The sequence below is a fragment of the Spea bombifrons genome, chromosome 7 (assembly GCF_027358695.1).
Source record: "Spea bombifrons isolate aSpeBom1 chromosome 7, aSpeBom1.2.pri, whole genome shotgun sequence".
Lineage (NCBI taxonomy): Eukaryota > Metazoa > Chordata > Amphibia > Anura > Pelobatidae > Spea > Spea bombifrons.
The window spans coordinates 25,666,438-25,781,885 of record NC_071093.1 but is presented as its reverse complement, the minus strand read 5'-3'; the positions used below and the strand labels follow the sequence as shown (position 1 = coordinate 25,781,885).

The 115,448-nt window shown below is 41.2% G+C and overlaps 1 protein-coding gene across 1 annotated transcript; it reads left to right on the top strand.

Annotated features, from left to right (window-relative positions):
• Nucleotides 1–29,134: 29,134 nt before the first annotated feature.
• Nucleotides 29,135–113,931, top strand: CARD11 (caspase recruitment domain family member 11). The gene is made up of 23 exons (XM_053470704.1): nucleotides 29,135–29,342; nucleotides 29,810–29,947; nucleotides 46,219–46,544; nucleotides 47,679–47,858; nucleotides 50,041–50,193; nucleotides 52,610–52,735; nucleotides 54,062–54,259; nucleotides 54,472–54,636; nucleotides 55,412–55,460; nucleotides 69,350–69,450; nucleotides 70,961–71,064; nucleotides 71,159–71,196; nucleotides 74,180–74,312; nucleotides 74,672–74,873; nucleotides 79,315–79,441; nucleotides 97,827–98,067; nucleotides 105,592–105,688; nucleotides 106,501–106,596; nucleotides 108,936–109,053; nucleotides 110,195–110,374; nucleotides 111,405–111,529; nucleotides 111,952–112,067; nucleotides 113,580–113,931. Exons 1-23 carry the CDS (start codon nucleotides 29,141–29,143, stop codon nucleotides 113,794–113,796), a joined length of 3,432 nt encoding a protein of 1,143 aa, XP_053326679.1. The 5' UTR covers nucleotides 29,135–29,140; the 3' UTR covers nucleotides 113,797–113,931.
• Nucleotides 113,932–115,448: the final 1,517 nt, after the last annotated feature.

Genomic DNA, 115,448 nt, shown 5'->3' with positions numbered 1-115,448 from the left:
TGTTTATCTTATTTAGCATACCCACACAAGACTATATGTTGTTGACTTTTTTTTTTTAAATCACACCGGTATAAATACCATTTAGTATGGAAAAAATATTTTGGAAAAATGTAAAAAAAAAAAAAAAACATTTTATCCTTTTACCCATTTTATTTGTATACAGCCATTGCACAAAAACATTTTATAAACAATGTTAGGACTCAAGCTTTAAGAGTGCTCTCATATTACAAAATCACAATTCGGCAATATAGTTTTTAAAAGCAGACAAGCTTGGCTGTTTCTCAAGGGTTATCCTACCACTTTTCAAACAGCAATTCCTAAGCAAACCTAATTGGAACTACAAAATACATTTTCTGTACAGCCGTTGCCCGTTTGCTTAGGTCTTCCCCAACAGGCTGGGTGACAATAGAGAAAGAAATGTAATTTATGTTCAGTAATATTCCAAAAATATAGCAGCAACCAAAGTGCATACATCATATATTTAAGATGAAATGAAAAAGCTAAAACATTCCATTAGCAACTGCATGTTTTGAGACTTTATCTACTTTGAAATTTCTTTTTCTAAAATTTTTGTATACTTTTACTTTGTTTTATTAAATTGGATCACTCTATCATTGAGCAATGATTACCTTAGGTTCTTTGTAAATAGAAGGTATTGCCTGATGTCATAATCATATACCGTATTGGCTCGAATATAGGCCGCACCCTTAAAGTTTGGTGCTATTTTAAAGAAAAAAATATTTTTGAAGAAAAAATACACCTAAGTGGAATGGAAAAACAGTATTTTATCTAATGAACAGGCAAACATGTATTTTAACATTTTTGGTATCTATTAAACAGTTCAATTCCATTCAGACTTTCTGCCTCATTCGCAACTTTCAAAACCTCTCTGAAAACCCACCTGTTCAGGGAAGCGTACATTCCTTCCCAGTACTCCCAACCATCATCATAATCAAGCCATCTGAACAATCAACAGCTTCAACACATCGTTGGAACCAGATCAACTCATCCCCATCCAAGCAGTCCTCTCCTGTTGTCTCACTTCCACCTCAACCACCAACTAGATTGTAAGCTTGCAAGAGCAGGGCCCTACTCTCCTTTGCACCAGTTTGTTAGTGTATGTGTTTTTGTATGTGAAATTGTTCTACTGACTCTAACTGCGCTGCGGAATCTACCGGCGCTTTATAAATAAATGTAATGTAATGTTATATACAAACAGAAAACCAATAGCCATTTTAGGGCCCCCTTAATTCATAATGCACCTTACTTATAGATATGCCCCTCTGTCCTCTGATATGCCACTGTGCCCCCAGATATGCTTTATGCCCCCTAGAAATGCCCACCTGCCCCCCAGATATGCTTTATGCCCCCTAGATGTACCACTCTGCCCCCTAGAAGTGCCACTCTGCCCCCTAGAAGTGCCACTCTGCCCCCTGATATGCCACTCTGATTCCTAGAATTGGCACTCCTCCCCTCAACTTACCAATGCACCCCCACACTCCCTGGTGTCTAGCGGGGGGCAGACAACCTCCGCTGCCGGCACTTCCGCGGGGCATCTATGACCGAGAAGTGCCGGCAGTGGAGGTTGTCTACGCGCATTGCCGCAGCCAGTGAACGTCTGCGCGATACACGTAGACAACCTATGCTGCCGGCACTTCCGCTGGGGCTTCTATGGTGGAGCACCGGAAGGTTATGTCACAATTGGTTGATGCCAGAGGTGTCCCCTGCAGGCGACCAATAGAGTCGCACGCGTGACCCTTTAACTCCTGATGGCGAACCTCCGGATTTCCACTCCCGTTAACCCCTGCGATGATGCGTAAATAAGGTAGGCTAGATGGGGAAGGGACCAGGGAGATTAGTAAACGAAGACGAACATGAAGATTCTTCGTGTTGTGTGTGTTCGTCTACCTATATGTTTTGCCTCCGCCATGTTTGTTTGGTATTCAGGGTGAACAACGAAAACGCACCATTTTTTTTTATGTTCGCCCGAATACGAATGCACAAGTCTACTTAAATTCAATAAGCCTTCAAGTTTATACAGCTTGGAGTTGGAAAATATGCATAAAAATGATGATATGGTCAAAATATTCACTTGCCAAATAATTGTGCACACAGTTTACAGGCCCAAAGTTTTTGGTTATGATTCTTAGTCATGAATCAGCAACTACCATATTTGCTCGATTATAAGACGACCCTGATTATAAGACAACCCCCCAAATCTGAATATTAATTTAGGAAAAAAAGAAAAAGTCTGAATATAAGACGACCCTATAGGAAAAAAGTTTTACCAGTAAATGTTAATTCATCTAAACTATTTTTTTTTATAAAAGCTATGATTGAGAAAAATATTTTGGTTTTATTTCCTTCTATTTTCCAACCTGCCTCCCAGTTATGCACATCAGCCCCAGAAATTCCTTATACCCCCTATATGCCACTGTGCCCCATGATATGCCTTTTAACCCTATATGCCACTGTGCCCCATGATATGCCTTTTGACTCCCTATGTGTCACTCTGCCTCCAGAAATGCCTTATACCCTTATATGCCACTCTGGCATTTAGAGGGTTAAAAGGCATATTATGGGGCAGAGTGGCATATAGGGAGGTTTAAGGCATTCAGGAGGTAGAGTGGCGTATAGAGGGTTAAAAAGGCATTTCTGGAGGCAGAGTGGCTTTAAGGGGGTTAAAAGGCATTTCACAGAGCACTCTGCCTCCAGAAATGCCTTATGCCCCCCATTTAACACTCCCCCACTTCCCTGTCATGTAGCCGGGGCAGCATGTAGATCCCACGCACTTACGCTGCAGCCGGAAGGAGGCGTGGCTAGCAGCGGGGGTTGTCTGCATCCATCGCGCAGACCTTCCTCGACTGTCAGAGATCAGAGTTCCCCGCACCGGTGTGGCACCGGCAGCGGTGCGGGGAACTCTGATCTCTGACAGCCGGGGAAGCTCTGCACGATGGACGCAGACAACCTCCGCTGCTAGCCACACCTCCTTCCTGCTGCAGCAGAAGTTGTCTACGCGAATCGCGTAGACATCTACACGCTGCCCCAGCTACACACCGGGGACTCAGAAGTATCGGTAAGTGGGGCGGGGGGTGTGGGAGACAGGAGGATCCAGGTCCCCTGCAGCTGCGGGGGATGTGGATCTTAGTCGTCTCATAGTCAGACCTATTTGAGGTCTGATTATAAGACGACCCCGATTATAAGACGAGGGATATTTTTCAGAGCATTTGCTCTGAAAAAAAACCTTGTCTTATAATCGAGCAAATACGGTATTTTACAGGTTGAACAATGGAAACAAACATGCACATTTAAAGACATTGTGACATGGAGAGAGTTTGTGTTTAGTGCATAGATTTAAACTTTTTTGACAGCATGACATAGCAGCTAGAAATAAAAAAAAAATCAATGTTTAAAGATTTTACATCCTTTGCTTCCTTTTTTAAGGAAAAACAAAAAAACAGCGATGTCCTAGCATTTTTTGATGACTTTATTGGGTGCTTGGGGCATAGGAGAGGGCTGCGTAGTTACGGTTATTACTGTGGGTGATATAACCCAAGTTTATACTATACACTTTGTGATGGGAAGCCCTGTACTCCGACTAGGTACTCCCACCAAGTTGAAGAGCTAGATAATCTACTAATTAAGGAAATAACTAAAATGACAGTGAAGGGGAAGGTTATAATCATGGTTGTGCCCAGAGTGCCGATCTTCTTAACTCCCTAGTAGGAGGAGGCCATATTAGATTTAGGGTTCACAAATGGAGATTTGTTAACGGATATTTCTGTAGGTGAAAGTTTGTGATCTAGTAATTATCAGTCTGTGTGGTTTAATATACAAACAGTGACTGAGTCACACTACACAAAAGCAAAAGTTTTAGATTTGAGAAAAGCTGAGTTTTCTAAAATGAGAATATGTGTAATGGAGTCTCTCCCTTGGAATCAAGTAAAAAAAAAAGATGGGTCAAAGCTGTGGATCAATACTGGCATCTGGACCCTGTGCATAGAAAAAAGTAATAGAGAAAATGTCTTCTTTTCTCTTCTAAGGGAGCAGGATTGCGACTACCCCCCTTTCCCCTAAGGTAGCCTTCCCTGACCGGCATTGCATGTATTTGTGTGCTGTATGACATTATATGTATTTGAACATCTTGAGAAAATTGTTGATGCTAGTTCAATTTATGTGTATGTATGAATTTACTATTTTTGTAAAATTGATAAATTAATAAAAAAAGAAGATAACAGAAAATTGTATTAGGCTGGTCAATAATTAAAGAAACCACTGTGGTACTCCACAGAAGTGGCCAAAATAGTAAAAACCATGAAGTTTGTCTTTAGTAAATACAAAAAAAAAGTGATGAAGATCTATAAGATTCTATAAGCAAAGGAAGTTATAAGAACTGCCAAATCACACCAGAAGAGAGACTTGCCCTGTCGTAAAACAGAGATTCCTCTGAATATATACCATTAACTATAACCTTCTGCCTCCTATCAGTCAGCCATTGGCTTATCCATTCAACTATTCTGGCATCCATACCCATAGACTGCAATTTATTTATATGTCTTCTATGAGGGACAGTTTCAAATGCTTCTCTAAAATCTAGATAGGCAATATCAACAGTTCCTCCCTGGTCCATTATCTTAGTTACCCAGTCAAAAAAATTAGATTAAGTTAGATGACAAGATCTTCTTGTAGTAACCTTGTGCTGTTTGGACAATCCTATCCGTTTTCCATTAATTTGCCAACTACTTATGTAAGGCTTATATAACATACAGTAAGCATCTCTCTCCCTTTAAGGGAAGAGGACTCTGGACAGGAAACAGGAAATGGGGGAGTGGCTTGCTGGGAGCTGGGACATGGAAGGAGGAGTATGGTGATGTTAAGAAACAAAATAAAGAAAGTTGCTGTTAAAAGTCATCTCTGAGTGTCTGCAGTTTATGACAATATTACAGCTTACTGGTCTATAGTTGGCCAAGTTTTCCCTACTTCCTTTTGTGTGCAGTGGTACTATGGTTGCCCACTTCCAGTCTTCTGGAACTATTCCCATCACCAGTGTCTGGTTAAATAGATCTGCTAGTGGTTTTGCTAGTGGTTTTGAAGCTCTTTTAATAATTTTGGGTGTATCCCATCAGGTCCTATTGATTTGTCTGTTTTTACTTTGCAGAGTTCAAGTATAACTTCTTCCTCTGTAAACACAGCTGTGTCATGTGTCACCCCATGTCTCTTAGCTAACAAGGGTCCCTCACTGTCATCTTCCTGTGTACAAAACGGAACAGAAATATTTATTTAAGCAGTCGGCTAGCTCTTTATCCTCATTTACATACTTCCCTTTATTTGCCTTTAGTTGAATTATTCTTGGTTTATGTTTTCTTCTCTCACTTATATATCTATAAAAGGGTTTATCACCCTTTTTTGTCATCCCGGCAATTTTCTCCTCAGTGTGTTCTTTGGCACAACTCAGCTTTGCCTCCCTAAGCTTAGCTTTGTATTTACTCCCATCTTCCTCATTGTGTGTCTGTTTATAGTTCTTAAAAGCTCGCTTCTACTCACTCAGTATATTAGGCTTCCTTTTTTCAACTCTTGCTAACAATTTGAACGTAATATTCTGCTGCCTTTAGCATGACATCTCCTAAATAGCTCATCTATTAACCTTTTATTAATGAATTATCACCTATTAATACTAATAATAATAATAATTTAACAACACTATTTTGCCACCCTTACAGTTACTTATATCTAGTGGGGTGTATTCACTAAGGGGATAGTTATGTAAGTAATTACTTACATGTAATAATGAAGTTTGTGGCAAAACTAGCAATTTCAGGAGAGCACACAAAGCTTTGATTAGTAATTTATCCTATGTCTGTCTTTTTTTTTTTTTTTTAAACTGTGTTTGAGAAGATGATACACTTGACTGTAGGACAGCTGAGTTGATGTGAGTTGAAAAACTGGGGGACTCCCTGTGTTACAAATAATAGTCTTCACTTAGTCGCTGGTGAAAGCAATGCATCTTCTTACCACTTGGGGCCACTGGAGCATTGTAATATATAAACACATCTTGCAAATTGAGCAGTTGTTTCAAAATATGCTGTTAGATCAGGAATCATGAATGGATTTCATTTTGTTTGTTTAGTAAGAATTCCTTGCTTGCTTTTCTCAACTCACATCAACTTGACTTTCCTGCATTTGAGTGTATGCATTGAATATAATTTTTTGAGAGTTTAAATAAAAATTGACAGTTGATTAGTGAGTCCTACTTCTGCAGGTTTAGTTGTGCTAGCTCTTTCACCCCCGTTCCAAATGGGCAGGGAATGTGAACATAAAACATATATGACGTCTCCGCCCTCTGAGAGTTTTTCATTCTTTAATCCAGATGGGTAGAGGCACAGGGTTTATTCTAAAATGTAACCCTCCATGTTCCTCCCATAGGGTATCCTATATTTTAACCCACCACACACTTAGTGGAATGGTGGGTAAGTGGGTGTAGGCAGGTTCTATACAGCTCAGAGGGTTGTGGAGGGAGGATGATTGTCACGTCACTTAGAAATCTTGCTTAGTTTACATATTTGCTCCCCTAGTTCCCAGGTAATGTGAATAGTTTTGTTTGTGCAAATATAGTAGTTAATACTTCAATTTAGACGGTGCAAGCGTAATACTCTGGCTAACTAAAACAAAATATATTTAGGGAGATGTGGCCAGAACAGGTGTAAGCACTTTTTTTAAGACATTAAGAGAACATTTTTTAGTGGTTTACCAGGAGAGATGGAAACAGCAGATTAGTGAAGTCTGTAGCTTGATTGATTGAGGTATTGGTTCTGAGGATGTCAGAAGCCTGGTTTTGGACAGGTGTATGAAGCACATGCCATGCTTTTGATGTTGTTGAAGATGACTGGATTGTGCATGTCAGTGGTGTTTTTAAAGAGACAAGGAAAGCAAACTTATGTCCTGTTGCTCTGGGTGGAGACACAGAGCTGCTGGAGGGATACAGATAACTCGCAGCCTTGCTCTTTCAGTTTGTATGGTCTACCACTCCATGGTTAACATGTTGTTACTCCTAGACACTTTCACTTCACAATAATAGCACTTACAGTCGATTTTGGCAGGGCAGAAATTTCACAAATTGACTTGTGGCAAGAGTTCCATGAATCCCAAAGGGCCATGTTTAACCCCTTAAGGACCAGGCTGGGTTTTACCTTTTGTACCATTGTGACCGAGGCTGTTTTAACACTTTTGCGGTGTTCATGTTTAGATGTAATTTTCCCTTCACTCATTTAGTGAACCCACACAAATTATATGTTGTTTTTTTCAGGACAAGAAGGGCTTTCTTCAGATACCATTGTTTTAATCATATTATCTAATTTCCCATAAAAAAAATAATAAAATATGATGAAAAATTAAAAAAAACCCACATTTTCTGACTTTTACCCCAAAAATCTTTTACTCATCCAAAAAAGCTAATGAAAAAACCTACTAAATATATTCTACTATTTGTCTTGAGTTTAGAAATACCCAATGTTTTTATGTTTTTTTTTGCTTTTTTCTACACGTTATGGAGCATTAAGTACAAGTAGCGTTTTGCTATTTCAAAACCATTTTTTCCAAATCTGGTAATTCTTCTCCCCATGTGCCATTTCGGGTATCTATGAAGCCGGCCAATGCAATTTACCCCATCAAATCATATATTTTTGAAAACTAGACACCCCAAGGTATTTCAAATGCACTGATTCTACCACCAGTCTTTGTCAAACTTTGTGGTAGTTATTTATTTTGTGTTTTTTATCGCTAAAATTGCTCTTCAGGTATGGATTTACAGCTCCAGGTATACATCACTTTCAAACAACAACCCAATATGTGTTCAGCAACATCTCCCGAGTACAGTCATACCCCCCATGCATGGGTTTGTCGGGTTGTTTGGGAGGTAAAACGCCACATTTAGGAAGTGCACATTTTTTAACTTGGAACTTTTACATCTGGTCATTCTGCCCCCATGTCCTAATAGGACCATCTTTGAAGCTGGCTAATTCAATTTACCTCATCAAACCATATATTTTTGAAAACTAGACACCACAAGGTATTTTAAATGCTAGTATTTTAACCCTTTCCATGCATGAGATTCTACCACCAGCCTTTGCCACACTTTGTGTTAGTATTTTTTTGGTATTTTTTTTTACACAAATTGTACTTTGGGTATACATTTATAGCTCCAGGTATACGTCACTATCAAACAACACCCTAATATGTGTTCAACAACATCTCTCGAGTACAGTGATACCACCCATGCATGGGTTTGACTGCTGTTTGGGGTTAAAAGGCCACATTTGGGAAGTGCGCTTTTTTTCCCTATTTTGGTCAGTCTGTGCCTATGCCCTATCTTTGAGCCTGGCCACTACAATTTACCTCATAAAACCATATATTTTTGTAAACTAGACACCCCAAGGTACTTAAAATGGTAGTATTTAACCCTTTCCATACATCAGATTCTACCACCAGCCTTTGCCACACTTTGTGTTAGTATTTTTTTTGTATTTTTTTCACACAAATAGTACTTTGGGTATAAATGTATAGCTCCAGGTATACGTCACTAACAAACAACACCCTAATATGTGTTCAGGAACATCTCCCGAGTTCAGTCATACCCCACATGTATGGGTTTGTCTGGTGTTTGGGGTTAAAATTCCACATTTTGGAAGTGCGCTCCCCCCCCCCCCCATTTCGGTCAGTCTGTGCCTATGCCCTATCTTTGAGCCCGTCCACTCCAACTTACCCCATCAAACCATTCATTTTTTTAAATTAGACACCCCTTGGGTATTTGAAATGCTTTTATTTCAATTTTTCCATGTCAGGATTTTTGGGAAGATACAGCGCTAATTTTAGCACTTGCTCATAATAATAAACTTTATTTTTTTCTTTTATTTATTTTACTCTTTTTGGACTTTTTTTTTTACATTTTGCTGGAACTGGATAGTTCCTCTAAAGCATAATAATTTTTAAATGTTTTTTTAAGCTTTTTCTTTTTTTCCTTTTTTTTTATTTTTATTTTTTTTTTAAATATTTTACTAATCACATAGAGATTAGAAAGCTGGGCTCCATTGACTTGTATGGTTGAATGCAGTACCTGTATTCAACCTGCAAGTGGAGCCAGAGTTCTCCAGACCCTCTAGCTAACTTTTTCAACTTTATTATTCTTTTTCCCGGGCCGCCGCCATCTTGCGGATGGCGAAGACAGCGTGCAGCTGCGGCTGTGACCACTCTCCGGAGCGGTCACAGCCCGCCCTGGGGTAAGTATTTAGTGTCGCTGGATGCCTCCTGATCGAGGCATTCCAGCGACATCATTGAAGTTTAGGAGGTGATTGTTGATCGCCTCCTAAACCCTTTTAAAATGGGCGTCCGCCGCCATACAATGTATGGCGGATGTTGACGCCCCGGGGAGGGGCCAGACATGGCCCATCATGCCGATCTCGGTGTTGCTGAATGCCTCGGCATCGAGGCATTACAGCAACACCGTTTAAGCTTAGAAAGTGATCGTTGATCACTTTCTAAGCTTGTTTAAGTCTCATGACGTGTCAGGCACGTCATAGGTCGTTAAGTGACCGTTTTGCATGACGTGCAATGGACGTTAAGGGGTTAAAGCCACTGAGCTCTTCAGTACAACCCATTCTACTGCCAATGTTAGTATATGAAGATGACTATTTGACAGGAAAAGAATTAAGTTATTATTACAAGCTTTTTGTACATGGATTATAACCCATGGGAGTCACCACTATAATTGTTCAGGAAGGAATGCTTAAAATTAGGATTGGGGAGAGAAAAACATATATAATGGAGATTTCTCTAGGATCTTTATCTGAGCTCTCCTTTTGCTCTTTAGCTCTCTTCTTCTTCCCCTTTATCTCTCCATTTTCTCCCCAATTCTCCTATTTCTCTTTATCTCTCTCCTTTTTCCTTATCTCTCCGCCTTCTCTTTTATCACCTGTAGACATATAACATTTCTGGAAATTTTGAAGCCATGAAAATAACTGGGTTTTTTTTGAAAAATGTAAATTTTCTGAAAAATTTAAAGAAAATGTGGAGTGGAGTAGTTTTACAAATGTTAAATTATTTTGTTACACTGAGAAAATGAAATGCAGTATATGTAAAAGTATCATGCTTTTTCAGCTTATTCAGTAAATAATAAACCTAATTTGCTTTTTTAAAACTTGGAAAAATAGCAACAAGGTCTGCATATGTTAACATTTCCAATAGAAAACAAAAGAACCACCTTCAAGTGTAGATGTGGAAATAAAAATATATATTTATATATATATATATATATATATATATATATGTTAACGTTTCCGCTATACACGAGAATAGGTAACCCCCCATTTACCTCAAATGCAACAAAATAAATGAAGAAACCATCAACACAAAAAACAAAAGATCTCCTCTAATCCTCCTCCCATAGATTGGAGAGGGAAAGCGATCACAATCGTCCAATTTCAAATGAAAAAGTGAAATAACTGGCATTATTCGTGCATCTTTCACAAAGGTCTTTATGCAATATACCGTATTTGCTCGATTATAAGACAAGGTTTTTTCAGAGCAAATGCTCTGAAAAATACCCCTCGTCTTATAATCGGGGTCGTCTTATAATCAGACCTCAAATAGGTCTGACTATGAAACTACTAAGTCCCCCCCCCGCCCCACTTACCGGTACTTCTGAGTCCCCAGTGTGTAGCTGGGGCAGCGTGTAGATGTCTACGCGTTTCGCGTAGACAACTTCCGCTGCAGCAGGAAGGAGGTGTGGCTAGCAGCGGGGGTTGCCTGCATCCATCGCGCAGACCTTCCCCAGCTGTCAGAGATCAGTCTGACAGTTGGGGAAGGTCTCCGCGATGGACGCAGATAACCCCCGCTGCTAGCCACGCCTCCTTCCGGCTGCAGCGTAAGTGCGTGGGATCTACACGCTGCCCCGGCTACATGACAGGGAAGTCAGAAGCACCGGTAAGTTTGGGGGGGAGCCGGGGGAGTGTTAAATGGGGGGCATAAGGCATTTCTGGAGGCAGAGTGCCTTTTAATCCCCTTAATGCCACTCTGCCTCCAGAAATGCCTTTTTTAACACTCTATACGCCACTGTGCCCCATAATATGCCTTTTAACCCTCTAAATGCCAGAGTGGCATATAGGGGTATAAGGCATTTCTGGAGGCAGAGTGGCACATAGGCGGTGAAAAGGCATATCATGGGGCACAGTGGCATATAGGGTTAAAAGGCATATCATGGGGCAGAGTGGCATATAGGGGTATAAGGCATTTCTGGAGGCAGAGTGGCACATAGGCGGTGAAAAGGCATATCATGGGGCACAGTGGCATATAGGGTTAAAAGGCATATCATGGGGCACAGTGGCATTTAGAGGGTTAAAAGGCATATCATGGGGCACAGTGGCATATAGGGGGTATAAGGCATTTCTGGGGCAGATGTGCAAAACTGGGGGGCAGATTGGAAAATAGAAGGAAATAAAACCAAAATATTTTTCTCAATCATAGCTTTTATTAAAAAATAATAGTTTAGATGAATTAACATTTACTGGTAAAACTTTTTTCCTATAGGGTCGTCTTATATTCAGGCTTTTTCTTTTTTTCCTAAATTAATATTCAGATTTGGGGGGTCATCTTATAATCAGGGTCGTCTTATAATCTAGCAAATACGGTAGTTTGAATGCCATGTTATAAATATATCATTGATCATTGTAAAAGAAGATATTCCACAATCCATTTTGCTTAAATTTGTCCGAAAAAAACAAAAAGGGCTTTAAACGGGTGCAGAAAGCGATCTACGTTCGCTTTCTGCACCCAAACGGTGTTGCTGTAATGCCTCGACATCGAGGCATTCAGCAACACCACTCACTCACAACCGCCACTGCGAGTGATTCTGCGAGTGATTCTGCCAATCGCACGTTGGAAAAGTTAGCCTCTAGAGAACTCTGGCTCCACTTGCAGGTTGAATACAGGTACTGCATTCAAACGTGCAAGTCAATGGAGCCCAGCTTTCTAATCAAAGTGTGATTAATAAAATAAATAAAAAAATAGTAATAAAATAGTTAAAAAAAACAGTAAAATGTAAAAATAATCTCCCACTGATGTCACCATCCGGGGAACCTTCAAGTTCCAAAAAATGTTAAAAAAAAAATGTAAAAAGGCAAAAAAAATAAAAATTATATATATATATATATATATATATATATATATTTACTCACAAAGTCCATTGCACACCATTCCAAGTTTCCCAAGCCTGGTGCTAGTAACCAGCAGTTTCCATATAAAGCACTTTCAAAAGATGGTCAGCACTCCAGGTCTTTAAATTAACAATTTCTCTTTATTCAAACAAAGTCGACGTTTCAGTCATTACTGACTGTCCTGAGGAAACGTCGACTTTGTTTGAATAAAGAGAAATTGTTAATTTAAAGACCTGGAGTGCTGACCATCTTTTGAAAGTGATATATATATATCAAATATTTTGGTGAGCAAGTCCTAAAATTAGCACATTAGCTTAAAACAATTATCGCATGGAGAGAGTTAAAATACTGGCATGTTAAATGTCATATGATTTGATGGGGTAAATTGAATTGGCCAGGTTCAACAATGTCCCAATTAACACGGGGGGAAGGATGGCCACACACACATCCCAAATGTGGCCTTTTAGTTCCCCAAAAAACAGACAAACCCATGCATGTATCACTGTACTCAGGAGATGTTGCTGAACACATATTGGGATGTCGTGTGACAGCGACATATACCAGGAGCTGTAAATTCATACATAAACTAGGTGTGTGGGGGAAAAATACACACAATAAATACTACTGCAAACTTTGAAAAAATGCAGGTGGTAAAATGTGTGCATGCAAAGAGTTAAAATACCAGCATTTGAAATACCCAGGGGTTTCAAAAATATATGTTTTTTTTGGGCACACTGAAATGGCCGGGCTCAAAGATGTACCAAAAAGGGCATGGGCAGTGGATCCCCAAATGCCAAAGTTCAACATTGAAAAATGTGCATGCCCCAAATGTGGCCCCCCAAACAGCCAGACAAACCCATTCATGTGGGGTATCGCTGTACTCAGGAGATGTTGCTGAACACATATTGGGGTGTTTTATGACAGTGACATATACCAGGACCTGTTAATTCATTTGAAATACCTTGGGGTGTCTAGTTTTCAAAAATATATGATTTGAAGGGGTAAATTGCATTGGCCGGCTTCAAAGATACCAGAAATGGCACATGGGGGAAGATTTACCAGATTTGGAAAAAATGGTTTTGAAATAGCAAAACGTTACCTGTACTTATTGCCCCATAATGTGCAGATAAAAGCAAAAAAAACATAAAAACATTGCGTATTTCTAAACTCAGGACCAATAGTATAATGTTTTTAGTAGTTTTTTTCATTACCTTTTGTAGATGAGTAAAAGATTTTTCAACTAAAATTTTGAAAAAAATTTCACCATATTTTACACTTTTTTAATAGTAAATAATATGATACAATCAAAACAATGTCATCTAAAGAAAGCCCTTCTTGTCCTGAATAAAACAATATATAACTTGTGTTTGTTCAGTAAACGGGAAAGAAGAAAATTACAGCTAAACACGAGCAGCGCAGAAATGTTAAAACGGCCATTGTCACGAAGGGTACAAAAAATGAAATCAGCCTTTGTCACGAAGGGGTTAAGCACAGGCGCGCGCTATCTCCCAACACTTTATTCACTCCTGAATGGAGAGGAGTGCATGTTGCTCGGTGATGTCTATCACTTTAAAAGGCATTACTGGACTTTGTTCAGTGCTCGGTTGTTTTGCTTCCTGTGAACACCTGTGCTGGTAATCTCTTCGTTTATAAGAGTTATCTTGTTGCTGAACCCTGCTTGTTGTGACCATCCCTGACCTTGGCTTACCTATTTGACTACTCTGATTTTCTGGCATACTGACCCTGGCTATTCTTATCGCTGAAAGACCACTAGGGGGCGCTTGTGTATACCGGTTGGGAAATAAAAAATAAAACAAAGAAAAAACTAATAGTGTAGTAGTATGCACAGACAATCAAGCTGTATATCTATTGTATGCACCTCCTTCTGGCTGCAGCGGAAGTTGTCTACGCAAATCGCGTAGACGTCTACACGCTGCCCCAGTAAATTGGGGGGGGCAGGAGGATCCAGGTCCCCTGCATCACTGTGGGGGATCTGGATCTTAGTCTCATAGTCAGACCTATAAGACGAGGGGTATTTTTCAGAAAAAACCTTGTCTTATAATCGAGCAAATACGGTAATAGGGGTGGGCTGCTATGACAAGTTATTGTCCTTTTCAGGAGAATATTAGCACTTTGTAGCTAAGCTCTGGCTCGCCACAGTGCCAGCATGACTCAGATTGCTGTCCTACTTTGTCTCACCAGTGCTAGTCTCATCCAGCACTGAAAGGGTTAACCACTGGTGTCTCGGCAGAAAGAGCACGAAATTGGCGGGTGTACCCAATCAGGATACAGGGCGTCCTGTAACATCCCTTCTCCTTATCGCTCATTATCTATTGCTTGCATTTCTTGTTTTATCTCTCTTTGTTCTCTTTATAATCCCACCTTTCTCTCTATCTCTTATACTCTCTCTCTCTCCCCTTTCTATTTCTCTAGATTTTCTCCCCTTTCTCTTTATCACTCCTCTTCTTTCTCCTTACCTCACCTTTTTTCCTATTTCTCCCCTTTCTGTATATCTCCCCTCCTCTTTCTCTTATTCTTCTCTTTCTCTCTCCCTTTTCTCTCTACCTCTCCCTTTTCTTTTTTATCTTTCTTTCCTTTCATCTCCCTGTCCTATTTCTCATCCCATTTCTCTTTATTGCTAATCTGATTTACCTTTATCTCTCCCTTTTCTCCCTATCTTCCCTACTTCTCACTTTATCTTCCCTTCTCCATTATCCCTTATACTTCTCATTATCTCTCTCCTCCTCTTTCTCTCGCTTTCTTTTTCTTTGTCTCTCCTTTTGTCCCCATATCTCCACCATTTAATTATTTCTTGCCTTTCTCCACTCTTATTAGTTATTATATTTGGCATCTTTCCCTTGCCTGTTCCCCTTACATACGCAGTGGCACACATTTTTACACACATTCTCACTTTTGCACAGACTTACACACGCACGCCAACCCACATGCACACACAGTCAGGACTCCTCGCTAGCATCCTTCTCCTCTCTCTGCCGGCGAAACTGCTCTCAGCAGTGTAAGGCACCCACACGGTTGATTCCGCAGCATCGCTATGGCGACAGAAGACATGATCACGTTACTGATGCTCTGGGACCACCCCCTTGAGCTATTTAAAACTACCACACACTAATGCGGGTCCTCAGTTGTATTGTGGCTCCCTAGTGGATAGTTTTGCTTCCCAGCATTCTCCTGAGTATTCCCAGTGTATGTGATACATTCTTTGACCTCTGGTATCCTGACCCTGGCTTATTGTAAGATCACCCATGACCTACAGCCACTTCCCTATTATACTTCCTGTTCACCGGTTCTTACGGCAACCCACAAGAGCGTCCTGTTATCCACCTCCAGGTCTCTCAGAGTGTGTTCCGTGTCAGCAAGAGTATTTGCTCATGCAATCTGGATCCCTCCTGGTGTAAACGTGATTAAGACCTCACGTTTATACAGATCTCACAGAACAACTGAGCCTGCCATAGAACCCACAGCAATAGCTGATGCCATCTCAGCACTTACTGCACAGATTGCTGCTCAGTCCGCACATGCAGTGTCAAGTACACAAACTTCAGATAAAACCTCCTTCTGGGGGATCACCTGCAGAAACTAATCCACTACTACTGGTAGAAGGGGCTTCTGCTGCTCCTGAACATAAGGTACCCCTACCGGACACTTTTCTGGGATACGCCCCCCTACAGTACCTTTATGACTTCTTGCCAAGTTTTATTTTCACTACAACGCTATGTCATTTCACTACTCATTGGTGAGCTCCTCCCTGTCCACCTAATAAAATTAAAGTCGGTGTGCCAGAGCCTGTTCCAGTGTGTGTGTTTAGATGTCGGTGTGGCAGAGCCTGTCGTGGTGTGTGTGTGTTTGGGTGTCGGTGTGGCAGAGCCTGTCCTGGTGTGTGTGTTCAGGTATTGGTGTGGCAGAGCCTGTTCTTGTTGGTGTGTTTGGGTGTTGGTGTGGCAGAGCCTGTCCTGGTGTGTGTGTGTTTGGGTCTCAGTGTGGCAGAGCCTGTCCTGGCGTGTGCATGTTTGGGTGTCAGTGTGGCAGAGCCTGTCTTGGTGTGTGTGTTTGGGTGTCATGTGGCAGAGCCTGTCCTGGTGCGGGTGTGGGTGTGGCAGAGCTTGTCCTTGTGTGTGTGTTTGAGTGTCAGTGTGGCAGAGCCTGTCCTTGTGTGTGTGTTTGGGTGTCGGTGTGACAGAGCCAGTCCTGGTGTGTGTGTGTGTGTCTGTGTGTCAGCGTAACAGAGCCTGTCCTGGTGTGTGTTTGGGTGTCAGTGTGGCAGAGCCTGTCCTGATGGGTGTGTGTGTTTGGGTGTCGGTGTGGCAGAGCCCGTCCTGGTGTGTATTTGGTTGTCTGTCTCCCGGCACTTTACTTACTGTAGGAATAAATGGAACTATGTAATTTTTACTTATCCAGAGATAAAACACCCTCCTGAATTTGTAGTCAGTTCAGAGGACAAAACATTCTAGTCCCAGAAATCAGTGAGAGGAAAAGTAAAGGTTTTGTGTTATTTATTCTATTTCAATAAGCAGATGTTATCACAAAGGTATAGCCGCATAAACTTGGATAGTGGTTGGGATCTTCAGAGTCTGTGAAACCCAATTTAATTGTAAGGCATGATTTAATTCTGCTCTACAGGGGACAATTCCCTTTGGTTTCACAGTCCTATCCTCTTAAGGGAGAACCTTTTTCATACACAGACTGGCAGAACTGGAACTTTTTCATCTAAAAGTTTTTGCAGTAGCAAATGTTTTGATTCCATTATGTCTAATCTCTGTAATTTATTTGGGCCTTTTAACTCTTTTGGTTTCTGGGATTTTAATACAAATAATGTGATGATTTATAGTTATTTGTATGCATGAGGGGTGCGTGTGGGTACAAGAGCTCGACCACACGATAATATATATGGGGCTGGTGTCGAAATGTTTCGAGGGCTGCTTTTCATTCCCAGTCCGGCCTGGGCCTGCATAACAATTTCAGGGTAATCCCGAGGGAGCGGTGTCAATCCTGGGGTACAATGGAGGTCTTAGGGTCTGAGGATGTTATGGTCCAAAAAGTGATGTGATCTGATGTTGGGACAACATCCCCTGGAATAGTCTGCGCGATAGCCCGGCCAGAGTTCCATAGGCATGGCTGGGTAAACCCCAGTCCTAAAGACTGTGTTAGTAAGGCAGTTTCAAACCTTGAAACGAAATTTAATTGCAGCCTAAAAGAACTATAAGCTATATGCGGATCATCACCACTCTGCTCCACCCAAGTATCGATGTGGTGACAAGGTCTGGCTATCAAAGAGCCAATGCTTTCGAAAAAATGTTGGGCCCAAATATATTAGTCCCAACAGCATTATAAAAGTCATCAACCCAGTAACAGTCCGACTTAACACAGTTTTTCATGTCTCTTCGGTGAAACCGTGGGTTGCAAACCCCTTTCCTAACCGAATTAGGCTACAGCCCAGAAGAACGCTCGTGGGAACCAGTTGATCAAGTATATGCTCCTGCATGCATACAGATCTTTCACAGACCCCATCTTCTTAAACCAGTTCTTCATCACTCCCGGAGGTTGTGGGGAGGGTCCTGTAAGGCAATTACCCATGGGAGCCAGGACTACCCACCAGCATCCTCCTCTTCTCTCCGTGAAACCTTATATTTATAAGGCAGGCCGCATTCTTGGTTCGGCAGTGTCGCTATGTCGACAGAAGACATGATCACGTTACTTGCGCTCGGGGACCTCCCGCTCAACTATTTAAAGCTACCACACACTAATGCAGGTGCTGCTCTCTGACTAAATATTTTCTCAATAAATATATTGCTGTGTTAATACAATATATTATTCCAGGTAGGAAAAGTTCTCTTTAACTCTCGAAGACTTAAAGAATGGTATAGTCTTTAGGCATAAAAATCTAAAATTTATGAGCTTGATATCACCTGCCTTAAAGAAACAGTTTAAACAGGAAAAAAACAGGAAAAAAAAAACCAATGTTCCACGTGAAACAATAAAATCAATACTTCCCCACACTAAAAGCAGCTTCCATAAACACTCTTCCTTAAGACGTATACGAAATTCAACAGCAAACAATGGAGCGCATATACATGGGAGAAAAAAATAAATACCAATAGTGTAATATGTAAACCAAATGATAATTAAATAAAGTGTAAGATCCACTCACAAACGGGCTGGATATATGAAGCTCATCAAAAACGGACTCTGGATATACTTGAATATTAGAAGCTGTAAAACCAAGGAGAACCACAATGGTGAAGTATCTTAAAGCCGCAATGAAATAAATCAAAATTGCACTTACATAAAAGAAGTGGTTTTATTGTCTCCTGAAGAAGCCGACGTACTATCGGCGAAACGCGTCGAGACCAATAAAATTTGATATTTTACAGCTGTCTACCGGAGTATCCTATGTATCTGGCATTTGCACATTACTCTTTGAGTTGTGCCACTTCTTTTATGTAAGTGCAATTTTGATTTATTTCATTGCGGCTTTAAGATACTGCACCATTGTGGTTCTCCTTGGTTTTACAGCTTCTAATATTCAAGTATATCCAGAGTCCGTTTTTGATGAGCTTCATATATCCAGCCCGTTTGTGAGTGGATCTTACACTTTATTTAATTATCATTTGGTTTACATATTACACTATTGGTATTTATTTTTTTCCCCCATGTATATGCGCTCCATTGTTTGCTGTTAAAGAAACAGTTTACCATATTTCTGAATATTTATGTGGATTAATGTAACTATTTTATAGGCTCAAGTTTTTGAAATGTTAGTTTAATTTGTAAATCGTAAATCGCCAACTGTTGTACACCTTGCTAAACACAAATACAGAAGTTTAAAGACACTGGAGCACTTGGATAGGATAAATCAACCACAAAAATGTAAAAGGGACCATGCAGCTATCCTATGTACATGCTAGCTAGAATGTCCTTTTAAAAGGCATAGGACCAAGGTGTGACACCATATTCTAGTGGTCAGCTGTAAGAACAGAGGTTGAGTCCCAGGGCAGCTAGGGCTGCTTTCCTTGGTTATCCTTAGGCCACTGTCAATGTTTAATCTACTGCTGGGTGCAAGTGCAGTATTCCTAGTTGGCCCTCAGGGCCTACCATGCTTTGTCCCCCTCCTCACACATTATGTCTTCTCTGCAGTCCATTGACATGTGGTATCTCTCTTCTTAATGTCAAATCATTGGTAACACGCCCCACTCCATGCCCATTCCTTTTTTAACTGGGGGTGTTGGTGGTATCATAGGGTCCTGTGAATAAAAGTTTTAGGGTCATGTCACTGCCTTGTATTAAGTCACCCTGTATCAGTCAGGTGTTTATAGTATTTGTATCATGCATTGGCAAGAGCTATGGTTTCTTTTTTGTTTATGATTGTTTCAAGAAAACTACATAAAAGATCTAATTATTTTAGAATTTGTGTTTCTTGTGAGCATTAACAAAATACGCCACTATTCTACAGACTCATATATATTTCTAAAAACAGTGCTCCATGCATTACACATATTTCAGTGTCTGCTACCTACAGGACACAAAGCAAGCATATAATATATCACATTTGCAATATTTTTTTGGTTTCCTGTAGGCTTCTTTTCTTTCATTTCCCTTTTGTTGCCCCGCCCAAGTTATGACTCACTAAGCTTTTAGTTTTCAATACTTCTGTCTAGCTCTTTGGCTATTATGCATCTTTCCAGACTTGGATAAACTGATTTTGTGCAGTGGGGTTAACTACATTACATTGATGGAAAAATAATCAATAGATTTTGAACTCATGTGAAGGACTTTTTACAAAGGTAAGATTTATTTTCTTAAAATATATATATATATATATATCTATATCTATCTATCTATCTATCTATCTATCTATCTATCTATCTATCTATCTATCTATCTATCTATCTATCTATCTATCTATATATACACACACACACATATACACACACAATTATAAAGCAACAATATCATAAAGGAAATATCTAATGCCCTGTACAGGTTCTAGAAGATTCCTGAGACTAAAACAAAGATAACATTTATTTGTTTCATTTAGTAATGATGCTTTTGTAGTGGTGCCAAATGTATATGTTTAAAGTGTACAAAAATGTACTCTCTTAGAAACACCTGTGACTGTCTTATATATGTACAAGGTTTGCATTAGACTTATACACCACTTCTCTGCCTCACTTACACAAAAAAAAGGAAGTAGCAGCAGTGTCAGCGTTTTTGTCATGTACAACCATAAATGATGAAAACATTTCCGGCATTGATAATTCAGTTAATTTTGCACTGAAATGTGAAAACTGTGGGTCCAGGAACCAAACAGGCCATCTAGATCACTTCAAATAGTATGTGAGCAGTCATGCTAATGTTAATTTTGGCATGTATGGTTTATATACCCCACCGTGGAGGTGGTAAAAGTATGAATCCACATAGTCAAAAATAGCAGGATGAACAGCTGTTGTTTTCTTTTATCATGTGATATTTTACTATGTACACATAAACTTGTTTAGCATTCTCAGTTTATTCTGCATAGAAGCAAGACAAAACAAACTATTGTTCTCTAGGTAGTTCTGCATTTACCACTAACCCCACTTGTTTTAACCATTATATTCACATTATATTTACATATGCCTATGCCTTACCCCTACCTCTCTGTAAAGATATGTAACATATACCTGTGTATTTACTGTATTTGCTCAAATATGACAAGTTTTTTTCAGAGCAAATGCTCTTAAAAATATCCCTTGTCTTATATTCAAGATCATCTTATAATCCAACCTAAAATAGAGGTCTGACTAATCGATAAAATCGAAAATGAAAACCGTTGTCCATGATTTTCATTATCGATTAGTTGAATCGATAAAATCGAATATAAGATCAGGGTTTTTTTTCAGAGCAAATGCTCTGAAAAATACCCGTTTTATAATCCGACCTCAAATAGGGGTCGGACTATAACACATCCGCCGGGGCTTCCATGATGAAGTGCTGGCATGACATGACCTTGTGGTGCTCCATCATAGAAGCCCCAGCGGACGTGGAGGGCAGAAGCGGAGGTTGTCTGCGTGCATTGTGCAGACGTTCACCGTCTGCCAGAGAGGAGGATCCAGGTGCCCTTCAGCGCTGCAGAGGATATTCCTCTCTGGCAGCCGGTGGGCGGCTGCACAATACACGTGGACAACCTCCGGCTTCTGCCCTCCAGTTCCGCTGGGGCTTCTATGATGGAGCACCGGTGTCACGTGACATGGCGATCGTTGCGATGCAGTTGTTTAATAGCAGCCTGTACATGTATGGGCTTTGTCATTATTACATTTCACTGCAAACCCGTACATGTACAGGTTTTGTCGTTAAGGGGTTAAATAAATATAGTTTTTTTTATCCGATTAATTGATTGATCGAATGAAATACTAATGATCTGTGTTGCACAAAGAAAACTCTGCTTTGTGGTATAGCATCCAATCTATGGATAGATTTGTGGTGTTCTCCCAGTCTCTGTCATGCAAACTGTCATGCATTTTTGAGTTTATATTTGGTGACTCCTGTACATGCATAACATCACACAGAAGCATTTAAAAAAATATATGCAATGTCACTGAAATTGAGAATTGTTGAGACGCATGCCATGTTCATACGCACTGTAACAAACAATTTTGTAATTTCATTTTAAAAAGGTTTTGGGGCTAGTTGCATACCTGGGAAGTTCTGGGCTCCGGCTACCCGGGGTCGTCCCTTGCAGCATGCGGCCAGGACTACCCACGGGCGGTCCCGTGACGACAGTGGGATGTCCTGCTGATGTCTGTGGGATGTCCTGCTGATGTCAGTGGGAGTTCCTGCTGACATCGGGGGTGTTCCCGGTGATGTCAGTGGGAGTTCCCACTGACGTTGGGGGCGTTCACGCTGGTGGCAGCGGGAAACACTCTCATTTAAAGGGAAAATGGGCGAAGAGTGTCAAGATTCCGATCCCGGGACCTGGAGGATTCGGGTCTTGACCCGTTGAAGTGGTGCTAACCCGCCAAACCCGGAAAGTTCCCAGGTATAGCTAGTTGTATACATCATTGTGTGGAATTCTTGCTTAGTTTTCAGTTTAACACACTCATTGGCATTCTCTCTCAGTGAACTAATTCAAATTGAAAGCATGCCGGTAATTAAGCTATAAAAGCATCTCTTACATGCAGGGGTAGGGAACAATGGCGTTTGTAACAGGCACAACATTAAAATGTGCAATTGGCATCAAACACTTCCACAAGCCATGGTTACCCATGTCCTTGTGTGGGCACTTTGCCTATCTCTGTTTTGTTCAATCCTGGGATATAGCTCACTTATTTGTGCAATTATATATTCAAAGCCTCCAAAATTTGTTTCACAGGGTGTGGTCACAGTTGGGACTATGTTATAGGTCAGGGGTAGGCAACCTTGGGCACTCCAGCATTATGACTGTAAGAGCATTATGGGAGATGTAGTCCACAAGACCTGGAGTGCCGAAGGTTGCCTACCCCTGTTATAGGTCTTTACCAAGAATGTTTGTGACCTATTCATAGTTTTATATATTGTATATAAACACTATTGGGACACCTAAAGGAGGAACTGCAATCAACTTTTGACTGCTTCAGAGCTATGGCCAACACCTCTCATGCAGCCATTTCCCAGCAAGAACTCAAAGGGTGACTCTACTCTTATCACGAGGTGTTCCAGATGAATACCCGGATTCTTACATGGATTTTGATTTCCATTCTAATGTCCCTCCTTCTTTGGATGAGGAAGGGGTAATTAAAGAGGATAAATTCTTCGCAGTCGAAGAAAAAGGAAAACTCATCTCAGATCGACATTAAACCTGAAGGATGAGGTACCAGAATCAATACCGGATCCTTTTCAAGGTCATTCCAAAAAACACAGACTTTCCCTGTTCATGATTCCCTTTTGGCTATCATCTCTGAGCAATGGAAGCACCCAGACAGGAAGTTTCTTACTTCAAACCAAAAAAGGAAGCTGTTCCCATTTGATAAGAAAACTACAGATTCCTGGGAAGTCCCCAAGGTGGATGCAGCAGTAGCCAAGGCTACTAAGAAAATGGCAATTCTATTGGAAGATGCATCACATTTTAAGGACCCGATGGACAAAAGGGCTCTTAGAGGTTCTTAGAAGCAGCTGCGCCTAATTTTTGTTCATCAATTGCCATTGCCTCTACCTCCTGTGCTATTAAGCTCTGGATAGATGAGGCTGTAGAAGACCTTGCCTCTATATCTGGGATGGAACAGGTCACCAGAAACTTGTATGATACTTGCTTGGCAGTTGACTTTATTTCAGACGCTGCTATTGAATCCGTACGTCTGCTAAGGCCACGGCATTGTCAGCTGTATCTAGAAGAGCACTTTGGCTGAAATGGTGGATTGCAGATAATGCTTCAAAACACAGGCTCTGCAGCATCCCTTTTCAGGGAAACCTACTCTTCGGGAGTGAGCTTGACTCTATCCTGGAATCCACTACGGGGGACAAGTATTGGTTGCCTCAGAGGAGAGGCCTGCCCTGTTTTCAGGTCCAACTTTTTTTGACCGCCGAGAGAGACGGATAACTACAGATCTTCGTACACAAGACAGGATTCCCAGTCCTTTTGTGACAAACCCTACTCAAGTGGTAGACCCCAGAGGGGTAGGGGAAGAGGTAAAGAGGATAAAGCTAGACGATTCTGATGCCAGTCACCCTCAAGTCGGAGGCTGGGAAGAGATTACATTGGATTACACCAGCAGATCCTCTGAGAAGAGCAGGATTCCTTTCCACGCTGCAAGAATTCATTCACAAGAGGGCTCTAATTCTGGTCCCTCACTGGGAAATAGGGGAAGGTACCTACTCCCTAACTTTTGTGGTACCAAAACCATCCGGGAAATTCAGGTTGAGCTTCAACCTGCGTTCAGTCAACACCTGCATACCATACGTCAGATTTCAAATGGAATCCCTGAGATCCACCACAGAGATCATATCTTTAGGGGACTTCATGGTCTCTATGGATCTTCAGGACGCCTACCTGCACATTCCCATCAGAAGAGACCATCAGAGATACTTCCAACTGGCTGTCCCTTCCCCTCAAGGGAACCGTCATTACCAATTTCAAGCTCTCCCATTTGGGGTAGCCTCTGCACCACGAGTCTTCACAAAGATCATGTTGGTGGTCACAGCCTTCTTCAGACAGAAAAGCATAAAGGTAGTCCCCTACTTAGACGATTGGCTTCTCATAGCAGCCTCAAAACCACTACTGCAGTCCCGCTTGTCAGAAACTCTTCGTGTCCGCCAGAGGCTGGGATGGTTGATTAACTTAAAGAAGTCACAGTTCCTTTCAAGCAGAAGACTTACCTTCTTAGGAATGATTTTAGATTCAGAGACCCAGAAGACGGTTCTCCCAGGAGACAAGATCAGAAGGCTGAAAGATTTCATCCACTCTGTATTGAACAACAAGAAGGTGTCCATCAGATGCATAATGTCTTTACTGGGCCTGATGACTTCATCTCTTTCAGTGGTCCATTGGGAGCTCACTCAAGACCCCCACAGCAGCTCCTGCTGGATTACTGGGACAGATTCACAACGTCATTGCACAAAAAGGTCCTCCTCTCCCCCTTCGTTCTGACCTTGCTTAGATGGTGGCTGTTGGACAGGAATCTCTCCAAAGGCCTTACATGGAAGACTGGATAGTCCTCTTGACCGACGCCAGTTCCAGAGACTGGGGAGCTGTTATGTGGAAAGCGATCGCCCAGGGACTTTGGTCCTCACAAGAAACAGGCTTACACATCAATTATCTAGAGTTGCTGGTGGTCTGGAGAGCTCTAAAGTTCTTGTCCCCAACCATGTGTGACAGGACCGACCTGTACCCCGACTGGGTACTCCCGCCAAACGTTGCTTCCTCCTGCCGGGACACCAACAAGTAACCCCTTCAGCACCAGGCAGAACCAGCGTTGTAGATAGAAGGAGGGACGTCGCTGCACCGAAGCCGCATTGGCACTATGGCTATCCGAAGCTTAGCTACACAGCGTGGCTACAGCCCACCCCAAACATCAGGCAACACTCATGTTGAGGTGAAAGCAGGACTCATTTTTTAAAACCAAAGACAGAGCCATATATACACAAGTAAGAAAAGGGGCAAGACAAATATCACATGATCTAATTACCATGTCAATCTAATTACCATGTTGATCTAATTACCATCCTGCAACACTAAATAATTATATTAATTGGGGACGTAGACGTGGAATGGCGATAGACATATAATTGGCTTAAGACAGACAATGGCCAGGACACAGGGATAACAGGAGCTCACAGGATTAACAGCTACCTGTTGTGTAATTGATAATTAGGTATGCAGCAGTGACACCTAGTCATACCTACAAGGGGTCTTAAGACAAGGGCTAACTCACACAATAACATGGGAAACACTTAACAATGTACAGATAATCAGCCTTCTTCCTACCACAGGATGTCCAGCTGACGTTACAGTTCTGAGACTCTGAGTGCTAAAACATGGGGTACATCAGCAGACTGAACCCCTGTATCCACATACAGAAGTCTCTACAAGGCCTGGGCCCATAGTCGATAGGGAGGAGGCTGGCTCTCAGGCCTCTCCAGGGACCCCAGTGATGGAGGGTTCTGTCACACCATGCGCCACAGACCGGTCATGGATCCTTTCAGACAATATCACAGTCGTGGCATTTCTCTCCAGGGAGGCACAAGAAGCAGTCACCTACAGACCCTTACTGCAAGAATCTGCAGATTGGCAGAGCTCAACCAGTGCACACTCTCTGCTGTTCACATCAAGCGGTCCTCGAATCAGGAGGCAGACTACCTATGCAGACACGCCGTGCACCCTGGGGAGTGGAGCCTGAACAAGGATGTTTTCAATCTCATCACAAGCAAATGGGGCAGACCCCAGATATACTTGATGACCTCAAGGTGAAACATGCAGGTAGAGGAGTTATTTTCTTTGTCTCCAGAGGGGCAGCCTCAGGCCCTAGAAGCTCTCTCGCAGACCTGAGACTATGATCTGGCATACATTTTTCCCCCAATACCTCTTATCTCCAGAGTCATTTGGAAGATAAAGGAGAGCCCTCACAAGTTCATAATTATTGCTCCCTTCTGGCCAAGACAGATCTGGTTTTCAGACCTTACCACCTGGCCATAGACGGGCCAATTCGTCTCCCACAGCTGAAGGACATTCTCCTCCAGGGTCCTAATCTCCATCTGGATCCTTCCCTTCTCAACCATTCGGCCTGGCTTCTGAGATGGAGATTCTGACCTCTACATCAGTGGTTGAGACTATCCTCTCCAGCAGAAAGAATACCACTTCAGCCAAATACCAGAAGATCTGGAGTACCTTTGGAACCTGGTGGAGGGTAAATAAGATATCCTCCCTCTCCATCCAGCAGGTGCTACAATTCCTCCAAGACGGCTTTGAGGGCGGTTTGAAGCCTGTTACGATCAAAGTCCAGATTTTGGCTTTTAGCAGTTTTTTGGATTACAAGCTGGCAGAACATCCCTAGATTGCAAGACTGTCCAAGTGAATGTGCAGACTTCATCCTAGGTCCCATTCATCAGTCCCACCCTGGGACCTTAATCTTATTTTAAGACAACTCGCCTCTCAGCACTTTGAGCCTCTGGAAAAGACCTCTCTGAAGCTACTCACCTACAAGGTTGTCCTCCTGGTGGCTATCACTTCCACTAGGAGGGTTAGCGAACTCCAGGCTTTCTCCAGATTGGAACCTTTCCTCATGATTCTCCTGTATAGAGTGGTCCTTCGAAAGTCGCTGGAATTTCTTCCGAAGGTGGTCTTGAGATTTCACTCGGATCAGGATATTGTCCTGACTTCTGTTCAGACCCAAAGAATCCTAAGGAAGTGGCACTCCACACTCTAGACCTGTGGAGATGTATCCAGATTTACCTGTCTCGTACTCACTCACAGAAAAAGTTTAATGCCCTTTTCCTACCTTTTGCCGGCGCCCGAAAAGGGATGTCGGTGTCCAAGGCTTCCATAGCTTGTTGGATCAAAGACGCCATCTCTGAATGTTATAGATCTGCGGGACAAGATCCTCCCTCTGGCCTGAGGGCGCATTCGACTAGATCAGTCTCAACTTCATGGGCAGAACTCTCCTGCATGAACCCCTCTTATCTGTCAGGCAGCAACCTGGAAATCAATCCATACATTTGTTAGGCACCACAGGCTCCAAGCCTCTGAAGACTCGCAGTTTGGTCGACGCGTCCTTTAGACTGGAATCCTTCCCACCCTATCTCGCTTATTCTTCATCTGTGCCACCTGGAATGGCAAGGAAATTGGGAATTATTTTTCCTTGTCCATTCCCACGGTGTCACATTTAGCTCCCACCCATTAAATTCTACTTTGTTTTCACATTGGCTGTCTGAGTCTGTCTTTTTAGCTCCTTTTTTATAGTTTCCTACCCTACCTGGTAGGCGGAGCCATCTCTCCATCTGTGCCACTGTGGGAATGGACAAGGAAAAAGAATTCCCAGGTAAGAATTCCCAATTTCCCCTGCTTCGTAAAAAGGCTGACATGTGGTCAGTGGTGTATTGATGTATTGTGCTGCCCTAGACATGACTAAACTCACAATTGTGTATACCAAGTACCTACTTGTATATGTTTTGCTTTGTACCCCATTTCAAATGTTTTATCTGTGATTAAAACAACAAAGAGTGTAAATTCAGCCATTTTCACTAAGATCAGTCATCCATGTCAACTATACTAGAAAGATCATAGATGCTCTATTTGGTGGGTGATATGCCTGGGTGCCAGGGGTTGCAACATTAGCACTTAGGGACAGGCTGCACACAGGCTGGTCTAAAGTTGTTCACAAAGGGCTGACCCCCCCTACCAATTATATTACTGCTTCCTAAAAAGGGAAGACTGTCTGGGCACACCCTCTCCTCCCAATTGGAGGAATAGGAGAGAGGTTGCTCCTGTGGCTCCGCTCTTTGTGGAAGTGCACCACAAGTAGCCAGTAATGCAGATTCCTGGAGAAAGAGAGGTGCTTCTCTTTTTCCACAAATCTATCCGGAATGAATGCCCAGGACTCATGTAAGGGCCAGCTCATGGCAGGGGCAAAATAGAGCCTGCATGTCGTTCTAGTTTTGCCTTAATCAGCTTTGCTGCGTATGGGAGAGCAGGTTAGGAATGGAATGTAAGTGCACCAAACCCAAATCAAGGTCCAGGTCCAATTCCTATCAAAGTGTAAAGTCAAAGCTGTTAATAGTGCAGGTGTATTGTTAGTTGTGCTAGGTAACTCCAGTAGGCATTACTTTACGTACATTGCCCCCTATGTCTCCTGCCCCAGAGACACATTGTCATTACAGTTAATGCCAAAAGGTGTTCAGTGGAACTCTGTGTAGGCCATTAGAATTCCTCTACAACAAAATGTCTTTATGTACCTTGCTTTGTGCATACCATTGTCTAAAATGTCTTTGTATGAGGGAGCATTAACATTATCCTTCACTGGAACTAAGGGACCTTGCCCAAACCCTAAATACTGGCCCAGACCAGTATCCTTCCACTCCTTAGAACATGTTTCCACTGTTCCAGAGTTAACTGTGACATTTCAGTATAGCCCATTCTACTGCCAATGTTTGTCTATAGAGATGGCATGCTTATGTGTTTGATTTGGTACACCTGTTAGCAATGGGTGTAGCTGAAACACCTAAACTCAATAATTAGTTGGGTTGCCCGCGTACTTTTGGTCATACAATCTATAATATATGTATTTTTTTTATCAGTTTAGTAAAAATATTTGCAGTCCCAAATCTTATATGTGATTTGACTTTCTTGAAAAGTACAGAAATTACATTTTACTTTAACACCTGTGTTATAAATATTTTAAAGGTCCTGTTTCTCTTTGCGTTTTCTCTGAAATGTGCTTCTCTTCTCATTTGTTGACTCTAGTAAGATCTACTTAATGGACAAAGATATGGAAATTTTAAAAAATGATGATGATAAAGCAGTCTGGGAGGGTGTTGAATGCAACAGGCATGTTCTGAGTCGCTACATCAACCCTGCAAAGATAACACCTTACCTACGACAGTGTAAAGTTATTGATGAGCAGGATGAAGAAGAAGTACTTAACTTACATCTGTTTCCAACTAGGGTCACTCGCTCAGGTATGATTCCATAATGATGATATGTTTAACTGGCAAAAGTGATAATAAATATCCACAAGTAATCTGTAAAAGTTCTTCACATATCCTAAAGCTCTGGTAATTTTATCAGACTGTAGTTTCAACAAATAACAACATTCTAAAACAGTTGTATAACAATATATGTCTTTAGTTCATAATAAAAATTAGCACCTTGATTCTCCATGCTAGATTTACATCATGCCTAAAAAAGTGTTTCATGCAACCGTCTCAACCAAACTGGTAAAAATGTGTAGTTTTGTTTAGCAACTATAGCAATGCAGTCTACACTAAGCATTGTTTCTGTAGCAATTCTTGGTCCAGAATAGTATTTTTTGCAGAGATGTTAAACATATGTGTGTATATAATTATATATTTTCAAGAACTTTATTGTATGTTGAGGAAAAATTAATGTAGAAAGTACAACAAATATTCTTACTATATTTATTCAGGCCGCCTCTTGGATATCCTTCATACAAAGGGTCAACGTGGTTACATTGTGTTTTTGGAAAGCCTAGAATTTTACTATCCTGAACTGTACAAGCTGGTTACTGGAAAAGAGCCAACTAGACGATTTTCTACAATAGTGGGTGAGTGAAGTATCTTTTTTGGTTAACGCATTATTTTGTGTTATTTTGCACCAGTTAACCCTTAAAGACCAGAGTTTTTTGGTGCCTTTTTGCTAAGTGTTTGTTCCTTTGAACATGTAGCACATCAATTCAAATTATATATATGTATTTAGAAAAAAAACCAAAAAACAAAACAAACGTATTTTTAACCCCTTAAGGACCGGGCTCATTTTTTCTTTTTGCACCCTGTGGAACCGAGGCTTTAACACTTTTGCGGTGCTTGTGTTCAGCTGTAATTTTCTCCTCACCCATTTAGTGTAACCACACATGTTATATATTGTTTTTTTCAGGGCAAGATTGGCTTTCTTCAGAGACCATATGTTTTGATATCACCTTATTTACTATAAAAAAAAATAAAACATGGTGAAAATGTGAAAAAAAACCTTTTATGACTTTTCTTTGAAAAATCTTTTACTCACCTACAAAAGAAAGTAAAAAAACTAGCTAAATAGATTCTACTATTTGTCCTGAGTTTAGAAATACCCAATGTTTTTATGTTTTTTTGCTGTTTTTTGTAAGTTATTGGGCAATAAGTACAAGTAGTGTTTTATGATTTCCAAACCTTTTTTTCAAAATCTGGTAATTCTGCCTCCATCTCCTCTTTGGAACATCTTTGAAGCTGGTTAACTCAATTAATCCCCATCAAACCATATATTTTTGAAAAACAGACACCCTAGGGTATTTCAAATGCTGGTATTTTAACCCTTTCCATGCACTAATTATACAACCACACTTTGTCAAACTTTGTAATAGTATTTTTTTTTGTAATTTAGTTATAAATATAAAGGTCCTGGTACATGTTTTAAAACAGTTCAACTTCAATGGTGTAGCTGAAATGCCTCGATAGCGAGGCGTTCAGCAACACTGAACACCCACCCCATGATGGGGTAAACTGGAGTGGCCGAGTTCAAAGATAGCACATAGGCACAGACTGGCCAAAATGGAAAAAAAGCACACTTCCCAAATGTGGCCTTTTATCCACACCAGACAAACCCATGCATGGGTGGTATTACTGTAATCAAGATGTTGCTGAACACATATTGGGGTGTTGTTTGACATATTGGGGTGTTGTTATACCTGAATTACAATTTGTGTGAAGGCTGGTGGTAGAATCACATGCATGGAAGGGGTTAAAATACTAGCATTTGAAATACATTGGGCTGTCTATTTTTTTTAAATATATGGTTTGATGGGGTAAGTTAAATTAGCTGGCTTCAAAGATGGCCCTATTAGGACATGGGGCAGTAGGACCAGATGTCAACGTTCCAAGTTTAAAAATGCACACTTCCCAAATGTGGCATTATACCTCCCAAACAACCCAACAAACCCATGCATGTGGGGTATCACTGTAATCGGGAAATGTTGCTGAACGCATATCAGGTTGTTTGAAAGTGACATAAACCAGGAGCTGTAAATCCATACCTGAAGTGCAAAAAAACACAAAATAAATTACTACCACAAAGTTTGACAAAGGGTGGAAGTAGAATTAGTGCATGGAAAGGGTTAAAATGTGGGTACATTTGAAATACCTTGAGGTGTCTAGTTTTCAAAAATATATGGTTTGATGGGGTAAATTACATTGGCTGGCTTTAACCCCTTCCGTACCGGGACGTACCTGGTACTTCCTGGTTAACAGTCACCGGTAGACCGGGACGTACCAGGTACGTCTCCTCCAAAAAACGCCCCCACATCACCACAATCGCGGTGATCGTGGAGGCGCTGCTGCTGCTGTCTGCCCAGGACTCCTGGGCAGACAGCACAGCCTGTCTAAGTCCGCCCCCAAGCCTACGATCACTCCCACGGAGTGATTTTGTAGGCAGAAACAGCGATTGCAGAAAAATCTGCAATTGCGGTTTCAGCTGCCACAGGCAGCTTCAGGGAAGGGGGGGGGGTGTTGAATGGGTCCCCACACAAGTGTGGGGACCTGATCCAACACCCCCCTGCTGCCTGATCGCTCCATGAGAGCGTCAGTGCAGCGTTAACCCCTTCAATGCCGCAATCGCGCCATTCAATGCCGCGATCGCGGCATTGAAGGGGTTAATTGCCGTTTTGTAGGGGGCTCTGCTGCTGGTGGTCTGCCTGGAAGCCCAGGCAGACCAGCAACAGCAAAAACGACCCCCCAGAAGTCCTCTGATCAGTCCTGTAGGACTGATCAGAGAGACTCCTCCCCTACAATCTCCAGTCTATTGGAGATTGTGTCCCAGCTGCCAGAGGCAGCTTCAGGGACAGGGAGACAGGGTTCTTTGGTCTCCACATGAGTGTGGAGACCAGCCCCCCCACCCCCTCCGTTGCTCAGTTAACCCCTACCCCCCCTCTTCCTCAATTAACCCCTTCAATGCTGCGATTGTGTATGACCCCCCCTCGCAGCATTGCAGGGGTTAATATTAGTCCCCACAAGCTTGTGGGGACTAAATATCAGTCAATGCTGTGCTTCAATGGAGCATCAGCATTGAAAGAGTTAAAAAAAAATTAAAAAATAATAATAATAAAGAAAAATAAAAATAAATAAATAAATAAATAATTAATAAAATAATAATAATAAAAAAAAATAACAGCACTGACCTGAAAGTCCAGGGTGCTTCCAGGTCAAATGCTGGGCTGGGCTGATCAGATCGCTCCTGGCCAATAGGAGTGATCGGATCATTATGGCAGCCCATGGATGACCCTGCTCTACAAAGAGAGAGGGGTCATCTAGGTTAATTATGAAAAAACACAAATTATTAATTAATAAAAAAATCATAATTATTATCTGATCACTTGTCGGTGACATTTTAAGTTGCTGATTATTGATCGGTCTCCCTGATTGATGTCAGCGGCCTAAACCTGTCACTTACAAGTAATCTGATGAAAAAAAAATATTAAAAAAAATGTAAATGAACATGTTCCAGTTTTGCCCTCATAGCTTCCTCAAAAAATGCATGAACTATGCATGTGAGGCCTTGTTGGAATCATGGGATGTTGGTGAACAAAATGTGGTGTTTTCTTCCACTGTTGCACTTATGCTGTGCAAGAAATTCAGTGCAACATTGAAATGTATGCGTTAAAAATGCAATAAAATAATTTCCCTGTGAAGTTTGGCAGACATCAGTAAAGAAATGGCTGGCTGAAAACTGTCAAAACTACCCTAGTTGAACACCTTGACTTGTCTACTGTTCATAAATATATACTTTTATGGGGTAATTTACAGTGGGGGGCTTCCAAAATGTCCCAAATGGGATATGGGCCCAGGAAACCAATTTCTGAAAATTCCAAATTTGAAAACTAAAATGCGCATGTTCCAGTTTTGCCCTCATAGCTTCCTCAAAAAATGCATGAACCATGCATGTGAGGCCTTGTTGGAACCGGGGGATGTTGGTGAACACAATTTGGTGTTTTGTTCTGCAGTTGCACATATTCTATACAAAATATAATATAAAATCTAAAGCAACATTGCAACATATGCAAAAAAAACATAAAAATATAAAAATACCTCAAAATTTGGCAGCAATTGGCGATAAAATCCCTGTTTGAAAAGTGTCAAAATGACCCTAGTTGTACACCTTGACATATCTACTGTTCATAAACATATAATTTTGGGGGGATAATCAGTATCTGTGACAACTATTCCAGTTATTAGACTACCATGCCAAATTTGAAAAAAATTACATTTCAAAAACGTAATGCATGCCTTGCAATATTTGCCCTATACTGGTCAAAATAGATAAAAATCCTGGCCATGTTGGGTGGTTTCCAAATCAGGACAACTTAATGAATATATTTGGGATAATTTTTTCCCATTGGTTCAATGTGTGTACAATTTGTATGTATACAAAACTGTAAAAAAATGCATTTTTTTCATTTTTTCCCCACTTTTTCCAGTTTATTTCAAACAAAACAATGTACTACCCAGCTTAATATGGTTTCAAATGAAAGCCCTACTTGTGCTGAAAAAAACAATATATGATTTGTGTGGGTGCACCAATTGATAAGAGAGAAATTACAGTTGAAGAAAGATATGGCAAAAACACAAAAACGGCTCTGGTCCTTTAGCGATACACGTTAGTATCAAAATCCCGGTCCTGAAGGGGTTAAAGATACCTGGAATAGCACATGGGGCAAAATGACAAGATTTGGAAAATAGTAAAATGCCACTTGTACTTATTGCCCAATAACTTGCAGAAAAAAGCAAAAAAACATGAAAACATTGGGTATTTCTAAACTCAGGACAAGTAGTAGAATCTGTTTAGCAGGTTTTAGAGTAAAATATTTTTCAAATAAAAGTGAGAAAAAGTGTATTTTTTTAATTTTTCATCATATTTTATTATGTTTTTTTTATAGAAATTGAGATGATATGATCAATAATGGTATCTGAAGAATGCCCATCTTGTCTGATCCGTAAGGGGTTAAATTAGAGGGGCAGTGAGGGGAGTGAATGCATGGAATAGCCCTCCAGCAGAAGTGGTAGAGGTTAATAGAGTGGAGGAGGCTTATCTTATATCTAGGATAGGCATAAGGCTATCCTAGATATAAGATAAGACCAGGGAGTAATGATCTAGTATTTAGAAATTGGCAGACTAGATGGGTTGAACGGTCCTAATATTCTGATACATTCTATGTTTCTATGTTACAGTTGTGGTCAAAAGTTTGCAGAAGTTGTGATATATGTAGCATTTTTAACCCCTTAATGACAAAGCCCGTACATGTGTGGGCTCAAAATGCATTGTTTTCAATGGGTTTAGGGACCGCCCATTGTCCTTAAGGGGTTAAAGAAAACATGAGTGAGCAGGCAAAACATGTTTCTTTTATTTCTTATAGGATTCATATAAAACTGTAAGTTGTAACAGAATGGCACACTCATAAAACAAAACATGGCAACAAAGAAAACAATGAAATTACCCCTGTTCAAAAGTCTGCATACCCTTAGTTCTTAAAAACTTTGTATTGTCCCCTTTTTGCATTAATGACAGTGTGCAGTCTTTTGTAATAGTTGTCTATGAGGCCCTAAATTCTTGCAAGTGGTATAGCTGCCCATTCGTCATGGCAAAATACATCCAGGCCATGCAAAGTCTTTGGTCGTGTTGCATGAACCGCACGTTTGAGATCTCCCCAGAATGGCTCGACAATATTAAGGTCAGGAGACTGTGATGGCCACTCTAAAACCTTCACCTTTTTCTGCTGTACCCATTGGAGTGTCAACTTTCTGCATTCATCTTGCCATCAATTTTCACAAGATTTCCTATGCCTTTTGAGCACACACGCCCGAACATCAGTGAGCCACCACCATGCTTCACAGTGGAGATTGTATTCTCTTTCCTTTAGGCCTTGTTGACCCCTCTCTAAAGATAGCGCTTATGGTTGTGACCATAAAGCTCTATTTAGGTCTCGTCACTCCAAATTGCAGGGTGCCAGAAGCTGTGAGGCATGTCAAGGTGTTGTTGTCAAGGTGTTGTTGGGCATATTGTAACTTGGCTTTTTTGTAGCATTGCCACAGTAAAGGCTTCTTTCTGGCAACGCGACCATGCATTACATTTTTGTTGCGATATTGACATATTGTGTTCCTTGAAACAACCACACCATCTTTTTTCCTGAGCAGCCTGTATTTCTCCTGGGGTTACCTGTGGGTTTTTCTTTGTATCCCGAACAACTATTCTGGCAGTGGTGGCTGAAATCTTTCTTGGTCTACCCGACCTTGGCTTGGTATCAAGAGAATTTACTACTTCTTAATAAGTGATTGAACAATACTGACTGGCATTTTCAAGGCTTTGGATATCTTTTATATCATTTTCCATCTTTATAAAGTTCCATTACCTTGTTACACAAGTCTTCGGACAGTTCTTTCCTGCTCCCCATGGCTCAGTATCTAGCCTGCTCAGTGCATCCACGTGAGAGCTAACAGACTCGTTGACGTGCAGACACTAATTGCAATTCAAAAAACCACAAGTGTGAGAAATGAACCTTTAATTGTCATTTTAACCTGTGTACATCACCTTGTGTTTCTGTAACAAGGCCAAATATTTAAGGGTATGTAAACTTTTGATCATGGCCATTTGAGTGATATATGTTATCATTATTATGATGTGATAATAAATGGCTTCATATGGCCATTAACCTTAAATAGAAGTCATATTTTTAAATTTCATTTCATTTCACAATTTCTGCCAAGGTATGCAAATGTTTGAGCACAACTGCATTTACAAAGGAAGGTAAACAGCTCCCAATGGCATAACTAGAGCCCTTGCAACCCCTTGTTCCTGTCCCCTCGTACTGGTTCAAAATAGATTGGAAAGACAAAATGGAAGACATATAAAACATAGAAAAATATACCTTTAATTTTAATCCAATATAGGTAAAAATAACAACTCGTAACAGAGACAAAAACCTATGTCCGCCTTTGGTATGACTGTGCTTATTCATGCTTATACAAACCCAGACATATATGTATATATATATATATATATATATATATATATTTCAAAGTATATGCCCATTGTAATTAAAAACAATTGAAGTCAATTGAACCATCATAACAATTGAACCATCATAACAATTATCAAGACAAACTACCCTCACAAGGAGCTATGGATAATAAATAAACATTTGACGTGACAAAATAGCACAAAAACAGCACAAATAGTAAAGTCCTTGTGGGTCTTCTGAGGCAGGAGGTTCCCACATTGTGGTCCTGCTGCCTTGAGCTGCCATCCAGCCATCTTATAGATTGCACACCTGCTCGCCCAAAAGGACGTGATCACATAGGCGCACGTCCTCTGCGTGCACTCTATTAATTTGACCCTGAGTAACCTGATGTGACTGGATTTGCCTCATTTTCAGCCCTGGAGGCCTATTTTTTCCCAGGGTACCCTTGGTTGGTGTAACCCTCCTTTAATAAGTCTGCTTAGCTTTGGTTACTTTCTAGTCTTTGACCCGGCTTGCCTTGACCTAGCTCCTGCTTATTGATTTGGCACTATGAAAGAGTCTGGTTTTGACTCAGCTACGTTTTTGTCTGCGGCTTTCCTCACCGTTTCAGGTTTAGTTTGTCTCCCAGTCAGTGACATCGCTACAGGGTTGCAAGAGGGGGCTTGCCCCCCCCGTTGCCCCCCTGCTGAATTTAGAACCACCCAACGGACACTGTATGTCCTGATTGCCTGGGACAGTCCGGCAATGGGACTTTAAATCCCGGGCAGCCTCATTGAAAGCAAAAATGAAACGCTGTCTTTTTTAATATATATATATTTTTGACGCGGAGGAGAGAGCAACCGCTCGGGACCCTCATTCTCCTCCGCGAGGCCTCTTCATCCGTCGCAGTGCCGGCATGTCATGCTGAGCACCAGAATATGACGTCATATACTGCTGCTCAGCAGTGAAGCAGTGCGCACCGCGGCAGAGCAGCATGACAGAAGCCTCATGCTCCCCCCGCAGGACTTAAAGGTGAGTGAACTACAAAGGGGGAGAGGGGTTAGAAAGTGATGAGGGAGGGAGAGGTGGTAGATAGTGAGAAAGAGGGTAGTAAGAATATTGAAATAAGTAAAGAGTGTGAATGAGTGAGCATGAATTAATGTGTGGATGCATTGTGTGAATGAGTGAGAGTATGAATTAATATGTGGATGAATTGTCTGAATGAGGGAGAGTATGAATTAATGTGTGGATGAATTGTGTGAATGAGTGAGAGTATGAATTAATGTGTGGATGAATTGTCTGAAAGTGTGAATTAGTGAGTGACTGTAAAAGTGTTTGTATGTATCAGATTGATAATTGTGGAAAGGCAAAGATGACGCTAGCAGGATGTGGAGCCTTGGGGACCAAAATGGCACAGGCAGAGTGTTTATGGGACAAAAATGGCACAGGTCGGGCTGTTTGGGGACAAAGTTGACTTGTGCTGGGCTGTTTGGGGGCAAAGATGGCAAATCCTATGTGTGTTATCTGGGTGCTGGTCAGGTTCTATGTGGGCAGTGTGGACGCTAGGGCTGGATTTGGGGTGTGCAACCTGTGATCTATGCCTGTAATTTAGGGGGTTTCTACCTTTAATGTGATGTTTTTATGTGAATTCCAATTGATCTATGCCTGCGAAGCTGGGTTTTTGTGTTAGTCTGTAGATCCATATCTTCTATGCTATGTTTTCATACATTATTTATGTATACCTGCAAATTCAGGGTTTGTATGTCTTATTCAGTTGCTCAATACCTACAATGCTGTTTCCATGTATTTGATATATACCCTCAGTGCTGTGTTTACATGTGCTTTCCAGTTGATCTATACCTGCTATGTTTCCATACATTACTATTGTATCCCTGCAAATACAGGATTTATATGTCTGATTCTGTTTATTCGATCTATACCTTCAGAGTTCACAAGTGAATTTCAATTGATCTATACATGCAATGCTGGGTTTATGTGTTAACGTGTTGATCTATACCTGCTTTCGACAGCAGGGTCTAATATAGATATATAGATATATATATATATATATATATATATATATATATATATATATATATATATATATATCGTCAGTGGGGCCTAATATTTATATATATTGCCAGCAGGGTCTAATATTAATATATATCGGCAGCAAGATCTAATATCTATATATATATATATCGGCAGCAGGGCCTAATATTAAAGAAACTGACAGTTAAGATGTTATTTTCAAATCATATTTCAATCATAGTCTTTACTTCAAAGAGAAGTACTTATTATGTAGTTATAGGGTCCATCTCATAAATCAATAATAAAGGGGCTTGCTGGGGGCATTAATACAAATAGTGGTGGTTGGAGGCGATCATACAAGGGTGTGGAGGCACCACATTAATCAATACTAAAAGGGTGCTGGTTGAGGCATCAATACACAATACACACAAATACATAAACGACAATGCAGTATGGAAAATCCATCCTGATGTAGATGTCTGTGTTGTAGATTGTGTCCTGCTGTTTGTGTGCTTTTGGTTATCAGTGTAGCAGAGCCTGTCCTGGTGTGTGTGTTTTGGTGTCGGTGTGGCAGAGCCTGTCTTGGTGTGTGTGTTTGGGTGTCGGTGTGGCAGAGCCTGTCCTGGTGTGTGGGTGTTGGTGTGGCAGAGCTTGTCCTGGTGTGTGTGTTTGGGTGTCGGTCTGGTAGACCCTATCCTGGTGTGTGTCTGGGTGTCAGTGTGGCATAGCCAGTCCTAGTGTGTGTGTTCGGGTGTCAGTGTGGCAGAGTCTGTCCTGTGTGTGTTTGGGGATTCAGTGTGGCAGAGCCTGTCCTGTTGTGTGTTTGGGTGTTAGTGTGGCAGAGCCTGTCCTGGTCTGTATGTTTGGGTGTCGGTGTGGCAGAGCCTGTCCTGGTGTGTGCCTAGATGCTGGTGTGGCAGAACCTTTCCTGGTGTGTGTGTTTGGGTGTTGGTGTGGCAGAGCCTGTCCTGGTGTGTGTGTGTTTGGGTGTCGGTGTGGCAAAGCAACATAATGTTAATAGTTCAGAGCGTGATTTATCACTGGCCAGTTTGTATGCTGTAGGAATGTCTCTTGATCCTAACAAACTGGTACACTCTTAACAGTGGTGCCAGCTTGAGGAATGAAGGAAGCTGTAAGGCACCTACCTTAGATGGACGCCGGACATCCTCCTCTTCTTCCCGGCAGAAACACCAGCACCGCTCACCGCTGCATGAAGCAACCGCGCGCACAAGCGGCCGCTTCATAAATAATTATGAGGCGGACCGCCTGCTGGATTCCGCTGCATCGCTATGGCGATGGAGGACGCGGAAACGTCCCAGACGTCAGGGAACGCCCCCCCCAGGCTATTTAAAGCACTTTCTCCCTTCTACCGGTGCTCAGTTATACTGGTGCTTCCTGTATCTCGTGAGCCCCTCCGTATTTAGTATATCCTCTCCTGTGTATTCTGGTATCCTGACCCTGGTCTACTTAACGGCTTCTGTGAACTTCTGGCATCCTGACCCCGGTTTCCTAAACGGCTCCTGTGTTCTTCCGGCATCCTGACCCTGGACTACTAAACAGCTCCTGTGTACTTCTGGCATCCTGACCCCGGCTTTCTCAACGGCTCCTGTGTACCTCTGGCATCCTGACCCTGGTCTACTAAACGGCTCCTGTGAACTTCTGGTATCCTGTCCCCGGCTCTGTCTCGACCACCCGTGCTTACGGTTACACTGCCAAGCGCCCTGTTATCCTCTCCAGGCCCCTTGTGCGTGTTCCGTATTGAGCAAGTGTGTTCTATTCCTGCATATTGGATTCCTTCTGGTAAGACATACCTCACAGAATAACTGAGCCCAAACATTGAATCCGCAGGAATTGTTGATGCCCTCTCGGCTTTTACAGGACAGATTGCCGCACTGACCCGTTCATTCCAAGATATCCAAGCCAGCCATACGTATATGCAGCGCCATCCATATAAACTCCAGACTAATCCACCTTCTTCGGGGGACCATCTTCTGGAACCATCCCGCTTCCATTGTTGGAAGGGGCTTCTGCTGCTGCTGCTGCTCCTGAGCCCAAGGTACCCCTACCAGAACGTTTCTGTCCGAGGACAGAACTGGTTATCGTGCCTTCAGGACCTCCTGCCAAATCCTATTCTTGCTCCAACCCAGAACCTATGCCTCAGACCACGTTAAAGTACGGACTGTGATTTCCCTACTCTCGGATGCGCCCCAAATATGGGCCCATTATTTACTACACACCAACAATTCGGTCCTGAATTCATGGGCCGAATTCAGTCATGCCATGGACACTCTGTTTGATGACCCTCTTTGTGCCACCTCTGCACAAACTGCCATACACGCTTTACGTCAGGGGAAGAGACCTCTGGAAGAATACGTAACAGAATTCCGAAGCCTGGCTTTTGAAAGCAAGTGGAATGAGCCGGCACTCCTAGATCAATTTCGTCTAGGTTTATCCGAAGGGTTGAAAGATGAACTGGTCCGAGGGGGCATCCCCGACTCGCTGGAAGATCTCATATATTTGGTCATCCAGTTGGATTGCAGATTACGGGAAAGACAACTGGAGTGTGCTGCCTCGTCCTTTCCTACCCCGAGGCGCCACTCTCCTCCTGCTGTTCTGGCAATCCAACCTCCTGCTACCCTTCTTATGGAAGAACTGATGCACATGGCACATGGCCCACTGTCAGAGACCGAAAAAGCCCGTCGCAGGAATAACAACTTGTGCCTTTACTGTGGTCAACCTGGGCATCTGATCTACTCCTGTCCACGACGCCCTCCTAGAGGTAAGCTCACACACAATAAGGTTTGCCTAAATTCATTCCTTGAAGGCAGTTTTCCTCACTTATCCATCTCCTTGTTTTTACAGTGGACCAATAATTCTACCACCGTTTCTGCCATCATTGACTCTGGAGCCAGCAGTTGCTTTATGGATTGGGACTTTGCCAATCAACTGCATATACCAACTTTGACCAAGTCATCTCCGATACATATTCAAGTGGTAGACGGTACTCCTTTATCCTCCGGACCCATCACACAAGAAACACCATTACTTCATGCACTACTGGGAAATAATCAAATGGAGCATCTGAGCTTTGACCTGATCCCATCACTTTTGTTTCTGATTATTCTCGGACTACCCTGGCTGAGACTTCATAATCCCACGATAGACTAGGCCAAAGGCACCCTCTCCTTCCAATCCCTTTTTTGTAGCAATCGTTGTCTCCCCGACCATCCATCACTCCTGCTGCTCCCTGACAGTTCATCCTCTCCTCCTGACCCACGTCTTCCTAAACAATACGTAGAATTCAGTGATGTGTTCGACAAAAAAGGAGCTGACACTCTTCCTCCCCGAAGGACTTAAGATTGCCCCATTGACCTTCTCCCAGGGGCTCCCATTCCTTTTTTCTGAACCCGAGTTGCGTCACCTCAAGGATTATATTCAAGAAAATATAGCCAAAGGTTTTATTCTTCCGTCCACTTCTCCAGATGGTGCAGAAATCTTCTTCGTGGAGAAAAAAGATGGAAGTTTACGCCCCTGCATAGACTATCGAGAACTGAATAAAATTACAATAAAAAACAGATACCCATTGCCTCTCATTACCGAACTTTTGGTTTTTTACAAAGATCGATCTCCGGGGGGTCTACAATTTAGTTCGCATACGGGAAGGGGACGAGTGGAAGACCGCTTTCCGAAGCCGCTACGGACACTTTGAGTACCTCGTAATGCCCTTTGGGCTATGCAACGCCACTGCTACGTTTCAGCCTTTTTTAAACAACATTTTTCGAGACTATCTTGATATCTTCTTGGTGGTCTATCTAGACAACATTCTCATATTCTCACCAACACTATCTGAGCATCGTGATCAGGTCAAATTGGTCTTAGAATGCCTACGCACACACTACCTCTATGCCAAACTAGAGAAATGTCAATTTGAATCCTCTTGGGTGGAGTTCCCGGGGTTCATCATCACGCCCGGAAATTTACAAATGGACCCGAAGAAGGTGTCAGCAATACTGGAGTGGTCGGTACCCTCTAATAAAAAAGTGGTCAAACGCTTTATCGGCTTCGCAAACTACTATTGCAAATTTATTCGAAATTTCTCTCACGTTATTGCACCCATAACGATGCTTACTCGCCAATCTTCTCGCTTTTCATGGACACCGGAAGCCCAGAAAGCCTTTGACACCCTGAAGCAACATTTCACTACTGCTCCTATTCTCATACAGCCCAACGTAGCGGAGCCTTTTCACATGGAGGTAGACACTTCAGATTTAGCAGTAGGGGCAATCTTATCCCAAAGACATGGGGAAAAACAGAGACTACACCCAGTGGCCTATTCCTCTCGTAAACTCACCCCTTCAGAGATGAACTACAGTGTGGGGGATAGAGAATTATTGCCCATCAAACAAGCACTGGAAGCTTGGCGTCACCTTCTGGACGGTATATACCAACCACCGGAACCTCGAGTATCTCCGTTCTGCCCGAAGGTTGTGCCCTCGATTGTGCACAACAATAACGCGATTCAATTTGCACATCACGTACAGTCCTGGATCCCGCAATACCAAAGTGGATGCCTTGTCTGGGTTACCATTGATACACCCAGAATCCCAGTCGGATACTATTCTTCCATCCAGCTTCTCCCTCACTCATCAACCACCTCTTATGGACTACATCAGCTCCTTATCCCGTGGAGTTTCAGTCCCCATGAACAAACCCTCCTATCCGCCGTACCAGAGACTTTTTATACTATCGGAATATGATATTTGTACCACCTCCAGCTCATTTAAAAGTGCTACAAACCTGCCATGAGTCCCTCCTTTCCGGACATGGGGGTGTTAAGAAGACCACAGACTTTGTCCGACGTCATTTTTGGTGGCCTTTACTGGACCAGGATGTGACCTCTTTTGTCCGCTCGTGTACCTCCTGTGTCTGAACTAAAACCACACGCAGAAAACCTGTAGGACTTCTCCGCCCGTTACCCACTCCTTCAGTTCCTTGGTCAAAGATCTCTATGGACTTTATTGTGGCACATTTTATTCCCACTATCGGTATCCCCTCAGCATCAACCACGGCCACCTTGTTCCTGAATACAGTGTTTCGGCTTCATGGGTTACCACAGACCATCACCTCGGACCGTGCAGTCCAATTTACATCACGCTTCTGGAAGGTGTTCTGTCGCAGTTTGCATATCCTTCCCACGCTGTCCACAGATTTCCATCCACAGACCAACGGTTAGATGGAACGTCTAAATCAAAAACTAGAACATTATTTAAGATAATACACCACTTACCTCCAGAATGATTGGCTTCAGTTCCTTCCCTCTGCGGAATTCACCTGTAACAAAAACAACATTCTATACGTATGTCACCATTTTTTGCGAACTATGGTTACCACCCTACCATGATTCTACCACGGTCCCTGGGATCACGGACGAGTCACCGCACTAACAAAACAATTCCGAATCTTAAAACAAAACCTGATCAAGGCTCGTAAGGCCTATAAGCTATAGGCAGATCGCCATCGATCCAGTCCACCTACTTACCGTTGTGGTGACAAAGTCTAGTTGTCCACAAGTAATTTACGCCTGCAGGTGCCATCGAAAAAACTTGGACCTAAATTTATTGGTCCATACAGCATCACGAAAATCATCAATCCAGTGACAGTTCAGTTGAGACTACCCACCACCTGTCGGATTCATCCCGTGTTCCATGTTTCTATAGTAAAGCCATGGGTGGCAAACCCCTTTCCTGATCGGGTGCCTCCTCCTCCTGCTCCAGTTGTCATTGACGGGGTGGAAGAATACGTGGTACAAAAAATTGTTGATTCCAGGATCCGCTGGGGCACCTAGAATATCTAATACAATGGAAGGGGTATAGCCCGGAAGAAAGAACCTGGGAACCTGCAAACCAAGTTCATTCCCCTATATGTGTTCAAAGATATCATAAACTGCACCCTCTCAAGCCAGGTCTTCCACTCCCCCGGAGGTCGCATCTTGGGGGGGGGATCCTGTAAGGCAACTACCTTAGATGGACGCCGGACGTCCTCCTCTTCTTCCCGGCAGAAACGCCAGCACCACTCACCACTGCATGAAGCAGCCGCTTTTACCTATCTACCTCTCTCCCCCTTTTTCCTATCTACCCCCTCTCTCCCCCTTTTCCCTATCTACCCCCTCTCCCTTCCTTTTCCCTATCTATCCCTTCTCACTCACTTCTGCCCTATCTAGCCCTTCTCACTCCCTTCTGCCCTATCTACCTCCTCTCACTATCTACCCTCTCTCCCCCTGTCTCCCTATCTACCCTCTCCCCCCCTTTGAAGCTCACTTACTTTGCAGAAGTCCTGTGGTGGGAGTGCAAGGCCTCTGTCTCCCTGCTCCGATGCTGCTCCATTGCTGAGTGCCGGAATATGACGTCATAGTCCAGCGCTCGGCATGAAATACCGGCACCTTGACCAAGGCAGAGAGTGAGAGGCAGAGGAGAGTGAGAGCCGCTGAACGGTTGCTGAAAACGTATTCCTGAGCGACCGCTCGGTGCCTCTCTCTCTCTCTCCGCAAAAAAAAATAAAACGGCGTTTCAACTGGGGGGGCACACGAGGGGGCACAGCATGATGTAGCCCCCAAATGCCCCCCCCCTGCCGACACCACTGTTTCCTTCTTTATTAATTATGATAAGTTTCTATTTAAACTAAATTTAAATTTAATAGTTTTCTGGCTTTTTTATCATGTCAAATGTTTACTTATTATCCACGACTCCTTGTGAGGGTAGTTTATCTTGATAATTATAACAACCATATGGTATGGTTCAGTTGAGTTCTAATGTTTTTAATTACAGCGGGCGTGCACTTTGATATATATGTTTGAGTATGTATTAATGAAATGTGCTTTTAAGTACAGTTGTGCTTACTTTTTCTTGCACAAATTGTTTTTTGTCTCAACAATAAAATATATTTCACTACGTCATGCTGCCAACAATGGATGTTTTGTCTGGAGCTGCCGATCTTCATTTGTATATACCAGTGAATTCAAGGGAAATGCTGTGTTGTTCTTACTCGGTCTGAGCACCATTGATGAACCTTGGTCGTAAAGAGATTTGAATAATGCGTTTTTATGTTCATTGCTAAAATAAATATACTAGAAAGCCACATTACATGTATACTACTGGGACCAGCCAACTTAACGTCTTTTTCACAAAAAATGTGGATAATCATTCCTTCCTATTAAGCCATTTCTCCTTCTTTGTTAATCAGGATCATAAATTTTACAGTACAGTGTGCAAACCTATGTGATAAACCAGTGCATATGTATGTATTATACAATGGAAACAACTACCTCAAGTACTTGTTCATGTGATTTGCATGCATACACCTCCATACTTCTTAATTTGGTAATTGTATTTATGGCCATGTGCCGCAGACCTAAACTCTGTTGAGGGCTCTATACTCTATATACTACGCAAAAACATGTCTAGCTATACATGAATCGCAGTAGAAGGCAGTAATGTATTCTGGCCTGTCCAAGGGATGACAGCCTCTCTGCTACAGAACTTGGGGTTAGATCACCCCTTTTGGTTTCTCCCTCACTCGCCCTCTCACCTCCCTGACAGCTTTCTCTCTGGCTACTTGCACATTGTGCAAGCAGCCTCGCCTTTACTGTGAGGTCAGGTAACCGTACGTAATGTGACCAAAAATTATGTCTACATAAATGCAGCAACATATATTGTACAAGGTAAGCATACCTATTATTTCATGTTTATTTACATAAAGGCTTTGTTTTAGATGTTCCTATTGAGAAATAACATTGAATGTGTATTCTATTTTTATTCAATTTTCTCTAGTGGAGGAGGGACATGAGGGTCTTACACATTTTTTGATGAATGAAGTGATCAAACTACAGCAGCAGATAAAGGCAAAGGAAATACAAAAGTGTGAACTTGCAGCCAACTCAAGAAAGCTGGAAGATGAAAAAAAACACTTAAAGTTAGCAAACTTAGAGTTACTAACATTTCAGGAACGATACAACAAAATGAAAGAAGAAAGAAATAACTACAATGATGAATTAATTAAAGTAAAGGATGACAACTACAACTTAGCAATGAGATATGCACAGCTCAGCGAAGAAAAAAACATGGCTGTTATGAGGAGTCGAGATTTGCAACTTGAAGTAAGATATTCATTATTATTATTATTATTATTATTGATAGTTCATCTATTGTAATAGGTGAAAGAGAGGACACAAACCAGCTTTTCTGAGACTTTCAGATGATTTATTTATTTGGCTCAAGCCACTACTTTCTTGTGTGCATCATAGATATGTGATAATCACCTTTCAAAAAAATAAAGAATAATATTAGAAATCTATTGTACATGTTTTAATATCAGCTGTGGTTCGTGTGACCTTGGTAAAAAGTGTGCTTCTAGTTGCATCTATGCCATTCCATACCAGCTAATGTAATATCACATTTAGAGGAACTATTATGTCAGATCTACTATCAGCAATTCCTCCCTAAAACAAATTAGCATTTATTCACCAATGAAAGAGCTTTAGGGGGGGTTTGGTTGGGAGTTGTGGTTTCAGCTCCTTGACTACACTATAGATTTTGAAGAGCAAACCCAATGGAGCTTCTGCTGCAGAAAGAGTTTAGTTGGCTCTGTATAATGCATATTTACAATAGTGAGATAAGTGTCCTTACATATTGGGGTTTATTCACCAAAGGGAGAGTTGACAGGATAATTGTGGCAAATTTCTCCATCAAGAAGAGCTGGCCATGTATAATGCACAATTCAATGGGTGAGGAGAATTTGAAGAGTCAGCCAAGCTCTCTAGGTTTGACCCTTCATAATATATAGTGTACTCAAAAGATAAAACTTCCGTCACCTCTTCTTTTTGTGTGTAGGCTCCATTGATCATTGATTTATGCATTATGGAGGGCCAGCTCAGCTCTTCACGATGGAGAAACTTGCTAGTGTTGGATCTATAGTTACTCTTAAACAAACTCTACTGTCAACTCTCCCTTTAGTGGATAAAACCCATATTTCATCTGTAGTTTTAGTCCATGGCAAAGCAAGGGGCGAAACATGTGTTGAGCTATCGATACTATTGAGATTAACAGTCAAGCAAAGAAATTGTTGCCCTTTTTTTCAATATGTTGTGGGTTCCTCAGCAAAATATTAACTTCTGTATTATTATTATAATATATATTAATATTAATGAATTAATTGTCTCAATGTTAAGGTAATAGTTGAATGTAATTAGTAATCCAAGTCTCATCATCTATATGCTGTACCTTTATTTTAGATTGATCGCCTCAAACACCACTTGAATAAAGTTGAAGAGGAGTGTAAACTGGAAAGAAATCAATCCCTCAAACTTAAAAATGACATTGAGAATCGGCCAAAAAGGGAGCAGGTTTTAGAATTGCAAAGGGAAAATGAAATGTTGAAAACCAAAGTGCAAGAGTTACAGTCCATCATCCAGGTGGTATTCTAGTTAATACTTCGTATTACCAAATTCCAGTTAATAGTTGGGCTTTAATGTAAACTTGGATGCACTAGGGTTTTTTAATATCCTGTACACCTTTTGTACTAATTTGCAATCACATTGCAAAACTCTAACTTAATCCTTGACCTGTAAGCACCAAAGTTGAGGATGAATTTGAGATACAGTCTATTGTGGACTCTAGATTTCATAGCTTCACCACCTAGTATATTGGATGGGGTATGGCCCAGAAGAATGTTAGTAGATCTTAGCCTCTGATGTCCATACCCCTCACCTAATCCGTGCTTATCATTCTAGTTTTCCATATCGACCAGCAGGTTTACTTTTTTCCCTTCCCCTCAAGAAGGGGATACTGTCCGACTCACATCCGTAGGAGACTTTTGTGACGACCCGGTGTCTGTGACCATATGATATTGCCTGTGCTCCCTGTGACCCGTGGGGACCTCATTTCCTTCTAGGAATTTCCTATTTAACTGTTGAACTGCCTTCAGTCCTTCCCTGTCTTTTGTCGGTGTAACTTCATGCTCTGTTCATGTAGACTTCTTGAGGATTCATGGTACCAGACCTAATTCCCTTTTTCTGTCTCCGGATTTGGCGTGTTCAGGCATTCGTGCCTCACGGTTCCAGGCTTGGATTGTTCCAGTGTCCTTGTTACTTTCACCTGATCTGGCTACTCCAGATGTCCCTGCTTCATGGTACCAGACCTAAATTGTTTCAGAGACTATGATTCTGTTTTCTGATTGGGTTCTCCTGCTCCCTAGAACCAGTACCCATCTGCTTCATTACTTCAGTTAAATCTGGCTCGGCTAGTTGCTATCCTACTCCTATGTCAGCACCAGGGTTCCAGTTCTTCCAAATTTGTTACAGAAACTCAGTGTGGCTGGGCTATTAAAACAGATCAATGGCCTGTGCCCTGTGTACTCCTGTTTCTGTCTTCTACCACTCGAGCGTCTCTATTGCCAGTCTGGCAGATTATATTCTGCATCTGGCTCTAAGCGGTCTCTTAGCTTTACAGTATAATTGAAACAAGATATTGAGAAAAATGACACAAGATGGCACAGTATATTTTAAAAGAGCAAAATGCTAGGACAAGAGATCATAGTTGTTCCACATACACATTAATTGCACTCTCTGTTTACTTGTTATTTTTGCAAACAGGGAAAAAATGTTGGTGCGCTAAGCTAGTCTCAGGCTCAAATAATACAAATGTATAATATGAGGCCTTGTTATTTTTGTTTACTAGGATAAGTAACAGTGTACATACCTGAGAGCAGACATATTGTTTTGCAAAAGCATGCCCCAATGGAATGAAGTAGTAGATGTTTGTAAGCACTTAAGCCTTAATCATATATGACGTTGCCTTACATCACCTCGATAGGGGAAAATAATAATTTCTTTATGTAGTAGGATACAACAATATGTTTTTGAAAATAAAAAATAACTAACAACGACTCCCCCTGACACAGATTAGATTTGACCCATATGGCCTATAAATTATAGTTATTATAACGTGTCACAGAATCAGATGCTAAACTACATGCATGTTCTTATTATCAAGATAATAAATTTGTTGAGTAATAATGTATGTAGTTTTTCAAATTTCTTGCAATCAGTTATGTTGCTGCGATCAAACAAATATGTTCACACGCCCACCAATGATGAAGCATTATACTCTAAAGGATATATGGTATGTTGAGAGGTTGCAAAGCAACGTTAAAAAATATTTCTTCCACGGAAGAAGTGAAAAAGTGGAAAAGTTTTTCAGCAGAAAGAGTGTAGATTAATACAAAGGAAGAACTTGCAAACAACAGGCACAAGGCTACCCTGAAAATAAGACAAGGCTTAGGAAAACATGGTTTAAGGTCTTCTAGCAGGAGGAAAATCTGGACATATTAAATGAGACAGATGTCTCTTATCTGTTTCTTCATACCTGGTTTGTGTTACTATTATTTTATACCACTTTGCTTGCGCACTGTATATAAATTAACTGAGTAGTAATTTGATGGTAAATGGACCACCCAGTGATGCTATAACATATTTTCCAAGCGTATAATTTAAGACTTGACAACCATTGTCCAAAAACCCATACAAGACATATAAACATAGATGTGTTTAATAAATGCATATTTATAAAATGATTTCATATTTTTTTGTGCTTTAGGGTGGGAATCACAGTTTGCCTGATTCAGATAAAGCAATAGTGGATATTCTTGAACATGATCGCAAAGAAGCCCTCGAAGACCGTCATGAGCTAGTGAACAGGATATTTAATCTTCAGGAAGAAATACGTCAAGTTGAAGATTTAAGGGACAAGGTGATGATTAGGGTTTGAGTCCTAAAGTTTAATATGGCTAAGTACACATAAGCCAGAACACATAAGTCCAGAGCCTGAATACAGACCTACACTACACCCACATTTTATAAAAAAAAATTTTGTTTTTGGAATGAGGTGATGGCTGTCTGTGGATTAAAACTCCCATCACCCACAGTCAGATTTATGATGCGGGGGTGGGAGTTGTAGTCATGAAAATCAGCAGCATCAAGAGAGCAAAAGGCTGGCATACTTCTGAGAACGTGCTTTTTCATCTAAGCGGTGTTTGTTTAATATATTATGTCATTTAACCCTTTATTTTCTGGGTGCCTACCCTGCCTATGTTGTGTACTGACACGCAGTGAGATGAGCATGCAGTAATGCATTGTACCCTGTAGGTTTTAAAAACTATGTGATTACCTATACATGTAGATTATTTCTGTCAAATGAATTTTGGTGACTTTTTGAGCACTGGTACATAACCTGTTACATAAAAGATAACCAAGACATAATACAATAATAATAGCTACAATTGACAAAGATCGGTGGCCAAATATCTGCATGACAAGAGTCATGCTCCCAGTGGAATACCCCAGGGTGTCTACTTTCCAGAAATATGTACTTTGTGGGTTATTTATTGTTTTATTTGTTTATGAGTAGCATTACAAACCCCCTATAATAACTGTAAGAATAATCCAAGACTTTGAAACAGCAATATATGCATTCTACTATTTGCCCTATAATTGCCACAAAGATATTGGAATTTTATACATACAGTATCTAATAAATATCACACTTTTGCTTCCAAGGTTTACACTTTAATGGCTGTGTGTTGAGTTACTTTGATGAGAAAACCAAATTTACACTGTTATACAGGCTGTACACTCACTACTTTACATTGTAGCAGAGTGTCATTTATTCAGTGTTGTCACATGAAAAGATATAATAACATATTTACATAAATGTGAGGGATGTACTCACTTTTGTGAGATACTGTATATGGTATATATCGTATATCAAAATATACTAAATATATATATATATATATATATATATTGATATGTTTTGGGGTATATTTGTTGACTTGAAGATTTTAGTGCAATTATCATACCAAAATCATACAAAAAGGGATGTCAAAGGAAAGCCCTATCTATCCATCAAAAAATGTTTAATTTGTTTTTATAAATGGAAAATGGGAATCATAGCTAAACAAACACATCGTAAAAGCGCAACAAAGAGCTGTAGCTTTTGTGGTACAAATTACCCTTAAATCAAGGCCATCAGTAGGGTTGCCACCTGGCCGGTATTTCACCGGCACAGACGGTATTTAGAGCACCCTGTCGGACTTGGTATTTTAAAAATACCAGAAATGCAATGGCCGGTATTCTTTGCAGGGGCAGACCAGCAGGGTGATCCTGCCGCTCCGTTTTTAGCACAATGCTATGTCTATGTGCCGGTGCCGCGTTTGTGGCAGAGCCTGAAGCTGTTCGCTGGCCGCTCGGGGGAAGTGATGCTTCATTTCATGACGCCACTTCTCCCAGCGGTGCTTTGGAGTCTGGCAGCATCCTCGGACCGGCCAGCCTATGTAAGCTCGCTGCCTGTGGAGGAAAAAGCCTTATGTCCCTACTCCTGCCTGCATTCAGAAAAGAAAACTCAGTGTGATGAACAACCTGTGGACGGATGAGGGGAACAGACTTTTATGCCTTCAGTTGGGATCGTGAAAAGTGAGCTTTGCATTCGTTATAATTTGGTTTATTCTTGCTCGGAATTTTATGACCTAGCAGTGAAAAACAACAAAGTATTGAAGGCGGCAAAATCAAATTCAAAATACACTTTCAAACATTGAGTTTGTACTATTCAGCTCTGTTGCCTCTGTAGATGTCTGTTTGCACTTTTTGACTATTTATATTCAGTGTTATGTTTGACTATTTTTTGTAACTTTTAATAATATTCTAAAGCCATCCTGTTTTTAGTTGTTGGTAAATAATGTTACACATAAGTGTGTATACATAGGAGCTGTTTAAATGTTTGCATTTGCACTATTTAGTGAAGTTGTCAGATGCATTTGTATTTAGTGTTCCCTTTAATTTATTAGTTTTTGTTCAATAAATAAGTGTTATTTATAACTATGTGATTTTATTCTTTGAAAGTTTTTGTTTGTGTGATTTAGGAAAATTTCCTCTGCATATGTATCGTATCTCTTATATCACTTACTGTGATGTCACGCATATATAATTAAATATGCAGATTAGCAGGGCTGGTATTTTTTGCAAGAAAGGAGGCAACCCTAGCCATCAGTGGTGTGGTGAAAGGAAATATGCAACTTGCTAACTGTACCTTATCTAGAGACATCTCCCACCGCATTATGTATATTTACTCGGGTGTGATGACATTTTGCATTTTTTTTTTACTTGTCTAGTATTTGGAGGAGAAAGAAGATTTGGAGCTAAAGTGTTCTACACTTATAAAGGATTGTGAAATGTACAAACATCGAATGAACACAGTTATGATACAGCTGGAAGAAGTAGAAAAGGAAAGAGACCAGGTACCATATTCATTTTTAAATATGGCCTGAAGAAGATGTGAATGAATGTTGTGCTCTTGACATTAATGGGGTCAAGCCTCTGCTTTTGGTGCTAAGTCTGGGTCAATCATACTTCTAGTGCACTCCTAAAATTAACTGCACACAGAGGCATCTGGTAGAGCTCTTCAGTGTCATGACTGTGGGTACTGGATCAGATGGGAGTCTCTGTGCAAACACAGGTGTTCATTCAGTATCCTGGGTGGGGCAGGTAGATACAGTAGTCTGTGAATGGCTCGGGTGGCTGCTGCAGACATTGTCCTCTTTCTGACTGAGACTGAGAGAACAGCTGTAAGACACAGTTAGGGTCAGCCTTGTGAAATATAAAAACTGGAGGGTACCAGAGCATGGTACACAAGAATAGAGCAAAGGGCCAGTCCAAGGCTAGTCCAAGATGAAAATACCATTAAACAGTTGACCAAAACAGCATACCAACGAGCAAAAACAGAATCAGAGTTAAGGTCCAAGCCAAATCAATATCTACAGATTGTCAGGCCAACACAAAGTACATAGGTGAGCAGGCAAAACACAAAAATGGAGTCCACGCAAATGACCAAGAACCAGTCATTAAACTGTCACCGAGACTAGAAATCATGTCAGGATCAATGCATCAGTGGAGGGAGTTGATAGCAGCTCCAGGATATAAATGGCCAGAAAGCTTCTTGGTGGTGACATGTGCAAGTGAAAGATATCCCATGATGAGGGTCATTGTTTCTAATCCTCATATTCCTGCCACCCTGGTCGTATGCATGCTCACAACAGTACTAAATACCCAAGGTGAAAACTATAATCTACATTGCTAACCAGCAAGATAGAGGGGAGAATAATCACTTTGTGGGGCAAATTTGGGCTTAGACATTTTGGAGGTGAAGGGGTAGGGAGGAGTGAATTAGACTTAGTAAAGCAAAGAAGAAGTGTAAGAGTAATATGGTAGAATGAGAAACAAAAGATGATGCTTGATTGATAAAACTCTCTTAAGGAATATGAAAAACTCCACTAGCACAAGATATAAAGCGGCCATTTTGCATCCGTATATTTTGGATGACAGAGTCGGATATAAACATAAAAATATCAGAGACCTATTCCAAATTCCAAAGATATTGAGATAATATACAGTAGAAGAGATCTAAAATTATTCCTGTATTTAGCTGATAACCTCATCCCTCTTGCCCATCTGTTGCATTGCCTTTGGTTTTACCTCATGAAGAGGTTATTATTAAATATGTAGTTTCTATATCTAGAATAAATGTTAAGTGATGTCTACTATAAGTTTCTTTTTAACCCTCTCAGGCATATCGGTCCCGTGATGAAGCTCAGACACAATACTCACAATGTCTAATAGACAAAGATAAGTATCGGAAGCAAATACGAGAACTAGAGGAGAAGAATGATGAGCTTAGAATTGAGATGGTCAGAAAAGAAGCCCGAATTGTCAACTTGGACTGCAAGCTAAGAAGATTGTCTAAAGATGGTATTTTCCTAGACCAGGTACACTTATACACATTGTATTTATAGAAATCTTATGTCAAGTAAAGCACACACTTAAAATTACAGGTTTCATTAGGTTTAATTAGATTTTATTTATTAAAATTAATTTGGCATAATCACATTTATTGTATTTTTCAAAATCAGACGCATTTATAGCTAGATTGGTTCATAAGTCATCTGTTTAAATGCTCTATTGTTGATTTAATTTATAGACTTTACCAAGGAATCAACACAACACAAAATCCCCTGGCTCAGTCATCAGTTGCCAAGAAGCTGAAGACTCCTCAGATTCAGAAGAATCGCCATCTGATAATAACTTTTTTCTTCCAGATCCATCACATAAAAAGAGAAGGATGAACCTAAAGGGCATTCCACAAGTATTTTCTTACTTAACATTAAAATATGCTTTTTGCAATAATGGTCATATTTTATCTACCATCAAAATGTATCATTGATCTGATCTACAAATCATCTTTTAAACAACTAAGATACATATTAATAGTCTTTTGTGAGGAAAAAACCCTGAAAGAGTGAAAAAAGGAGATATTGAGAGACAAAACTTTATTAATTCCCAAACTATAATCCAAAATTCAATACCGATATCAATTAGTATCTGTATTAATCTGTATTACAGATTTGCCTCTATCTATTTAATTCAAACTTGCATTCAGTCAGTGTAGAAACCATAAAATTCTGCAGGAGTATAAAAATGCTCTGTCCCCCTAATAATAGTGGCAGTTGTTATTGTTAGAGCGGCTATTGGTTGTCTCTCTACAAAATCTGTGTGTGACTAGTTTAGATCACCCCCTCTACTTCCTACACCCATGCACGTAATCATCCCCTAGAGAAAGCTCATGGTCCACAAAAACATAACTTTTATTATTAAAAAAAAACATGGCAGGTACCGTTAGATATATTCTGTGGCAATTTGTGACCCTGTCTGATTTTACTTTTTAATGGATCATTTAAATAAAAATTAATTAAGTCAACGTACATTTGAATTGTGCTGAAATGAAAAACTTTCTGGCATGACAATTCGCACACTTAGTATATATAGGAATATATTTCTAAAGTGAAAATAGCATTGCAATATAGCAGTCGGGGTCTGATATGTTTGGGTTTTTATATTATTGATTTTTCTTTCTTTTTCAGATTTTAAGAGCAAAATCTCCAGTTTCTGATAGGACGATTGACTTTCAAGGTGAGCTGTTATTTATTTTATCAAATAAGCAAAATAAAATGTGTTAAAATATAGAAAGGGCTATGCAATGATTTGCACGTATGCAGGATACTTAGCCAAGTATTTCTAGATGGATAATATGATTAAATAGTTATATGAATACTGTGGTCTAATTCATTTGCAGATAAAAATGAACAGAACTTATTATCTAATGATGTGGGGTGATTCCCATGTGGAGACATCTCAAATTTGTAGATTGGAGAAACAATCCATGATATTATCACAAAGGTGTCTGTGACGGGACGCCCTGCACCCCGATTGGGTACTCCTGCCAAACGTTGCTTCCTCCTGCCGGGACACTAGCGATTAACCCCTTCAGGGCCAGACAGAACCAGAGTTGTAGAGAGATGGGGGGATGCTGCGCTGGCAGTATGGATATTGTCCTAAAAAGGACAATGAAGGATCATAGCAGCCCGCCCCAAGCGTCAGACAGAACTCATGTTGAGGTGAAAACAGGACTCTGTTTATCTGGAAATAGTATTTAACCCCCTTAATTTAACCCCTTAATGACAAGACTGTTTCTTACTCGTAGTACATTTCGGGACAGAGACTCTTTTAACAGAGGCTGTTTAGCTGTAATTGTCTTCTTTCTCATTTTGTGCACCCACACACATGATATATATAGTTTTTTTTCAGGACAAACAGGGTTTTCTTTAGATACCATTATTTTTATCATATCATCTAATTTACTGCAAAAACCTGCTAAATAGAGTCTACTATTTGTCCTGAGTTAAGAAATACCCAATGTTTTAATGTTTTTTTTGCTTTTTTTATGGGGCAATAAGTACCAGTAACGTTCTGCTATTTCAAAACCATTTTGCCCCCATTTTGGCCATTCTGCCCCATGTGCTATGTCAGGTATCTTTGAAGCCGGCCAATGGAATTTACCCCATCAAACCATACATTTTTGAAAACTAGACACCCCAAGAGATTCTGGTATTTTTACCCTTTCCATGCAATAATTCTACCACCAGCCTTTATCAAACTGTATGGTAGTAAATCTTTTTTGTATTTTTTCACACATGTTGTACTTCAGGTATGAATTTGCCGGGTTGGGTTATTTGGGAGGTAAAAGGCCACCTTTGTGAGATGTGTATTTTTTGCCATTTAGACATCTGGTCAGTCTGTGCCCACGTCCCATGTTTCGGACATCTTTGAAGATACATTTTATTAAAACTAGGCACCCTATGGGCATTTATAATGCCAATATTTTAACTCTTTCCATGCAGGAATTTTTCAAAGCTATAGAGCTAATTGTAGGACTTGCTCATAAAAAACTTTATATATGTATATAGTATATATATATATATATATATATATATATATATATATATATATATATATATATATATGCACTTTTTTGGTGACAGTGGGGAATAATTTTTATATGTTACCATATTATTATTTTTAATTTTATTTATTATTTTTGTTTTACTAATCACACTGATTAGTGAGCTGGGCTCCATTGACCTTGCATGGTTGAATGCAGTACCCGCATTCAACCTGCAGGAGGTGCGCGAGAGTTCTCAAGAGGGTCTGGATTGGCGATGCCATCTTGTGAGTGGCGGCAACGTCATTTACTTGATGGCATTTGTGGTTTCTCTTCGGAGCAATCACAAGGCGATCAGGGTAGAGGGGTTGTGTTACTACATGCCTCGATAAGCGATTGCCGATTGCTTCCTAAGCTGTTTTAGCCGGCCATTTTTTTTGTAGGGAGGGCTTTCCTCCCCGGATCCACGGTCAGCCTCACTTGTGAGGCTTCTGTGGATGCTGCAATGCCGCCGAGCACAGCGAAAACGCCGCTGTTTAACAGGCTTTGTCGTTATTGCATTGCACCGCAAGCCCGTACATGTCATTTGTCATTAAGGGGTTAAACAGTACAAGGGGTAATTTACATACAATAGACATAGCAAGCCACACAAAGTTCTCCATCATGTCCTCCTTTGCACACGGCTCAGTATTTGCACTCAGCCCACCTCAGCCCAGTAGGTGGTCTCTATTGTAGTCTGTGGGGAGGATGATAAACAGGGGCGTTTCCCATGTTCCCGACTTCTGGCTGAAACCTGCTGGATATCAGATCCAGGTGCAAATACTGGCCATAGAGGGCTCTGTCCAGTAAGTCCTGACCCGATGGAGAGTAACACACCACACGTAAACCCCCTCCTAAAATGCAAGTGCCACAAACCGGTGTCCAAGCTCCATAGTCTTTAGAGTCTCTTGTACTTTGGGGAACGTGGTACTCCATACCAGGGCCCATAGTTTGTAGGAAGGAGGCTGGCACTCCCCTCCAGGAGCTCAATTGTCACGGAGACTTCTGTGACAGTATCCATACATATTATCTAAAATACTAGATAATTTCCTATATGTGCAAGAAAATGCAGCCATAGGCATTTCAACCATATTATTTTCTTTTCAGTGCATTTGGTAAATTGTATGTGACTAGAGAGCAATTGACTCTTACCCTGGTTATCCTTAACACATAGGGTTAAACACTTTTAATTTTGGCCAGTATACTTGTTGTAGGACTAAGTAGTCTACACAGGTAGATGAAATAGATTTACAGTGGTGGACATCTTCATGCAAGGATAAATAAGCTTTTTATAGAGACGTCTGGAAACAAAATCTGATATCTATTAAATGCTTAGTCCTCTGCTGTGAAGTTTAGAAGTGATTTTATATGGACAGCCTTTTCGTATTTTCAACACAATTCAAGCAGACAATTAATACAATGTTTTAATAGTCTGTCCTAAGTGATGCTGCTAGGCTTATCTTCCTTGCATGTCGCTCCTCTTTTGCTTCCCCACTCAGTGAAACCCTCCACTGGCTCCCAATTACCTTTAGAATCAAATTTAAAATCCTGGTACTGACATATAAGGCCATCCATAATACTGTTCCTCCATACATCTCTGCCCTCATAAGCAAATACTCTCCTACTCGATCCCTACGTTCTTCCCATGGGCTAAGGCTCTCCTCCTCACTTATCACCTCTTCCCGTCTACAAGATTTCACTCGAGCTGCCCCTTATCTCTGGAATCTACTCCCAACGAACCTTCAGCTTTCACACTCCCTCCCAACATTCAAGAAACATCTCAAGACCCACTTCTTCAGAGAAGCATATGATCTTAGCTGCTAGAACTTCATTGTCATTGATACAACCACCACACTACCTCTCACCCGTCTCTGTGCCTTATGTTTGTCACCCCATTCCCTCAAGATTGTAAGCTTGTGAGCAGGGCTCTCTCCACCTAATGTATCGGTTTGTCTTAGTCTGTCAATTCTTGTCTTGTCATACCCCTTGAATTTATGTATTGTATTAAGCGCTGCGTAAACTGTTGGCACTATATAAATAAAAGATAATAATATCATAAAAAAATACACGTGGTCTTCAAAAGAATTATAAAAAAAGTCCAGTTGTTTCAGTTCTAAACAACTATGTGGAAGAGTTTTAATACTTCTACTCATAGATAAATACAATATATGGACAAAAGTATAGACTTACCTCTTACTTATTAAATTCGGGTGTTTCAATCAGACCCATTGCAACAGATGTATAAGCACCTAGCCATGCCGTCTGCAGTCGTTCTGAAGAATGCAACCTTTGCAGTAAAAGCTGCCAACGCTCTGCTGATTCCGTAGCTGAATAATTCCAACCTGGCATTAATATCAGCACAAAAACTGTGCGGCGGGAGCTTCATGGAATGGGTTTCCATTGCCAAGCATTTGATCAAGTGGTGTAAAGCACACAGCCATTGGACTCGGGAGCAGTGGAAATGTGTTCTGTGAAGTGACGAATCACGCTTCTCAGTCTCAGTCTCAGTTTGGCGGATGCCAGGAGAACATTATTAGCATTACCGCCAACTATAAAGTTTGGTGGATAAGGGTATTGGGGTGTTTTTCAGGAGTTAGGCTGAGGCCCTTCCATTGAAGGGGAAATCATAATGTCTCAGCATGCCAAGGCATTTTGGACAATGTTATGCCTCCAACTTTGTGGAAACAGTTTGGGGAAGGCCCTTTTCTATTCCAGCATGACTGTTCCTCAGTGCACAAACCAAGGTCCATAAAAACATGGTTAAGTGAGTTTAGTGTGGGAAAAATTGATTGGTCCGTACAGAGCCCTGACCTTAACCCCATCGAACACCTTTGGGTTGAACTGGAATTGAGATTACAAGTCAGGCCTTCTTGTCCAACATCAGTGCCTGGCCTCATAAATGCTCTACTGGATGAATGTGCAAAAATGCTCACGGAAAGACTCCAAAATCTTGTGGCAAGCCTTTCCAGTGGAAACTGTTATAGCTGGGGGTACCAGCTGCATATTAATGTCCATGTATTTAGAATGCGATGTCCCTGCAATAAATCCTAAACAGATGTTTCAGTTATGTTCTTTAAAGGCCTCCTCTGTTTTCAAATATTTGTTACTGTGAAGTGACAGTATAGACCAGGGGCGTCCAAGTTTTTTCTGCAATGGGCCACTTCATCAGAATTGTATACGTGCGAGGGCCGCACTCATTTTTCACTGTGAGAAAATATGGCCTTTAATAAAATATGCAGATTAAAATAAATTAAATGACACAAAACCTTTACTTTTCCTCTCACTGATTTCTGGGCCTAGAAAGTTTTGTGACTACAAATGCAGGATTCTGTATAAGTAAAAAATAAAATAGTTCTATTTATTTTAGCGATGCACTAAAATGAAAATTCTGGACCAAAACCGAAAATTCAGGGTTCACTTAGCCGAAACTGAAAATGACCCCCCACACACTTTTAATAAAAGTAAGTTGCACACCAAAATTGTACAAAAAATTATATATTATGATTGTTAACAGCAATCTCAGGCATACCCAGATTCCAGCATGTACTGGTTGGCTGGGCATTGTACCGGTATTTTTTGTCCAATTTTAGTGTGTAACCATGCTTTTATTAAAAGTAACACACCACAAAAAAATCAACAATATGACTTGGCATAATAGGAGTGTGATTGCTAACAGCAAACACACTCTTTTTATACCCAGACAACCAGTATATGCTGGAACCTAGGCATGATGGGACTGTGATTGCTGTTAGCAGATTGCTGTTAGCTGTTAGCAATCACACTCCTATCATCCCAAGTCAGCCAGTACATGCTGGTACAGGGTGGCTGTAAGTGCAGACCCCATACTGCTGGCAGCATCAATACACAATGGGGCAGCTAGCCAGGTTTCAGCATGTACTGGCTGACTTGGCAAGATAGGAGTGGGATTGTTAACAGCAATCACAGTCCCATCATGCCTAGGTTCCAGCACTTACACATCCATGCTATCACACACACAAATCCATTCATTCACAGATTCATTCCCTCAATCAGGCATACTCATTCAAACACACTCCCCTACCCCCTTACCTGCATTACAGCTCTCTCAATGCCGATCACTGACTTCAGCAGGGGGCGCGGCCTCCCTCGTTCTCCCCACAGAGGAGGCAGGACTGGAGCAGAGAATAGACCCTCCCACAAGTAAGCAGCAGGGCTCTTGCGATCCTGGCTGCCGAGCTCACGCGGGCCGCACCTCGAGGTCCAGCGGGCCGCATTTGGCCCGCGGGCCGCATGTTGGACACCCCTGGTATAGACACTAAATGACCAAAAGTATGTGGCCACCTGACCATCACACCCATGAGATTGTTGGATGTCACATTCCATGTGCATCAATACGGAGTTGCCCTCCCCCTAACAGCCTCCACTCTTCTGAGAAGGCTTTTCACAAGATTTTTGAGTGTGTCTGAGTGAATTTGTGTCTATTTAGCCAAAAGAGCATTTGTGAGATCAGGCACTGATACTGGAAACAACTGAATTCAAGATTCCAATTCATCCTTAATATGTTCAATGGGTTAAAGTACCCATTCCTTGCAGTCCACTCAAGTTCTTCCACACCAAACGTGTTAAATTGTGCGTTTCTGGACCCAGCTTTGTTCAAAGGGGCATAGTCAAGTTGGGAACATACAGTTGTCTACAATGTCTCTGTATGCTGTAGCATTAATGTTACCATTCACTAGATCTAAGGGGCCTAGCCCAAACCATGAAAAGTGTTCTCTTAGCATCAGACTTCCAGATAATGAAGCATGATTCATCACCAGTGGTGATTTTAGGGACAATATATAAGGGGGCACATAAGATACCACAGTCAAAACTGGGGGGGGGGCACTAATAAGTTTCACCACTAAATCATGGCACTGAAAAAACTAAATAAATATACAGAAATAAGATGGAAAAATTCTAGAGTATTACAGTATGCAATTGAACTAACATAATACTTAAAAGACAAGCCTTCAAAAGCTTTCCTCTCTTCCTCAGGTATTGCTTCAGACAATACTCTTGTAAGCTTTTCTTTAAAGTTTACAAATAAGTACAGAGGCAGAACGACAGGCTCTTGTGGCGCCTGGTTGTTGAAGATAGCTCCTTTTGTTTAGTGGTAGAACTGCTCACCGTGTGCCTTGTACCCAGAACAGCGCTCATGGTGCCTGGCTGCGCACTGCCTGCAGGGGCTCCGATGAATAGGGCTGGTTGGGGAGATCAGAATCTTGCACCTGCCTCGGCGCAGCTCTGAAGACAATCCCAGGGACGGAGGCCTCACTGCTCACCCCTCCCTTCCAGTAAGAAAATGACGTCCACATTTAGAGTCTGTAAATATGCAAACAACCCTTCTGACAGAGCTCCTCAGACTCCTCACATTAAGTGAGGCAACAGTGAGATCCAGTGTGAGGTCTAGTGTATTTTATCAGCATCCCTCTCACCTTCAGAGTCCGAAACTTCTGATACACTGTTGTAATCCACGATGAACAAAGGATCAGAGAGAGAAAGTCCCATCCCAGCAACACCTGCACGTCTCTGTTTGCTTTGAGCCAGCTTCCGGACAGAGGTCTCCTTGCTTTGATGATTCGGCTGTGTCATCATCAGGGATCCCAGAAAACTCAACTTGGGATTCCTCCTCCGGGTTGTCTCCCAGGACCTCCACTTCAGCCTCCAGAAGGGGTGCCAGACAGCATTCACTGTCAGATCTCCCCCTCTTAGGCATAGGACCAGCTGGATACTCCACATCTGCTTCCATCAGAGCAATGGTATGTGCAGGTTTAATGAAGATTAGGGATTGGATAGTCTCCTCCACGAGAGCTGTAGTTGACTCTTGTAGCGAGATCTCACTGCTGGGCTTTCCACCTCTGTCTTCAGGACTGCTCTCAGGATCTCCCACAGGAATGTGACTCTCATGGCTGGTAGAAGGACCTACACAGGCATTTAAAAACACATTGGGAACCGCAGGACCCACCACTGGGGAGGGATCCATTGACTCGAAACAGCCTGTTCCTTCTTCTGATTGCTTGGCTTTACTAATCCCACTGCAACCAGCACGGCAGGATCATCCAGTGGCAGCCTCACTAGTACAGGCTACTTCGGGCCAGCGTAGAGGAGGGCTTACTTGGACCTGGATTTAATTTCCCAGGCCGTCCAGCAGCCATATATTCCCAGGACCGCCGGGGCTTACTGTGACAGTCCTTATACACATGGTTTGGCTTGCCACATCCATTGCACAACTTGGACTTATCACAGCTAGCGGTGAGGTGGCCCCATTCTCCACAGTTCCTGCAAAGAGGCCTAGGGTCGGCTATGCAGGTCACCTGAGTGTGCCCATGGCCCCCCGCACATCCTGCACAGGAATGGCATCCCTGGGTAGAAACAGTATCTACTGCACAAGGATCCTCCTCTTACGGTTCCAAATCCCCATCTCATTCTGTACCTTCTGTGGGCTAGATACTTTATTACAATAACAATATAACCAGGCTATGATAGCTTCATCGGGCACATATGGGTTATACATGTGAACACCACTATACTAGGGCTGCAACTAACGATTATTTTAATAATCGATTAATCGGCCGATTATTTTTTCGATTAATCGATTAATCGGATAAAAAAAACAATATGCAAATTTTTCGTTTATTTAAAAGAATTTAATGAACTGGATGTTAAAAAACAACTTAAAATTTACATTAACATTCTTATTTTGTTATGATGTAATAAAAAACAATATTTTCAAAGTACAAGAACCCAAACACAATATTTATGAAACAAAATAACCCCAAACATTCTGAAAAGAGGTGGACTATTACTGTTCAAGAAACTTTGCCCCAGCACTTTGCACTTTGCACCCAGCACTTTGCACCCAGCACTTTGCACCCAGCACTTTGCACCCAGCCCTGGCACTTTGCACCCAGCACTTTGCACCCAGCACTTTGCCCCAGCCCTGGCACTTTGCATCCAGCACTTTGCACCCAGCATTCAGCACTTTGCACCAGCACTTTGCACTTTGCACCCAGCCCTGGCACTTTGCACCCAGCACTTTGCACCCAGCCCTGGCACTTTGCACCCAGCACTGGCACTTTGCACCCAGCACTTTGCACTGTGCCCCTGCACCCAGTCTCTAACTCTGCCCTGCACCCAGCCCTGCCCCCACATTCTGCCCTGCCCCCACACTCACACTCTGCCCTGCACCCACTCTGCCCTGCACCCACACTCACACCCTGCCCTGCATCCCCACCCCCACTCTGCCCTGCACCCAGTCTCCCACTCTGCTCTGCACCCACACTCACACCCTGCATCCCCACCCCCACTCTGCCCTGCACCCAGTCTCCTGCCCTGCACCCCCCACCCCCACTCTGCCCTGCACCCCCACCCCCACTCTGCCCTGCACCCCCACCCCCACTCTGCCCTGCACCCACACTCACGAACCGCTCTGTGCGAATGGAGCCACTCGCACACTCACGAACCGCTCTGTGCGAATGGAGCCACTCGCACAGAGCGAATCGCTCTGTGCGAATGGAGCCACTCGCACAGAGCGAACCGCTCTGTGCGAATGGAGCCACTCGCACAGAGCGAACCGCTCTGTGCGAATGGAGCCACTCGCACAGAGCGAACCGCTCTGTGCGAATGGAGCCACTCGCACAGAGCGAACCGCTCTGTGCGAGTGGCTCCATTCGCACAGAGCGATTCGCTCTGTGCGAGTGGCTCTGTGCGATCCGTGCACATAGACATGAAGAATACTTACCTCCGGAACGCGTCACATCCGTCACGTAGCTAAAAGAAGGCGGAGACTGCAGAGCGTGTAGCAGAAGCGGGGAACGCTCGCGGAGGTAAGTAAAAGGAGCCGAGTGCTCCAACAACGAATTGATCACTCGATTAATCGATAACGGAAATCGTTATCGATGATTTCCGTTATCGATTATTATCGATTTTATCGATTCGTTGTTTCAGCTCTACACTATACAACAACGTGAAGCGGAGTCCATCCAATCAAGGGTCATCTTCTTTCCTCTGAGGCTCTTGTAGATGTTATGACACGGATCAATGTACAGTAGTGTTACTACATATGTACCTTTCACTTGGTCTTGCAGGCAGTAGATGTCTTTAAGATCCAGTCCAATTTTTTTAATTAGCTCCTCTTCTACAACATACTTTGTTACTTTGTTCCTTTTTCTTCCTTCTCTCTCTCAGGAACTTCAATCTTAATCGAATTTCTGAGTCTTCTGTCCTTAACAGACGCAAAATTGATGGTTGCAGGCATTTTCCTTTCACCAGAGCAATACATTTACTCAGGCTTAAGGTAGGCAGCCTGCTGCCTTAAATGACACAATCAGGGCCCAAACACATCACAATGCAAGGGCAAGGGCAAGGGAAAGGGCAAGGGAAAGGGCAAGGGAAAGGGCAAGGGCTCTGTGGCTGCAAGCAGACTAACAGGAAACCAAGCCAGACAAATAGAAAGGCCCTGAATGGAGGCGAAAGCAGGTATTTAAGAGGGAGGGTTGCACCTAGGTGATCAGATGCAGCTGGTCAGGTCGTTACCATACACGGTACTGCCTTCTGACAGGTGGCCTCTAGAGGCTACAACCCATATGACAACTATACATAAATACAGAGTCCGGGCTAACAGAGTGGAATCCAGAGAACACTCCTCCAGAGTCCAGTGACTGTATGCTTCACACAACTCCAGATGATGCTTGGCATTGCACATAGTTATCTCCAGCTTATGTGCAGCTGTTCCCCCATGGAAACCCATTTAATGAAGCTCCCAAACGCACACTTCTTGTGCTGATGTTGCTTCTATAGGGCGTTTGGAACAGGAGATTTTTACAAGCTAAGTATCATGCTCTATCAGCATGAACTGCTCCTTTGTGGCTAAGCTGTTTTTACTCATAGATGGGTCCACTTATAGTGGACCAGGGCAAACCTAACAAGACAGAAAATTCCCAAATTGATTTGTGGCAGTGCAGTGTTCAAAGTCACTGAGCTGTGCGATCCATTCTACTGCCAATTATGAAGATGACATGCCTATGTGCTTGGTTTTTTATACCTGTTAGCAACGGGTGTGGCTAAAGCACCTAAACTCAATAAATATGAGGGGTGTCCACATGCTTTTGGTCATATAGTGTAGGGTGTAGGTTGATGCAGAATAATGGTGTTAGCATGGTTTTAACATGCACAAAGCCTTGACCTTAACCTCATTAAATGTTCAACAAGCAAGCAACACATACTTGTGGCCCTGTAGTGTAGGGGGTTGTTATATGTTCTATCTGTCTGATAGCAGCATGTAATTGTAATTATCACAGTTTGATGAGCCCTTGACAGACCTCTGATCATTTTCCATTCGTAACTGTGTGTTGGGTCCCTGGGGATTGCCTGTTTTGTCCGGTATATATACAATACCGTGCTAAAGTTACTATGTGCTGTAAAGTAAGAATGCTTTCTAAAATGGACATGTTTATTTTTATAATTTAACAAAATGTAAAGTGAGTGAACAGAAAAATCTCAATTAAATCAATATTTGATGTCACCACCCTTCAAAACAGTATAAATTTTTCTAGTTACACTTCCACACAATTTTCAGCTTGCTTCGCTTTCCTGATTTGACCCGGCTAATTCTCTAGGCGGGTTCTCGGGTTCCTGGCTCTCCTGGCACTCTCCGCCCTCTGGGGTCCTACCTCACCAATCCATTACGGTAGCCCTCCTTTGCCCTTTTTCCAGTTCCATAATGTCCTTTTTAAGGAATGGTGCCCATAATTGAACCGCATATTCAAGGTGAGGTCTTACCATTGACCTGTAAAGAGGCAAGATGATATCCTCTTCCCGTGAATCAATACCTCGTTTTATGCATGCCAAAACCTCATTGGCCATTGCAGCTGCTTCCTGGCATTGCGTACTATTGTCAAGTCTGTTCTCTTAGAATTATTATTCTTAAGTCCTTTTCATTGGTAGTTATCCCTAAGGATATTCCATTCCATTTTACCATAATGCATAACTTTGCATTTATCTATGTGGAACCTTATCTGCCACTTGCACGTCCAGTCCTTAAGGCTAGGTTTCCACTTGGTTTTTTTTTGCTAAAAACGCCCATAAAAACGCCAATAGCGCCACCTGGCGTTTTTTTAGTGAAAAAATGCTGCAGCCAGATGTTAGCTGTTCTTCAATAGGAAATCGCAAATTGCCATTTCCACTTGGCGTTTTTCTGTTTGGCGTTTTTTCAGTCCTCTTTGGCGTTTTTCTGCTTTTTTGGGCTCTGTGGCAGTTTTTCAAAATCGCAGCATGTTGACACTCTGGCGTTTTTTGCAAGGAAATCTTGGCGTTTTTCTCCAATAGAAGTCTATGGGAGAGAAAAAACGCCATGAAAAAGCCATGTGGGTTTATTGCCTTGGCGTTTTTTATGGCGTTTTTTCCACAGTTACAATGCAGAGGATGGACCCAGTATCTGTGTGTCCTACGAGAAATAGGCTGAAAACAAACAGTTTCACACAAAACAAAGTCCTGGACTGGTTCATATTGAATTTTACACCATTGGGAACAAACATGCCATTACAAACAAACATACCCGACGCATCAACTGGATCCTGCGTGCCAAAAGCAACAGCAAACAATTTGCACCATCATTTGGGGCCAATCTTCCCAGAGGAGCAGACATTCGAAATAAAGCATGCCTTACAAACCACAGAAAAGAGACAAAAGGGTCCGCCGGGGCGTTTAAGTAGAACTCTACCAAGTAAATGACATCAGGAGAGGGCAGATACTTGCCATTTATCCTAATCCCTTTTAGCTGGGTGAAACTTCTAACTTGTAAAGGCTGGAAAAACTGCCTAAGGTCAAAAAAAGCAATTTCCACAGAAAGGCTAAAACGCCAGAAAAAACTCCAGAAAAAACGCCAAAACGCAGGAGAATGCAGTGGCAGTTTTCTTGGCGTTTTTCCTGGCGTTTTTCATCAAGAAAAAAACGCCGGACAAAAACCCAAGTGGAAACCTAGCCTAACTCTGTCTAAATTCGGGTATTCGGGGTGAACAACAAAAACGCGCCTTTCATGTTCAATTTCATGTTCGCCTGAATACGAATGCACAAGTCTAGTATTTATCCCTCCACTTGATCCTGTGCAGATGCCATAAGTCCGAATTAAAAAGTAACAACTTAAAGGCATCTGTGCTATCTGCTTTAGACAACCATACACCTCTCCCTGCATTGAGTATAGCCAGCATTGTGTTTACTTAAGAGAAAGATTTTCAGCTGGTATGAGGGAATTGATGTTGGGACACACAGAGGAATAAGGAGCTGACAAGTAAAAATACCAATAGGACTGACTCTCCAAATAGGGAAGGGAGGGGAATCAATGGGGCAGATAATTAAGCTTTTTACGAGCTGTGTCATGCCAAATTGAGAGTTGGGTATTTTAGAAAAAATTATGGAAGAGCCACCGTCCCTGTATGGAAATGACTAATTTGGGGGGGGGTCATACTGCAGCTCAGTCGATCAACATTAATCTGATATAGTCATTGCTTGGAGAATAATTTGCATAGTTTACATAGCATGTAGCACCCGGTACAAATGTGGAGAAGCCTGTACTGACTAAAATTGCAACTAGAGGTGTTAAAATTGTTGAAAATTTGAGATCAGCTGAGGAAGGCGATAGGTCTACCTAAGCTATCGTGTGTTTTGGGTGGCATAGGCCCCTGGAGGAAGGGAACTGATGATCCCACAGAGCCGGTGGAGGGCTGTCAGCTGAAGGACAAAAATTAGCCGAATGTGGTGTAGACTGACAGATATGACAAGCACAGACAATGATCTGCGATAATCGTAAAAAAGGATGACCCCCATATTTGTAACCTAGTTCCGCTACTTTGTATAATATATAATTATTTAATTCCTCCCTTCTATTACGATAAACTAAACAGATAACATCTCTGTAAAGTCTGAAGGCCAGAACAAATTCCAAGACAGACACTTTCTTAGCAAATCTGGGTTCTTTAAATTTAAGAACCACCAAGACTTTTCTGCAGAAATGATTTATTATTGGCCAAGTCATTGGAGCTGATTAGGGAGAATACTACATTAACATATTTCCCTTCGAAGATCTCTTTCCTAAGATTTCTTTGAATAAAATGGGCTGGAGAAATCGAAGGGAGAAGTGGCAGGACGGTGGACCTTGGAGTTTTTCATATCCGTAGGAAAAATAATCATACCATTTTGGGGTCATCCAGCAATGATCAACAAAGCATTGTCATTGTCATTGTCATTTCGAGCCACGTGAAGGCGCCACTCAAAAAATAAAATATGTAATGGAAACAGAAGAAGAAGAGAAAGAAAATACTCCAATCTGTGCTCATTGGCAACAGATTCTAAAATTGCCACTGGTTACATGAGTTGCAAGTGATTAGAGAACACATTGTATCCTCCATTTATCTAAATGTGTCCTAGTAGACCCAATTATATTTGCTGTGTAGGAAAATGTCTTCTCCACACTTTTTTTAATTTATCTTCAATATGAAATGTTACTTTGTGTTGCTTATTTAAATAGTCAGAGGGCAAAATGATGATGGAATGGACTCCAACAGTTTTAACATGGAACCCGTCTTCTCACTCTCTGGATCTGACAACAAATCTGGCATCAAAAACATTGTAAGTACATTTTCTAATGTATTTATTTCTGACATACCCAAAATCGTTCTCTTTTTTTAGTTTTTTGGACGCGGATGTTATAGTGCAGCGATCACAGCAAAATTACTGCCATGATCGGAGGGGGGGCTGCTGTATAGTATATTGTTTTTCATGAGTAAATTGAAAACTTTCCCCATTAATTGTACTTAATTGAAAATTGAAAAAGTCCTGGCCTCCTGGGGTTAAAAATGTGGCTGATGAGAGGGGCATGGGTGCCCAGGCGTTAAGCATGTACTGGCCCTGTTATGACGGTTTACAAAGCAGTGGTCTGATCGAGACCTACTTTGGCAAACATTGGTACTAAAAGGGCTGCATTAAAAGTTTTAAAATACCCCAAGTTAATTACCCTGGGTTGTCTACTTTTTAAAAAAATGTACATGCGGGGGGGTGTGATTTACGGATTCATGATGTTATCATTGTTTCTGTTTTGAAATAGTAATACGCTGCTTGTACTTATTGCCCTATAACTTGCTAAAATAAAACCAAGAAAACAGAAAAATATTCGGGATTACTAAACTCTGAATAAATATAGTAGTTATTTAGCAGATTTTTTAAATTAGTTTTTTAGATGAGAAAAATAATGTTTTTGGTTTTCAATTTTTCGCTATACATTAGCCCTCCTGTCCTGAAAACCAACAATATATAATTTGTGTGGGTACACCAAATGAGAAGATAACTACAGTTAAACACCACAGACCTCGGTCACGAAGGTTACAAAAAAAATAGCCCTTAGGGATTAAAAGCCCCATCCCCTAAATCTATACAATAGATGTTTTTGTAGATAGTTACATAGGCTGAAGTTTTTCCAAGTATTCAACCAGTTGCTGTTTAAACGTCTGTACAGAGAATTCCACATCCTTATTGTCCTTACTGTAAAAAACCCTTTCCTCTGCCTTAGACTAAATCTCCTTTCTTCCAGTCTAAACACGTGACCACCTGTCCTATGCATAGTCATGTTTATGAAAAGATTTCCACACAATGGTTTGTATTGCCCCCGTATATATTTATATAATGCTATCATATCCCCTCTGAGGCGCCGTTTTTCTAAACTAAACAGATTTGAATTTGTTAACCTTTCTTTATAACTATAGTGCTCCATTCCTTTTATTAATATTGTAGCCCGCCGCTGCACCCTTTCTAGTGCTATGATATCCTTCTTTAGAATAGGTGCCCAAAATTGCACAGCATATTCAAGGTGTGGTGTTACCATTGATTTATTCAGAGGCAAAATTATATTTTTATCCTGCAAATTGATGCCCTTTTTTATACACAACAATACCTTACTGGCCTTAGCAACTGCTGACTGACATTGCACATTGTTGCCTAGTTTGTTGTCTATAACAGTAACCAAATCTTTCTCATTTGTCGTTATCCCTAGTTCACTACCGTTTAGGGTGTGGAACTGTGTCAAACGCCTTGGCAAAAGAGATTTTAGACAAAAATTTACAAGAACAATTTTTATTTTTTTTAGTCAACTCTTCGAAATCGCACTGACAGTGTTATATCAACAACACCAGAACCTCCTGGAAATGACTCCATCATGAGACGCAGTAAGGAAGATGCACAAGCATACAGGTCAAACAATCTGTCCCTACACTGATATTCATAATATTAGTATATATTAAAGTGTTAATAGACAAAAAATAAAGAACCTTTTTTGTTTTTATAGTCTACCTGATGAGGATGATGATAGCTTAGAACTTGATGGTAAGTTAAAATAAAAAAATAGTAAACTATCATCTGATATGCTTATGAGGTAGATTTGTATGTCTGTGGAACCCTATACAACCCTTTACTTGTGCTAAAAGTAATACACCCTCTCTCACAAAATCAAATAATCAAAGTACTCAAATTGTATAAACAACACGCAAAAATGTTTGTCCCACTAAAAGTGAATTGTGAGTGAGTTAAGGTAAGGTGGAACATTACGCTTTATGAAAAATGTATGAAACCAACAACAGCAAGCTTTCTTGTGTCTAATAATTAAACAATAGTTATTATAGTTTAATATGTGAGATTTCAGGGAATTTCCTTAGATTCAGCTGTGCAGTGTGTTGGATCAACCTGGCTCTTCTAACTGTAGAAACTCAACAGTGTTGGCACTTTATAATACATATTACTGGTAAATAAAGCCATTTACACTAATACAATAAAATTACAGCGTTATAAGCAAAAACCTAAAATTATTGCTGCATTTTATGTATAAGTAAACTTTTATAGAATACACAGTTATAAATAGGCATTACCTGAGGTCTGACTGGTGATGACGAGGGGGCCTTGGCACTTTAAGGCTGTAAGGGTCTGCGTGTATAGTATGTTTTTATACCCACATAACACGCACCAGGCATATCCAGCCGGTGGAGAGTGGCCCACTGGGGATTTGCCTGGTGTACCAGGCCTGGCATTACCAGTCTCTTTGTGAACTTGCTGAATTGGAGGAATGATTTGTTATGTAAAAATATAATTTTAGCAAAATATTAGATAATATCATTAAAAAGGAAGGAAATACTACATGAGGGACTACATCCTGGTACAGAAAACAAGTAAATCCACATAAACAAACAAACAAACAATGTGAGAGTACATATTTGAATAGCAGGTTTTCCTGCTGGGGATAGCAATCCCCTTTCGGAGGTACAAAATGGGAGCCCCCAGTTTTGACTGGAAAAAAAGAGGGCCCATCATATTTTCATCTGGCTTATCCTTCTCTCAGTTCAAAGCTTTCAGCACCTAATGGCTAGTAATCATTTATTATTTGTTGATTTATATAGCGCTATCATATTCCATAGCGCTGTACAAAGAGTAGACAGGACATAACAAGTAGTATATAACATAACAATTTGACTTTCATAAACAACAGGTGAGGAGGGCCCTGGTCAAACAAGCTTACAATCTAGAAGGAGTTAGAGTGTATTACACAAGACTTAAAAATGCCACTGTCTAAGTATTGCAGTACAGGGACTAAGAAAGGTGAGCTTAGAAATATGGGATGAAGGGTGTGCTTGAGGTTGTTGGCGTCTTTAAAGAAATGGATCTTGAGGGATTTTTTGAAGGACAGAAGGCAGGGAGAAATGCAGATAGGCCGGGGAAGGATTTACCAGAGGATAGGGGCAGCCCTTGAGAAATCTTGCAAGCATGCATGAGAGCTTGAAATCAAAGGAGAGGATAGAAGGAGATCAATGGATGAATACAGAGACTGGTTTAGAGATGAGGGAGGAGATTTAAGTAAGGGAACTGCTATGAAGGTCTTTGAAAGTAAGGATTTTGAAATAAATCCTGAAGTGCACAGCCAGCCAATGAAGGGACTGACAGAGGGGAGAGGTGTTACTAAAGCAGTGGTTGAGAAGGATAAGTCTGGCAGCATCGTTCCTGATGGATTGTAGATGGGTGAGACAGGTAAGACCAGCTAAGACACGGTTACAATAGTCAAGGCATAAGAGCATGGACAAGAGCCCTGGTGGCATCTTGTGTTAGGAAGGGACAATTACAGGCAATTTGTTAAGACAGACTGAATGTGGGGTGAACGAGAGGTCAGAGTCAAGGGTAACACCAAAGCAGCGAGCGTGAGGGAATGGGGAGATGATTGCACCATTAACATTTAGGGAACCTGAAGAGGGCATGTGAGCATTTGAGGGAGAGAGTAGGAGGAGTTCCGTTTTGGAGAGATTGCGTTTTAGGAAACGTAGGAAAAGATGCAACCTAGTTAGTTACTCGGTTTAAGGCAGAGGGAGAGAGATAGGGAGAGGATAGGTAGAGCTGACTGTTATCAGCATATAGGTGGTATTGAAAACCAAATGATGATATTAGTTTGGCAAGTGGGGAAGTGTAAAGAGAGAACAGAAGGGGTCCTAGAACTGAGCCTTGGGAACCCCGACCATGGGATTACTGGAGATGAAGAAGCTGAAGGTAGTATGTGAACCACAAGAGAACATTGTCACGCAGACCAAGATCATGAAGAGTTTGAAGAAGAAGAGGGTGGTCCACAGTGTCGAAAAGCAACATAAATATCCAGTAGGTATAGAGTAGTGGCCCTTGGATTTAGCAGTGAGTAGGTCATTAGTAACTTTAGTAAGGATGGTCTCAGTAGAATGTCAGAAGCTAGAACTAGATTAAAGAGGGTGAAGTAATGAGTTGGAAACAAAAAAGGTACAGTGTAGTTAATTGGGTATAAACAATTCTTTCAAGAAGCATTGAGGTGGAGGAAGTAGAGAGATGGAATGGTAGTTGGACAGGTCAGTCAGGTCCAGGGAGGGCTTTTTTCAGGATAGGAGTTTTAGTAGTATACTTCAAGGAAGGTGGGACAGATCCAGTAGAGAGGGAGAGTTAAAAAAATGAGCTAGAGTAGGAACAAGAGTTGATGAAAGAGACTGGGTAAGATGAAAAGGGATCGGGTCAAGGCAACATGTGGTTGGACTAGAGGAAAAAAGAACAGCATGAACCTCCTCTTCGGTGAAAAAAAGAGAATTGGTTTAATGTAGCGCAGGAAGAAGAGTTCAGTGCATGGGAGTCAGAGGGAGAGTGAGGACAGGAAGGAGGACTGTACAGATATTTCATATCTGATAGTTTTCTATTCTCATCAGAATAAAAGTAATCCTAGGAGCCACCAGCTGTTTTTCATGATCATCTAATCAAAGAAATCTGGTTTACTGAAATCTGTTGCTTGACTGTGTAAAATTAATTTTTGTTTCAGAGGAGTTTCAAGACAGATACTTGTATGGACCACCATCTGTTCATTCCTCCTCCTCTTCACACCAGTCAGAAAATTTTGAGAGTTTTGACCTTGAACAAGTCAGCTCAATATTTAGAAAGTTGTCTTTGGAAAGGTAAGGAAACACTATACGGCTGGAATAGATCATACTGCATTAATGCCTTTTTACTATCAACAACCAATGCTACTGTGCATCTGCATTATAAACGTTGAACAAGCAAAGGTGCTGATAATGACCTAGATAATTGCTCCTCAGATTTTCCTTATAGTTTCTAAATTGATAATATAGACCTTATTTGCATACAGTTGTTATGCTCTTCTAACATACAAAAAGGGTCTTGGTGTAGGCCATACCAAGCCTACTGGTCTGCAGTGGACACTTGGGAAATTACTCTGCATATTTTATTTATAGGGTTAAACTAAGCCAAAATGAGAACACATAACTTGCTATTAAGCTTACATTTCTTGTTGCAGACCTTTTCGCCCCTCTGTTACATCAACAGGGCGGATCAGAACCACTAATCACTTTGTACAGCATGCAACATTGAACGGAGATAACCTCAGCACAGAAATCTCTTTGGTTGGTGGAAACCACAGGGGTATTTTTATCAACTTTGTCAAGCCTGGTTCAGGCGCAGAAGAAGCTTCACTGAAAGAGGGGTATCAACTTTTAATGGTAATTGTCCATGCTGCATTGATCTACAGGTTTATCTAATTTAACATGAAAATTGACTATACTACAATAAAACAAATGTTATGTGGGACAGATTTAGTTATACAATAACAAATTGACAAATATAGTTTAGAAATAAGATACATGCTGTAGATATAAATACATCATTTTTGGCACACTTACCAAAAATACATTATTACATTAATGACAAGAAATGGTTACTTGAATTCAATTGTAATGGTTTCACTGAAAGAAATGCAAGATTTTGTGATTAAATTATGCATACTTCTTAAGTAACCAGGATAATGTGATTTGCTCAAAGCCTCAACTATTCTTTTTTGTTTTTGTTTCTGCCAGAAGAATGTTAAAGGGGAGCTCACACATTTTATTACTAGTATCAGATTGAAAAACCATTTTGAAAAATATTGTGTTGCTTTTGTCTGTTTAAAAAGAAAACAAATTTTCGTTTTTACATAATATAACCCCTTAAGGACAATGGGCGGTTCCTAAACCCATTGAAAACAATGCATTTTGAGCCCGTACATGTACGGGCTTTGTCATTAAGGGGATAATCTTTCCAGGCCATTTGTTTGTGTTTCTGCTGTGCTATTTTAGCCTAGTCTACTAGACAAACATCCTGTCACCTTAGTATACTGCCTGTGGTAAACAACAGAATGGCTCATTGTTAATCAACCAGATGGACATTCTGTCTAATTGAAGTCTATTGATCAGTCTTTATTAAAATCATAATTATTCTGACACCAAGGCTAGAATAATCTCTAATTTTAAGGCAAGGCAGGAGGCTCATATTTGCATTTTTAACACTCGTATACCAAAGTCAAGGCCACAGGAGACAAGGTGCGAAAATAAAAAGTGTGAAAAGTAGACATGTGCGTCCAATCGGCCCCCCTTAAAATGTCCGACAGACTATTGCATGCAGCAAGAGAACCAGATACAGCTTCCCCCCTGGACAGAGTGAGCTCCAAAGGACTTCTCAATACCTGCCAGAGAAAGCAGCCGCCGGATCCAGCGAGCCAGAGTGAGGGAAGACACCGGACGAAACATAAGACAGTAACAAAGCAGAGGACGAAAGCAAAGAAGCCGTACTTGGCAGTTAAGAGCGAAGGCACTTGGTTACACACAACTTAGTGCGCCTACCTACCACAAAAGTGACGCCCTCAGGCAAAAAGGAAATCACATTCACCTCAAAAGCATGCACATGCTTCCACACACCAAGAGTGCCAAACTCTCCTGGCCACTTTGTAAGACTTACGTGTCATTGGAGCCCAAGATTCGACAAGCCACCTCCGATATACCAAGGTTTACTCTGGGCTCCCTGAAATCGTCCAGGCAACTAGCGAGAGCTGCTCCTCAAGCACCAGAGGGTGAGGATGACCTTCTGGGTCCTCCAACAGAGATGGAAATGACGGAAGCACCAAGGGGTCCTGGATGGATGTCTCCAGAAGAGCCAGGAACCACGGCTGAGAGGGCCATCTGGAAGTGATCAGAACCAAAGTCCAGCGAGACCACCAGAGATGCCAAACCACTCGAAGGATCATGGTCCTCAGAGCCGCTGGATTTCCAAGAATATTTGCCTGTGAAGCATCCAATGGTTTGCATCCCGCCAATATCTAGAGAACCAATCCGCCAACTGGTTTTGGTTCCCCAGGAGATACTCTGCCCACAGGGTGATGTTGCAAGGAAGGAAGAACTCATAAATCTCCTTTGTCAACTCAGATAGGCGTTTGGAACGTGTCCCTCCCAGGTGGTTGATATACCTTACCACCGATACATTGTCCATTTGTAGAAGAAGACAGCAGTCCGGCCAGGCTCCAGATGGTGAAGGAGCCCACGATGAGCTCAAGACAGTTTATGTGTAACAAGCTTTCCTCCCTTGACCATCGACCCCCGTGGCCTAATCTGAAGGAGGCTGGCGTCGGATTATAGAACGAAGTCTGGAAAAGATCCAAAGATGGCTCTCCTGTCCCACTCTTCCACGTGATGATGCCACTAGTGAAGCTCCTGATGCATTCCTTTGACAGACAAACAGGTGGATCGTATGACGGGGCCTTCCTGAGGTCCTGAGCCTTGAGCTGCTGGAGGGCGCGCTAATGCAGCGGGCTCGGAAAGATAGCTTGGATGGACGAAGAGAGGAGGTTATAAGATGTGACGGAATCTCCAATAGTCCTAGGCTAGTTCCTGTATTTATGTGTGTCAGTCTGTGATGTAACCTGTGGGGTGTCCTGTTCATGTATGATCTTGCGTATTCCTTGTCTTGTTCCATGTAGTGCCCTGTATCATGTATATCTTGTCTGTTATGTTTTTTGCCTGGTCTCCCTATCCCATGCTCGCTATGTTTCAGCTATTACCCTGCTTGGCTTCCACACTCCCAGCCTGCAGTATCCCACACATGAGTCTTGTGCTATGTCTCATGCCTGTTCCAGGGTGCCTGCAGGATTTAACTTCGTTCTGGACTACATCTGCTGCTATATCAGGGCCCTAGATGCTCAACACCCGGGTGGGTGCAGTCACCCTGCACCAGGCCCTGTCCTGTGACTCCACTACTGCATACCGAACTCCTGAACTCCATCTTTGGGCGCGCTGGGTCATTACAGTCGTCTGTATGGACCCAGTTCCTGACAGCTACCTTGAGACCCTGCTCCAGCCCCTTACATGGGTCGTGCTTACTCTGGGAGAGCAGCTGTAGGATATTTGGGTCAAACTCCAGGGTGACCGCAATTTTGTCTGGAAGGGTGGCACGGGGCATTCGGCTCAGAGCTTATTATGGACCTTCTTCTCCAGTGGTCAGCGAGACCACTTTTGTAGGTACTGGCAGACGTACACCGGGAGAGCCCATTCAGTGGCCCTGGGATGGAGCATGGCTGTGGGATCAAAAAGGCCGGTGCACGATGGATCCAGTACAGGGGTGTCCATCAGGGACGAAGTGGACGAGGCAACACATCACCTTGAGAGATGGGGCTCACTCACCATATATTCATGCACAAAGCGCGACATGTGCCTTCCAGGGGAATCTGTGGCTTCTGGGAGGGCAGACTCAACCGAGCCTCCCTCGCACCACTCGTCCAAAAGGGGAAGGGGCCCTTTGGACAAACCTTCCTCTGCTATAGAGAGTCAGGAGGTCCCAGGCGCAGGTACTGCTGCCGCCGATTTAAGGCATTTGGTGGGCACCTTGCCTTTATCCGCAGAGGTGATATTAAATTTAGCTGGCCGGGGCTCATCTTCAGACCTGTCGGAATCTGAATCCCTGATTACCTTAGCAGGCTCTGTAGACATGGGGGGTGTCTGCCCCGGAGAAGTGGAGGGGATGTTAGCAGCCACCTTTGTGAGGGGAGGGGATAAAGAAGACTAGCAGGGAGACAAGCTACCTAGAGTATATAGGGAACAAACTGACCTATCGATGAGCAGGACTCCATGGTGTGTTGTTGGTTCATTTTGGTGTTCTTTGTTAACCTTTTCTTTGCTGCTAGTTGGTGAGAGTTAAGAAGGTCTTGCAAATATGAGCCTCCTGTCTTGGCTTAAAATGTCAGCGCAAACCTATATTACTATATACATCACTGTATTCTGTGCTCAAGGAAAAATATTTTTCCCAGAAGGGCCAATAGTTCAAGGAGCTGCCAAAATAGTGGGCAATTTAGAAAAATAAAGGGTATTAAAACAGGAGGGTGGGAAGGGTTAAATCCAAACTACTAATGACATATTCATTAATTATTTAACAAAAGTTTTGGCCAGGTCTGAGGCCATAGCCTGTGGAGGCAGTGTGTAATGGTCCTGGGAGGTAGACTAACATTAGCTTTTTTTTTTTTTTTTTTTTTTTTTTAAATCTCTACTCCTGTGGGCTACTCTTCCAATGATGCTCAGCCAGCATCATGGTGGACACTTGGCCGGCTGAGAATCATGGGAATTGTAGTTCACAGCTAACATCTGCAGCTTTACTGTTGACTGCACTTCTCATGATGCTCAGCCAACATTGTGGAAGGAGTATGTCTGGCTGAGCCTCATGGGGACTGTAGTTATCAGCAGATGATGTGACAGCTGTTAGTTGTGGATTACAACTCCCATGATGCCTAGTCATGGTGGACAACTGGCCGGCTGAGCATCATGGGAATTGCAGTTCACAGCTAACATCTGCAGCTTTATGTACTGTTAACTGCACTTCCCATGATACTCAGCCAGCATCATGGAAGTAGTATGTATGGCTGAGCCTCATGGGAATTCAATTCAATGTGTTGGTTATTTTTATATGCACAACTGTGCTGACAAAAATGAAAAGTGACAATGCAAGCACGGTATTGTAAAGTCCAATTGCCTGTATTGTTGAGTTGCGCGAGAGCGATTTAAAAAAAAAATGTCCCTCTTTCACATTTTGAAATGCTGGAAGGTATGCTATATCATATGAACTGGTTGTTTTTGGTTGGTCTTGCAGCTAGATGGCTTCATTAAGGGAAGAAAGCAGTGTGTTCCTTTGGATGCATGTACTAAGGAAGAAGCTCATTGGACAATACAGAGGTGTAAAGGACATGTTACAGTCCATTTTAAATCAAATCAAGAAGGTAATGAAAAGGATTATTTTAGAATTATGTTTGGTTTTGTAAATTTCCATAAACAAAAACAGCATGGCAAAATTATTGTTTTAATAATATAACCCATATACTGTACAAAAAGTGCAAATGCATTTTATACAATATTCAAAAGAACCAGAAAATAATGGTTTGGTCTGTGCATTGGCAGTTGTTTTAAGGAATACCACAAAATTGTACCTGGGTACTAACTAAAAAGCCTTCCATTTTATACTGTCTAGCTGATATTAAAATGTCGGTGCTACCAAAGCTTTTATTAATTTTTGCATGATACCCAATGGCTGTTCTAAGAAGATATAAGAACCTTTCCACTCCTCCAGAAAAAAATTAAGGGTAAAAAAAATGAATGTTTGCTTTGAAGAATGTGTGGTTTAGAAGTCCCTAATCAGCTACAATAAAGGCACAATCCACCAGGCTAACAGGTGGTTTGGGTAGAAAATTAAAGTTTATTTCTACATAGACTGGCCTCAGGAGTGTGGACCTTAGCTGGGAGACGACACAATGTGCTAAATTTTATCAGTTCTCGACATTGAAACATTGGATGACACTCGGCCCATGTACTCTGCCAATTTCTGAATACTTTCCTGAGTACCTAGCCTTAGCCTTATGTCTATCCCATGCATGCTTAAACTCCTTCACTATATTAACCTTCAGAACTTCCGTTGGAAGACTATTCTATTCATCTGCTAGTCTCTAAGTAGGGTAATATTTCCTGGTTTTACATTTAAACATTTGCCCCTCTAATTTAAAACAGTGTCCTCTTGTTGTAATAGTATTTCTTCTTTTTGAAAATACTCCTTCTCCTTTATCGTGTTGATTCCCTTTGTTGTTCCAAATATAGTCCATTAACTACAACCCTCTGCTGTCTGTCATTCAGCCACTGCCTAATCCATTCAACAATATTGGGATCCAAAAAGATTGCAGTTTAAAATTTATAGTCACCCGATTTGAAAAAATCTATAATATTAGTTTCGGATGATCTCCCTAAAGTGAACATTTCTGATCATGAAATCTATGATTTTAGATGTTCAACAATCCTATCCTTTAATATAATTTCCCCGCTACTGAGTTAAGATTTACTGGCCTATAGTTGCCTGACTCCTCCCTACTGCCTTTCTTGTAAATGGGCAAAACATTTGCTAATTTCCAATATTCTGGGACTACGCCTGTGAATAATGATTGGTTAAATTAATATATTAAATCTTTTAATCTATTGTGACCGATGTCCAGTGATCAGTCACAAGCGCAGTTGTGAAATATTTTGCCTCTCGCAAAATGGCATATCCCATCCAAAAATAAACAAGTTTCCGTTTGAGGATGCCCCACAGATGCTCAATAGTGTTTAGGCCTGGAGGCATGCTTGGCCAGTCCATCACCTTTACCCTCAGCTTCTTTAGCAAGGCAGTGGTCGTCTTGGAGGTGTGTTTGGGGTCGTTATCTTGTTGGTATACTGCCCTGCAGCCCAGTCTCCGAAGGGAGGGGATCATGCTCTGCTTCAGTATGTCACAGTACATGTTGGCATTCATGGTTCCCTCAATGAACTGTAGCTCCCTGTGCCGGCAGCACTCATGCAGGCCCAGACCATGACACTCTCACCACCATGTTTGACTGTGTACTTGTCTTTGTACTTCTCACCTGGTTCCCACCACACACACACCTGACACCATCTGAACCAAATAAGTTTATCTTGGTTTAATCGGGCCACAGGACATGGTTCCAATAATCCATGTCCTTAGTATGCTTGTCTTCAGCAAACTGCGGGCTTTCTTGTGCTTCATCTTTAGAAGAGGCTTCTAAAGATGATGCACAAGAAATCATCGACCATGGCGAGGCCTGTTCTGAGTGGAACCTGTCCTGTGAAACCGCTGTATGGTCTTGCCCACTGTGCTGCAGCTCAATTTCAAGTTCTTGACAATCTTCTTATAGACCAGGCCATCTTTATGTAGAGCAACAATTCTTTTTTTCAGATCCTCAGAGAGTTCTTTGCCATTAGGTGCCATGTTGAACTTCCAGTGACCAGTATGAGAGAGTGTGAGAGCCATAACACCAAATTTAACACACCTGCTGCCCATTTACACCTGAGACCTTGTAACACTAGCAAGTCACATGACCCCGGTGGAGGGAAAATGGCTAATTGGGCCCAATTTGGACATTTCCACTTAGGGGTGTAACTTTTGTTGCCAAGGTTTAGACATTAATGGATGTGTGTTGAGTTATTTTGAGGGGACAGGAAATTGACACTGTTATACAGGCTATACACTCACTACTTTACATTGTAGCAAAGTGTCATTTCTTAATTGTTGTCACATGAAAAGATATAAAAAATATTTACAAAAATGTGAGGGGTGTACTCACTTTTGTGAGATACTGTACCTTTCCATCAAGACCTGCGATATCAATAATAAAAATATTAAAGAGAATGAGTCCAAGTTCAAATCTCTGAGGTACCCCACTGGTAACAAGACCTTGCTCTGAATATACGCCATTGACTACAACCTTCTGTTTTCTGCCACTCAGCCACTGCCTAATCCATTCAACAATATTGGTATTTAAACTCAGAGATTGCAGTTTATTGTTAAGTCTTCTGTGTGGGACAGTGTAAAAAGCCTTACTGAAATCCAGATACGCAATGTCTACTGCACCACCTTGATCAATTACTTTAGTCACCCAATCCAAAAAATCAATAAGTTTAGTTTGGCATGATCTTCCTGAGGTAAACCCATGTTGTTTTTGATCTTGAAACCCATGTGACTTCAGATGTTAAACCATCCTGTCCTTTAACATGGTTTCCATTAATTTTCCCACTACAGATGTAACACTTACTGGCCCGTAATTGCCTGACTCCTTCCTACTGCTTTTTTGTGAATGGGTACAACATTCACTAATTTCCAATCCCCTGAGACGACTCCTGTTACCAATGATTCGTTAAATAAATCCGTTAACGATTTTGCTAGTACAGCATCAAGCTCTTTTATATAACTTGGGGTGTATCCCATCAGGCCCCATCGACTCATTTGTCTAATATGGCCTCCTTACGAGTTGACTCCTCAACTACTTGTTTTAAAGATAATCCCAGAAAGGAGTTTAGAAAATCTACACTCCGGGCACAACCAGCTACTTTGGTTTTCCAGTTCACATCAGGAAGATTAAAGTAACCCATGATTATAACCTCCCCCTTCACTGTCATTTTAGCTATTTCCTTCACTGGTCACCCACTTGTGCTAGGTTAGATTTTATGTTGTTTTTCACATAAAGGGCCACCCCCCCTTTTTTTTCCTTTTCAAGAGTTTATTATTACAAAAATGTAAAGATAATACAAACGCAGACAATAATACACATAATCACATACATATTGATCCATGTAACACACATTAAATTTCTTACTTACAATATATATATATATATATATATATAAAATGTAAAAAAAGTCATACAATCAAATCCAATTAGATCTTATAATTATTTTCAAACGTATCTTTTTATGTCTAGGTACTAATTGTAAACCCTCTGCTATCTTTCCCTGCCTAATTTAGTGGTTTCATTTTTTGTTTTCTCCATTTCTAGTTAAAATTTTATCTGTAAGCGTAGTGTCTCCCAGCTCGGCATTTCTTGAGCTTTTCACTTTCTGGTTAGATTTTGCTGGCATAAGTATATGTGATATTAAAAAATGATCTGTCTTGTTTAATTGTGGCCACTCTAGATGTAATAGAACAACACTAGGTTTCTTAGGAAGCTCTAATATTCCTATGTTTCTAATAATTTCATAAACCATATCCCACAAAATATTTAATTTATCAAATATGGATATATGTGTCTGGTTTCTTTTGACATCTCCAACAACATGATGGTACTGTGGGAAAGATCGTATGTATATATGCTGGTACCAGGTACCATCTCATATTGATCTTATATTGCGTTTCAAGTATATTTAAGCACAAGACAGAGAGCTTAAGTCTATATATTATATTTGTCCATTCATTTTTCATATTGGTTATGAATGTCTCTTTCTTTCTCCCCCTTAATATACCGCATTCTGTTAATTTACTTATCTTGATCTCCTTCTTTGATAGTAAATCTATATCTATTTCTGTCCTATCTGCCTGATTCATCAGGGCCTGAGAAATTCCGCTTTTAATTCTTGCATATGTAAATACTTCTCTTGCTAAGAGGTCATTTTCTGTCTTTAAATCATTAAATGATTTAATTGAATTTTCCTGAAGATCTTCCATATATCTAATTCCTCTTGCCCTCCAATTTTTAAATCTATGTCTTCATTTAACATTTTTTAAATTTAAAAGGATATATTGTGCGATATCACTTTCTGGAGGTTTGTTGCTTTGTCTGTGTTTTCTCAAAAAATCTAAAAGATTAAGTATTAGTCTGTTTTTCCTGGGGTAGCCACATTAGCAGACCTAAATCAATTCCATTAGTTTGAACTTGCTCCATCCTATACCATCCTTCACTGTTACTATCTAGTATTTGCCAACGGCTTAGATGGAACAACGAATATGCATTTAGGTTTTTGGATAGTAACCTTTGAGATATTCTGAAATTATAAAAAAAAAAATTGTATATTATTTAACCAGTTTTTTGAAAATCTCAAGGGTATTCATCTAAAAATATAGAGCCAATTGGGGAGATTATATGCTTTCAGTATGTTTATACGACCCCCACCCAGATATCTCCAAGTTTCCCCATTCTTTCATATGCTTAGTAATCTTTTCCCTTATTATTCTCTAATTAGTCTCAGTCACTTTAGACGACTCACTCGTGATTTGTATTCAGTTCTCTCTTTACACCATATAAATATGTATTCACGATGGATATTCTCCACTTCTTTACATTTATTCCTAATATTGATGATTTAAAAATATTTAGTTTATAATTTGACATCCTTCCGTGTTTTAAACATTTCTTGTAACACCGCTTTTATACATATTTCTGGTTCTAATAGCAGAAGCAAGATGTCATCTGCATATAGGTTTATTTTGAGATCTTCAGGGTCTGCTGGTACTCCTATTATCTTTACTTCTCCTTATATGCTGAGCCAGGGGTTCTAATGGTAGTACATATAGGAGCGGTGATAGGGGACAACCTTGCATTGTTCCATTTTAAACATTAAATCCTTCTGAACATATTCCTGCTCCTGCTATTCTGGCAGTAGGTATAGAAAAAAATCTTAATTGCATTAAGGAATCCCCCTTCAATTCCAAATGTATTCATTGTCTGGAAGAGAAATCCCGTTTACTCTATCAAATGCTTTTTCTGCATCTAAAGTTAATATAGTAAATGGGGTTACTCTGCCTGACACAACCTCCAAGATATCGATCAGTCTTCGAAGATCTTCCTTTTATAAAGCCTACTTGATATTTATATACTAATAGGGGAATTATTTATTTCAATCTTTCAGTTAATATTGTAGAATATATTTTAACATCACAATTGATAAGGGAGATCGGTATATAGTTCCCTATATTCGTTGGATCTTTATTAGGTTTCAATAAGGGTATAATATTGGCCTGTAGTAATTCTATTGGGAGGGTCTCTGATTTAGTCCAGTCATTAAATATTTCACATAATTGTGTAACTATTTTATCTAGAAATAGTTTTAAAACATTTCTGTTAAAATCATCTGGATCTGGTGCTTTATTGGATTAAAAATTTTTGATGTTTTTATTTCTATTAACAATATGGGTCTATTCAGCTTTTCTTTGTATATTTAGATCATTCCGGTAAATTGGCCTCGTTCAAGTATTCTTGAATTTTATCTACTCTTATAGTTTCTTTTAAATTATATATTTCTTTATAATTGGTATCTCCTTTATATATAATCTTATAAATCTTAATAATAATAATGTTATTGTTTCTTTTCTTTAATTTTGCTGTCATTAATCTGACACCTGTTACCCATGTGATAATATTTTATATTTAATGGTTCCATATTTTCTTTAGTTTTTAATATTAGTTGATCGTTTATATCTTTTTGTATCTTGCTGATTTCTTTTCCTAAAGCCTGGGTTGGATTTATTTTGTTTATTTAATTAAGTTGATATAGAGACATATATAACTATGATAACCTAGGGAATTCATTCTTTTTCATATATGATCCCATTATCACACATTTAAATGTACACCAGACATTAGTAAGGAATGTATCTACATTAAAGAAATGTATTATCTCTTCTAATCGAGCTTTGATTATCATCTCCCCAAATCATGTCTATGCGAGAATATGAGTGATGTACTCTAGAGAGATGTGTATAATAGAGTACTTGAGTACTAGAGTACTACAAATAGTTTATTTGCCTTAATTACATTTTGTAACATTTTTGATTGATTAATAAAGTTGGAGAGAAACAAGAGCAGGTCATCAGCAAAAGTGACCACCTTCAACTCAGCCCCTCCCTCAGGAATGCCCTCCAAGCGGCTAATCAAGCGGATCAGTGGTTCAATGGCCAAACTGAAAAGCAGTGGAGATAAAGGGCAACCCTGACGGGTACCCCTCCCCAATCTAAATCTTGGCAAATTCCATCTGTTCACCAAGAGCTTGGCCAAAGGCGATTTATATAATGCCTGAAAAAAATGCCAAATGTAAAACGAAGGCCAAAATTATGAAATTTAAAAAAAGACGTGAGATATTGCCACGAGATACGATCGAAGGACTTGTCAGTGTCACAGCTAATAATTATAGCAGATTTATTGTTTGCCACCTTAATGGCAACAATGGCCGAGATCAAACTCTTGACCAATCAGCCTTGCCAAGATAGATTGAAGTCGTGACACCAGCACCACAGTTAGAATTTTAAAATCTTGATTCAGAAGAGAAATCGGGCGATAGGAGGACATTAGTGCGGGGTCTCGATTAGGTTTAGCAACGAGCACGATCCTAGAAAGATTAAAATCCCTCGGGGACTCCCCCCGAGCTAACAATCGATTATACAATTCAGAAAGATGAATTGACAGATGGGGTGCTAAGATCCTATAATATTCTGCACTAAGACCATCGGATCCCGGCATCTTATGATTCGGCAAGGATTTAATAATTGACCGAATCTCCTGTAGAGACATGGGTGCTTCCAGCACATCCCTATCTTGCTACGATAACTTGGGAATCTTGCTTGTTGGAAAGTCCTAAGCATAGCATCTATGCTTTATAGGAGAGTTATTGTAAGGACTTACCTGCCTCTCTGGTCCCGCGGCGTGGCCGGTCCCGCGACGCTTCCTCCTCTGCCGGCTTCCCGGGCAGCGAGTACCACCGCTACCCTGTCGGCGTCTTTACCGCGTGGCCGACCACGCGGCAAACAGGTAGCACATCTGTAACGTGTTCTTATAACCTCGGGTGACCTCCTTAATGCAGGACACACCTCCACCTGTCCCTATTTAAACCTGGACTTCCTCTTCTGGGTCACCCTTGGTTGGTGTATTCCGTGGTTTTCCTGTGCGAGTTGCTGTGACTATTTCTTCGTTTGACCCGGCTTGCTGACTTTGCTCCTGTTTTCTGATTTGGCTCCTGTTCTCTGATTGTTGGTATTGACTCGGCTTGTTTGACTACTCTTCTGGATTTGATTCGGCTTCCTGCTTTACTGGTTACCAGACCTGATTCTCGGTTCCAGCTCTCCTGGCTACTCCTGGTTCCTGTTTGCCTGGCTCACTCCGCCATCCGGGTCCTCCTCATCCAATCGTTACAGTTACGTCCCTCAACACTGCAGGAAAGAAAACGAAGTGAGCTGATAGAATGCACCTTACTGATGGGGGGGAATAGAAGTAGATGCCATTAACCCACACCCCTCCAGGGAAAGGGAACCATATGACAGGTGGAAGAATCCTATGTCCCAGGGGGTCCCAGTGAGCCCCCAACCAGACAAACACAATGGCACAGAAAGGAGGAGAACACACAATTTGCCCATCTGCAAAACAGATCCTCTTATTTTTTCCCACATTTTAACCCAAACAGAAGTGCTTTCTTATACACACCATAAAAATCCCATAAAACAAAAAAAACAAGAAACAGTACAAGAACCATTGTAAGTTCCACGTCAGGAAAGTGATAAAATGCACGACACTAATAAGAGACAGAAAGAGAAGAGCGAGGAGGGGTAGAAGAAAGAGGGGGAGACCCAGCACCTCCTGGTGAAACCCGCGACTCCACCAATGTGGCCGAACCAGAGGCAAGGAAATGTCTGGCCTCATCCGGGGATTCAAAAAGGAAGGTCTTCCCATCATAGTACACCCTTAACTTTGCCGGGTACAGCAGAGTGAACTTTATCTTCTTACTACGCAATTCAGTACAAACTTGAGAGAATTGTAGGCGTTTCGCCACCACAGCAGCCGAGAAATCTTGAAACAAGAGTAGCCGATGACCCTGATAACGGAGGTCTTGAAGTTTACAGTATGCCTCGAACAGTCTTGTTTTGTCCTGATAATTCAGCACCCGGAAGATGACCACTTGAGGCCTCGCTGGGGTCCCCTACCCTCAGGACCAATTCGATGAACTCTCTCCACAAGGACCCTATCGAAGGGAGGTTGAAGCCCAAACGCCTTTGGCAACCAGTCACTGACTATGCCCAGAGGAAACCTTCTCAGTCTCAGGGAGCCCAATCAGCCAAAGATTGTTGCGTCGGCTACGGTTTTCCAAGTCCTCTAGGCAATCCTGCAACTGGAGAATAGTAGCCTCTTGAGTTTGAACTGTTGTGGACAAGGCAGCATATTGTCGATGGAGACAGCCAGCGTATCGAACTTTGTGTCCAGAAGCAGAGAAATAAGATTTACAATGTCTTGTGCCGTGAGTGGAGCAGAACGCACATCATCCTCCAAGGCATCGGGCGAGAGGGCTTTTTTTCTGAGAAGGAGGCAGTTGTGTGGGTTTAGCTGTTCCTTTCAGTCTCTCCTGGGTTTTACCCTGCCTGGTGGAAGATTTAAGCGGGGATCCATGTATTTCTCCATGGGTCCTTGAAGGCACTGCTCCCCCCTGACAGCACAAGAGAAGGGACAGAGAGAAAGAAAAGGAGAAAAGAAGAAGGGGGACACCCAAGAACAGGAGGGAAACCCCCAAGTAGGGCAGGCAGAGACAAATAAACCAGTAGACACTAATCTGGCAGGTAATGTAAGAGAGTTATAACAAAACAACAGCAAAAAGGATCCACAACCCCCACATCAAGCTGACAAGGTGAAATCCCAACAGCTGGATACAGACACAGAAACATATAAAAAAAGTAAAAATGTCAGATAGGCAACGTCACGCCCACAGCGAGCTTCCAATAGAAGTAGGGGAAGTTCAAGCTAGCAGACCAGAGAACATGGGAGACATAAACAGCGAAGATAAGGCGATCTTCAAACACACAAAAAAACCCACAATAAAATAATATAAAAATATTAAAATGTCAGGGGGAAGATGCCAACTGGCAAATGTCACAGCGAGCTTCCAGTGTGAGAAGGGGAAGTTTAAGCCAAATGACCCAGTAAAGAAAAAATAAGGCGAGCTTCAAACAGAGATTCAACAAACTTCAAGCTAGCAAGTTAATTCGCCCCTGTAACACAAATAACCCGTCCACCACCCAAACCAAAATAAAGAACCCCCCAAATGATATGTAAAGGACCCCGGTAGCAGAAAATATGCAGTCCCCATAACTCAAAAACAGTGGTTGTAGACCACGTCCATCCAAACTGCATCTGCACCAGGAACAGCCAAGACAGCCAGGTGAGCAAAGCGGGAAGGAAGAGAAGAAGGAGAAGAGAGGGAAAAAAAATTATCTACAAATAATTGCCTTCTATTATTTCGATCAATATAAGTGGAACATATTTTATTCTATATAAATTTCTTCCTGTACTAACTTTTTTTCTTTTAATATTTGTTTTTTATGTGCCTACTTTTTATAATCATGTGAGTGAAATCCCGTATAATTGCCTTCTATTATTTCGGTATTATTGTCTATATAAGTGAAACATATTTTATTCTGTATAACTTTAGACCTATAGTGTCCTGGTATTCATGGTATCCTATTATTTGCTATCTTATCAGCAAATTATTTTAATATTTGTTTACTTATGTGCTCAGTGTTGATTAGATTATTTCTCTCTATTATGTGCCTTTTTCTTATAGACATGTGAGCTGAATCCCTTCAGAAACCTCTTGTGATTGTAGATTAAGAATAAATAAATTAAATAGACAATGCCTTTTCTGTCTTTTCAATATAAAGAGTACCCCGGTATTGATATGTCCCATCATTTTTCTCATTATACCATGTCTCAGTAACAGCCACTATAGCAATATTCTCAATTGCCACTACTGTTACAAGTTCATGGATCCTATTCCTTAAACTGCAAGTATTTGTAGACATGAACTTTAGCTTGTCATTTAACGCTAATGCTGCAATCGCTTTCTGACCTTATTTTGGGGGGCAAAATATATGCTCCTCCCTATTATATGTACAGACCAAGCCCCCAGATCCATACTGTCTAGCCCGGTATTTATCCCCCCCCCATTCCTGGTTTAAAATCTCCTCCAGCCATCTTGCCATTCTATTCCCTAGCACATTAGACCCCCTTTGCATTCAGGTGCAATCCATCATTACTATAGAGATCGTACCCCAAAGCAAAATCAGCCCAGTGCTCCAAAAACCCAAAGCCCCCCATCTTACACCAAGACTTCAGCCATGCATTTAGCTTCCTATTCTCCCGCATGACACAGGTAGTATCTCTGAGAATACTATCTTGGACGTCCTTTTTTTAATCTTACTCCCTAAATCCCTAAAATTACCTTTTAGGACACTCCATCTACCTCTTACTAGGTCATTGGTGCCAATGTGCACTAAGACAGCTGGATCCTCACCAGCCCCTCCCAATAATCTATCCACTCTGTCTGCAGAATACCGAACCTGGGCACCCGGGAGACAGCAAACCATTTGGTTGCTGTGATCAGAGCCACAGATTACCCTGTCTTTTCTCTTAATTATAAAATCCCCTACCACCACAACCTTCCTGGGCTTCCCTTCCTTCTGGATCCCCTGTATACTGGATGATCTGCTTTCTTGGCTATTAGGGAGAACAGCTTTTTCCAGAATTCTCACTTCTGAGTCTGCCTCCCCAACATGCACAGTTAAATGGGGAAATTTGTTGGAATGGAAAAACTCTGGACTGGCTTCCCTCTTCCCTCCCCCACTGTAACCATGTCTAACTGTCACCCAGCTATGAGCCTGGCACCCTTCTGACTGATCTCCTCCGTCATTGCTAGGGGTCCCATCTAAACTCTGTTCAGTGAACAAGAGACTCCTCTCAAGATTGTCAATCTCTCTCAGTGTTTCAATGTGCCTCTTCAGAACTCCAACCTCAGCTTCCAGAGAGGCCAGTTGTTCACACTTGCCACAGTGATATGGACACAGGCACTGCTGTTCCAAACATGCATACATCTGACATGATGTGCACTGAGTGAGATCTCCAAGCTTGTTCATACTATGGCGAGACATGCATATTTATATCTGTCAGGGTCCATCTAGGCTGCGGAGCTGCATATCTCTGTTTTTCCCTGCCTTGCCTCCCATGTTTTGCTGTGGTCCATTCCTGGATTTCCATATGCTCTGTTCTGTACCTCTGATTCCTGGATTCTAGTTCTGCTCTTTGATTCAGCTTCTGTTTCCTTTATAAGGTGTGCCCCATCTGTTTGTTATGTTTGTCTCAGTCTGCGGTCTAAAGGTATGTCCTTCTCGGTTCTGTGTTGAGATTTAATGTTTAGTTTATTAGTAATTCAGTAAGCAGGGTTTAGCGTTAGGACCTACTGAATACTGGAGTACTTTGGCGTAGTGGTGGGCTAGGCATACTACGGCCATATGATGTGATGGAATCTCCAATTGTTATCACATAGTCCTAGGCTAGTTCCTGTATTCATGTTTGTCTGTTTCTTATGTACTTTTGCCCTCCTTTCCCTGAATCATCTGAGGATTTCAGTTCCTCTCTCCTCTCCCCATGTCCCAGTTAAGATGTCCTATACTTGCTTAAAGGAGAAGCGTCCGAGGATTCTGGCTCCTCACTCCATCCTGTGTTCCTTGCCTTGTTCCCTGTCCTTTGTTGTGTCCTGTACATGTATGTCTTTTCTGGTTATGTTTTTTGCTCATTCTCCCTGTCCCTTGCTCGCTCTGTCCCTCTTGCTTGCTATGTTTCTGCTGTTACCCTGCTTAGCTTCCGTAGACAAACATAACAAACGGGTGGGGCACACCTTATAAAGGAAACAGGAGCTAAAGCAAAGAGCAGAACTAGAATCCAGGAATCAGAGGTACAGAACAGAGCATATGGAAATCCAGGAATGGACCACAGCAAAACATGGGAACTGAGGCAAGGCAGGGAAAAACAGAGATATGCAGCCCCGCAGCCTGGATGGACCCTGACAATATCTAGCTTACCTTACTTTCTCTTTACAATTCTTGTGTTGGCCACTTACAGAAAGCAAGTGACTTAAACAATGCAAGCTCCTAACTATGATACTTAAAGATATTATAAAAAAAAGCACAAGAGGGAAATGCATGCAGATGGAGAAACTTTAGAACAAGAGATCATAGTCTAAAAATAGAGGATCAGAGGTTTAGGTGTAATGTAAGGAAGTATTACTTTACTGCAAAGGCAGTAGATATGTTGACCAGCCTCTCATCAGATGTGATAGGTCAGTGGTTCTCAACCCATGTATCCTCAGGACCCACATTTGTCTTTGGTCATTAAGTCATGACCCAAAAATAATTTAATTTCCGAAACATTATATTTTATTCCATAAAACAACTTGTGCAGTATTCCACATACATATATATGCCATTTTTAAACAGTAAACAAACAGTAAACAAACAAACGGATACTTTGCACAATCACAGCGCTAGTGAAAATTAATTGTGCAATAATCACAGTGCTAGTGAAATGAAAGTGCCATTGAGGGAAAAACCCAATAAATAAACAGTCATTGCAACATATGAGGTAGAACTAATAATGGGTTGAGATGGAAGGATATTCAGCCATAACATTACACCAAAACTGGGAGAGGGTTAACTCAGTAAAAAAAAAATTTAGCATCTGATCGCATGAAAGCTTTACAAGCTGACTCTCTTCGTTGCTTGGCAACATGACGCTTTCCAAATCAATTCCAAAGGGATCGCGTGTCAAGCCGTCATCCCTGTGCTGCTCTGGAAAGTAGTCTTTAAAACGTTCCTGCAGCACAGAGATGTTCTACTATAGTGTTCTTCAGTTCATTTCTGCCTGTGGAGTCCGGGTGTGTAAGCTCATGACTAGCATTGGGGAACATATCAAATCTCTCTTTGCAAACATGACTTGTCCACAATGCCATTTTCTTTTTGAAAGCCTCGATTTTTTCAATCTGTGCAAAAATATTGTGTCCCTTCCGTTGCATTTAATGTGTTCAGCTGCTCAAACACATCTGCAAAATAAGCAACTTGTACAAGCCACGTGTCACTGTTAAACAGATCGGCAAGAGTTGAGTTGCACTCTTAGTTCGTATAAACGTGAGAGAACTTTGCCCCTGGAAAGCCAGCGCACCTCCACATGATACAGCACCTGTACATGTTCACTGCCCAGGTTTATGCACAGCTTCTGAAAACACCTGGCATGCTTGGCACTCTGTTTAATGTAGTTCACCACTTTGACAGCATCTTTCAAAGTTTTGTGAAGCACTGGCACCATATCCTTGGCTGCTAATGCCTCCCTGTGCAAAAAACAATGGTTCCAAACCGCATTTGGTGCCTTTTCAAGAATTCTCTTCGCCACCCCTGAGTGTTTTCCAATCATGCAGGCTGCACCATCGGTTGTGATTCCGGCACACATATCCCATATCAAGCACACTGAATCCAAGTATGAATCCAAAGTACTGAAAATGTCCTCACATAAACCAGGAAAATGGCATGGTTCACAACATCCGTGGATTCATCCAATTGTAATTAATAGTATTTGTTAGTGTTGATGCGAACTGTGGTCTGCTGTTTTATGTCACCTGACATTTCTTGAATCCTCCTGCGTATCGTGTCATTGGATAGTGGAATTGTCTTCAATTTATCTGCAGAAGATTGATCCAGGACCTCTCTGGCCATATCAATGGCGGCAGGTAAAATAAGGTCTTCTGCAATACGATGAGCTACGTGGTAAGATGCTCAGAGTGCCTGCTCTTGCTTTGAACAAGAAGATTTTTGTGATGCCCTCAGCTCTTGTAGTTTTCGTTGAAAATACTCAACAGGTTTTTCTGCAAAGGCCGGGTGTTTTGTGTCTAAATGGCGCTTTAGCTTTGATGGCTTCATGCTTTCATTAGCCAATGTTTCGCTACACAAAACACACTGTGGTTTCTGTCCATCATGTCTCTCTTCAATATATGAAATGTAATATAATTTGTATCATATTTAGGTTTTGAGGCCATGTTGACTGAGGAACGCTGCTTTGGGTGTACTTCAGCAAACTTAGATAAAATCCTGTAAGGTTCCAGTGAAGGATATCCAATTTACTCCTCCAGAGATGATGGTGTATTCTCCGTGGCGTTCAAATTCCTGAATGTAATGGGAAGTCTCCAGTGACAGTGAGGGGATAGGGGAAGTAGTGAGGGCAGTGGTGGGGTATATGGGCTGTAATAGGGGATAATATTTATGGTGTGGGCATATGGGCAGTATTGGAGGATATGGGCAGTGGTGGGGAACAGTGGCTGTGGTGATGGAAACAAAGGGGCTGTGGTGGGTGGACAGGGCTTGTGGTGTCTGGGTAACTGGGGCTGAGATGGTGCATAGGGGCTGTGATGAGGGACAGGGATTGTGGTGTAGGGATAACTAGGGCTGTGTGGGGGTAACTGGGGCTGAGATGGTGCATGGGGGCTGTGGTGAGGAGTAGGCAGAGGCGTATATAGGGTATGGCAGCCATGGCACGTGCCATGGGCGCCATCTCAAGGGGGGTGCCGGTGAGCGGCTTTTAAATGCCGCTCACCGGCATTTATTTATTTTTTTATGCGGAGGAGAGAGAGGGGCGCCTAGCAACCGCTCGGCGCCCCTCATTCTCCTCCACGAGCCCTCTACCCCCGTCCCGGTGCTGGCATTTCATGCAGAGCGCCACAATATGCCGGCATATTGCGGCGCTCTGCATGAAATGCCGGCACCAACGAGCGGCTTTTAAACACTGATGCGGAGGAGAGAGAGGGGCGCCTAGCAACCGCTCGGCGCCCCTCGTTCTCCCCCGCATCAAAAAAAAAGAAGACAGCGTTTAAAAGCCGCTCGCTGGTGCCCGCTGCTTCACTGCTGGGTTCAGCAGTGAAGCAGCGGGCACCAGCGAGCGGTGCAGGAAGACAGAAGTCGCTGGACTTCAAGGTGAGAGGGGGGGATATATAGTGGGTAGGGGGAGGGAGAGGGGTTAGAAAGTGATGAGGGAGGGAGGGGGTTAAAAAGTGATGAGGGAGGGAGGGGGTTAAAAAGTGATGAGGGAGGGAGGGGGTTAAAAAGTGATGAGGGAGGGAGAGGGGGTAGAAAGTTATAGGGGAAGGAGGGGGGATATATAGTGGGTAGGGGGAGGGAGAGGGGTTAGAAAGTGATAAGGGAGGGAGGGGGTTAAAAAGTGATGAGGGTGGGAGGGGGTTAAAAAGTGATGAGGGAGGGGGTTAAAAAGTGATAAGGGAGGGGGTTAAAAAGTGATAGGGGAGGGAGAGGGGGGTAGAAAGTGATAGGGGAGGGAGAGGGGGTAGATATAAGTAAAGAGTGTGCATTAATGTGTGGATACATTGAGTGAATGAGAGAGCATGAGTTAATATGTGAATGTATTGTCTGAATGAGGGAGAGCATGAGTTAATGTGTTGATGCATTGAGTGAATGAGGGAGAGCATGAGTTAATGTGTGAATGAATTGTCTGAATGAGGGAGAGCATGAGTTAATGTGTTGATGCATTGAGTGAATGAGGGAGAGCATGAGTTAATGTGTGGATGAATTGTCTGAATGAGGGAGAGCATGAGTTAATGTGTGGATGCATTGAGTGAATGAGGGAGTGCATGAGTTAATGTGTGGATGAGTTGTCTGAATTAAAGTGTGAATTAGTGAGTGACTGTAAAAGTGTTTGTGTATCATAGATGTATAATTGTGGAAGGGCAAAGATGGCACTAGCAGGAGGTTTGAGACTTGGGGACCAAGATGGCACAGGCAGGGTGTATATGGGACAAAGATGGCACTGGCCGGACTGTTTGGGACAAAGTTGACTTGTGGGCTATTTGGGGACAAAGATTGCAAATCTTATGTGTGTTATCTGGGTGCTGGCCAGGTTCTATTTGGGCAGTGTGGACGCCAGGGCTGGCTTTGGGGTGTGCAACCTGTGATCTATGCCTGTAATTTAGGGGGTTTTAAATATACCTTTAATGCGTGTTTTTATGTGAATTCCAATTGATCTTTACCTGCAAAGCTGGGTTTTTGTGTTATTCTGTAGATCCATATCTGCTATGCTATGTTTCCATACATTATTTATGTGTACCTGCAAATACAGGGTTAATATGTCTTATTCAGTTGATCTATACCTGCGATGCTACGTTTCATATATTATTATTGTATACCTGCAAATACAGGACTTGTATGTCTGATTCTGTTTATTTGATATATACCTTCAGTGCTGAGATCACAAGTGAATTTCAATTGATCTGGGTTTGTGTGTTGATCTATACCCGCTATCGGCAGCAGGGACTAATATTTATATTATATATGCGTTTTACCTCTGCCCACCCCCGACTTACCGGAGCAGAATCCCGGGTGTCTTGCGGGGCCGGTGGGGGACATCTACGCAATATGCGTATACAACGTTGTATACGCGTATTGCGTAGATGTCCCCCGCCGGCCCTGCAAGACACCCGGGAGTCTGCTCCGGTAAGTCGGGGGGGGGGGCAGAGGAGGACAGTGGCAGCAAATCTCGGGGGGGGGGGAGGACAGTGGCAGCATATCTCGGGGGGGAGGAGGATAATGGCAGCATATTTCGGGGGGGAGGACAGTGGTAGCATATCTCGGGGAGGGAGGACAGTGGCAGCATATCTCGGGGGGGCAGAGTGGCAGCATGTTTTTCTTGGTACTTTTTTAAAGAAAAAAACTTTGTCTTTAAAAAAGCACCAAACTTTTAGGGTGCGGCCTATATACGGGGGCGGCCTATATCCGAGCCAATACGGTATATAGGATATATATATATCCTGATGAAAGTCTGTAATAAACAAGACTGAAACGTTGACTTGAAAACCGAAGTTGTTTGTGTGGTTATTTGGAAAGTCCCTGGAGTGCCGGTAACTATTTTTGGACTTTATATTATTTACTGCTACAGCTATTTGGCACCGGGCATAAACTTGGCATTTGGAGTGCAATTGTTAATTTTGCCATGGGCGCTATTTTCAGTAGATACGCCTCTGGGAGTAGGGGACAGGGACTGTGTTGGGGCAGGGACTGTGATGGTGGATAGGGGCTGTGGTGGGGGTTACTGGGGCTGTAGTGGAGTAATAGGGGATTTGGTGGGGTAACAGGGGCTGTGTCCTAGTGGGGGACAGAGGCAAAAGGGACAGCAGAGCAATCCTGACAGCCCGCGGCTCACGGATTGCCGCTAGAATGTCTAAGGCAGCCCCAGGAAAGTGAAATTTTCCTGGTATGCCTCCAGTCCGGCTCTGACCCTCCGCCACCCACTGAAGACGGGGTTGCAACCCAAAAGTGGTTGAGTTGAGAACCACTGTGATAGGTGATAATATAGTGGGGGAATTTAAACATGAATTGGATAGGCATAAAGCTATCTAAAATCTAAGACAAGATCATGGACTAAAAACTAAGTAAGCTTCAGGGCAAACTAGGAGGGCCGATTGTAGTCAAATTCTATATTTCTGTGTTACATATACATTTTGATTTAAATTAGTGACTTAATAATAATCTTAAATCTAAATACCCTGATCAAAATAGGAAATGTAAGGTATGATCTTTTTAACCTCTCCACATCTGCTGCTCAGTTTTATGTTAGATCTTTAATGTAATCCACAATTACATGTACAATTCTGTCACAAATTTCTTATGTCTCCTATAGTTCTTGCATTTCTGTTCTCTTCTTTGCACAACACCTTCTTGCTTGCAACTTAATGTATCCCACACTTCATAATTTACTTAAATTTCTACTTTGATTTCTAATTAGATGTCAATAAATACTTTGTTTTATTTTTTTTGCTACTGGTATTTTCTGTTGATAGATCACTTCTGCTTGTCTGCTCACATCTACAGTTGGGACCATTAAAAAAATTAAGTTTATGTAATACCTTATAAGTAAATTAAAATAATTTAACTCATCACAGATTCTCAGCAATCTATATTGTAACTAATGAACAAATGTCTCACATTTTCATTTGCAGGTTACCGTAAATTGTTACGAGATTTGGAAAATGGAAAAATCAAGTCAGGAGATTCATTTCACATACGTTTAAATCTAAATATTTCAAGCCAGTTGGACAGTTGCTCTTTGTCTCTACAGTGCGATGACATTGTACATGTCCTCGATACAATGTATCATGGAAGATATGAGTGGTTTTGTGCCAAAGTTGATCCATTTACTGACAGAAATCTAGAGGCAGGGACAATACCAAGCTATAACAGGTATGTACATCACAGCTTTAAGCAAATACGTATCTTACAATTCATTTTACATAGTTACATAGTACATAAGGTAGAAAAAAGACCTAAGTCCATCAAGTTCAACCCTTCTACCTAAACTTCTTACTCTTGATCCAAAAGAAGGCAAAAAAAACCCCTAATTAAGCTACTTCGAATTCTGCCATCAGGGGAAAACAAAATCCTTCTTGACTCCAAAAGGCAATCGGATTTCTCCTTGGATCAGGAGGCTATTTATAGCCCTGTATGTCATGCCTTGCTAAAAAAATATACAGACCCCTTTTGAAGGCATCAAATTATTTATAACACCACCTCCCTAGGCATTAAATTCCATACCTTTATGGTAAAGAATGCCTTCCTTTGTCATCTATGAAATCTCCGCTCTTCCAGTCTCAGAGGGTGACCTCTTGTTCTTTGTAAATTTCCGTTAATGAACAGGTCACTGAAGAGCTCTTTATATTGGCCCTGCATATATTTTATATAATGTTATCATATCCCTTCTAAGACGACATTTTTCCAGTGTATATAATTTTAACTTTTTTAGTCTCTCTTCATAACTAGTATCTCCCAATCCCCTAATTCATTTTGTAGCCCTCCTTTGCACTTTTTCTAGTTCCATAATGTCCTTTTTAAGGACCCGTGCCCAGAATTGTACTGCATATTCAAGGTGAGATCTTACCATTGACCTGTGAAGAGGTAAGGTGATATCCTCCTCCCGTGAATCAATACCATTTTTTTATGCATGTCAAAACCTTATTGGCCCTTGCAGCTGCTTGCTGGCATTGTGCACAGTCTATTGTCTTCCATTATTCCTCAGCCCTTCTTGGTAGATTTCCCCAAGGATATTCCATTTATAGTATAGGTTGCATTTTTATTATTTTTATCATAATGCATAACTTTGCATTTGTCTATGTTAAACCTCATCTGCCACTTGCACGGCCAGTTCCCAACTCTGTCTAAATCCTCCTGCAAAGAAGAAACATAGAGATTAGTCTGAATGACCCTGCCCAATGCAGCTTGGGATATCATTTATAAATAAATTAAAAAGAAGAGGACCCAGGACAAACCCCTGAGGCACTCCACTTACTACCTGCGTACAGTCTGAGAAACATCCATTCACATCAACTCTCTGCATTCTATCTTTTAGCCAATTTCCAATCCAAATACAGACATTTGCCCCTACACATAGTGAGCTTTCCATACAACTAATGTCCCCTTAGCTGTTATGGGGAAAGACAGAGAGAGGACAAGGCTTGACGTTACAAACAGTGGCGAATCTAGAAACAATATATAGGGAGGGGCACATAAGATCTGGGGGACATTAACAATTTCCACCATTAAATTATACCATTGAAAAAACACACACACACTTTATACTATATATAGCCAAAAGTTATGTGCTGTGAAATTATACTTTTGTGACTGGACTAACATAATACTTGATCATTCAATATGGGAAGCCTTAAGCCACAATAATGCAATACCTTAACTTTTCCACTAAATGATTTCAGGGCCTTGAAAGTTTTGTCCCCTGAAGTCACTACAAATTCAGGAGCATTTTATCTCTGGATAAGTAAAAATGAAATAGTTCCTACTGTAAGTTAAGTGCCAGGAAACAGATGCCCAAACACACACACCAGGATAGGCTATGCCACACTGACACCCAGGCACACACCAGGACAGGCTCTGCCACACCAACACCCAAACACACACACCAGGACAGGCTCTACCACACCAACATCCAGAAACACACCAGGACAGGCTCTGCCACACTGACACCCAAACACACACACTAGGACAGACTATGCCACACCAACACCCAAACACACACACCAGGACAGGCTCTGCCACACCAACATGCAGACACACACCAGGAGAGGCTCTGCCACACTGACACCCAAACACACACACTAGGACAGACTATGCCATACCGACACCAAAACACACACACCAGGTCAGGCTCTGCCACACCAACATCCAGACACACAGACCAAGACAGGCTCTGCCACACCGACACCCAGACACACACACCAGCATAGGCTCTGCCACACCAACACCTAAACACCAGGACAGACTCTGCCACACCAACACCCAAACACACACACCAAGACAGGCTCTGCCACACCAACACCCAAACACACACACCAGGACAGGCTCTGCCACACTGACACCCAAACACACAGACCAGGACAGGCTCTGACACACCAACACCCAAACACACACCAGGACAGGCTTTCACACACCAACACCCAAACACACACCAGGACAGGCTCTGCCACACTGACACCCAAAGACACACCAGGACAGGCTCTGCCACATTGACACCCAAAGACACACAGGACAGGCTCTGCCACACTGACACCCAAACACCAGGACAGGTGCTGCCACACCAACACCCATATACACACATCAGGACAGGCTCTGCTACACTGATAACCGAAAACACACAAACAGCAGGACACGATCTATGACACAGACATCTACATCAGGATGGATTTTCCACAGTGCATTGTTCCCCTTTAGTGTTTTTGCCCCTTGTGTATTGATGCCTCAGCCAGCACCCTTTTAGTATTGATTAATGTGGTGCCCCCTCACCCTTGCATGATTGCCTCCAGCCACCACTATTTGTATTAATTCCCCCAGCAAGCCCCTTTATTATTGATTAATGTGGTGCCTCCTCACCCTTGCATGATTCCCTCCAGCCACCACTATTTGTATTAATGCCCCCAGCAAGCCCCTTTATTATTGATTTATGTCATCACATATATGCATTTTTAACTACATAATAAGTACTTCTCTTTGAAATGATTGAAATATGATTTGAAAAAAACTGAACTGGCAGTTTCTTTAATATTAGACCCTGCTGGCGATATATATATTAATATTAGCGCCTGCTGCCGATAGTCCGTATAGATCAACACATTAACACACAAACCCAGCATTGCTTGTATATATCAATTGAAATTCACTTGTGAACTCAGCACTGAAGGTATAGATCAAATAAACAGAATCAGACATACAAATCCTGTATTTGCAGGTATACAATAGTAATATATAGAAACATAGCAGGTATAGATCAACTGGAAAGCACATGTAAACTCAGCACTGAGGGTATAGGTCAAATACATGGAAACAGCATTGCAGGTATTGATCAACGGAACAAACCCCGTATTTGCAGGTATATATAAATAATGTATGGAAACATAGCATAGCAGATATGGATCTACAGAATAACACAACAACCCATCTTTGCAGGTATAGATCAATTGGAATTCACATAAAAAATAAAAACATGGCATTAAAGGTTAAAAAAAACCCCCTAAATTAGAGGCATAGATCACAAGTTGCACACCCCAAAGCCAGCCCTGGCATCCACACTGCCCGTATAGAACCTGACCAGCACCCAGATAACACACATAGGATTTGCCATCTTTGTCCCCAAACAGCCCGGTCTGTGGTACCCAAGGCTCAAACACCCTGCTAGTGCCATCTTTCCCTTTCCACAATTATACATCTGATACACACAAACACTTTTAAAGTGACTCACTAATTCACACTTTCATTCAGACAATTCATCCACACATTAATTCATTCACACTCTTTACTTATTTCAATATTCTTACTACCCTCTTTCTCACGTTCTACCCCCTGTCCCTCCCTTATCACTTTCTAACCTCTCTCACTCCCCTTTCCCTTCTCACTATTTACCCTCTCTTTCATGGGCGTAGGAACCGGGGGGGGCAGATCCACCCCAGTAACTCATGCGGGGGGGACCGATAATTAAGAAATCCCCCCCAGGGCTGTAGGAATCCCCCCCCGCTACTTACCTGTGGGAGGGTCTTCTGTATTGCACAGAGGAAGTGGAACCCAGCAGAGTTCACGTGACATCACATCACATCCTGCTTCCTCTGTGCAGTACCAGAGAACGCAGAGGGAGGCCGCGCCCCCTGCTGAAGTCTGTGAGCGGCATCGAGGAGCTGCAGTGCAGGTAAGGGGGTGGGGAGGTTGTTTGAATCAGTATGCGTGATTGAGGGAATTAATCTGTGAATGAATGAGTATATGAATTAATGAGTGTGTGTGTGATAGCATGGATGTGTAAGTGCTGAAACCTAGGCATGATGGGACTGTGATTGCTGTTAGCAATCACACTCCTATCATGCCAAGTCAGCCAGTACATGCTGAAACCTAGTTAGCTGCCCCCCTTGTGTACTGATGCTGCCAACAATATGGGGTCTGCACATCACTTACAGCCACCCTATACCAGCATGTCCTGGCTGCCTGGGTATGATAGGAGTGTGATTGCTGTTAGCAATCACACTCCTATCATGCCAAGTCATATTGCTATTTTTTTTTGTCCAATTGTGGTGTGTTACCTACTTTTATTAAAAATTTGAGTTTTTATTATTATTTTTAAAGGTGGGGTTTTGGTGAAGTGAACCGTGAATGTTTTGGTCCAGAATTTTCATTTTGGTGCAGAATTTTCATTTTGGTGCATCCCTAGAATAAATAGAACTATTTAATTTTTAATTATCCTGAGTCCTGAATTTGTAGTCACAAAACTTTCTAGGCCCAGAAATCAGTGAGAGGAAAAGTAAAGGTTTTGTGTCATTTACTTTATATTAAAAGGCCATATTTTCTCACAGTGAAAAATGAGTGCGATAGGGAGAGGGTAGCTAGTGAGAAGGGAGGGTAGGGAGAGGGTAGCTAGTGAGAAGGGGGTAGGGAGAGGGTAGATAGTGTGAGAAGGGAGGGTAGGGAGGGGGTAGATAGTGTGAGAAGGGAGGGTAGGGAGGGGGTAGATAGTATGAGAAGGGAGGGTAGGGAGGGGGTAGATAGTGTGAGAGGGGGGAGAGGGGGTAGGTAGTGTGAGAGATGGGGAGAATTTTAGGGGTTCCTACGCCCATGCTCTCTTTGTAGTTCACTCACCTTTAAGTCAGTAGTTCACTCACCTTTAAGTCCTGCGGCAGGAGCATGAGGCTTCTGTCTCCCTGCTCTGCCACAGTGTGTGCTGCTTCACTGCTGAGCGCCGGTATATGACGTCAAATTCCGGCGCTCAGCATGACATGCCGGCACTGCGACGGAGGTAGAGGCCTCGCGAAGGAGAATGATGGGCGCCGAGCTTTCGATGAGGCTGCCCGGGATTTAAAGTCCCATTGCCAGACTGTCCCGGGCAATCCAGCCATACAGTGTCCGTTGGGTGGTTCCAAATTTGACGAGGGGCAACAGGAAATAGCCTAGGGGGGGCATCCCTCCCCATGCCCCCTTTAACAACGCCACTGGAACCTGCACATGACATTTCTGTGCTCACGTAGTCTGCGGATGGGCAAATCCAGCCGGAGGCCACACGCTGCTACAATTGATATGGAGTTGCAGATCAGGTGAGCATGGAGCACTGTAGGTCAGTCCTACCAGGGAATATTGAATTGAAGTAGGGTGAGAAACAAATTGCAATCTGTACTTTGTGCCTGGGCCTGTCCTAGAGGCCAGGCACAAAGTGATCTGTGGGACTATTTCTTCGTGGGGGTATTTTGTAATGCAATGCTAGCACCTGCCTAGGGATGGCTCTGATAATTATATTTAATTTAGTTGGAACTATGCAGTTTTACCAACATGCTAAAACATCTGAGCTTGTTTTCCTATTATTATTTGGGTATAATATCCTTTATGTAATAACTATCAGCATCTACCATGGTTTTATGAAGGGAATATCAAATTTGTATTGTATTAACAAATTATCTTTTCTCTTATTCTTGTTTGTTGTTGTAGTTGTGGTAGGCCAAATATCTGTTGCTTGATATTTACTACAACTATGTTTAATATGTGTTAAAAGGAAAGGCCATTAGTGACATTATTATCAATTACAGGCAGCAATGCTATTCAGCAGAGTTGTAGAGTAAAAGAGAAAAACATACTTACTAAATTGTAAAAAAGTAAATGTCCTGCTTACAATGTTTGCGTACAACTTTGATTCAGACCAAACAGTGGGCTTCATGGCAGTGGAAATGTCTGAATATTAGAGTGCATGTCTCTAAAGCGAAATATAACAAATATTGTGCCCAGAGATCAATTGAAGCCACAGCATCTATGACTTTTTAAATAGGTTTATTTGTTAATTAACAAAAAAGATATACATATACATACATATATACATATTAGTGTGAGCCTCAAATAAAGGAATACAATAACCTGAAAAAAGATCATATTTGTAAATAGAACTTATGTGTCTTAATAATTATTCATACATGTAAATGAAAAATAAATATAGTGTGGCATTTCAATCCAAATGTGCCTGTATCTTTAATAGTTGTACTCTCATGCATATCTTCAAAATCTGTGATATCAATAAGTGAACAATCTCCAATCCACCTCCAGGGTTTGTATAACATAAAAAAACCAAAATATTTTGTATATATAGTGTAGTGGTCCAAAATTTGGGACTATACGTGTAGTACTCATATGTACTTCAATTGAATAGAGCTCTTCAAGTGTTTTTCTTTGTATATATAGTGATGTTTTCTACCAAAAAATAATATACGGTATATATATTTATAGTGCAGAGTTATAATGTATAACAAAATCTATAATGATAAACATTGCAATCACAAGGAGAATAATGGTAAGGGTTCTTCAGAAAATGGTATTGTAGATCTCTCTTCCTTTTTCAGGAATACTGAAGACAACATTTTCTCAATAAATATTTATTATATAGAGATTGGTATCGCAAGCAGCAGACATCATGTTCCCAGAACATATTCATAAGATTAAATCAGAAATAAAATACATAAATCAGTTAAAATCATCTCTATTAGCTTGGCACATCTATCCACTGGGATTTTTGCCCATTCTTCAAGGCAAAACTGCTCCAGCTCCTTCAAGTTCAAGCTGCTGGTGTACAGTAATCTTTAATCATACCACAGATTCTGTAATGATAAATAATCTCTTGCAGGTTTGTTTTGGTGCCATATTCTTTCTTAATCATGGATTTAATGGTGCTCTGTGGGATGTTCACAGTTTCAGATACCTTTTTTATAACCCAACCCTGATCTGTACTTCTCCACAACTTTGTCCCTGACCTGTTTGAAGCGCTCCTTGGTCTTCATGGTGCTGCTTGCTTGGTGGTGCCCTTTGCTCAGTGGTGTTGCAGACTCTGGGGCCTTTCAGAACAGGTGTTTATATACTGGGGTCATGTGACACTTAGATTGCACACAGATGGACTTTATTTAATTATTTGACGACTGAAAGTAATTGGTTGCACCAGATCTTATTTATTTAATTTATTTTAAGGCTTCATAGCAAAGAGAATACATTTGCGTTTTTAAAAAATATATATATATTCTTCATTTCACTTAGGACTATTTTGTGTATCTCCATAAGATGAAATCAAAATATAAATCTAATTTAATTCCAGGTTGTCATGCAACAAAATAGAAAAAATGCCAAGGGGGTGAATACTTTTGCAAGGCACTATACTCTCTAATGTAGTGAAACATTTTGTTTATTCTCTCCCAGGGCTCAGCAGATATTTTTGGTCAAGCTGCAGAAATTAATGCAAAGAGGCATCAAAGATGATGGAGAAGGTTCAAGCAATACACTACGAGCTATGAGAGTAAGTGTTTTTTTCCCACTACACAGACACTCGATGCTAACACACAATAACCAGACACCCCAAACACTTGGTCACTGCAATCCTTGTCCCCAAACAGCTTGTCAGTGTCATTTTGGGACCTAAATGTTTCAGTAACATCCTGCGCTCTAACTTAAAGAAGTCGCTAAGCAAGAGGGGCAAAGCCGTAGCTAGCTCTTGTTGCAATAACAGAAAATTGGGCCCCCCAATATATCTCTATTGGGGTTATTTTGAGGAAAGTAGATAAATAAATAACAAGGAAATTCATGATATTAGAAGTGTAGAGAGTTACAGAAATAATAGTACAGATTTTCCCAAAACTATTTCACATTTTTATACTGAGGGATACAGTATAACTCCCCTCCAAATAACTTCAATTAATATACTGTATATACACTGTATATACTGAGCCTGACAGTGGTATACCACAACTATAGTGATCCAGGGTGACCACCACAGTCAGGGCAGAGCCGAGGTGGGTGGCAGCAGGGAGCGGAGGAAAGAGAGTAGAGCTGATGCTGAAAACTCTTTCATGAGCTTGGCGCCCCTCTCTCTCCTCCGCTCCCTGCCACCTGGGTTCTGTGCACCCCGTGCACCTGCCTCCGTTTCTGCTTCTCAGAGGTCCTTTGAAGCCCCCCTGTAGACATAACCAGGAGCTTATTCTGTCTAAATATATAGCTTGGTCACAAACAGTTTTTTATTGCTCATAAAATGAGTACTACATAGCGAAATACTCAAAGATAAACCTAAAATCAATTGCAAATACAAATAAATCTTCTATTTACACTCTGTAGAATACGCTTCAACCAGATGAGACATCTATGCAAACTGACTCCAAGAGCAGCCCACGTCTTTCAAGAGCAAGTTTTCTGTTTGGACAAATTTTGCAGGTAAAGTTTGTAAAGGGGAGCTCCTACCAAGATGTTTTATTAGCGGTGACAAAACAAGTAAAATATATTGGAAGCGTTTTTACGTAATATATATTTCAAGAGAGCTGAATAATTAGTATGTGTTATAGTGCTGTTATTTACTAGATACACAGTGTAATATCTTATCATACCTTATTATCATGCCTTGTTTTAAACAATAGAACTGCTCAGTCCAGACACGTATTCTCTGACTAATCAAAGTCTGTGGAGAAAGGATTTTCTTTGGATAAGCAGGATTTAATTGACATAACCCATAAACCTGCAATGGTAGCATCCAGGTCTGCAATTGTTTTGGAAGGTTATTGGAATTAAAAGGCTAAACTACATTGTTGTATACAGCACTGTACTCAATGGTGAAAGATAAATATTGGTTTCCTTTGGACTTCCCTTTTTAAGATGAGGATGTCTTCTCAATGTATTTTTTTAATCAAATGAATATATTTGTTCAGTAATTGTTACTTCACGGACCCCTGCCAAAAAGCTCCTTTTTATGTGTATTTTTTAGTACTAAAAATAACAAAAAGCAACAGGTATGGAGATGCAGAAGTGTTTAGACAAGCAAGCAACTAGTAGGGACATGCCTCAATGTAAGTTCCTGCTTTAAGTCTTTATCGGGGCTTAAAAATCGCAGTCTGCTATTTTTATGCCCTGATAATTGGCCTGTTTATTGTCTGCCAAAGCATGTAGTTCATTTGATAAAAGGTGTGCTTTACTCTGAATTTGTTTTGCACCATTTAGCCAAGTATGAATACAAAAGATTTATCATGCAGGGTGGTCATGATTTTAATGCAACCCAGCTGTATTCCACATGTATCCCAACAACATAAGAGGTGGTGCAGGGAAGAAACACAGAAATCAGAAATGGAAGCAAATGTGCCTCAACTAGCATTACATAACATTTTATTTGTACAGCACCAGCAAACTCCATAGCCCTGTTACCATATACTATAAAAAATTCAAATAACTATAAAGTTAACAAATATATGAACATATTTTAATGCATGCTGGTGGAGAGGAAGACAAGGGCCCTCTTTGTGAGTTTGCAGACTATTACGTTATAGGAAATTGAGACTGATAGTAAGGCATACCTCCCAAGTAGGGTGGCTAAATAGGCCATGCTTTCCAATATAATTGTTTAATATAAAGTATTTTCACATATAATTTTTACATATTGATGACCGGCTCAGATAAAGTGCTGTCTGCAGTATGGGGGATATGTAACTAATTAGTTCCCTTCCATAAGTCTATACATGCCCCATACTGCAGACCAGCATTTTATCAGGACTGGTCAGCAAGATGTCAAAGATGTCAAAGTTATATGTGTCCTGGAAAAGAGTGGCCGATGTGGTCACCCTACTCCCAAGTGGGAAGTTCCTTTTTTTTGGCCTCACACCCCCAGTCCTTCTTTCCTCCCCTGACACCTATCTTTTGTATTATGTCAGATTGTTTGGTGGTTATGAACATATCCCAGTGTCCTACAGCTGTAACTTACAATACTGTGTACAGAAACAGCACACATTTTGTTATAAATGAAATTGTGTAAATAAAATACATAGTTATTATTCTCCTCAATGTCATACTCATACTAATATAACTAAGAGACACCTTTGGGGAGGTTTAAGGGAGGTGACCTATAGATAGCAGCGTTACAGAACATTTTATTTATTGTGGGTATTAAGCGGATATATTGTTTCTCTGACAGGTTGGTTTTAGTGAATATTTGGAATAAGTAGTGGAGAGTCTGGTAGAAGAAGAATTGCAGAGACTACAGAGACTATTAGTGTATATGAAAAAGGGTATCAATGCAAAATTGGTTGGGAAAGCAGGAAAAGAAAAGTTCTCTATGTTGTCAGAAATGGATAGTGAAGCCATGAAAATGTCAAAAGTCAAATCAGAAATGGAGCAGTAGAGAGGCCCTCTTGAAAAAAGGACTGAGGTTTGTAGCACACTGGATATAAGAGGAATAAGGGTTTAGTACATTTAGTAAAATAGACACCATAGGAGCTGTTTAGTATGTAGGCCTATAGCAGGTGAGGGCAGTACAAGTGATTTCAAGACTAACCAAAGCAAAAGTACAGAGTAATCAAAGGAATTAAAAGCCACAGAGAAGTGAATTTAGAAGAACATGGAACATTACACTTAAGTGAGACATTTTTTTGTCGTTTCTGTGGAGTTGGTTTTATGAAAGCAAAAAGGGTTGCAGTGGATGTCATAAATAGCATTTGTTTGCTTTGGAATATCTCTGCCTTGTAACTACTTTTTTTCATTTTACGTCTAAACAAACTATGTTTCTTTTTAAGTTTGTCAACCGCTCTGAAAACAAATACAAAAGGATGAATAGTAATGAACGTGTACGGATGATCTCCTGTAACTCTCCATCTACAGAAACAATGAAGCTTTTACTAGATAAACATGATGGTATGTGTTTTAGCCAATATATTGCAAAAGACAAAAAATGTGTACTTAAGCGCAAACAATTATTGAATTAATTATCTGGATCAACCAAATATTGCTGTAAACACAGTAGCACTTCCCACACAGTGTTGAGACATAATTTGTATACAGTGGTGACTAAGGTCTAGTGTTGCCCACACCGAACAATGAGTGAATATGACTGATAAATATTAGTGGGAGTACTTTCCCCAAAAATATTGGATCCTTGCATTTTCAATCTTTTTTGTTAGAAACTTGATCAGTGTTAATAGATAAAAACAAGAATAAAACATTTCCAATGGTGCAGATTATCTCAATGAAAGGAAAAGAAAAGTCAGGAAACCTATATACAACTGCAAACAAAACATCACAGAAACTGGGTTGTGTTACATCTTCACACATAGGAGCAGTAGGTTGCTGAAAACTTATGGATCCAGTATTTAAAGGGGAAGTACTCCTACTAATATTTGTCAGTCACGTTCACTCATTATTCGGTGTTAGCAACACAAGACCTTGGTCACTACTGTATACAAAATATCTTGCAATTAGTCACCAAACACCAAAACAGGAAACAGGAATCTATATCACACTTCAACCGTGAAAGTTTATTTAAGTAAAAAGTAGTAACACAAGGTAAAACAATAAACAGCGATAAAAGCCAAACAAAAATTCTGTTAGTTTTGCCATTACGAGGACAATCGGGCATTTAGTTGTCATATGTAACAGTGTTTTCAGATGAAAATAAACCGTAGATGACTAGGCAACCGTGGCACTTTAAATATCTATGGTACAATACCTACAGTACAATATCTGAATACATTAATTGTAAAACAACTGCTCGAGTCTATCCCCTGCCTCCAACTTCTCATCTAACTTGGGAATTTGGTCATGGCAAGCAAACATACAGACCTTCCTTCCACGTTTTGCAGTGGTTGTACTTTTCAAGCCAAGTCTGGGGCAAGGGTGTGTTGTGCTTCAAGAACAGCTGGGCCAGCTACCTCTAATGGAAATGTATACTTTCAAATGTATGCTTTGTCTTGGTAGTCTTTCTGCTTTTCCTATAAAATTGTGTCTATTAATTTGGAAACAAATTGCCTTAACCTTTTACATTACTTTTTTGTTTAAGACCTTGACCCTGACAGCAACTTCAAAAAGAGCCTGAATCTAATCCCATACAGTTTGGTGCAACCTTTTCACTGTGATAAAAGGCGACCAGTTCTTTTTGCACCCTGTACAATAGCAAATATTCTAGTTAAAAAAATTCTAAACTCTGGTGGAGCATCTGAGTTTAATACATCTAAGCAAGGTAAGAATACCAATCAAGTAAATTTAATTGCGTTATTTAAAAAGGAACATTGGACCACATTTCTTGGGGACAAAAGACTAATTGAGGACACTACCTATACTTTAGCATTTGCTATGTTAAATAAAAATATGTAATGATGTTTACAGATGAAAATATAGTAGAAACCCATTATTACCACCATTAGAAACGTGTGGTTGTCTATCCACAGTGATCTGAACATCTCTGGTTAATGAGAATCTTCTAATTAACTGTTGAAGAAAGACATATAGAAAACATGAAAATTGTTCTGGTCCTGTAGCATATAATAGGCTTGGAAACTCAGACAGACACTAACATACATACCTATACACATACTAACATACAGACACACACTAACATGCCCAAGCAGACACACACTAACACGCCCAGGCAGAGTTTAACATACGTACCCAAACACACAATAACATACAGACACACACTAATATACCCAGACAGACACTGACATACATTAGCAGGAGCAGACACTGACATACTTACCCAGGCAGACACTAATATACATACCCATACACACACTAACATAAACACCTCTACAATTTGCTGTCCTACCCCCGCGACATTGCGTGACCTTGTCTCCTCCTGGGAGTTAGGGAGATAAAGAGGTAAGTACAAGTATCAGGACTCACCTCTCTATCCCTACTCCCAAAGCATGTCTCCGCTTTTCTCGAGGGGGGCAATTGCCCCCCCTGGATCCGTATATGATTTGAATTTTGCAGGAGCTGCGCTTTTATCTGGGGAATTTTCAAAGGGGACTACTATCCACACTTTGTCAGATGCGGGCAAGTGGTTTTGCCCAAATCTACCACTGAACTTTTATAGAATGAATTGTCATCAAAACAAAAAATCCATAATTTGCTTTGGTCAAGTTAATGAGAATGTGCTAATTAACTGTTGAACAAAGACATAGAGAAAACACAAAAAATGTTCTGGTCCTGTAGCATATAATAAGCTTAGTCCTTAAATTAAACAAACCAAAAATATCTTCTTACTCTAGATATCATAACAAAAGAAGCATTTCAAAAGAAGCAAAAATCAGAAACAATTATCTACTTCAGAGAGAGGAATGTAAACAGCTATGAATGTATTACCACACCCAATATTGAGGCTGTTGCTTCAAAGGTATAGTAGTCACAAACCCTTACAATAATGCAATCATATGACACAGTTATAAAACAGATAAAACATAAACATATTATGTATTTTGCTTAATTGTTTCAGTGCTACAATTAATACTAATTAATTAATAATATTAATGCCAAGTTGAAGCTCATGCTGTGAAACAAATGTTTTAAATAATATGTCTGCTTAGCTAATTGTATCTTATATACTATTTACCTTTATTAAAAAAATATTTAATAAACTGTGATTGCATCATCAAGAGAAACACAATAGAACATATCACCTAATATCACCAAATAAATAATAATCATATAAACTGCATGAACATTTAATCTGCCCATAACACTATTTTAAGATATTTCTGGAAATGTTGTTTATAATATAAAATATGTCTGTTTAGTAAAACATATTTCTTTTTGTAGAATAAGCACTGTTTGCTTGAAGTTGGACTGGAATGTACAAGGCAGCTAATAAAGGCTAAACTCTTCCCCATCATCCTTTTTGTCAGAGTTTCAGAGAAAAACCTTAAGAAATTCAGGTAACATAATCAGTCAGAATAATAATATGCAAGAAGGTATTTTAAAATGGTTGATGTGCAATTACCATCACACGCAATCCAACATTTTCAATAGAAGAAGAGGGACATGTTTGTTTTGGGGGTTATAACTGAAGGTACGGCTGGCTGACCTACTTGACTGATCAATGTATTCTTTACAGGTTAGTCATTTCTTTTTCAATTTGATCAGGTAAAAAGGACTGAGGAACATGTTGCTAGCTAGCAATACATAACTTGAAATACTAGGTTTTATGAGGCTCTTCCAAAGTAAGAGGTACAATTCAACTTTAGCAAAATTTATCTGATCATTTCCTATTCCTAGGATAGTTCCACTTATGGATTATGCAAAAACAAAACCAATACTAAATCCTGGCATTTCCCATATACTTAGATGAGAACATTAGTCAGAAACTACTGTTTGTAATGTAAGGGCTGTTAGTTAACCACTTATTAATGCCTTGGTCACACAATGCTCTACATTCTCAAATGTTTAAGTGGAGAGATGAATGAACTCTTATCTTATTAAATTCAAATATGGGCCAGGTAAACCAAAAAGAAAATATGAATCCACTCATAAGATAATTAAGGCAGAACCCAGACCCAGCTGTAATTCATACATGTTGTCCTAGTCAATATAAGCAAAAAGAGTTTTAGCAACAATGTAAGCACTTTCACATATACATGGGTGAGTCAGGGCTGCCTTTAATATTAATTAGACTCTGAGCATTTGCTGGAACCCCCCCCCCACACACACACACACACACTTCCCCGTGCTCCCTATCATGCAATTATGCCCTCTACTCCAAAAACCCACACAAAAAAATGACTTGCCTCACTGACTTTGCAGATTAGTCAGTGTCACAGTCAGTGCAGTCTTCCCTCCCTCTGACCCTAGCGTGAATCTAGGTGAGATGTTCTCATGCCACACCCTCGGGGGAGGAGCACAATACTAAGCAATTGCATAGCAAATGAATGGAGTCTGGCCCAAAATGAACGTGCAAGACAGCTTTATGTGTTTAAGTGCACTGTGGTGCCCCCTCCCCCATCATCACATCCCTTTTGTGTACGAGCAACACAGAGGGGCCTTGCGGGACTATGCAGAAATGGTTACAGGCCCAAAAGGTCGGGAGCATCTCCCCCTTTTGTCCCACGTTAAAAATGGCCCTGGGCTGTGTTGGTGTTCTATAGGTAAAAAGTACCACACCTGTATCAATGTGTCAGGCCTGGGCAGAGCCCACTATGAGAAGTGCATCGGGCTTAACAAGAGCAAAAATGTTAGTGACCCATCATCTATGCTTTAAATATCCAGAAAATTGTTGCAGACGAACTCTGGATCTATAATGTTTACTAATAGTTCAGGAGATTAGAGACTAAATTATAATTGTGCTGAGATTGCCTGAAACCAAAAAAAAATTGGCACCGTTGAAAATGGCATAAAATAACTATCTAAATATTTACATAAAGCTTTTTTTTTATATTTGTCCGTTAATGTAGGAGGTTGCAAGCATGGCCCGAGACAGAAGAAGAATTTCTACGCACGTGTCGTCAGAAGGAAAAGGAGCTTGAGTCGGTTCCATGTCTCTATGCTACAATAGATGTGGAGTCATGGGGCAGCATTGAGGATCTTTTAAGAATAATTAAGGAAAAAATTGCAGAGGAACAACAGAAGACTGTATGGATTGATGTTGACCCTGTTCAAAGTAATGGCTAAATTAGGCTTAATAAGGTCATATAACACTTAAAATGTAAAGCCGCTAACCCAGTGGATGACTTTCTAAATATGGATAGAATATTTTTTATGGTCTTGCATGTCTGGCATATTTTACAAAATAAAATTAAATTACAAAAAGGATGGTCGTTTAAAAATTCATATTGTGTTATATGACAGGGCTTTGGTACGTTTTTTTATATGTAAAAAAAAAACTCCAAACACAGTAAACATTGTAACGTCAAGTTCAAGTTGCTAAGACAAACAAATGATTACAATGTATTAAAGGGTGTCTATCAGAGAATGTGATTAGAGTACATTTGGAGTATGCATCTATTTGGAAAGAACTTAAAGGTGAGCTACAAAATTAGTGTTTCAACACTGCAATGAGCAGGCCTCAAGTAATGGCTTCATCACAATGTATAAATACATTCAATATTGTTATGAGGCCCATGCAGGAGAAATCTTTCTTCACCCTCTCAAATAACAAGAGGCCAATCATGAATAGAGAAGCCACTGTTATATGTACTAAGGCTATAACCATATTAACTAACAGAGATAAATGTGATTTTTGGCAAGAAAGGGTACTAAGTACACATCGTACAAATTTCAACTTATTTTGACTGCACATTGACCCACTATATGAACAAAAATGACATCTGCTTTAAAGGGGGTTTGCCTTATTCTGGATTGGTGTAAGTAAGGATAACTTGGAGAGGTTCAATTTGATGGTCTTATTTCAACCTTTCCACATATAAAACAAGTTATTTTACAATAGCAACTAAGAGGGAATTATTTAAATCAGTAGTGTATAATGCAAAACAATATTTTCATTGTATTTGACTATTATTTTTTTCAGAATGAAAATCATGCAATTAGGTTTGTTTTGTTTAAGGACCAAGTCTTTGTGGTCTTGGTCTTTGTGACCAAGGAGGCTTTAACACCTCAGGGGCGTAACTAGAAACCAAGGGGACCTGGTGCGAAAAATTTCCCCGGTACCCCAATTTCCACAGGCGGTCTGTGCCATCATTGCCCCCACACAACTAGTCTGTGCCTTCTTTGCCCTTTGACACCCCTTTCAAAATACAACATATGCAAACACATTTACACAAATTACACACACTCATACTAACTCACAGTCCATCTCAACCCACTTACACAGTTACACATCCATGCTCATACAAACACACAATTACACACCCATGCTCTTACACACACACAAGTACACATCCATTTTAACCGGTATGAGGAGACAGGAAGAAGGGGTTGCACCGGGCCCCCTAGAAGCACTAAAGGCTGCGACCCCTGTAGTTACACAAGTGCTTTTGATGTGCTCATGTTTTTCTCCTCTCCCATTTAGTGTACCCACACAGGACAAGAAGGCTTTCTACAGATACCATGATCGTATCATTTAATTTCCTATAAAAAATATGATGAAAAACTGAAAAAAAACACTTTTATTTGAAACATATTTTACTCATCTAAAAAAGCTCATAAAAATTACTAAATTGAAGCTACTATGTCCTGAGTTTAGAAATACCCAATGCTTTGATATATTTTGTTGCCAGTTATAGGGCAATAAGTACAAGTAGCATTTTGCTATTTCAAAACCATTTTTTGCCAAATCTGGTCATTCTGCCCCATGTGCTATTTTG

Bases quoted from the DNA above. Each gene is read 5' to 3' on its own strand.
- CARD11 (XM_053470704.1), top strand. From the start codon at position 29,141: ATGGACAAAGATATGGAAATTTTAAAAAATGATGATGATAAAGCAGTC. The intron at 54,260-54,471 runs GTACACTTATAC...TTTAATTTATAG, and splicing joins ATGGTATTTTCCTAGACCAG to ACTTTACCAAGGAATCAACA. The intron at 54,637-55,411 runs GTATTTTCTTAC...TTTCTTTTTCAG, and splicing joins ACCTAAAGGGCATTCCACAA to ATTTTAAGAGCAAAATCTCC.